The 118146-nt window shown below is 42.2% G+C and overlaps 6 protein-coding genes across 12 annotated transcripts in view; 2 read left to right on the top strand and 4 right to left on the bottom strand.

The window, feature by feature from the left end:
• Positions 1-4888: 4888 nt before the first annotated feature.
• sumo3b (small ubiquitin like modifier 3b) lies at positions 4889-8527 on the bottom strand. The gene is made up of 4 exons (XM_084084432.1): positions 8390-8527; positions 7716-7844; positions 7405-7476; positions 4889-6069 (listed from the first exon to the last, which is right to left on the bottom strand). Exons 1-4 carry the CDS (start codon positions 8408-8410, stop codon positions 6007-6009), a joined length of 285 nt encoding a protein of 94 aa, XP_083940558.1. The 5' UTR covers positions 8411-8527; the 3' UTR covers positions 4889-6006.
• A 3318-nt stretch (positions 8528-11845) lies between these two features.
• Positions 11846-17181, bottom strand: pttg1ipb (PTTG1 interacting protein b). 2 transcript variants are annotated; one of them, XM_084083806.1, is made up of 8 exons: positions 16981-17181; positions 15460-15518; positions 15248-15356; positions 14806-14908; positions 13807-13872; positions 13541-13587; positions 13142-13180; positions 11846-12581 (listed from the first exon to the last, which is right to left on the bottom strand). In XM_084083806.1, the coding sequence occupies exons 1-7, from the start codon at positions 17072-17074 to the stop codon at positions 13158-13160; spliced, it is 501 nt and encodes a 166-aa protein (XP_083939932.1). In that variant the 5' UTR covers positions 17075-17181; the 3' UTR covers positions 11846-12581; positions 13142-13157. The 2 variants fall into 2 exon arrangements, with proteins under 2 accessions (XP_083939932.1, XP_083939931.1); XM_084083805.1 differs by lacking the exon at positions 13142-13180.
• An 831-nt stretch (positions 17182-18012) lies between these two features.
• myo10l3 (myosin X, like 3) lies at positions 18013-90249 on the bottom strand. Of its 2 annotated transcripts, XM_084083738.1 has the most exons (41): positions 89961-90249; positions 69005-69103; positions 59459-59617; positions 57983-58170; positions 57179-57313; positions 56796-56920; positions 56243-56256; positions 56012-56096; positions 55758-55864; positions 55241-55370; positions 54262-54380; positions 51656-51802; positions 51419-51519; positions 49824-49890; positions 49249-49341; positions 47882-47950; positions 44532-44614; positions 44325-44433; positions 43257-43337; positions 40248-40372; positions 39877-39991; positions 35648-35754; positions 33258-33659; positions 32867-32900; positions 31872-32720; positions 30659-30782; positions 29908-30151; positions 29649-29744; positions 29325-29418; positions 28834-28889; positions 28287-28429; positions 26655-26849; positions 26190-26347; positions 25506-25629; positions 24988-25285; positions 24550-24757; positions 23786-23919; positions 22394-22517; positions 21834-22289; positions 21048-21239; positions 18013-20208 (listed from the first exon to the last, which is right to left on the bottom strand). In XM_084083738.1, the coding sequence occupies exons 1-41, from the start codon at positions 89979-89981 to the stop codon at positions 20104-20106; spliced, it is 6315 nt and encodes a 2104-aa protein (XP_083939864.1). In that variant the 5' UTR covers positions 89982-90249; the 3' UTR covers positions 18013-20103. The 2 variants fall into 2 exon arrangements, with proteins under 2 accessions (XP_083939864.1, XP_083939863.1); XM_084083737.1 differs by lacking the exons at positions 56243-56256; positions 56796-56920; positions 57179-57313; ... (2 more) ...; positions 69005-69103; positions 89961-90249 and having other exon boundaries at positions 21033-21239; positions 56012-56083.
• An 11487-nt stretch (positions 90250-101736) lies between these two features.
• On the top strand, positions 101737-106794 carry glb1l (galactosidase, beta 1-like; the record flags this gene model as incomplete). Of its 2 annotated transcripts, none has more annotated exons than XM_084083971.1 (16): positions 101737-101905; positions 102614-102783; positions 102872-103022; positions 103280-103340; positions 103422-103516; positions 103606-103786; positions 103893-103951; positions 104158-104279; positions 104591-104631; positions 104739-104857; positions 104964-105038; positions 105186-105275; positions 105392-105505; positions 105790-105921; positions 106131-106358; positions 106555-106794. In XM_084083971.1, the coding sequence occupies exons 1-16, from the start codon at positions 101837-101839 to the stop codon at positions 106792-106794; spliced, it is 1947 nt and encodes a 648-aa protein (XP_083940097.1). In that variant the 5' UTR covers positions 101737-101836. The 2 variants fall into 2 exon arrangements, with proteins under 2 accessions (XP_083940097.1, XP_083940098.1); XM_084083972.1 differs by having other exon boundaries at positions 101775-101905; positions 102715-102783.
• A 614-nt stretch (positions 106795-107408) lies between these two features.
• On the bottom strand, positions 107409-116264 carry ankzf1 (ankyrin repeat and zinc finger peptidyl tRNA hydrolase 1). Of its 4 annotated transcripts, none has more exons than XM_084083964.1 (16): positions 116183-116264; positions 115215-115365; positions 114722-114837; positions 114375-114477; positions 114022-114239; positions 113785-113894; positions 112890-113043; positions 112551-112773; positions 112350-112448; positions 110383-110553; positions 110058-110240; positions 109613-109925; positions 109265-109376; positions 108991-109158; positions 108150-108220; positions 107409-107542 (listed from the first exon to the last, which is right to left on the bottom strand). In XM_084083964.1, exons 2-16 carry the CDS (start codon positions 115336-115338, stop codon positions 107416-107418), a joined length of 2292 nt encoding a protein of 763 aa, XP_083940090.1. In that variant the 5' UTR covers positions 115339-115365; positions 116183-116264; the 3' UTR covers positions 107409-107415. The 4 variants fall into 4 exon arrangements, with proteins under 4 accessions (XP_083940090.1, XP_083940091.1, XP_083940092.1 ...); XM_084083965.1 differs by having other exon boundaries at positions 109613-109919; XM_084083966.1 differs by having other exon boundaries at positions 114722-114816.
• Positions 116265-117406: 1142 nt separating this feature from the next.
• LOC311065001 (hatching enzyme 1.2-like) overlaps positions 117407-118146 on the top strand; it is a 2384-nt gene continuing 1644 nt past the window's right edge. Inside the window, exons 1-4 of the mRNA XM_084085142.1 lie at positions 117407-117562; positions 117650-117707; positions 117820-117882; positions 118011-118146. The exon at positions 118011-118146 is cut by the window's right edge and continues 20 nt beyond it. Coding sequence (XP_083941268.1) covers positions 117497-117562; positions 117650-117707; positions 117820-117882; positions 118011-118146 — 323 coding nt within the window. The 5' untranslated portion in view covers positions 117407-117496. The remainder of the gene's footprint in view (positions 117563-117649; positions 117708-117819; positions 117883-118010) is intronic.

The raw sequence follows: 118146 nt of genomic DNA, 5'->3' as shown, positions 1-118146 counted from the left end.
ACTCTCAAGAGTTAAAGCTATAAGGGTCCATTTGGTTACCAACTCTCTATAATTTAGCTGGGGACCACCTGGAACCCCCTCAAGGACCAATGGTCGTCCCCGGACCACTGGTTGAGAACCACTGGGCTACATGACATGAGCCCTTTAAACCGCAGCTATTTGAAAATAGCCAATCTACAAGTTCACAACGTGACGACGCGTTGTGAGCTTGTAGATCTGCTACTTTTTTTTTTTAAATCCTGAAGTGTGAAACATTTGGAATAGTTTTGAAACATTTTTAAAACCTAAATCTTGTATGGGGGGGTTCCTGGCATAACATATTTTCAGATGGGGGGTCAGATGAGAGAGAAATAGAATCAATGTGGGGGTCCTTACATGAAAATGTTTGAGAACCACTGGTTTGAACGACATTGGGAAACAATAGCCCAAAATAAACAACTACACTTTAGAAACAAACCCAAAAAAACGCAACCCGCAACTACCAATTTTTACAAGCGACTTCACAGAAAAAGAAGCCCAAAGTCGCTTATAATAAGCGGACATGGCAACACTGTCTTTCAGGGGCAAGCCTCCTGGCTGTTAGGGCGTGTGCCAAAAGCCGTCGCTAAGGAGACGATAGTTTTCTATGTTGCATTGTGGTAGTTTGAGTTCAATATTGAGGGGGGGGTGTGAGTGGGAGGCAATCAATCACAGTGTTCCAAAATCCGCCAACAACAGCGCGGAGCCTCGCCTTCTAGTTATTCAGTAGGCTAACCACAACTTGGTGAAGTTTGTCACTGACATGCAGTGTTTCAGTCATCTACAACATGGGTCTTCAACAGGGGGTCCGGGAAAAATAGCAGATCTACAAGCTCACAACTCCTCGAGCTGCATTGTGAGCTTGTAGATCGGCTATTTTCAGAGAGTTGGTGTAGAGGGGAAAAGAGCTGACCAAGTACAGAGCCAACTGCCAAGTTGACTAAACATTGAGGGTTTGAGAGGTTAACTGTCTGAAAATACACATGAACATGAATCCAACATACTTAGAAAAGATTATGTCAAACAAACAAGTCTATGAACATATACATAAAAATAAAATAAATCTGCAACACAAGGTAGTGGGGGTCCCTGCTTCATCTCTTTCTCAGCTAGGGGGTCCTTGGCCTGAAAAACGTTGATGACCCCTGATCTACAACATAATTATGTTGGGATCTGAAATCTGATATCATACCCTGACAGGGTGGGGTCCTCATTATTACACAGAAGAAGATTACATCAGCAAGCAGTGCGTTGGAGAGGATCCAGAGGTTCTCCAGTCCAGATGCACACTGGTTTGATTCAGTCTCGTCTGATTCAATAGGGCCGGGCGTATCGCGTATGTCATAGCAGAGGTTGGCTAACGGGACACATTATAGGGACACAAAACACAGATGACTGAGCTCATAGCCTATAGGACCACTAGATGTTCCAGTTAAGTTGGTATTCACATGCTCAACTTCTTTATCAACTATGCTAGATTCAATGGGGACTGGAGATGGAGTAGAAGATATTACAGGCCTATAGATCCAGCCCTGTTATAACCACCACAGCCGTGTTATATTATTATTTTTGCAGTATTTTTCACATGGCACAAACCGTTATTGGACAAGTATTTGGAATTCTCACATTTCAGAAAATATTGTATCCAGCTATTACAGCTTCAGCTCAACAAACCAGCAGCAGAAACAAATCACAGTTTGTTTGTTTGATTGATTGATTGATTGAATATTTTATTAGCAAGTTTAGGAAACAGTAGGCAGTACCCTTACAAAAAGCTACGCTAAAAGGATAACAAAAAAGCCCCAGGGGCTTGTTACCATTGTGGTCCTTTGTACTCAATTCATAAAACATACAATAAATTATATATCAGCAACAACACTTAAAGCAATTCTAGATATATTTACAGAAGAAATGGGGATGGGAGGCAGAGGATGACACTCCCATGGGGCTCCTTCCATGGAGCCTGCTGGGAGTATAGGTTATTTGACTCTCTGGGGCCAAAATTACCCACAAACAGATGTGGACTAACTATCAGTGTATCACAGGCTATCCATATCATTTATATATGCATAGCTATGACATAAACATATAGTGTAGAGTATTATTCCATAATATCATACATTATGGCATTATAGCATTTATCTTCAGATATAGTTTGAATGTCCATGTAACTGGTGTTAAAAAATGGTAAATGCTGCACTTTATTGCCTTTCTCCCAAAGTGCTTTACAATGTGCATTACATTCATCCATTCATACACACTCACACACTGATGGCAGAAGCTAACAGAGGAAGGCACAAACCTCCTCATCAGGAGCCGTTAGAGAATGAACTGTGAACCTTCCAATTCCAAGTCGGCTGCTATACCTCCTGAGGCACTGCCACCCCACTTGTTTGAACAATACAAGTTTGAACAATACACCTATTATGTTCTCACAATAATGTGTGACAGGGCCTACAGTACATAAACAAACAATAGTAGCTACAGGCTGTCATCAGGCCAAAGCATAATGAATGAGCATTCTGACAATGACAAATTTCGTGTCTGGATTAACTGAATTGGAGAAGGAACAACTTTACAGACACAGCTGATAGTGATGCACTACACAATAACTGAATGTGAGAAGAGAATGAGATTATAAGACTGTGTGCGACTGTGCGTGCGTGCGTGTGCGACTGTGCGTGACAGACAGACATACAGAAGGCATTTTATTTCATTAAGGGCCAATAATAAGGATGCCATGGTAAGACATGTAGATTGGGAGAAAAACTGCAAGCAAAACTAAAGTCTATAAAGATGTGTAGCCTATGTATGAATCCATCTGCAGGTCGGACACTGAGCATGCAGGGCACAATTTCAACCCTGCAGCTCTAATTGAACAGTGAGGCATTTAACTAGACAAAATGGCCAGTCAAGTGTCCTCACTGAAACAAAAGATGGTCAAACTATGTTCAATGAAGACCAATGTGAGGGAGGGGGATCCCACAGCTGCTCTACTCTGAGACCATAGACGTATGAGAGAGGCTTCAGATTGCTCTGTAAGGAAATGTAAAATGCAAAACAGATGCCAAAAATGAAGGCAGCACAATCAAACCTCTGTGTAAGGAGCCTCACAGGGAGACCATTTCACAGATGTTGCTAAATTTATCCACAAAGGAGCCAAAGGAAGTAGTATTCTTAAATGAGAGCAAGCCAGTGCAGAACATGTTGCCATTCAACCATGACCAGGCTAGACTGAAGCAAGAAAGCATTGTCTTGATTTTTGGAGTGACGACCTGAGAAACTAACCACATATCTTATCAGGATAACATGAAGTGTCATCAACAAATACATTTTGAATGGGAGACCATTATAGAGATATTTTGAAACTTCAGAGCAATGATGCCCTCTAGTGACAAATGCATAATTCCTCGAGCATTCATGGAATTGGTAGTGATACAAAAGCAAATCCCTCTCACCCAAGCTCGTTTTCTTTCAATATAGATATGAGTTTTTCTCAATGTTGTCCCTGGGCAAACCCATCTTTCTTTTGACAAATTTAAGCTCTGTCCTCCCCCCACCCAATGTTTACTGTACATATACTGTCATTGCTACTAGTGTTGATTATGTCTTGTTTATTATTGTATATAATTAATGATATAATATAATTAATTGAATACACAGGACCACAATGGAAACATGCCCCTAGGGCTTTTTTGTGTTATCCTTTTAACAATCTTTGTAAACCGTACCTCTGTACAAATTGCAAACTGTTAATAAAGTATTCAATCAATCCAAAAAAAATCTTGTGGAGTCACACTATAAACCCTTTCTCAGGTTATGACAGGGCAGGCACTTATTAAAGGCTAATTTAAGATCAGTCAGTGTATAGGATAGGACTGATTATTTCTAAACTCAAATGTATTGGTACACCCTCTGCAGTTTACAAAGTCACTTCTCAAAATGTCAAAACTTTTTCAAATTCACAAATTATTTCTCCCCTTCAATAATACCAATTGGTATTATATTTTATATAATTGTTATCATTGATTAGTCACCTTTACGAGGTATAACTTGTAAGGATCGTGCAATTAGCAACACAGCTAAACGTGCGGGTAGGGCCCCCAAAACATTTGCCAAAAATCCCCCAATAGGCTGCTTCTGTTGGTAATCGCTGTCATTTTGAGTGACCTGCCAGCACACACCTGCTGGCAGGGCTATATTCGGAAGTGCACAGGTGTGTTACTGGCAGCTAAGCATGGGTTCTGCAACTTCGTTGACTTTATGTATGCTCCAAGCAGCAACACTGCCCCCACGGAAAGATGCCACATTTGTCCCTTCGTGCAATAGGGCAAGTGGAAGCTGATGTTCCGATATGCAGAGTGGCAGCATTATTTGGTGTCAGCCCTGGTATCATAACCCATTTCCAAACTTAGGAAAAAGTTCTGTGAGAATGAAGTCACAGACAGACCTCGAAGTGGCCATCACAGGGAGACAGCACCCCAAGAAGACCAGTTCCTCACCGAGAAACCATATGCTTTCTTCCAGAGTTTTACAGGCAAGGTTTGCACAACGGACCACATACAGATGTCAAAGTTGCAGGACCCATGTTCAGGTAACTGTCACACACCTGACAGGTCGCTCAAAACGATTAACAAACAGAAGCATATTGGAGGATTTTGGCGATACCCACACATTTAGCTGTGTTGCACATTCCTCAATCCTTACAAGTTGATACCTCGTTGCAAAGGTGACTAATTAACGATAAAATATATAAAATAGGTATTATTGAAGGGGAGAAATAAACGACGTAGTTAAGTTTCCAAACTTTGTGAGGAGTTTAGTTGCACTGTGTGATAGTAATGGAAATAATAGAATACAGAAATTCAAGTGTCCGAGTACCAAACTATATTTATTGTATACAGTATAAGGACAACAAATAATGTACAAATCAAAATAAAGATCTGTGGAACATTTGTTTGCCAATATACCTTTTTCACGGCTCATTTTGACACGCCATATGATGAGTAAACACAGCTGAAGGCAATAACATTCATTCTGGATGTGTTTCATTAGGTTCCGCTATGCCAGCATGAAATTAATTGTACGAGTAATGCCTAAATGAAACAGACGAATGAAAGACATTGGCTTACCCTTCTATGGCATGTCAAAATGTCTGTGAAAAAGGTCCATAACACCTTCTAAAATCTGCCAAAAACTTGGTGGACAGTCTCAATTTCAGCTACAAGCATAAGTCTCAGTCAACAACCAACTCTAGTATCTCAAGAACACTTGAGATTTTGCATGACTCCTGCAAAATACCCATTACAGCAATGGTTCCACATGTAGCTTTATGAAAAGCACATAACATTTCAGAGGAGCAGTCTTGGTAGGGACTAGGAATCGTTTCTGGACTGAGGCTATTGACGAATGAATGTGAAACAATTTTATGATCAAAATTATGGATATGGGGGCAAGATAAAACATAACAGAATTGTTCCCCTGTCGTGTGGAGGCCCAAAGCCAGTGTTAAAGGATTTGAAGCCTCCTGTGACCTTCTCTCCTTTCATATTAACTTAACCATTTAGAACACTCGTCATTTCACATTTTGGTCCTGAAAATACCACCTGTCTTTAATTACCTTTCAAACCAAATCAGCAATGGGAGTGACACTAATGAGGTAAAGAATCCATATAAATCTTTCTCTGTACAAAACAGGCAAACAGCATTTGTCAACTTAAATGTTTAAGGTAAAATGAGCATGGACTCAGAGCATGGATAACTCAGACTCAAACATCAATGTAAAATAAAGTTTGCCTTGCATCTCAAAGTTAGGATGTGGCCTCAATGAAAGAACTCTGCCTGCTTGAATGAAATGTGGTGATCGGGTTTTGGGCAAGCAGATGAGAAAAAATAAAAAATAATAAAAAAATAGAAATAAACAATTACATAAAGAAAAAGGGGGCGGATGCTCTTTCAAGTGTTGAGTCCTCTGTGTTCACTTCCCACTTAAGAGGCACCTCCTGTCTGTTGTTGAAATACGTCAATAGTGTCCTCATCTTCCATCTCCAGCTGTAACAAAGATATTTACCAGATATTAGCCAGAATATCCTGTTTGATAAAAGCCTCCAAAGAACATTTTGCTTGGTGGAAAACAGCAGCAGGACAATAGGGCATTTTGATCAACCGTTTCCATAGGACTCCTAGGGAAACATTGATCAAAATGCCCCATTGCCCTGCAGCTAGGTTCACGAGCAGATCTACAAGGCAAGCAATAACAAACAAATGTGTGCCTTTGGTTGTGCTAAAGAAGGATAATGGGATAGCTACAACGGAGCAGAGCTGTGAATGTTTTGTGCGTGACTGTGTGTCTTTTCTTTACCGACTACCAGTAATAAAAGATGTTATGGACTGACTTGAAGTAGATGAATTTCTATATAAAATCTGTTGATTAATCATATCATTGTGAGTTTTATTTTGAAATCTCATTGCCAGCTCCAGAATGTCTAGTTGGAAGCTACAGTACATGTTGTTGCTATTATGGAAGACTAACTACGGTTGATACGATATATTTTTCTAATAGCCTACTTGAATTTATCCACACGCATTAGCTGTCAAAACTATTAGAAAGGGTGAGAGAAAACAAAACTATTGCTATACCCAAAATTACTGAGATGCCCTGTCTACTATTATCAGAGGACTTCCGTGTTTCCTGAAATATGGTAGGTAATTTGGCCTGTAATTATCACTTTACAAATAGACATGGTAAATGTTTACTGGATTAAAAACAGGCGTCATCCGTAATTACTACAAATCAACTGAGGTCCATAAGTAATATTAATCCAGTGCGAACAGGGCCCATATTTACAGCTCAAATCTGCTGGCGGGCCAATGAACTATGGAAACCTGGGTTGTACACACTTTATTCCCCATCAAAAAACATGCCTCAGACTATTAAGGTAGGGCGACAACTATCAGTCATTTTATTATTAGTGATTATTCTATCAGTTATGTTTTCAATCAAATAATTGAGAAGAGTTTTCTTTGATAATTTGTTGTTTTTTGTAATGTAACAACAAATCAAAAAAATAGGACAGGCTAATAAACTAAATCGATTAAAGTCGTATTGGTTAGATTAACGATTTAAGTCGTATTGGTTCAACAACATTGCACAAAATCTAAATAGCTTATGTACAAGCTCAATGCTTTGCGAACTCCTGGTCTTCACTCATGCTCATGATAAAATGGTATATTATAATGAGCATCAGTGAGGACCAATTAGAATATATGAAGATGGTTGAAATGGGCTAAGTCGTCCTTTAACTGTTGCACCCCTAAATTACTGGGTAGATGGTTTTGGTTTTCTTCAAAACGTGACATATTAGTGATTTTATAGAGTTCACCAACCTGTGCAGGTGTGTCCGTTTCGTTGATAGGCTGGCCATCAAACCTAAACCTTATCTGACGAATTGACAAACCCTGTTGAGGACAGAACAGACAGATTTAAGATCCAAAAAAGAAAAGTAAAAGAATTATCTACTGCTGAGACAAAGGCTCACATGAAATTATAAACTGTAACAAACACTAGTAATCAGTACAGCACTGGCTTATTCATTTGCAGCATCCACCCATCGGCCTATAATTAGACCTGACATTACTATGTTACTCAACTGAAGTCTGTCTCAAATAAGTTTATGGCTTCATCGGGCTTAACTTACCTGTCTTTCGCAGTATGCTTTCATTAGTTTGCTGAGTGGAGTGTGCCTCTTAATTTTAAACTGTACGACTGATCCATCTTGCCCAGCTACCTTGAGGTTGATGTGGTCGTTCTCCGTCTTCACTCCTTCCTGCAACAACACACAAGCGTCATCCTCGTCAGCTAATCACCTCGCTATCACGCCGGCACCACAAACCTTAACTTATAGCTTGATCCTAGAAGCGACGACAGTAGTAGCAGTAGATACTAGATAGCCATTAGCTAGCAGATCAGCCGCACACAAGACAGACGTCAGCAGCCCCTCGTTAGCGTTAGCAGGCCAGTCCACGGTTCAACTGGCGCAGAAAGCCACAATGGCGCAAATACAAAGAGCATTCATTTCACTAGATATCCATGGTTCTCAGGGACAATGGGTGGGCTATCGTACTTGGTTTAGAAGCGGAGGATATACACAACAATGCAACCACACCGAAAACAAACAATGGATCACGCCAATAAATAAAGATCCGCACATTAGTCTACCTTTTGTTTTCTGACTACCCGCTCAAATGCGGCACACAGGGAGCCTGGCAGATAATGCTAGGTTAGCCAAAAAAGCTAACGTTAACTTGCAAGTGGCACCACCTGAGTACAAACCTGTACAAAATAGTAAGTCGTGGAAACAACAAAACTCACCTTTGGCTTTTCTTCGGACATCCTGCAAATTAACTGAACAAGACCTTGTTAGTTACGGACTGACTTGTTAGCTTGGAAGCTAGCAGTGTGATAGCGGGTTTTCAGCTCCTCCGTCTCCTCCAATTCTATCAGGAGCGCGCATAGAATGTAACCTATATGATTGGCCCTCAATGGTCACATGTTCCCTCTTTTCTCGGGACCGCGGATACGTGAGCGCGCATGATGATTTGCGCGTCCCCGTGAGCTAGTTAGACTAAACAAAAAGCCCACTTCTAAAGTCAATGATGGTCCGGTTTAACTGCTGCTGTATAATGAATGAAGTACACACACACACACACACACACACACACACACACACACACACACACACACACACACACACACACACACACACACACACACACACACACACACACACACACACACACACACACACACACACAACTTTTGGCCACTAGGGAAATCTGGGCACCATATTTTTGGGAAGACTGGGCACTAGGTAAGAATGGACACTAGGGAAATGTGGGCACCCTGAAGAGTGTGCACTTTGGGGTGGAGAAGAGTGGGCACTAGGGAAATCTTGCCACCAAAACACAGTGGGCACCGGGAAAACTGGGCACAAGGGGAATGTGGGCACTAGGAAGAGTGGCCACTAAGTACACTGGTGCACTGCCTGTGAGATTGAATACTTTATTAACAATGATGCTTTTTTTTTTTAAATAGACTGCATTCCTGTGATGTGACACGCTGTAGTCCACTGTAGTTTTCACCCCAATTAGAATAATAATAATGGTTTTCATTGGTTGCATAGACATTCATCATGTTCTGTTCATGTACTGTAAAATGCCTGTATTTAATAACGACTATGGTCATCTGTGTGTGTGTGTGTGTGTGTGTGTGTGTGTGTGTGTGTGTGTGTGTGTGTGTGTGTGTGTGTGTGTGTGTGTGTGTGTGTGTGTGTGTGTGTGTGTGTGTGTGTGTGTGTGTAATTGTGCATGAATGGGCGTACGCGTGCCTGAATGTGTTCCTGGTTTGGGGGCTGAAATAGTAAAGAGCAACTCTCGTGTGGGAAGGTGTGCTTTCCATTGTTTTGTGTGGAAGGAACAATCCGTAACAATGATGGTGGCTCATTTGCAATTGCTTGGTCTATTGTTCACCCTACATACAATTTACAATTACAATTTAGGCATTTAGCAGAAGCTCTTAATCCAGAGAGATTTACAGTAAGCAAGGTGACCTCGTTGTTGTGTTGTGTTTGGGGGTTTAAAGAATAGTGGGTTAGATATCACTTACCAACAACAAAGCAGCATGCTATGTAAAGTTAAAAAACACTTCAGGTGCCCAGTCTTCCTGATGCCCAGACTTCCTAGTGGCCAGTTTTCCTGGTGCCCAGTCTTCTTGGTGCCCAGATTTATCTAGTGCCAACTCTTCTCCCCCTCAAAGTGCCCACTTTTCCTAGTGCTGTTTTCCCGGTGCCCAGTATTCCTGGTGCCCAGATTTTCCTAGTGCCCACTCTTCTCCACCCAAAGTTCCCACTCTTCCAGGTGTCCACATTTCCCTCGTGGCCACTCTTCCAAGGTACCCAATTTCCCCTAGTACCCATAATGTTTTTTTTCTCCCACCTTTCCTGTTACCTTTGTAACGTGTGACCTGTTTTCCCTGTTCTATCTCTATCTCTCTCCTCTTTTCTGAAAACTACAAATGATGGGAGCTTTTCCAAAGCTAATTTCACCCATGTTTTTACACCTTTTAAACCAGTGTTAATGCTCAACACACAAATTATGATTATTATTACTATAGTTCTGGAGACAGAGAGGAGCCTGACATAAAGCTATACGTATTAACAGAAACACTGCCAGAAGAAAGCTTGGAAATCAAAAGGACTGATGGACATAAAGGACTTATGGTAGATTTGGAGAGGACAGACAGTCACAGCTATCTGCACACATCAGCTCACATACAGTACATGCAGTAACAATCCAGGAAACAAGGCGTATATTACAGCTTATATTACATGCATGAATGAACAGATGCATGTTACACCCATGCACATACACATGTGTGTACACACACAACTTCTCTGTCTATGTATTCATTGTTGTTTGGTGTGTATTTTTATGCCATTGTTATTTTTAAGTTTACTTGATTTACGTAACATTTTATTTTCTGGCTGCAACATATATATTACAGCACAAAAAGTTCAGAAATATGTGTTTGGTAGATTATTTCTCTATTGTAACAATGCTACTAGGCAATAACAATAGATAAATAATCTACCCCCCAAAAAATCTGAACTTTTTGTGAAATATATATCCCACCTCAGTAGCCCAGGGAAGGTGCAATTCTAAATTGTAGTCTATGGTCATTCATTGATCACACGGTCACACCAATGCCTGTGTATACTTGCACACTTGACCTACACTTTATTACTTATACTTGTAGTACTTTACTTGTATTATAACGTATTACCTTACTTGCATACCTTGTATTATATATGTTGGACAATATTTGCATCAGAGTCTGGCGGAGTCTGCTGCAACATTTCACTGCACAAACATGCATGAGATTGTGCATATATCTTTAAACCATGTTAGTAAAACAAGTGGAAATTGAAGGAGGCATGACGACAAGTGAGAGAGATCATTTAATAAAGAAATAATGAATATATGTTATATATATACATTGTTAGCACAGTCTTATAGAGTACACCACATTTCATTAACCGTACTTGTATGAAGTGACAAATAAAACCTCTTGCATCTTGAGATGGTGGTGTGTGGATGCAGAACAGATGTTAAGGTAAAAGCACCAAGAATAGTCTACACAGTTGAGAACATAATGGGTGAGGTCTGTGTGTGTGTGTGTGTGTGTGTGTGTGTGTGTGTGTGTGTGTGTGTGTGTGTGTGTGTGTGTGTGTGTGTGGGTTAACGGTTGGGTAAGTGATTTCTTTTTAAGTATTAAATAGCTCTATATTCAGATAGTCCTCATTGATATAGAATGTTTGTTCAGTAAAGCTGGTCTCTCCAGCACTTTAGTAAATAGAAAATGCATTTTCAGGTCAGGATACCAATTCTATCCAATCAGGAGAGAACTCGCACAGGATACATTCTTAATCAAGTGAAATTGGAAGTGGTGACAAGGAAATTAGCAAACAAAATTGGAACTGGAATAGTATAAAATGTAAGCTAATAAATGGGAACTCTCTCCTGAGAAATTGCAACCCCAGTGAAAGTGATGTTTTCTGTTTATGAGGTCTTTGAAGATGAGTGTGTGCAGTAATGTGGCGGATAAAGTTTATGCTGCTCATGGTGTGAAGGAGGGAGAGAGAAAGAGCATTCTGCAACTTCACAATTTATGCATTTAGCAGACGCTCTTATCCCGAGCAACTTAAACAGCATGAACTCTAGTCAGCAAACAACAGGGTAAGCATCAAAGAAATAAGACAAATCATTCATATCTGATTCAAAACATTTATCAACATTAAATTGTACAAAATTAGTGAATGACAAGGAGAAATGTTTCAAAGAAACAATAGAAAAAAATAATATACACATGTGCATGTTAATAACAAGGTTTACAGATATGAAATTCAAACGCCTAGCTAACAAGAACACAAAACAAAGATCGAAATGTTCTGGTGACATTGAAATATACCATGTGTTTTCTTTTATGTAAATAAGCGTAACTAATCTGAAACAAAAACAAATATTTGTCAAGGCTATTATACAATATTCTCAGACAGGGCTCCAGTGTAAATATGTTGAGATTAGTGCTGTTACATTCATTCATCACAATCTAAGCAAGCAACAAAACTTTATTTTGGATAACAGCAATAAAACTAACAACATAAAACCAATGAGAACATAAAAATGTATGAGGCACAAAGTCAAATACTGGAGAACATGTTTAAAATAGAGTACATGCTCTATTTGAAAAGATTCCCAGTGCCTTTGGTCACATTGTTCGGCTAAAATGCAAAAATAAAAAAACAGATCAATGCAGTAAAATAAAACAGATCATCACAGTATATCATCTTCACATGCTACTTTTTTACAGTCTTTTGCAATGGAGAAAGACTATGTTGACATAACTAGTATTAAATAGGTTGATTAAAAAGCCTTCAAAACAAATTAAACTGATAAGTCTTCTCAATTATTTTCCATACGGCTATAAGGATTACCCTTGGCCAGACCTGAAAAGAAAATGGACACAGAACAAAATTACATTGCAAATACAGTACTACTAGAGAAGAGTGACAGTCTCACTATTGTAATATTATAATGGGATAGAAGCGGTACAACAAATGTGTGAATGAACTGAAATGGTAACACGTATTAAAAACATGAATACATATTTATTATTTATCATTCTACATCTAATAACTTGTGTATTTATCATTAAAAACTATAATAACGTAATATAATGTAAAAATTTTTTTTTAATATATTAAAATATATATTTTTATATTATTGTATTAAATTTAATGTATTTTGCCCTATTGATTAAAAACCATACAACTGCATGAGCCTATGAAATTGTTCTTTTGAGCATGTAATATCGAGGTCATTGATGAACAATTGCATTAGCTTTGTGGTTGCTTTAAAATATGACTTTCCATGAGCAAGCAATTGTTAGATTTATTTAGAATAAGCCAATTAGCTTTGTTAAAAAGTTACTGAAAAGACAAAACATTTGATTTTAGTTTACTTTTATTACAGTTACACTTATTGGTGTATTGGTGATAGCTTTTACCTTTACAAACAAACACTTAACGGCCTGATGCCTGTCTGCCTGTTTTTTTTACACAAACACACACACACACACACACACACACACACACACACACACACACACACACACACACACACACACACACACACACACACACACACACACACACTTAAATGCCTCATATTTTAACATGGCAAAGATCTAGATATTCTGCCCAGGAGTCAGTTTGGTTGTTTGTATTCTGAATTTATGATAAGGGAGACTATTTACATATTATTTTGTACAAAACAATGCTAGAAGAAGGAGGTCTTACATTTTATATAGAATGTCCTTTTCCCTCCAGCAGGAGGCACTATGTGTCAATACAGCTTCAAATGACAAATTTGCTTTTTTCAGATGAATGAAGAATATTTCTCTCACCATATTTCTGCCTAATCTCATCATGTCTCAGCTTCATTTCTGTTCTCCTATTTGGACAAAAAAACAAACACAGGTGTCAAGACCACAGAGAAACACTGCTATATTGTATGTTCACTTGAATCATGAGTGGAGGATAAGCATCTCTGGATTGTTATTATGATACTATAATATACAGTAGTAGGCTATAATAATAATAAACTTCACTATACATGTTAACATTACTACTACTAGTAGAATCTGGCTTGAAAACCTGAATAGCTATTCACCTCTCTTCTTGACGGGACTTCCTTGCCTGGGCTTGTCGTTCCACCTTTGCATCTTCTCTCTTGTTCCTGGAAGTTAAGAACACAGTAGCTGGTTACCTAACATTCTTATATGAATTGCTGGTAAGTGGTGCATTTATATAGCGCCTTTATCCAAAGTGCTTTTCAATGTGTATTACTACTGTATGACCCATTCACAGACACTTTCACACAACAATGGTGGGGGAAAGCATGTAGGCACCAACCTGCTCATCGAGAGCAGTTAAGGGTTCAGTGTCTTGCTCAAGGACACTTCAACACTAACCCAGGAGGAGCCGGGGAGCAAACGGGTGGCAGAGTGGCCGCTCTATCACCTGACCCACTGATCTTACACATGGCAGAGGTTTGAAATGAATATGAAAAGGCCTTAAACAGCACTAAACTGGGCTTTCCCCCTCATTCAGATCAATATGACTAAACCAAACCAACCACATAAAAAAACACACAAATCACTCACCTTTCTCAATACAATGCATAATGCTTAATAAATGTTTTATCTTTATTATCCTTTATTCTTTTTTAAAGCTTATCAGGAACACACAGTATTAGTTCCAGAGCAAATTACCAGTGCAAATTCTGGCAAGCTAGCGGAGATGTCTGTAACAGCCTTACAGAACAACAGCCCATTGTGTTTTGTGTTCCTTTTCAGATCCCGAACTAGATTTCATTGCAAACAATTAATGTGAGTCATTATCATGTTCAGAATTGGAGTGACATTGGTATGATTAATTAACCAGCATTGTAACCTGACAGTGACAGCAACTTCTGTAATTTTCTTTTTTCTTTTAACAAAATCTGTAAGTGCTGTAAGTGCGCTATAGTACTGTTTAGTCAGATGTTTTGTTTACTGTTTGTATTAGTTCTTTCAAATTACATCTTGAAGAAAGCCTTAATGAATAATAATGAATGACAAGTTAAGGACTAACAGAATATGATCTAATATATTGATGTAAAATGGCTCACCCAGTCCTCTCACACTTGCAGCAGCAACAGCAGCAAACAAAGATGGCTATGATGATGACCCCAGCAAGCACTGACACGGCTATGATCAAGGCCTGGAAGTTCACTGGAAAACACAGACAGATTGCTAATGTAAGTGATAAAAAGGAAGAGCAAGGAATAACATTGATGAAAAAAAAATCTAATATAGGTATATTTCTTTATTTATTTACATATAATTACATATTTTTAAGTTAATCAAATTTCCCCATTTGGGATGTCCTACACAAATTAAAAAAGGTCAAACTGAAAATAGTTTTCTCCTGAAAGCTTTCATGGAGCAGTTAAATATTAAATATTTAGCCAGGGTATCCATATTGGTGCGTAGTCACTGTCAGTTGAAAACATCAACATGTGGGGTTTATGGTTATGTAGATGGAGGACTAAAAGCTTTGAGGAGTCTTACGCCAGCACAGCCCAAATCGTGCATCAGGTAATGGGCACAGACTGTGGGAAGGCAGTATGCTCCTCACAGGGTATTCAATGCATTGCTGAGTTGTTATGCACCACAGACACTGTAAAAGACACAAGGCAACCTGTTAATACTGAAAATAGCACTTTGCACAACAATCATGAACCATTGAGATAGCTACAATAGAGAAAGTTATAGAAACTCACTATCACATTCTTCAAGCATTCATCACAGGTGGTGTTGGATCTTGAGGCACAAGAAAAAGCTGAAACAAATCACACCGGTCACCAAACCAATAATGTATGAAGCCACTTGCATTCCAGGCAGGTTGTAAACAGTCAATGATTCCAGGGCTGGTAAAGCCATGCCCCAGTCTCTGTTAAACAATGTGTAAAGTAACTAAGTACATTTACTCAAGTACAGTACTTAAGTACAATTTTGAGGTATCTTTACTTTACTGGAGTATTTCCAATTTTTGATACTTTTACTTCTACTCCACTACATCTCAGAAGCAAATATTGTACTTTTACTCCACTTTAATTATTTGAAAACTTTAGTTACTAGTTACTTTGCACATATACATTATTATATTATACATCATACATTAACCACTTTAGCCCTGTTTTATACATAGGCTATTTGAAAATTGCAGATCAACAAGCTCAGCGTTGTGAGCTTGTAGATCTGCTATTTTCAAACATTTTAGTACTTTTACTTTTGGTACTTTAAGTGTATTTTGATGCCAATACTTTTGTACTTTTACTCAAGTAACATTTTGAACACAGGCCTTTACTTGTAACAGAGTATTTATACATTGTGGTATTGCTACTTTTACTTCAAGTAAAATATCTGAGAACTTCTTCCACCACTGCTGTTAGACCTCTGTTTATTGGAAATGGAAACAAAGATTGTAGTCAGCACAGCAGCAGCGACTAGTTTATGACCTTCTTACAACACACATGACATGCAGCTGCTTGTGCTTGTGTTATCTGTGGTACAGTATAGCTTCAACTGAATTCAACCAACTCCAAATAACAGGCAGTTGCTGGTAAAAAAAAATCAGAGAATGGGTATTCATTTGTTTGCTTTAGATTAAAAAACAATTCCTGCAACTGAAATCGTGTGGAATGTAATAACTATAGTAGCCTATACGTTTTTGCATTGATTCTATGACAAGTATCAATCCATTATGCCAGGGGTCTTCAACGTTTTCAGGCCAAGGACCCCCTAGCTGAGAGAGAGATGAAGCAGGGACCCCCGCTACATATTGTATAGAGATGATGAGAGATAAAGCAGGGACCCCTCTATATTGCATAAAATTGTGTTTTAGATCTTGGTCTGCTCTTTTTTCCCTCTGCACCTATACCTCTTTGCCAAAAATAGCAGATCTACAAGCTCACAACGCCTCGCGCTGCAAGGCGTTGTGAGCTTGTAGATCTGCTATTTTTGGCTAAAGTTCTCCTCAGAAAAGGGATGCTAAGGTTCAAGTGGTTAAGGTAAAACAAGTAATCATATCACACAAAGATGTGGCGGACCCCCTGTAGCAACTCTGAGGACCCCCTAGGGGTCCCGGACCCCCTGTTGAAGACCCCTGCATTATGCCAATCATTCTCAAGACAATCTTCAACATTTTTTAAGATCCTGACCTGATGACCCGGACTGGCTGATGGACACAACAAAACCAAAGCAAATAGCACGTTAGCTACACAAACAGAAGGAAAACTTACTTGGAGATGGAGGCGATGTTTGGGCGTCAGCGAATGTGAGAGCCGAGACGAAAGAGATACATGTCAAAGTCACAACTCTACATAATCGGGACATTTTGTGATTATTAGCGGAAATTGGACGCTTCGTTTAATCGATGATCAAAACTTCACGTTTTAACTTGCAGCTCAAGTTGCGAGATCTACTCTCAGCTTCCCAAGAGGGCTGGATATCCATGGCGTGACGTCACGTGCTCCTGACTCCCGTCCTTGTCAGCAAAAAGTGAGTTTTTGAACCCAAGGCACAAAACAACCATTTATATATTCGCATCAGTGGTGGAAGAAGTACTCAGATATTTTACTTAAGTAAAAGTTTTAATACCACAATATAAAAATACTCTGTTACAAGTAAAAAGCCAGTGTTCAAAATGTTACTTGAGTAAAGGTACAAAAGTATTGGCATCAAAATTATGCTTTATGTACCAAAATTACTAAAATGTTTGAAAATAGCAGATCTATAAGCTTATAGATCGGCCATTTTCAAATAGCCTAGGTGTAGGGCGGTTAATGTATGTAATGTTTTATCAAATAACTTTTATCTGCAATGTAACTAGTAACTACAGTTTTCAAATAATTGTAGTGGAGTAAAAGTACTGCAAATTGGAAATACTCCAGTAAAGTAAAAATACCTCAAAATTGTACTTAAGTACAATACTTGAGTAAATGTACTTAGTTACTTTACACCACTGATATGGTATTAATGTTGTTTTGTCGTATTTTCACAGGTTTGGGTGGGTTCATGTTTGGCCGACCTGATACAAAAAATGAATTGAGAACCAGCACTTGATTTTCATAGATCATCAGTGATTCTCAATGTTCTTTTAATTTCAAGGACTGCTTGGGAACCCAATCTGTATTTTCTTATACAATGTAATAATGATAAAGGGTTAGGCTTATCAATCATTTAACTGGCTTACCCCCTCAAGGACCCCTGGTGGTCGCCATACCCCAAATTTAGAACCTTCTATAAATAACAAGAAATGACACAAAAACGGCTAGTGAAATACAATAATTTATTAAAGCATCTTTAAATTCAGTTATAAAACATCATTTTCTGATTTATTTCTTCAAAACAAGCATAACAACAAGTACAGTCATTGTATGGCAAGATAAGTTTCTGGTGTGGCCGCCGGCAGCTGACCAGATCCTATGTAAGTGAGATTGGAGAGCAATGGAAGACGGAGACAATGGTGTGAGGTAATGATGACTATATAGCCTAAATGAATCACACTATTATCAAGGACCAAACTGGCATAGGCCTCCATCCTTTCTTTCATCCCCGGTGGCCTGGGTGTCCTTTAACTCAGTGGTTCTCAAACATTTTCATGTCAAGGACCCCCCACATTTACATGTATTTGGCCATGGACCCCCATTTGAAGAGACTTTGTGTCAGGGACCCAGAGAAGAGAAGATTTGTGTTCAAAAGTTTCAAAACTATATACGTTTTTTTCAAATTGTTTAAAAAATAGCAGATTTACAAATTCACAACGCATCGCATAGCGACACGCTGTGAGCTTGTAGATCGGCTATTTTTGAATAGCTGAAAGATGAAATTGTGGTTAAACCGATTGTGATGTGCTATATTAACTAATTTTCCTGGGGACCCCCTGGAAATCCCTGGGGGTCCCTGGACCCCACTTTGAGAACCACTGCTTTAAGTGAACTATCACCACCAGCTCAAACATAATGAAAAGAGTGAAACTGTTGCGTATTGTAGACAATGTGACAGTTCTCTGATCAGTTTTACATCAACAAAAGCTTTCAGAAAAAAGGACAAACGGAGGGACACATTTGCAACAACTAAAAAATGTGTTCATGTCAGGATCTAATGAATTCTGTGTCCCTGAATGCACAGATAATACGACAACGCATACATTAAATGGAACTGCGTAAAAAAAGAAAAAGAATCTGTTCTTTGAGTTGGCCTGTATTATATCATCTCAGCCTCTCTCACCCGTTGCACTAATATTTCACAAAATAAATACCCCTCCCACGCATGACCTTTGACATCATCCAAGACACAAAACTTCCTTCAGACAAAGAAGCACCAAGCAATATCCTGCTTGTTTCTCATAAACAGATCACACAGCATGTCAACAACAAACATCCAACTTATACACAAAAAAGACAATTCAAACAGTTCAATACTGAGTACTAGTTCTATAATCCTGATTTACAGGTAGAAGCACAATAGTTCAACTGTTGTAGTAAATGGCACCTTTAGTAAAAAACAAAAAACGCTCTAATACAGTGGTTACGCAGGTTACATTTCTTTGCTTGCTGACATAGTCAAAGACATACAAAGGCATGTGTTGTTTTACTCCGAATGGGGCTGTGCTGAGTAGGCACATGTGTACATGGAAGCCCACATTTAATCTTCCATTTCTGAAAGGCCATATCTGAATGATTAAATAACAGACAAACAGTGAAGCAGTGGATTATTTTATAAGGCAAGACAAGGAGATCATCTCCCTGGTATGATGACAGTCATATTGCCCAATAACCTGAGGGAATCTCCATAGAGGAGAACATTCCAAACAATACTTATTCTGTGGAAATACCACTTGAATAAGAGAGCTCAACAATGTTCAGATAATAGAATATTCTAATAGAATATTTGCCACCGTGACAAGTTCTCTTCCGAAGAACTTGTTCGGGATGGGGGCTTAAAAGCAAAACAAAACGGTTGGAAATCAAAACTCTTGCAAATTTTGATAGATGTTTGATGCCCAAAATACATTTGAAGCAACATGTGCGAACTGACCAGTGTAAATATTGCGAACAAATAGCATGGTTATTCAGTCAGGAGACAGCAGGGAAGAAAAGCAATATTCAGTCAAGGTAGCCGTAAAGCTTTTAAATGTGCAGATGCTCAAATGTTCTGAATATTGGCATAAACACTGAGGGATATCCCCCTTTTAGTGTGTCTATACAAATGAATGTCGTTCTGATGAAATTTACTAGTTTTCTACATAGCCAATGGAAAGCACTGAGACATTGTCTGTGGAGGTGATGTGGTCCTCTTGTCTTCATGTGATCCTTTTGGTTCAGGTGTGGTTAAGAACCCAGTGGGCCATGTCCAGTCCATCACCTGATCCAGTTGGTTCCATAGCTAGACACAGATCTCACACTGCACCGCTTCTTCACAATCATGTTTATGTAGGCTTTCATGATCTTGGTGATTTCTCCAACCTACAAATGAACCATTCGTTTAATTAGTTAAGCAAATGCAGCAGACACTAATACCCAGTAACTAAAAGTATTGTTAAAGGGGTTACGACATAAAAATCTATGTTTTCGTTTTTTTTTAAATAAATTATTTATTGTGCTTCTCTAGACATATATGCATATCTGCCCCAAAATGTCCTCATATATTAATGGTCAATGCCTATGTGCAAGTTCACATTGGTGAAACCTTTAAGGAGAAAACTTGTTCAGACAGATTCCATTATTTAATATAAGGATTTAATTGTAGGATGATAAAAAACATCAGTATTGTCACTTTGCGCTCTGTCCGATGGTGTAAGCGAGCCGTTCTGGCCAGGCAGAGCGGACACGGCTCTCGCTGGCAGCTGGCCACCGGCTGGGAACAGACAGGCACGGGGGAGAAATGGAGACAAACGCATTGCGGTACTCTTACAGATTGTTTCTAAACAAACTATTCATTTTAGGTCATGTAGGTCTTGTTACTAGTTGTTGTAAACATCCGCTAGTTTAAATATTTCTTTAGAAAATATGCACTTCCTACAGCCCGTTCGAGTAGAGACCCCAACAGGCTGTCACCGTCACTGAAAACGTCGTCCCATTGGCTACTGTAAAGTGCCAATCAATATCTGTGATATGTCCTGCCATAGCCTGTTTTCAGAGGAATCGCATGACTTGTGGAATAAAATATGAGGAATTCTGGCCATGTCAGGGGTCTTTAAAGCTTTAAAAAGTCACAAAGCATTTCATAATCCTAGTTCCCCTGTATGTACTGGTTTGATTCATTTCTACACAGTAAAATCAAGATTTACCTGTGGTGTCTTTACCTGTGGTGTTTCAAAGAACATCTCTCTCTCATCTACAGTGATCTTGTAGGTGCAGGACTGTGGTGCGCCAAAGAAGATGATGTGCTCATAAGGGAAAGTCTCCAGAGGTTTTGGCTCTCCTCTCTTGTAGACTGACACATTCTCAGCACTCACACTCAGCCACAGGTCATGGGGGAAGCCTCCCTCTTTGCACTACAAAGACACACAAACTCTGATCAGGGTCACTGTACCACACACACTATAGGGCAGGGGTATTCAACTAGATTAGGCAGGGGGCCACAACTGTAAAATAATTTGGAGTCGGGGGCCACACAGCGCAAATGCACGCGCGCGCAGCGGGCGTGCATTTGCGCACACAATTTTTCGGGTCTAATTCGGGTCTAATTCGGTCTAATTCGGGTCTAATTCGGTTCTATTTGACCAATATAAATCAACCTTTTTTCGGGTCTAATTCGGTCTAATTCGGTTCTATTTAAGGTTCTAAGTTAAGTTCCAATGAAAGATGGCCTTTCAAGAACTAATGAAGGATAAATAATTTGTACTGTTTTAACTTTGATAACATAAATCAAAGTTAAAATAAATAATAATTATGAAAATTAAAAAAAAAAAAAAAAAAAAATTTTTTTTTTTTTTTTTTTTTTTTTTTGGAATATGGCCAGGGGCCACAAGGAAGCTCCTCGCGGGCCGCACGTGGCCCGCGGGCCGCCAGTTGAATATCTATGCTATAGGGCTTCAGCACAGAAATGGCACATTCCGAGTCACAACCGAAATATTCTGTATATTTACCTCTACGTCAAAGAGTGTGGATCCATAGCCTGGCCACTCTTTGATGATGGTCATGTACTTTAGCATGGCCTGGTGCTGGTCTAAGCCTTGGAGGCGAGACCACTTCTCCAAGATGCTAGCCCTGGTGGCGGAGGTCTCCTCCTTGATCCACATCTCCAACATCTGCTCCTCCTCCATGCGTTGCTTCTTCATGGAGCCTGTCTTCAGGCCCCGACGCAGGGTCCCGTCCAGGAAACTGGTCCTCCGACGCTCCAGAGTGTGGGCTTGTCCTGAGGCTCCGCCCACCTTGGTGAACTGAAGGATTCGGTTGCGCAGGCGGCCCACGGGGTACACGTTATCTAGACTCCAGCTGACTCGTGCCTTGTCTCCATGCAGGAACTGCAGGCGCAGACCAGCAAGGTGTTGCAGGGTGTCCTCAGGGGCGGGGAAGTGTCCGCTTGTTAGGCTCTCATGGGCCTGGAGGGCCAGTAGAGGAGTTACATATCACATTTGAATGCTTAGTATCTACAGCATGTTATGTCACAACCTGAGTAAGAGAAATCATGGTAAAGGACCCTCACCTGCTCAAACATGAACGCAAACTCCACCCCTTCCTTGGGCATGCTCTCCACATCTAGGAAGCAGTAGAGTTTGAAGTAGAGTTTCCATTGGCCCTCATCCTCCACTTCCTCACTGCCAGCCATCCTAGCGGGACATTACAGGGTAACAAATTGGTCAGCTGCGCTTTTCTTTTTTTTTTGCATCTTGTTTGATTTCAGAACTCGGGTCAGCTACAAGTTAAAGTATGGAATTTATATGGTATGCACCCTTACTATGTCACCCACCGGGCCCCCCAGTCAGCTTTACTTTTGAGTTATATGCTTTTATTCTCTCTTTGTTGGTAGCTGACCTTTTCAACTCTTGATATCAAAATACCAAGGTGTAACAATGGGTACTGACCTTCCTTTGCGACAGTGATTGCACAGTGATACAGCCACATATTAAGGCATATAGTGAAAAGGTTCCAAAAAGCGCTGCAGGCCCCTGGGGTGCTATTCCATACTTTGACAGTAGCACAGTTCTGACATAACTGCAACATTATTTCACTCATATGTATTTATGGTGTAAAATATATATATTAGATTAGATTAGATAGAAGTCAGTTTGCTATTGCAAATAAAAATGTATGAGGGGGCTGCTTAAATCTTTCAAAGAATTACCAAAATCTTCTACAAGTCAATTAAGGATTTTCTTATTAAAAAGCTAAAACTGTGATGACCATATGGTGTGTATTTGAGACCTACTGTTTTTAATAAACATTCACTTGAGGCTGTAAGCCCATGTGATGGTCATGCTGCGTTCGCACTAGCAACAACAAACCAACAGGCTGCAAGTTATTTCCAATGGAAGCTAGCGAGATCTCTGTATCTGTCAGTCCGTGTCCCTTTTATGCACATGTATGGAGATCCCTGATGTCATCAGTATACCTATATATGGGCATATCAGTTGGATCGGCGGTTCTGGACAACTGGATATCCATATATGCCTATAAATTGACAAATCGGGCGGGTCTGCAATACTGGACACTCGCATATCCAAACGACTCGACGGCGGGCACAGCACTCCCTTGAGTGAAGTCGGTCGGTCCCATATACTGTATGAACATGACCATATATGCGCATAGTGGTCGAATCTGTGGCCCTGGACAACCATTATATGCCTATATATGGGCGTATCGGGTTTGTTTATGGTTATGTCTGAGACATAGTGACATGCCTATATATGGGCGTATCAGGGTTTGTTTATGGTTATGTCTGAGTCATAGTGAAGTGGCCGTGGTCCTGCCTGTATATGGGTGTATCGGGTTTATTTATGGTTATGGTCGGCCGGTCGGCCCTCCCATTAGCCAATTTTGATAAAGGATAAAGGAATGAAACATCCCCCATGATGTCAACACAGTATGTATCACATACCTCTCAAATTTGGCCAGAACATCAGCCACAATAACCCTGCTCTCAACAGCTCTGTCGATTGTGTTATGTTCGAACAGTGCAAACATGTTCCTGCTGTCCTCCATGGCCAGGCCTCGAATTAACTTCTCCACCACCTGGACACAGTGCAGAAGGTTGTCAATCACTACAGCATTTCACCTCATAGGGTTTACCGTTTGATCATGTGTAGAAACAAAATGGTGGTATTTTAGGTGCATGACAAACTGAGAAACAAAAACCCCCAACCAGAAACACTTAAAGGTAGGGTAAGTGATTTACTTTTACATTCTGATAGTACTCATTGCTATAGAGTGTTTGTTCAGTAAAAGGAGTCTCCCATGTCTCTCAAGCTCTTTATTAAACAGAAAATGAATTTTCAGTGCTCTCTCCTGATTGGCTTAAGTACCTGAAAATGTACTATATTCTGTTTACTAAAAAGCTGGAGAGACCCCTGTGACCAAACAAAGCTCTGTAGCAATGATTACAATCAGAATATAGTACTATAGTACAGAATATAGTACCTTTAAAAAAAAAAAAAAAAAAAATAAAAAAAAAAATATATATATATATATATATATATATATATATATATATATATATATATATATATATATATATATATATATATATATATATATATATATATATATATATATATATATATATCACTTACCCTACCTTTAATACAATCTGGTAAAAGTGCATCATCATCATCATTACTTTGGCAATGACTATAGCCTGCCTACCTCTCCTGCAGTGGTGTGTGAGTTGATGGAGATCTTGCATGAGCCTCCTCCATGGCAGTAGACTGTGGTGGTCATTTCCTGTCTGGTAAGCAGAGCCACAATTTCCTCCTGTGAGGGAACATACTCCCTGGCCTTGGTCTTCTTCAGCGACTCACCAATGAAGTGGGCGAACATCTCGATCTCTGTGCCTGGGTACAGCTCCTTAATCCTTTGGAAACATCCATTGGCACATAGAGTTTTCACCAAAGACACTCCAGACAACTGTTATGTTCATACACTTATCTCTATTCAGGTGTGCTGATTCCATTTCTATTTAGCTCTTTCGATCTGTGGATAGCAAACATGCATCAAGAGTCCACAGGTATTTTATCTTGGATTGGAATAGGTGAACTGATTAAGTTCTGATTATAACAAGAAGGCAATGAGAGTGTTAAATACCTTTTGAGGTGAAATTTGAGGTAGCGCAAAATGCCTCTGCTGGGCAGGAAGGTGCAGCTCATGCAGGTTAGGAGGTGCCAGTGGGCGCGATTAGACGGACTGTTGGGCTGAGGGACGTGATTGCTCTGTTTGATCAGCTGACAGTAGACCTCGTCTCTTAGTGGTTTCAGGTCTTGACAGGTCTGCAGGATACCCTGGATGATTGGCACCGGGTCTGACACTGCCTCCATTTCCTGCAGCGAGTTGAAGATCTTCACAGCCTCATCCTGCAGGCTGGCATAGCCCTTCTCCTTTTGCACTGACAGAGTAAAAGGTGGACCGAAGAGAAAGAGATGTGGTCAGAGGCAGACAGAGAGGGAGGAGAACCAACAAAAAAATGTTTTTCTTTGTTGGTCACAAGTCTTTTTGCCAGATAACGAGATAAGGTGCCTCAGTACCTCTATTTTGTCCGATCCTAATATAAAAACAACAACAATGCCTTGGGAATAGTATTGTAGCTGCAAAGCCATGACACTCACAGTGGACACTGACATCTCCGTATGGCAGAGGTAGTAGAGGCGAGTGCAAAGGATGCTGGGTGTATCTCAGGATGGGGTTCCTCCAGTATGTCTGCTCCACAGCCTCCACATTCAGACTGCTCTCCTGGACAGACAGAACACCATCATTAAACCCAGAGTAAATACATGCATTTTGTTTAGACTATGTAGATAACATTGATTTATGACACAGATACATTAAAAGACAGATATCACTGCAGCAACTTCAGAAACCAGCTGAGAGTGAAGAAAACATGCTGAGAAGATAAACAAAGACTATAAAGGAATAGCACCCCATAGCAACTCTCAAGTACCTCACTTTACTACTGTGTGTGTCCCTGGTAAAGGCTTGCATGGCAGAGAAATGAATTTGTGTTATTCTGAAGTCAATATTAATCATATAGTCATATATTTTTTTTATAAATATATCATATATTATTAAATATATGTCATTTATGCTGAAATGATTTGTTAAATTCAATGGCCACAGTGACGCAATGTTATTATTACCACAATATATAAACAATAAAGCATAACATCTGAACAGGCAGAAGATTAACTGGCTCCTCTATATTATGGCTACAGTACTATACTCATTGAGTCCAAAAATAAATAGTAAACATGATATTACTGATACAATCACAGTGAAAGTCATTTCTCTTATACCTTGATGTCCCTGATGAGTTGCTGGGTGGGAGTCTCGATGGGAACCTTGCTGTCAATAGCCCCTTGTATGGCAGACGCCCACCTCATGGCTTCATTCAACATTTTGGTGTAGAGACGATATGAGTGCTTACGCCCATGGACTATTATATTCCAGTAACCTAGGTGCACAATACAAAAAGTAAACAAAGCTACACTTTAAAAAGAGATTTTTTAAGAGAGTTTTAGCCCACTTAAGAGCTATTGTATACGTCGTAACGATGTTGTGCAAAAGCATGCCCAAAATAGGGATGCCAGGTTGAAAGTAAATAATATGCAGATCCGTGGAATTCATCCATGAAATAGTCCCACAGATTCCCTACAGCCTCAACAGAGATATTATACAAACCATTTTCACACTCACTCAAACCCACAAGGATGTTTACCAACAAGAATTCAAGAGCTTGAGACATTGGTGTTTGAACTGACCAGTGTCCTTGAAGATCTTTTCATCTGGCTGAACCACAGAGCAGAGGCTGTTGAGGACCAGGGTTCCTAGCTTAGAGGCACTGCGCTCTGACGACTTGTAATAGTCTAGCGAATTAGTGGTCAGGACGAACCAGCGCTTCTTCAACTTCAGGGACGTGCTCTTGGCTCCTGACTTGATCTCTTTATGTAGCCAGCCTAAGGAGGATGAGAAAAAATAACCACCCAGGGATATTTACAAAGAAATATGAAATCTTAGAAGACCTTTTCCATCTCTCAAACAAAACAAACATTACTAACTACTTATTCTAGAGCGTTAATTTAGCTCTAAGAGTAAGTAAGTAAATTGTATTTATATAGCACTTCTCACAAAGAGGACTCACAAAGTGCTTTACATACATAGAGATTAAAAACAAAACCAGGTATTAAAGCAGTTAGAACAGAAAAGGCCTGTACAATTCATCTCAAGCAGTACGCAATTTGTGTGTTAGATTTTAGGTGTGTCAATACTGTCTATCACACTTGCATATTGGCATGCCCTTGGCTGTGGACGCACCTATGAAAATCTAACACATAACTCATTAATTTGTTTGGTGCAGCTGCATTGTTTAATGTTTACTAGTCTGCCATGTTTTTAATCTGCTGTAGTTTTTCATCTGAAGTGGAAAGCAAACTACAAAATCAGTTTAGGGTGTTGTGCCCCTTAGAACGACTCAACTCGTTTTTAGCTTTTCATCACTTGCCTGCTAAGATCGAGTTAACTAGTTTTTAGTAAAAAAAAAAATCAATTTGTTTTTCTTTTTTTTTTGACCCAAAGACCAAGGAGATATGATTTTTCGAAGATCTTTACTCTCATCCACTTCCTTGTTAACTTAAAACTTAAAAAATTTGTATCTCGGCTCCTGAGTGCTTTTTTTTTTTACATTGAAAAATCTCTGGCATGAATAACAATAGGCAGTGAAAATAATTCAGGCAGTCAATGTGTTAAAGGACGACTTCACCCATTTTCCACCTATCTTCATATAATTGATCCTCACTAATGCTCAAGATAATATGGTACCATTTCTGTCTACCACGTCTGTGTCTCAGTGGAGGGCTGTTGACAGTTCAGAAACCCGCGTACCAGTGACCTCATCGATGGGGAATCTAAGCTTATAGAAACTGCAGGTTTTCTATTCCTGGAAAGTTAGCATGCTATAATGGAAGCCATTGTTCTTGCGTTTTTTGAAGAAAAAAAACCCTGCCAAATGATGATGTGACTGGTAGGATTAGGATTAGACTAGTCACCCTCCATACAGCAGACCAGGAGGCAACTGCTTGGCTTAAGGACTTTGCATTACCTCAATAAATAAACAGTCCTCCTATGAGACACAGCCTGAAGTTTTTTTTTTACATTTTATCATGACCATTAGTGAGGACCAATTGTATGAAGAACTTCCTTTAAAGACACTGGTTTTCAAAGTGGGGGCCACAAGGGGGCGCCAGGGTGGTCAATTGGAAAAGACAGGAAATTAATGGAGGGGAGGAAGAAAAACACACACATGTTATTATTAACCAAGCTTGTAGATCGGCAATTTTCACTATTTTCACTCTCTATACTCTATGGAATAAAGAATAGTTTCCCTGTGAACTGACCCCTGACAAGGAACTCCTGCCCATCAATCCTGGCATCTCCTTTAGGTTTCTGCAGCAGGCCAATCCAGTGGTGCATCTCCTCAGGCATGTCTGTGTTGCAGTGGATCACCCGGTTGGCCGTAATGATGACAAATGAGTTGGGTCTGGTAAAAGAAAACGTCATATGCACGTTAACCCATTCAATCCAGGGAACGCATCCATCTTCTAAATCCTAACTGGTTTCTGAAAAACCTATGTTGCTATAATATCAGTGGTGCTCAAACTTTTTCATGTCAAGGACCACCCAAAATGATATGCATTTGGCCGCGGACCCCCCCCCCCACATCTAAAAATATTTAGTTCCAGGGACTCCCCCCCCAGAGGCAAAGATTTGAGTTAAAAGATTTGCAAAATAATTCACGATTTTTCAAAATAAATAGCAGATCTACAAGCTCATAGGTATGAGCAATTTTTTGAATAGCCAAAAGTATAAAATAATGGTCATAGCTAAAATGTATGCCAACATGTATTCATCAGATAAGAGTTAAACCTGTGGACCATTTCTCACCTGTCAGGGTTATCTGATGCACAGACAGAATCAATAAGGCCAACATCCAGCGTGCCCTGAAGAAAACACAGGATTTCTTAAGTAATATAACATCAATAGACCGTGGTTAAGCTAAATATACTTTTCATGGTTCTTTTCAAGCCAATCAGGCGTCAGATGGCTGTCCCTCATTGAGCAACATGGTTAGGCCCGAATGTGCTGAGCATCATAGGAAAGTGTCTCAAATTATATTTTTACAGCATTGCTCTGCAGGATCTAGCCATCTACAAGAGAGTGTGTGTGTGTGTGTGTGTGTGTGTGTGTGTGTGTGTGTGTGTGTGTGTGTGTGTGTGTGTGTGTGTGTGTGTGTGAATGAATGCTCAAGAAGTCTCATAAAAACTGCTTGACCCAGGGCTGTACATCATTCTACAGTTCTATGCTTTTTTCTATTAAAGCTGAAAATGAATATGTGGCCGGGGCCCATGCAGTAATGAGGTAAAATAGAAACTAACCACTGCATTCTTTGGGTTGGCCTGTTCATGGTGCATCTCCATTAGCTGCTCTGGGCTGGCGCTGTGGACCCGACTCAGCACATTGAACCAACCACTGAAAAGGGTCAGAGAGAGTTCAGAATGAAAACGGGGGAGAAATCGGCGAATAAGAGAACGACACAGTGCAGTTCCTTGGGTGACCACAGGAGGGAACTTAATTTCCATGCATTATTTCTGTGTCAGGCCATGACAAAGAAACACTACACCACTGCTCACATGGCAACCAAAAGAAGTCGTCTATCCTACATTCGTTGGTTTAGCATTAGATTTGTACATGTCAAATACCTGGCATCCTCTGGGGACTCAGCATAGATGTGGTAGGTCCTTTCCTCAGTAACAATGTTCAGTGCATTCTCCTTCTCATGGTTATCCACTATCTCCCTGCAGATAATTAAAAGAGTAAATCATATTGTAGTAATATAGCATGTGAACATAATTCAGCATTTAAACATAAATACATTCTAGTGTGAATTCAACAAAAGGAGCAGTTGAACAAGAACACTGATTTTGGCATTATTTACAAGTGGGAGGTGCAGGCTCTTACTTGGCTGAACGGATATCGATCGTCCCCTTCAGCTTCTCCTCACTGTCGTTCTCAAAGTACATGAGCTTGTTCTCCCGCAAGACAAACCAGCGCATCTTCCAATTGCGTCGCGACAAGGTGGACATCCCTCCTCCTTTCTTGTACAACCAGCCGGATTTGACAGAGTCCTGCTTGGCCCTGAACCACATGAAGGTGTCGTCCTTCAGCACGCACCAACGGCGACGCCATGGGATCATCAAGCCGCCTGAGTGGAGGGGGGGATAGAGGGATGGAAGGGAGGACAGAAGGACAGGAGGGGGGGGGGGGGGGGAGAAAAGAAGAAATATAGAAAAAAAGAGTATCAGAATTAGTTGTCATATTTAGTTGGGTACCACCAGAATAAAAATAAGTTTAACATTTTTAAGGCAGAAAGATCACTGTTGACATCCTAAAAATAAAATGTAAAATCCTTTTAATCTGTAAATGTATCCATTTGTAAAGCCGAGTGTACAAAAAATCGGACACGTTCGGTTACATCGATCCACTTAAACACTCAAACCATTATACAAAAATAGCCGATCTACAAGCTCACAACATTAGCTCGTAGATCTGTTATTTTCGCTGAACGTTCGTCCCAGAACAGGGACGCTAGGGTTCATGTGGTTAAATGAACACTGAGTGTTTTACTGTGTGGAGTGGACACCCTGCTGTGTTCAGCTGTGCATGAATCATGTGCATGCCTGCTGGGCAGTGACTTGGCAAAGCGACTCACCCTTCATGTAGAGGTAGCTGTGGAAGTAGGGCGGCCCACTGCCGTTCAGCATGTTGACCCTCCCGTTGGACACCTCCTCGTCTGTGTCCACGTAACCGTCGTTTTCCTCGTCACTGTCAATGAACTGGGAGGTCGATATTTTTCACAGTTAATTAAAGTATTTCATGAGAAATATGTAGTATTATCTTCTTCACACAGCGGCCATTTTGCTTCGATGTCATACTTGGTCTGATATCAAACCTTGGGGTGGGAATACACCCCACCACCTCCTGACTGTGATGTAAGAGCAAAATGGCCGGTGTGAGAATATGGTCGATGAGATGTATCCTTTTCTGTTTTGACTGCTTAAATTTCTTTACTTTTTGTGCAAGAGTGTGTTTATTTCTAAAACTATCACTCACTGTTGAGCCATCAAGGAGTGCATGTCAAGAATGAACAAGTAAATTTGCTTCCTGTCAAGGAACTTCATTCTGTAACTCCAGTACTTACAGTTCATCAGTGCCCTGAAACTGTCTACCACCACCTCCACTCCTGACAGCCCCTCCCAGGTCATCACTCTCTCTTTTTGACTCAGAGCCAACCCAACCTTCAAAGAAACGCATACACACAAACACATGCAGACATGCACGCACGCACGCACACACACATACACACTCTCGCTCACTCACTCCCTCCCTTCCTCTGTCATTTTGCTGAACTGACAGTGTTTGGACCAAGCTCCCTGCTTGACTGGCAGTATCTGGGAACAGATTCACATGCACGCCGGCAGAGCCAACAAAATCATTGCTACAGTATTCCACTGATTCCAACATGAGCCGAGTGTCGCTACAAGTTAAGGGGAAATTAAAGCTTTACCGCACACGTACGTGTGTGTGCTGCATACGGTGTCAAGAGGTGCTTATGTAATTAATGTGCATTAGGCTAATATGTCCAGAGGAAATTGAGGAGTGTATCAGACTTATGCCTCTAAACCACAACTGAAGTCAGACTGACAAGTGGAGAATTAAGGAGAATGCGAACATTGAGCACACTGACATAGAGTGAAACGGTAAAAAGTAGTAAGAAAAGGTTTCCATGTGTTTTTCATTCATAGAATATTACATCCAACTCAATCCAGAGTAAATGGATTGACATGACTGTATTCTGTTGACTTCTGAGAGTTTTGTCAGTGATTGAAATTCTAATCGGTTCTAATAGATTCCACAAATCTCACCGAGTCAGAGCTGCCTCTGAACGAGTCCAGACTGTTCTGGGTGCAGGACGATTTCCTCAGAACCTCGTCGTCGGTGGCGTGGCCGTCGTTGGTGCTGGCCCCCGAGCTCCCTTGCGCCTCCTCGTACTCATCCTGGTCATAGTCTGACTCCACCGTGTCTGGTAGAGGGCTGTAGGCTGGCTCTTCACTCAGAGGCTCGACATTGGATCCCCTGCTGGCCCTCAGGTACGGATGCCCGTCTCCATTGAGGACGGGAGAGGGAGGAACAGGAACTTGGCAAATGGAGGCGGGGGTAGAGGTGTGGTTAGGCATAGGAGAGTGCCTAGGTCCATTCAACATGACCGGGGAGACATTAGCCGGAGCACAGGAGGAGGAGGGATAGGCAGGAGGGGCACCTCGCCCTTCCGTGAAGGCAGGCGTTGGAGAGGGAATATTTTTGAATATTTCACTGTCTACGGGCAAAGGATCTGAGGGAGGCAATTCTGGCAGAGGGATGCATTCATCCTCTGCGTGGAACCCCTCATCCACCTCCTCCTCAGCTAGCGGGGCGGTGGATTCCGTTGGGTCGTGGAGGTTCTCCTCACTGGAGAGGGACGGCTCCAGGCCGCCAAAGTCCAGGAGGTCGAGAAATTCCGTGGCCACGCGCGACGCCTCCTTCTCTAGCCGGTAGATCTCGGCGTCCCGCATCTGGCGGAGCTCCTCTCGTCCCACGTCCCCCAGCAGGGACACTCCGTCCTCTTGCTGCTTCTGCAGCCGCTCAATCTCCCTCTCGAGGCGGAGGATCTCATCCATCTGTCGGCTCTCCTCCTCGGAGGACTGGCCCGGTCCAGGGCTGCGGGACAGCTCCCTCTGATTAGGGGGAGAAGGACAGAAAAAATTAAGTAATATGAAATATAACTTCATGGCCACTTGGCCAGGTCTGATTTCAGTTTCATCTCCTATAATACGATGTATTTGAGATGTATACATGGAATTTGAGTTGAAGACGTTCTTACCTTCTGGCAGGCACCATTCACCACCAGAGAGTTCCTACAAACAAAATACCAAGAAAAGAATTGTCCATGAAATACCACTGCATGCTAAAAATGTACAAATAGTCCCCTTTACGAGTAATCTCTCAAGACAGATTCTGCTAACAGCAGAATCTGTCAACACCACTGTCCTAAACATGTACTGTTGTTGTTAGTAGGAATAAACACAGAAGCACCCGGGAGGAAGTGGACTAAGAAAGGGGAGGAGCCAAACCTGAGTTCCTGTTTCTACACAAAAAAGGAGGTGGTGCCCCCAGAGGCAAAAACAAACCGAATGGGTTCCCAGATTGCTTTACGAGTAACATTAGTCATCAATAAAGACTATGGTTGTACAGAACGCTTTGGTGAACTATACCGTTTATTGCTTGTTGTTCTTTGCTCTTCCTCCCTCTCGTTCCTGATTCTCAGCTCTTCTTCCATCTTCCTCCTCAGTTCCTCCTCTTCCATCAGTCTCAGTTTCTCCTCCTTCTCCTCCTCCTCCTCCCGCCATCTTCTCTCCTGCTCTATCCTCCTCGTCTCTTCCTCGACTCGCCTGCGCTCCTGCTCCTCTTCCCTCCTCCTTCTCCTTTCTTCCTCCTCTCGTTTCCTCTTCTCCTCCTTGAGCTGACGGTAGAGTGAGCGGGCCAGCCGGCCCCGGTAGTGTCTCTGCAGGATGAGGGTGGCCGAGCGCAGGTGCAGGAACGAGCGTCTCCAGAAGTGAGCGCGGTAGTTCTTCTGGATGGTGACGACGCTCGACAGCGTCCTCTTATACTGCTTCCTGCGAGGGGATCAAATACACGCCACTGTAGTCATCAGTGTATTCAGTCTATCGCATGCCACTTCATGTGGAAGGTGGATGCTATATACGTAAATAGGCTCACTTACTGGTAGGGATGTCCGATATTATCGGCCTCCCGATATTATCGGCCGATATTAGCATAAAAATTGATATCGGGAAAATATCGGTATCGGTTTTTGAAAAAAAAAAAAATTTTTTTTTTTTTTTTTTTTTTTTGCTTTATAAATAAGTTACAGGAGTTCTTACTGTATATGGTGTGTGTGATATGAAATTTGAGCTTACCCTAATCACAATAATCCCCGCATATATCGGTATCGGTTGATATCGGTATCGGTAATTAAGAGTTGGACAATATCGGTATATCGGTTATCGGTAAAAAAGCCAATATCGGACAACCCTACTTACTGGCTTATTCTCCTTTAAAATAAACAGTAGACTGTGTATTGTGAACTGCGTAACGTTTAGAGCTTGATGAGCTGGTGCTGTGCCAGTGTGGCTGCGTGGGCAGCTGTGTTTAACTCTGTGACTAAGCCTCATCACCCACTTGCCACACACACGCACACGCACACGCACACACACACACACACACACACGCACACACACACGCACGCGCGCGCGCGCGCACGCCTTGCTCAGGACCACACACAACGCTCTGACTTGCTGACCCTTGGCCTTGTCTGCTCAGTCCAACAGTCCATTTCACAGTCTCACTCCAGCCTCAGGAGCAGACCTTGACTAGAGATTTTGTTACATATAAGAAGCTCTTCGGCAATATCCAGTCTTTAGTATGCATGGCCCCAAAGGGATCTGAACCTTTAACCTTTAGCACTGCCAGCAGTCCCATTATACTCTACCAACTGTGGCCCATAAAGGAGTGTGTGTGACCTTGTGTCCAGCACTGTGCAGGTGGAATGAACCTAGTTCACATGCCTGGGGGGTTCGCCTATGCAGATTTCTTAAACTACCAGTGATGGATGTCCTGTCTCTGTAGGAAAGGAAAAAACGAAAAAAAGAAAGAAAGAGGAAAAACCTAGGCTGACTTCTAGGGCCTTAAGAGAAACCAACAATTGGATCAACTGTACTGTGGACTTCATGAATTGGGATGTCTGATAATGAACAAAGAGGATATTGTCTATGAAAGGGCAGTGCAACTAAGGGACATGACCTGGAATGATTCAGTTCAAACAGACAGAATACGATTTTGGTAAGATTATATAAGGTATGCTGCCCATAAAAAGCCAAATTAAAGCCTTTACAGTAAAGCCTGTAACCTTAAAATAGCATTTGTCTTTATCGACACCATGCATTATTGAACCAGTGGCCAGTTCTTTTCTTTAATTATGGTACCATAGAAGTTCAGGGCAGGTACTTTAGAATGACAAGAGCTGGTTTACAAGTCACCCATTCTAGAGTTCAACAGAGAATCTATAATGCAGCATGCACACACACACACACACACACACACACACACACACACACACACACACACACACACACACACACACACACACACACACACAGACACACACACACACACAGACAGACACACACACACACACACACACACACACACACACACACACACACACACACACACACACACGTGGAACGTGTGACCTGTTTTCCCTGTTCTATATCTATTCGTCTCCCCTTTCCTGAAAACTGCAAATGAAATGATGGGAGCTTGTACAAAAACTAATTTCAACCACGTTTTTACACCTTTTAAACCTAAGGTACACAAGCGCACATGCAATGCATGTGCACACCCATGTGCACAGAGACATGTGCCTGCATACACTCACACGCACACAAAAATCACAAGTTCCTGGTATACACAAACCTACATGCTATACACCGTTGTCACAAAACAAACACTGTCAACTGTCGCTGTCACTCAGCCCCCTCTCCTCACCCCTCAGCACCCCCCCCCCCCCTCCCACCACCCTACTGCACCCCCCTCCACTCACCTTGCCACATAGCTGAGGATGTGGGCGCGGATCACCATGCCAGCCCTGCGCCGCACCTCTTCCCTCTCTTTCTCCAGCCTTTGCTCCAGGGCTTCCTTCAAGAACACCTGCGGGCCACACAGCGCCACGGCCAACGGAGACAGTGAGGGACAGAGACAGAGAGAGGGAGAGGAGGGAGGAGAGGAAACGGGATAGGTTAGCAATTCCTCCACTTGATAAGGGTCCGTAGGAGGGGCCCGCTGTGATCTCTATAGGGCCCCTGTTGTCTGTTGCTGTTGGCAGCCCTTGGCTCACTGCAGTGCACACTAGTATGCGGCTAGGCTGAGGCCAGGCAGCTAGCTACTCTCCCTGACTGCAGAGCAGAGGAGAGAGGAACCTGGCACCAGGACCGCAGTGCTGCTTCTGCCCGCTGCCGCTGATGCAGAGATTCATTGTGTTCTCGCGTCCGCTCCTGAGTTTGTCTCGACTGCTGCTGCTGCTGCTGCTGCTGCTGCTGCTGCTGCTGCACTTCTAGCTCAACTGACGTGCACAGGCAGAGAGACACATACAGGCAGGCAGCGAGGGAGGGAGGGAGGGAGGGAGGGAGGGAGGGATGGAGGGATGAGGGGGAGGGATGGTGGCTGGCGTCCAGATAGCAGGCCACACCTCTCCTTGCTCTCATGAAGGAAGGAGGCAGAGAGAAGAGTTTAGTTAACCCTTCCCTGACTAACTCTGCTCGTTTGTCAAAAGGTTCAAACACAGTGAAAACCTGAATCACAACGCAACTATACAAGTCTATTTATTTCATAAGTAGAGAGAGAACATTTCCTCGAGACAAATGAGTAGATGATACTCAATAATGGGTTTTAAGAGTGTAACTGCATTGTAATGCATGTACGGATTTGACATGTCAAATGTCCATACTGTGGGAGACCCCACCCAGCACCCAGAGACCTTTGCATGGTTGTAGGATTGTGTGTGTGTGTGTGTGTGTGTGTGTGTGTGTCTGTGTGTGTGTTAGTTTTTTTGTATGTGTGTATGTGCATGCTTGCGGGATTGTGTTTTAGGTCCAGAGTAAATGCTAAGTAAGGCCCTGTAAACACACATGGGCTCCCTGTGTTTGTGTGTGTCGGTGTGTGTGTGTGTGTGTGTGTGTGTGTGTGTGTGTGTGTGTGTGCGTGTGTGTGTGTGTGTGTGTGTGTGTGTGTGCACGCGCACATGTGTGTGCGTGTCTGTTAGCTCCCAGATGTTGGGCTAATCAAAGGCCACCACAGCTGCAGGCCTGCCTGCTCTCTGTGCCTCTCTGCAAGGAGGAAGCTTCCTCTTCGTCCACATCCTTCCCCCCGTCTGTAAAACAAACGGCTCTCAAACACACGCACACGCGCACATGCACACACACACACTTACTGTATATATCTCGACCGTCGAACGTCACTCGAGCCCCCAATTCTGGGACTGCGCTTCCTCCTCACACAATCAGCACGGATATAATTACATACAGATTGTTTCTACAAAGGAAACGCTGCCCCCTCTGTCTCCGAACCCCCTTCCCCACAGCCCATGCTTCATCTCCACACTTTGACCTACAAATCTGCTGCAGCCATCAGAAACACTAAGAAACATGTGTGAGCTATGATACATAACTGTAATCAGGGACTAAGGCTTCATTAATACTTTGTTGGTTGCAAGCAGTGTTGCGTGCAGAACCTAGCATCTACCTACCTGCCTACCTACCTACCTAGTACCTACCTACCTACCTACCTACCTACTGTACCTACTTACAGTATGTATCTGTCCAGTCAGCAGACCAGCAGAGAGTTAACTAAAACAAAGGACAATGTACTGACCCTGTATGCACATAACAGCGGGCTGTGCCGAGAACAAATTGAAGCTTTCCAACCTCAGCCCAAACTGAGGGACATTGAAACTATTAACTAGTATAAACTAACTACAGCCAAGAACTCAGCCAGGCATGATGACTCCTGAGATTTGTGTGTGTGTGTGTGTGTGTGTGTGTGTGTGTGTGTGTGTGTGTGTGTGTGTGTGTGTGTTTTATGTGTGCCTGTGTGAGCATAGAATTGTGAGGTCAAATGCACATTCATTTTCATGCGTGAGTGAGCGTGTGTGTGTGTGTGTGTGTGTGTGTGTGTGTGTGTGTGTGTGTGTGTGTGTGTGTGTGTGTGTGTGTGTGTGTGTGTGTGTGTGTGTGTGTGTGTGTAAGACACGTACAAGTTCGAGGGTATAAAACAGACACTGTGCCAACAAAGTGCGGATCACTAGTATAGAAGTATTTGTTTTTGACGTATATTTTAGAGCGTGTTTCAGCATGCTCAGCGGTATACAAGGCTAGTGGGGTAACAGAAAAGAAATATCCAAACATTTTCAACCCATTAGCAAAGTCTTGAGTAGTTTACCAGACAAAAAGGGACCACAACACAGCACAGGAAATAACAATGGGACAAAATGTGGATTCTTCTGATTTCTACAAACCCTATAAAAGAAACTGTGGAGGGTGGGGGTCGTCTCTTATTTATAGTCTCCCTTTCCGACTTCAGAAAGACCATCGCTGCTCTTCAGAGTTCAGCAATATAAAGCAAACTGTCTGCACCTCTCCAGAGTTTCAGATCAAACGAGCCATTAAAAGTTAATCATTCAAAGAGGATGAAGTAAAGGGGGGTGGCTTTCCACTGGTGAGTTGATGATTGTTTGCGAGAGAGAGTCTTTCTCAAAAGAGGGGTGGGGGGAATGACAGATAGAAACAGACAGAAAGAGAAACACAGCAATCGAAGGAGAGGTGAGAAACAGAAGAGACTAGCCTGATTTATACTTGGGAATCACTATGCGTTGTGTTTTGAGCTTGTAGATCAGCTATTCTTGGTGCGAGACACCGCCACGCAACTGAATATAAATCCGGCAACAGGGAGAGAGAACACAAAGAGTAGTTTTACAACAGATGAAGAACACAATGCTAAGCTAATACTAACTCAGAGTCTTGTGCTATGCTTTAACCTCTGCTTCGTCCCAATGCCTCCCGCAACACTGCTGTCTTTCTCCAAAGCGTTCATGTCATTATTCTGACAGCTTGCAGCACCGTGTCAAAGTGCTAACCCAGTTCCAGCTACGGCGAGGCTAACTGCCTGTGACCTGCAGAGGATTACAGTTACAGTAACAGTTGTTGGGGTCAGGGCTTGGTGGTAACCACGTAAATCTGCAGTTGTAAACAGAAGAATATAAGATTGACCACAACCGGCCAGAGAAATCCTTCAGACGTGAGTCATAGTGGAGACCATCCAAAGCATGGTACCCATAACAGCTTGGCAACAACAAGGGCTTGATCTGTAGATGTGTAGAGAAAGTGTATGGTCCAAGAGCACAAATGTTCTTCCGTCGTCATCGGCCCATACTGATGTTCTATCATTACTCTACATAATGTATTTAATCTGCCAGGCACATCCAATAGTATAAACAAATAGAGATGATTCTCCAAGATAACCAGCATTGGAGATTGTGATTTCAAACTGGTTACAATGAGTGCAGGTAGATGGATCACTTTCATAATGGCTCCCTTAGAAACCAGCTGTTATAAAACATAAGCTGACACATCACCTGATCCCTTAGCCTGCCCAGCTGAGCTCTTGTGTGCTTTAAGCCTGCAACTCTATCCTACCCTCACTTTGTGTGCATGTGTGTGCGTGTTCGTGTGCGTGTTCGTGTGCGTGTACGTGTGTGTGTGTGTGTGTGTGTGTGTGTGTGTGTGTGTGTGTGTGTGTGTGTGTGTGTGTGTGTGTGTGTGTGTGTGTGTGTGTGAGTGTGTGCGCGTGCGTGCGTGTGTGTGCGTGTGTGCGTGTGTGCCTTTGTCTTCTCCCATCTTCCAACACCTCCCCCTCAGTGTGTGTGTGTGTGTGTGTGTGTGTGTGTGTGTGTGTGTGTGTGTGTGTGTGTGTGTGTGTGTGTGTGTGTGTGTGTGTGTGTGTGTGTGTGTGTGTGTGTGTGTGTGTGTGTGTGTGTGTGTGTGTGTGTGAATGTATGTTTATGTTCTACTTATGCCTTCCTCAGTTCGCCTATCCTCTCTCTCTGTGTGTGTGTGTGTGTGTGTGTGTGTGTGTGTGTGTGTGTGTGTGTGTGTGTGTGTGTGTGTGTGTGTGTGTGTGTGTGTGTGTGTGTGTGTGTGTGTGTGTGTGTGTGTGTGTGTGTGTGTGTGTGTGTGTGTGTGTGTGTGTGTGTGTATACACATGTGAGCACGCAGCCACCTTTGTCTTTCCCAGTTGCCATTCTTTCTTCGTCTTGTCATGCAGCGTGAGAAGCTCCGAGCAGCTCCTTGTCACGTCGTCTGAGGGGATTTTGTTCCTCAGGATCATCTTGTACCTGTGGGAACACCGACAGCAGCACACACAAACGTGTGTGTTTGTAAGTCATATTGCAAGCCTTTCAGAGTGCAAGACGAGGGAGACAAGACAACGACACCGATTAATGCGCAACGCAGGCCTTCTACATCATGACATGTATGCATGTCAGGTAACTCACATTTTTGTACAAAATGTGCAAAAGCGTTGCACCTTTTCCAGCCCCCCTGCTTCCTGTCTACCTGTGTTATCTGTGCGTATGTATGTATGCTACTGACCTGCTGTAGAAGTCCTGAAACGTTCTGCGGACAGGGAAGCCAGCCCTGCGGATCTTCACTGTCTCCAGCATCCCGGAATACCTCAACTGGTTCAGGACGACATCGCTGTCAAAGCGGTTGGCGTTCTGGAGATGAGCCACAACAAACTGTTGTAAAATCTATAGATACTGGCAAGCCAGCAGATGTGAAATGCAAAAAAGCGACTAACGGTAGATGTGCAGTTGCATGGGGCACATACCACATGCGCTGTACAACAATGCTCTGTTCAGCGAGTCCCCGGTTTGATTCCGGGCCGGCCAGACTATTTGCTATTCTCACTTTTCTCAAATTTCCAGTCCCTCTTCACTGTCACTGTCAATAAAGGCTAAAAAATAGTAACTTGTGCTGTAACCACCTGTAACAGGTTCCAGGTTCCAACATGGCTGCTTATTTATGGCTAACTTATACTTTGTCGTACGACCATGTAGTATGAATTGAGCACTACGTCCACAACTGTTCGCACAGGAAATTGAACAGGCAAAGTCTTCAAACAAATATAACCCTACACCGGTCGGCTTACACACCTATTCAAATTAGACTACTGCCGAGTCAAGTTAAACTTGATCTAACAGTGAAGTGCCACTGTGAGGGCTATCACTTTACAGTAACAATTGGGTTTTGTACAAAGTACACAGCAGCTGCTCCAAAGAAGCATGACAATGTTGAGCAAGACCTTGCCATCCATCGAGACCTCTCACTCTGAAAAAATCTGATTAACCACTTTCAACCTCAGGTCCCCATTAGAGCGTGTCACTATAGGTAAAACATTTCAAACATTTTCAAAAACAAAATAAAAATGTTCAAAAGTAGCTAAAATAGCGTATCTACAACCTCACAACCTGTCCAACGCATTGTGAGCTTCTATATCTCCTATTTTCGCTGTTCGTCATGTGACAAAGTATATAGGGCTTAACACAGTCCACCTCACAGCCTCTAGTTCTGCTTATCAGTTAAGTCTGATGCTGTTCCACAGGAATGGAGGGACCACATGAAACTCAGATAACGGAGAAGAACTTAAGGCTGATTCTATGCATTTGGGTCTTTAACTTTAACTGAAGGGGTCATTGTCACCAGGAGTGCATGTGGCCGCGGCGAGCAACAGCAGCATGCCCCCATCTAATTGTGGGCTATGGCCACTGTGCAAAACACACAACATGCTTATATACAAAGGAGCTTGTGTTCACACACACACACACACACACACACACACACACACACACACACACACACACACACACACACACACGTCCTTTCTCCATTGCTCCTGCTCTCAACTCTGCTCTTTAGCAGAGTATTGAGACAGCTGAAGAACTGCACGTTGACTTGTTTGACTGCAAACAAGCGTACCCGTCCCTGAGCTAACTTTTGTCCGGGGAGAGTGGAAGCATAGAATGCATTTTGTTGCATGTGTCTGCGTACATGCATGTCAGACAAATATTGTGCGTGCACGCTTGTCATTCTGTGGGATTAACGCAGGCATGCCCTGTTCCATGTCGACCGACCAAGGCCAGGTGCTCTGGATAAGCGAGAGGGAGGGTAGCGATGCCGTGGGAGGGTGGGGGTTTGTGAGGGGAGTGTACACAGGAACGTCCTAAGTGTTAATTTATCCCTTCATGACTCTGAGAGTGTCCAAATGTAATCAAATGTACTCTCTCAGAGTTAAATTAACACTCAATATTTTACTGTATGTTGTGAGTGTGAGTACGAGTGTGAGTGTGAGTGTGTGTTTGAGGGGGATGGGAGAGAATGGGAGAGTAAACGAGTAAGGCAGAGGGAAAGAGGAAGACACTGCAGTTGCCATGCTAATGAGTGAGAGAGGAGGTGTGGAAAGACGGGTAGGGAGGGTTCAGGCAAGGAGCCAAGCGCAGTCTGTCGCCATAAAGGACAATCACCACACTGTTACTGTATCACACAGACCTGTTCTAAAGCCATCACCTCTGGTACTGTATCACATATTACTGTCCAATAGCCTTCACCTCTTACTGTATTGTATGATTGTATCACACAGACCTGTTCTATATGTAGCCTTCAACTTTGTTACTGTAACACACAGACCAGTTAAGTCGTCGTTTTTGTGTACCTTATTAATCCCACTGGGGAAATTCATGGTCATGATGAGCACTACTTCGACATGTATTACTGGGTGGGCCAGGAGGCAAACCTGATTACCAGACATTTGGTTACATTTCTACAGTCTCAGAGTTAGACATGGATCACACAGAGGATTTTACTGTGAAGCCTCATCCACTGACTTACTCTCTCACTCTTCATCAAAGGGAACAGTTCCTAACCAACCCTGTGTTTAATATTAAAAAGAAAACCTATTTAAAAAAATCATGAAAATGGATAACAATGCTAGTTTTGGAGGGTTTGCTATAATGTGGTGAAGAGGAGTGTGGGTTGGAGGCATGATAAATAAACTGCAGAGTGCTGGAGTAGACCTCTCTCCTGGCTGTGGCTAGACTGCAGACACTGTGGTCTTATCTTGGCATTCCACTGGTGCAGCCAGGTCAGCGAAGCAGCAGCCAAGCTGCTGCAGCTGGAGTGGGCCAGCCATGACCCCTGACCCCCGGTGAATGGCCTAAAGTGGCAGGAATGTGCTGCTGGCACACCGCCTTGTTACGACAGCGGGCATAAAGAGTCTTTTCACTAAACGAGGAAGGCTGGGTCACCCTATTAGCATGAATCATTTCAGACACACACAATCAAATGAGGAGGGAGTCAGCTACCATGTTTGGTGCATGTTTTTGCAAATGTTGCGCACTTTTGTTGGTAACTATTGTGTGTAAAATGCTGCATTGCTGTTCATCACAAGTACATAAGAGCAAGACCATCCACTAGCTTGCTAGAAGCTGGAGTAGCTGTAAAGGAGGTTCGATTTGTAGTGCTTCTATGGAGTTGACCATGACAAACCCTGCCGTGGGTTTAGACATACTGTATATATTGCACTATGAAATATGCAGGACCCACCTTGTCCATATTGGGTTTGATGCAGCGTACAAAGAAGGGGTTGGAGGCACTTAGCGTGGCCATCAAGGAATGGAGAGAGTCCTGCAACAAAACAACATCAACAGCACAAAGATCAGATTTGGTCAGCAGTTTCAAACTGATTGATGTTATTTAATTTATTTCAAAAGGGAACATTGCATTCCAAGTAGTACACTTATTTAACTGCAGAGATAAGTATCTTGTATTTCTACCCAAAGGTCATAAAGTAGTCTATTAAAAGAAGTCTAGTTAGTCTATTAAAGTCTAAAGAGGTCAGAGTTGTTATGTGCACCGCATTTTGTCTTCTAGTTCCCGTGTGTTTACAGGGCCTTACTGGATCCATAATTATCCCAGACCTTAACACACAGAAAGTATCGTACATACACGTGCACACACACACACACACACACACACACACACACACACACACACACACACACACACACACACACACACACACACACACACACACACACACACACACACACACACACACACACCAAGGACCCTTGAACCTGGCAGCCTCTGTCAACCTCCCTCTCCTCCTTGCCTCAGACAGGCTGTCTCCATTGAGGCCTGGCCTGGCAGAGCTGAGCATGATTGGCCCCTGGTTGGCCCCTCTCTGCCCAGCCATCAAGCCTAATCCTCTGGCTTTAGTAACTGTAGGCTGGGGCAGCCTGCCAAACCTTCTCCTCCCCTACCCCTTCCCTCCACACCATACCACACCACACCACAGTTAGGACATGCTAAGCCCCCCCATTCAACCCCCCCATCCATGCTTACAACCACATATTTCATGTATCCCATCAACCACCACTCTTCCCAGATCAAATACAGAGACGACATTCTCTCTCCCTCTATCTTTCTCTCTCTGACTTCTTATTCTTTTTCTTTTTCTCTGACATGCATTTTAATGATGAATGGCCGTTAAGTGTTGAGGCTTCAGTGATGGTTACGTGTAATGACACACTAAAAGACAATTCATCCAATTCCTCACACAAACCACAAATGGGAATGAGACACTGACTGAGAACGAGAAGTGGGTCTCACCCTGAACTGGGAGCTGACGGTGGGCTTGCGTCGGGCTGTACCCATCTTCAGCGTCTCGTCTCCGCTCCGGCTCCCCACACGCTCAAAGAGGTCGTAGATGAAATCAAGCCTGCACAGGTACAACACAGTCATAAACAAACAAGCAAAGAAAATAAACAAATACCATCACCTGAAGTTGCACAAGGGTGGACAGCATGCCATTCTCACCTGCTGTCTTTGAGAATAAAAAGTATGTCATCTCTGAAGGTATCTCTGTTCTTCTCCAAGATCCCCCGAGCGTCATAGAGCACCTAACACAGGGAGAGAACGGGTGTAAGTGATATGTTTTTGTAAAAAAGTTAAAGCTCTTTATTCTGATACTAACCATTGCTGTAGTGTTTGTTCAGTAACAGGGCTCTCCCAAACTCTCTAACTCTTCAATAAACAGAAAATAAATGTTCTGGCCAGGATACCAATTTTACCCAATAGGGACACAATTTTATAGTGTTCCAGTTCAAATTTGTCTGCTCTTTTTTTGTGTGTTTCGTCACTTCTAATTTCACTGGCAATTTCACTGGCCTGTGTCCTGTATGAACTCCTCTTTAGTAAACAAACTCCTTTTGTTTACTAAAGAGCTGGAGAGATGGAGAGTATCTTCCGTACGTTCTGCACGACTATTCTTTTGGAAAGATCTGCATGTAAGCCTCGAGTCATTTTTACAATAGGTGTTCAATAAAGAAGTTACCAGTAGCTAAATAACTTGGTTCCATTTGGCTTGGTTTATATCCTGATATCTGTGATATCAGGATATGAAGGTGAATATAGAAAATCTTGATTTGACTATCGTATGAATCAATGTTATGAGCTATTTGCCAGAACACACCTATATATGTATGTTGGTGAAGCAGTATTTATACAGGCACATACTACGTTCATGTACATACTGTGATCTTTAGGTACATGCATAATGTGTGTTTGAGGTTTGGTGTGAACAAATCCAGTGGCATGCCTCTGTAAGGGCAGGCGAGGGCTATGTTAATGCTGTCACCTGTTGAGTAGCGCTCAGTCTTGGTCTTAGCGACACAGCATTCCTCTCTTTGCCCTGATCCACAATAATGCCATCCCGTGTGAATGTGCGCGTGATGGAAATGAGGTACCGATGTGTGTTTGTGCACATTCAAGCACATGTGCGTGCATGTGCACTGTATGTACATAAGCGTGTGTGCGTGCGTGTGTGCGTGTGTGTGCGTGCGTGCGTGCGTGCGTGCGTGCGTGCGTGAAATCCAGAGTAATGCCCCTCTAGCCTGAGGCTCAGCAAGAGGGGATCCACCATAGATGACAAGGGTATTTATATTTCACGGACACACTAATTACAGTCCATTCCTCAAACTCTGAGACAGACAGATACAAAATGCGTGTCTATCATTATTAGGCTTAAATTTGCTTGTATGACATGATGATCCTGAGGAGAAATGGGTCTTAACCTCAAGAAGCCCTAATGTACGTATACAACACTTTGTAGTAGGATGAATAGTGGAAAATACAAGCTTACAAGCTACAAGCTTGTAGATCTGCTATTTCTGAACATTTTAAGTGATCTTGAATTGCTTTTTGAAAGACTTATGTAATGACATGCCCAAAATTGGGACGCCAGGTTTAAAAGTGGTTCAAGTGCACATGAGTACAAGGGCAAAGTTTCGCCTCTGATGAGCTGTTCTGTAAATAATGGGCATAAGTGATGGTAATCCCTCAACACATGTCCATGTATATCATAATGTGTGTCATTGCGTATCCCTCTGAGATATATGTGCTTGTTGGGGGGTTGCCAAGTGATCAAGTGAAGTGGCGGTTGTTCATTGTGGGAGTTCATATTTGGCAAAATGGTAATTGACCCCATATTCCTCTGGCACTTATTAAGGAACGCGCTCAAGGATGCTACTCTTTCCTCCGCTGAGGTAAGGTCGCCCTTTCAGATAACAGAAGGAGCTTTCAGAGGCAACTGCACTCTATGGAAAGGGAGACTGAAGTGAGAGAGAGAAGGAGAGAGGGGGGCTCGAGATGGAGAGAGAGAGAGAGAGAGATGGAGAGAAAGGGAGGAAGAGAGAGAGGGGGGTTAAAGAGAGTTTGAGAGAGGGGGTAGAGAAAGAGTGGGTAGAGAAAGAGGGGGGAGAGAGAGAGAGGGAGAAAGAAAGAGAAAGAGAGAAACGCAAGGAGAGAGTGAGAGAGCACGAGAGAGATAACAAGTGGCTGGCCTGCCTGTCTAACTCGGACCAAGTCATTACCATAGGCGTCCATGCCAGGCTTGTGACTGGGCTGCCATCGCTCACACTGAGGGGACATTGTCTGAGGCTGCCATTCTCTATCAAAGCCAACCTTTGACTCTCCCCCCCCCCACACACACACACACACACATCCCCTGCATATTGGACATGTGCTAGTACACAGTAAAAATCCTCAATGTTAGTTCATCCATTTGTAACTACAAGAGCTGATCAAATTGGTTACATTTCTTTACTCTCTCAGATGTAACCCATTGATACCTGGAACGCATCTGTGTCACTTTAGATGTCTTTGGCTATTCAAAAATAGCAGACATACAAGCTCATAGCGCGGCACCGAGTGCTGCGCTACGAGCTTGTAGATCTGCTATTTTTGAAAAATTATGAAAAAAAAAAAATCATATTTTTTTTCAAAAAACTGTTGGGATTTAGATGTTTTTTAATGAATGGCCTCAGGTCTTAATGGGTTAAATGAATACTCAGGGTTTTACTGTGCACCCATAGCATCATGCACAGGTTAGATGTCTTGCTTTTCCTGCTCTACTCTGTATTGCTTTTCTTCACTTCCGTCATCATGAGTCATGTTGGCACCTCTTTAATTCAGGAGGTGATCGGTGGGAGGGAGGATGAGTGAGGTAAAGGAGGAGTGAGTGTACTGACTCAGGGAAAGGGGTGGGGGGGGGGGTGAGAAAGAGATGAGGAGGATGCCATTAACGTTCTTTGACAGAACTTGGCAGAGCTTCCTGCCCGTCCAGCAACTCCCTCAGTTCCCCCGTGAGAGGACGGGATGACAGCGTGCATACATGATGTGCTTATGTATTATTAACTTTGTGGGGACCAACAATGCCCAATAAGGACAATAAAACCAGGCAAAAACTATTTAGAATGACAATTATGAAAACGTTCAAGTTGGATTTAGGGTTAGGATTAGGCATTTAGGGGTTAGGTTCAGGGTTACATGAGGGGTTAAAGTTACGGTTAGTTTTAGGGTTAGGGATTTTGAGGTTACGGTTAGGGTTAGTTTGGGCCAGCAGGTTAATCATAGTAATACAAATCTTGTGCTGAAAAAATGTCATTGGTGGATTCAAGCAAAGCATTGAAATGTGTGTGTGTGTGTGTGTGTGCGTGCGTGCGTGCGTGCGTGCGTGCGTGCGTGCGTGCGTGCGTGCGTGCGTGCGTGCGTGCGTGCGTGCGTGCGTGCGTGCGTGCGTGCGTGCGTGCGTGCGTGCGTGCGTGCGTGCGTGCGTGCGTGTGCGTGCGTGTGTGCGTGCATGCGTGATAATTGTGGCAGTGAATCACCTCTCCGGCATAGTGCCTGATGCCAAACTGGTGGTCAGTCACTCTGGGTTTCACATAGTAATGGTTGGTCTGTGGAGGCAGAAAAAGAAAGAGGAAATGTTTACTCACTGAATCACCTTACACCAAATTAAGAAGTGGAATAAATCCAAATCCTAACACAAGAATACATACAACATACAATAAAATGCGTGGGAGAAAATAATCCCAGAAAAGGTACTCAGTAAAATCCTCAGTGTCAATTTAACCTGAGAGTTAAAAATGGATACTTTTACACTGTAAAAGCTTGATCCCCTCAACCACAACCTTAATAACCACTTAAACCCTATATACTTAGTTGAGTCCCACAGGTCTCTATACTTGGTCTGTTCCTTTCCTCCACCTACACAAAATCTCTTGGCCGAAAAGAGCAGATCTACAAGGTCACAACGTGTCGCGTTGCGACGTGTTGCGAGCTTGTATATCTGCTGTTTTGAATGTTCACCCAGAATAGGGACACTAGTATTCATGTGGTTAAACCCTAATTAAGGCTTGTACCAGCGACCCAGCCAGACACCTTAGAGAGAGGTCAGTCAGTTCTGTGTAACTCTCTGTGTAACTCTGCCATTTCCTTCAGCACTACGCAGTAAAAACCCGGAGCCTTCATTTAACTCTAAGAGTGTCAAAATGGACCTGTAAGGATCCGTTCAGAGTTAAATGAATGCTCCCGGTTTTTACTGTGCAGTGCCGCCAGGGGCTTTCTGAGGAGACTCTTTTCTCCGGCACACAATGCTGATCCGGACGGGAGAATGGCCGCTCACATTTCAGCATTGTTGCGTTTGCGTGTGAGAGGACCTGGGGGTGGGGGTGGGGGGCGTGAACGAGTGTCGCAGACGTTCAATACTGCACCAAAGCCATTATTCGACAGCTAAAAGAGAAGCAAAGTTAACTCTTTGAGGCTGTCTAGTGGGTGGCAAAGGCATTTCCTTAACTGGGGTTATGGTAGAGCCCCCCCCCTTCGTGGGATTGGACTTGTGTGTGTGTGTAATTGAAGTAAGTGAGTGCTTTCATATGTATGCATAGTATACATGTGTGCATGTTTATAGGTCTGTCTGTGTGTGTGTGTGTGTGTGTGTGTGTGTGTGTGTGTGTGTGTGTGTGTGTGTGTGTGTGTGTGTGTGTGTGTGTGTGTGTGTGTGTGTGTGTGTGTGTGTGTGTGCACGCGCGTGCGTGCGGAAGGTTAATCGTCTCGTCTGTTGTAGCTGCATTAGATGCATTGATGTTTGACAAACTTTGGACAGATCCTTATAATAAATGTTCATGAAACATAATATGAATCCCTGTAAGTGTGTGTGCGCATGTGTGTGTGCGTGTGTGAGACATGGACTCACTGCGTGTCGACTGTGCAGTTTCTCCAAAAGGGTGTAGTCAGTGCCTTTGGGGAAGCGACTCTCCTCATTGATAAGAGCCAACATGCCCAGTTTCTAAAAAAGAGAGCGGGCAGACAGTCAAACACAGAAGCAGGCAACTAACTAACTAACAGACAGACAGACAGACAGACAGACAGAGACAGTGAAAGGCTAACTAACAAACAGACAGACTGATTCAAAGACATCACCGTCATGATGGAACTAGTCAGAACCCCACTGGGGCCCCCCTTTATTAAAACAACATATCCGGGATTATTCATTGGCCTTAACTCCTCACTTTAACAACTGCAGGGAGAGAAAATTGACACAAATGATCTCGGTGCTCCACTTCATCTGTGCCCATTGCAACCAAACATTAGTGTATGTTACCGTGCACACAACATGGAAAATGAGACTATATAATGATAGGCTCTCTGGTTGGGGAGGTCAATGTAAGCACAGTGTAGCGTCTAGGTCAGCATGTTCTGGCTGGCGGTCTGCGGTTGGTTCTGGTTGTGACTTTGTTTGGTGTTTGAATGCATGTCTGCAACAACTACCTTTTCAATGAGATCCAGACACTCTGCATTATCCATCCAGTCGATGGCCTCCCACTGGATCCCCTCCCTGTTGAAGGAGACACAAGCCTGAGTTATACTTAGTTGCACACGGGTGTTGCACACGGGTGTCGCACAGCGAAAATAGCCGATCTACAAGCTCAAAACGCATCACGCAACGTGTTGTGACATGTGAGCTTGTAGATCACCTATTTTGGTGCGCAACACCAGTGCGTGACTAACTATAATTCAGGCCACACACACACACACACACACACACACACACACACACACACACACACACACACACACACACACACACACACACATACATATATATATATATATATATAAATATAAACACTGAGGAAGATACAATGGTTGTATTGTCCAGCGGTTCATGTGATGAAATGAGCCATGTCCAAGCTGCTGGTCCATTATACAAGAAGACAACTGTCTGGGGGGAAAACCGAGCCCATTCCAAACTTCTGCCAAGAGGAGGCCCTACCCCCACCCCCAACTTGATCTCCTATCTAGCAACTCTCACACTGTCTCTGGACCTTCTGTGCGGACCACTGCCACCACATCTAATGCTTTGGACAGTGTTCCTACCAGCACACATGCCATGAAAGTAAATGTGTACATTTAAATAAGGGTTTGAATTATTCCACCCTCGAAAAACCCTCATTTCTATGACATACGGTTCATTTTTTCACATAATTGTAGGCAGAAGTTAAAGCACGTTTAGGGGTGCACTCTATAGAGGCTAGTCAATTTGGGGTCGATTCTGTTGCGTTCATGATAGGCTATACTGTACATAATTTTTTTGTAAGAAATAGGCCCGTCCCAATAATTTTAGAAGTGCAACAAGTGCAACCAATTAAGTGCAGCAGTATATCAAAACCCTGTGTGATGCTCATTGTAACAGTAACATTTGTAGAATTTGTGGCACTATGGGTCTAAGTGAAATTGCTTTTGGCTCTGTTGTTTGGAAAGCCCTCAATACATGATTCAGTTTCAAATTTGGGGTCATGTTTATCACATGAGCCCAGAGATAATGTGTAGCAATTTGTGTGATTTTTCCCAAAATCTGCAGGAGGAGGAGTAGCAAAATGTGTGCTTTGAATAAAATGGCAGATAATCTAGTTTGGTGGAAATTGGTATGGCCTACGTATATGGGGTGTTGCATCATGATCCAAGGAATCCAGGGAAAATAATTTGATTGTACAAACTGCAGTTCAAGAGATATAGACCAAAACATAAAGAGCTTTGGTATAGCGCCACCATGAGGCCGATACATTTTTTGGGGGGTGGAGTGTCTTCCTTTCCACATTTCTGCAAAATGTTTGACACGTATTGGTCCAGCAGTTTCTGAAAATACTTTATCACGCACACACGGTCAGGGGCGAAAACCTAATCTCTGCCTACCGGCCTTCTGGAGATAATGAGGTTTTCATTTAAAGAATGTTTTTTTTAATGGTGGCTATATCTGGTGGGAAAATGAAACTCTTTTGAAAGTATCTCTCCTGTTATTTAAACAACTCTGAGCCTATAGTGAGCCTCCAGAGATGGAGAAGTCTTGGCTCACTCTACAGTACCTGTTGTACTCCAGCTGTTCCAGAGAGAAGATGTGCTTGTTGAAATACTCCTGTAGTTTTTCATTGGCGTAGTTGATATTGAACTGCTCAAACCGGTTCACCTACAAGATAGAGATTGGAGGAGAGAGGAGGGGAGGGGGGGAAAGTTTAATTAAAAAGCCATAAAATCAGCATGGCAAAACACGTCTCAGACAGACAGCGCTCCACCGGGCGGGAAATGACCGTAGGAGCTCTCACCTGGAAGTTCTCAAAGCCAAAGATGTCCAGGATGCCGATGGACTTGAAGTTGTCCTTCCCTTTGATCTTCTGGTTGATTCTCATTATGATCCAGGAGAAACACTGAGAGTACAGCGCCATGGCAACCGAGTCCCGTGAGTCCACGGCCTGTGAATCACGGCGCAAAGAGGTCAAGGTTACTGTACTGTTGATGACAGGTCAGACATGAGGAAAAACAAATTATGCTACGTGTGGACATTAAACACAGACAGACATCAACATGTACTGTACTGTATATGTTATAAATGGTGTTATGTTTGAATGAGTAATGAGGTGTGTGATAGCAGCGGTGTGGGTGGGAGCAGACAAAGGGGTATCATTGTCGCCGTCTGTCTGTGTCTATGGAGAGCAGCGAGGAGGACAATGTCTGTTTTCACAACAGATGCCGCCGTTTATCAGTGCCCGCATCTTCGAGGTGTTGCGCAACGTGTACGGCACGCTATTTGTTATAGTACAAAAACCTCTGTAAAAACACATACAAGCCACAGTACCGTGTAAACTGGCTTTGTTAAGACTGTCGCCTCAGGCAACAGTCTTTCGGGTCTCCTTTCTATGTCCAATAGAAAAGGATGACACGCCCAAAAGCACAATAACTGTCTCTGGAATACACTCAGAGACACAGAGGTCAAAGGGCCATATAAGGACAGAGCAGTGGAAGCCAAATAGAGAACATCTACACAGGTTCGCGAGTTACATTTCCACTCTGGGTGTTGGGAGTGCACTGTGTTATGAAGTCTTGGAACCAAATGTGTACCGGTAGTATGTGTAACGTTTTAGTACTATTGAATGGGTCTTTTGCCATGGGGCAATTTTAAGAGTACCAGAAAGCTAGAAAGCAGAAAACAGGTGAATGTATCATATTGTCTGTGTATGATGGACATCTTGTATGTCCAAAACCGTTACTTTTCAGGAAATGGAAAATGTGGAGTGAAATGTGGAAATAATATTTTAAATAACACATTTCTGCCCAATTGTGACAATATTCATTATGTTTCTCTGTTTCCCAACAACTCATCTACATGTGGTTAACTCCTACAATATGGTACACTAATGAGGTTAAAACAAAGGCAAGGAAGTTATTTGTAAATACTATGTGACCCAGAGCTGAGTACAATTTGAAATGGGCCTCTCTGCCAGACAGCATCCGTACAGTACAGCATGTATATGAAAAGCTTGAACTAGGCAACTAAACAATGGCTCAACAGGCATTGTGTTTGGACTGAAAATAACACAGCGTGGCGGTATGTATGCAGGGCAACAATGCTCTTGAGTTATATGGTAATCCATCATGCAGAGTCATTTCTGCTGCTGCTTAGTGTGAACATACTGTACGTAGCGCTAGTGGCTTCAGGATCTCCGGCACAAGGGGCAGAAGAATGGCTATTTGTCCTGATTGGGGGGGGGGGGCACTATAGCGGGCAGCGTCATGGGGTGGGTGACCACTGGCCACTGTGAGAAGAAGCCATTCTGAACGACTCCAGGACAGAAATAATACATTCTATTAAGAGAGAGGGCCAGCTTCAAAGGGCAGACAGTCAAGCTGGCTGTACAACCCAAGTCAGTCTTTGTCTTAAAGAAGAAAAGCTTTCTTGTGACTCTCGTGCCTCTTACACAATGATGAAGGTCCATTCTGCATATTCACTGAGATTTATGAGGCTGAGTGGGCTGGGGGGCTTGCGCTCATGCAAAGCAGGGTTGTGCCATGTGTTAAGTTGTTCTTTTGGTACGTGGGACCAAAATGATTAACTAAATGCACTACTTTTCTCTCACATATTCATTCAAAATTAAACACCATAGTACTGGCATTTGAAGCTACGTAAACACAAAACGTCTTAAGTGTGGTTCTTGATTGTCGACTACACTGCCCCCAGAGGAGAGCACTGTCACCTCACCCCAGTCTTTGCCTCTATTGTGCTTTTGACTGCGATCATTATCACCATAGCTTTGTTGTGCCAGGAATCTGGCAGACAAAAAGCAGGAAATGACTGGGAGTCACGCAAGGGATCTGGAGAGACATGTGGGAGAGAGCGCTGCAGAGAGGCTGTGTGTGTCACCAGGACAGCGGGAGGAGTGGTAAGAGGGAGGGGGGCAACAGACATTTGTGTCTTTGAACCATGGACTGGGAAGACAGTGTAAAATTCTAAAGTATCCCCAGTGCGTCAGACTTCATACCATGAAGACACCAGAGAACAGTGGAGGGACAATGCTTCCATCAGCAGATTTGTGCCATCTGAAATCCATTTCGCAGACAATCTCTGCCGGTTATCAGTCTCAGCTACTCCCAAATTTGCTGAGTCGGTACATCTAAAAATCCAGCTGAGGTGGCCAAACTGGACCTAAAAGTGTGATTTTTGTACTTTTAATTTGTTTAGATTTTCTTTTCCACAGGTTGTATGGACAGCCTGGTTTTCTACTGACCTGTTGTCAACAATACGTGTGTTTGCAAAGGACTTACTGTTGATGGTTTGTGGTGGAACCTATCAGAACCGTTCTGCCTAAAAGTGAGGTAAAAGCTGTGTAGAGTGTCCATTGCCATAGAGAACAGTATGAAATGGACGTATGGTTACCTGCTCCACAGTGAGCGGTGAGCAGATCTCCTCTCCTCTGAGGATCATGGAGCGTTGCGTCAACACCTCCGACAGCTGGAAGGAATCCAGGCCCAGTAACTCACTGACGTTACTGACCACTGCAACACACACACACACACACACACACACACACACACACACACACACACACACACACACACACACACACACACACACACACACACACACACATTTCAAATAACAACACGCGCGCACGCAACACATGCATGGGCACATGCGCAAATACAAGCACCCACAAAAAATAAATGTTGCCTTTATTTATGAGTAGAACACAGGCTTTGCTGATCAATCTGGTCCCTACTCATCCCTACACACACAGCACAGCTGAAAATCTTGTTATTTTAACTCTGAGAGCGTAAAAATGGACTCCATCATTTCTACAGTTTAAGTAACACTAGGGATTGTGCTGTGCACATATCCTGTGCAGCCCCAGAGTAGAGGAAACTCAAGTCTGGTGGCTGTTCTGTAATGTACTGTAGTTACTGTAGTACACAGATTCCTTGGAAAAGAGGTCAGACTAAGCTAACAAAGGAGCCTCAAGCTCATGTTACAGCCTGTTTAGTGCTCTCTTACTGTCTGCTAGCACAGCATTTCTCAAACTCGATGCTAGCACTTGGGATGTTGTGTACATAATCTGTATTTTTCTTTTTTGCTTCAAAAGACATTTTGAGTTTAATATGGACAGGCAATGCCATCTCTTCTTGCATCCAACAATTATAACATTGTGTTCTGCCTTAAGGCTCTAGAGATCAATCATCAAGTAGTTATCTGAAAAGGCCATTTAACTTTTTTGCTCATTCAAGTTTTTTGTAATCCATCCAGTGATGGGAATGAGTACATCATTGGAACTCTCTGGCATATTCAGTCTGACACATAGTATTTAATATTCTAATAAATCTGTTGGATGTTATTACATTTGTTGGTTTCACTCTATTACCTCCTTTGGAAGTGATTTGCGCTCCTCCTGCGGTCATGAATTCAATGTTCCCCATCTGGAGGACAGCAGACAGCAGCTTGAAAACATCTCTGATCTCCTCCTCAGAGAACTCCATCACTTTGAGGGCTTCCTGCAACAACAATGAGAAATGAATTTAATTTATACATATAGATTTCATACATGGACATGTGATGTTATCATTGAAAATGTGTAATGATCATAACATACATTATGTCGGTCTGCTCAGAACATGACATAGATTGAACTTCCTTGGCGTTTACTGTAACTCCACCTCATTATAGAATATCATTAAAAAATATGCTTCACAAACCACAAAACAGCCACACAATAAAAAAATAAATAAAATTCCACAAGGCTCGAGTTACATGAGTCAATTCTATCTGATGGGATGATCTTGTATGGGTTCACAACGCCCTCTGGTGGTAGATTAGAGCATGTGTAACAGGAACAGCATTCCCATGCATAAAAAAACAATCAACATTGTTCCTTCCTTTACCATGACGCTGTCAAACAGCTGTTTGTCGTCCAGGCTACTGTCCTTCACACAGCCTGACTGGCTCAGGTAGTGGTAGGACTCTGGGCCCTCGGACAACAAGTACATGTCTGCAACACGGAGAAAGGGATGAGCATTGTACGTTTAATACATTAAAGAAAATAAAATGATTCCGCTGACTAGGAGGGGAAAAAATCCAACATTGTGTGTGTGATATGCTGTCAAAGAAAAACATTGTCCATAATAAGATAACCCACCTCTGTGGTCTTTGTCTGCCCCTGCCAACATTGCATAGAAGATATGGTAGTTCCTCTCTCCAGGATTCTGTCTAACCACACGGTTCTAGAATAGAGAGGAACAGACAATCTTTCATATATGACTAGAATCTATGAATGACTATTAAAACAACAACTAACCACATCTAATGATTAACTGAAGAGAAGAAGCTTGTTGTTGAGTGAAGTGGATCCCAGTGATTGAACACAAACCTTTTCGAGTAAATCTAGATGTTGAGAGTCAAGGAAAAGACAATAACACAGTGAATACTTCTACATGTCAGAATCAGAATTAGCAAGGAGAAAAAGAAACCAAAAAGATAAACATGCCAAGGATAGGCAAAAATCTAAGATAGCAATATATACACAGAGCATAATCCAGCTGGTACAGTATGTACATGAGGTTAGATATAAGGTGCATAAGTTTAGACACATGAATAAAGCCCTCTAGTCAGTTTGTCTCCTGTATAATAGGCCTTAACCACAAGAACCCTAGCGTCCTGGGCAAACAAAATGTAGCACGAAAACAGGAGGGGACCTAGTATAGAGCCCTAGGGTAAAAATGTAGTACGAAAACAGGAGGGGACCTAGTATAGAGCCCTAGGGTAAAAATGTAGCACGAAAACAGGAGGGGACCTAGTATAGAGCCCTAGGGTAAAAATGTAGTACGAAAACAGGAGGGGACCTAGTATAGAGCCCTAGGGGACTCCGGTCAACTAAGTATAGGGTTTAAGAGTGGTTAAAGAATTGGGTTCGTGAAGGATACAGTCAATGATGCACCCTCCCTGGATGTTTCCATTCTGGGAGAAGTGGAGTTGAATGAACTTCCCAAAGCGACTGGAGTTGTTGTTATACACCGTCTTGGCGTTCCCAAAAGCTTCCATGATAGGACTAGAGGCAGAAATATGTATAGATCATAGTGGGAATCATACATTGTACAAACACAGTAAAATATTCAGTGCTATTTTATCCATTTGTAACTCTGAGAGTGTACAAATTAAACCAAGTGCACCCGCACAGGTCCATATGGCTACATTTGTACATTCTCAGAGTCACAAATGGATGAAATAACGGTTAACACTATGGATTTGATACGTACAGTACATGCTGGGGTTGGTGGATGGGGGATAAAAGGTTCTGTTAGGGTACCTGCTCTGAACGATAGCCTGCTCCACCCTGGTGGTCCTCTCTGACGGAGGAGAGCCCACTGAGTTCTGACTCATCACTGACAGGAACTTCAACAGTAGCTTGGTGCTCTCCGTCTTCCCCGCACCACTTTCTCCACTAGAGACGCACACACCACACGGAGACGCACACACCACACAGAGAGGAACAAAGCAAGTGAGGAAAGAGAGAGAGAAGACAGAAGAGTAGAGAGAGAGCAAGCACAATAGAGAGAGAGAGAGAGAGAAAGAGAGAGATTTAGCTTTATTATGTTCAATATTCATCACTTGATTCTTGAAATTGTAATATCTTCCCAATATAAAAATAAATCATAGCTAACCAATCAGATCAATCAAGCTATTTCTTATTAATGAAAATGTTGCTGTGGTTCATTTGAGTGGTAAGTTAATTACCACATGGCAAAAACAACGCTCTGATTCTCAGAACGAGTAGACAGAAATGGTACCAGCTTATAATGAGCATTATTGAGGACCAAGTATATAAGATATGTTGAAAATGGGTGAAGTGGTCCTTTAAAATGACAGGAAAGGTAACTTTTTTTCACAAGTAACCATGTAATAAGCGGGATAATGATTGTACATTAACGACAGGCTCACACTGGAGCATGTTGGGGCTCAGTGTCTTGCTCAAGGGCAGAGTTGTGTAGCCACCCTCCAGTCACCAGTGTACATCCAGAATACCCAATTCCTGTCTGTGCCCGTTGAATGAACCAGCAACCTTTGAGTCACTGGTTGGCCTCCCTCCATCAAGGCCAACCCTGATGCCCACCTGATGAGAACACATTGGCTGTCATGTCTCTTCCACAAGCAGCGGTAACACTCGTTGGCCACAGCGAAGATGTGTGGAGGCAGCTCCCCCAGGTGGTGTTTGCTGTACAGTTCAACTGCAGCCCCATCGTACAGTCCTGCTATCCGCTTATAAGGGTTCACCGCTGCCAGGATAGAACCTATATTGGTCTGTGGTACAAAAGGGAGACAGGACAAGAGGAGAAGAGAGAACATGAGAGTACAATGAACAGAGGATATACAAGAGGAAAAGAACAAAAAAGGAACATGGGGAAAAGGAGGGGGATAGAGAGAGAGAGAGAGAGAGTGAGAGAGAGAGAGAGGGGGGGAGAGGGAGAGAGAGCTATGATGAAGAAGAAGATAGATAATGTACTAGGTAAAAGACAAAGACAGATATTATATATGGTAAAAGACAATGTGTATGATAGCAGTTGATGAAAACAAAATGCTTAGTAATCTCTACAGCTGTTGCAAGACTCACTTCCTGACCTCCAGCACTGTTGCAAATGTTGAACTCCTGAACTCTGTATTCCACATTTAATGAAAGAAATAACCAATTCACTTTCACTTTCACATTCAAAAGATTATCCCAGTTTCACGTCCTTTTCCTCTGACATACTACCAGGGGTCAGTAACACACATAAGAAAAATATAGCTATACTGCCACAAATGACCTAGTTTACATTGAGGCTGGTATTATTTTAAGAACCAAACCCATCGGTCCTACTCGGGTAAAGGACTTTGGGGAAAAAGGGCCTCACCGAAGTGTGTTTGTAGGTCATCATTCCACTTACAATGACAACGGTCTGTAATGTCATTTATAAAGACCTGCCAAACCCTCTGAGATTAAATTAGCAGGAAGGAAGGTGTGTGTGTGTGTGTGTGTGTGTGTGTGTGTGTGTGTGTGTGTGTGTTTCTGTCTGTCTGTCTCTGTGTGTGTATGTGTGTGTGTGTGTGTGTGTGTGTGTGTGTGTGTGTGTGTGCGCGCGCGCAACCGTGCATGCATGTAAATGGTAAATGGTGCATTTATATAGCGCTTCTATCCGAAGCGCTTTACATTGATTGTGCCATTAACCCATTCACACACACATTCATACACCGATGGCGGAGGAAACCATGCAAGGCACCAACCTGCTCATCGGGAGCAATTAGGGGTTCAGCGTCTTGCTCAAGGACACTTCGACACTAACTCTAGGGGAGCGCCCCAGCCCGGGATCGAACTGGGAACCTTGCGGTTTTCCAGTTCACTCTACCGGGCCACTCTACCCCTGAGCCACTGCCGCCCCACATGTATGTGTGTGTATTTGTGCGATTGTTTTTTCTTCACATTTCAGGTGCCAGACAGTGTGATAGATGGTATTTTAGATCTTAGTCAGGCAAACACGGACATCGAATCCTACATGGTGCTTAAGCATGAACACAACAATGGGTCAAGATAGGAGCTAAGCTTGTGCCTTACGTAGATGTTGTCTTTCTGGTAGCGCAGGTACAGATTGTGCATGATGGCAGCTTCGTGCAGCTCTGCCAGTGAGGACATGTCCTCTACTCCAAGGACGCTGGTGGAGTGCATGGGGTACACCATCTCTCTGCTAACCTCTGCCCTCTGGAGGTAGATGGTCTGAAACACAAACAAATCCATTAGAAGAGTTCAGTTTTCACAGTAATATGAGAGAGGGAGGTAGACAGACATTAGAACTATATGGGCATGGTGTTCAACTGGATTGAAATAATGTTGCTTTATTTCAATATGCTGCATGATAACTGCAGGACTATGACAGAGAACAAACCGTTTACTTTGCCTGCCTGGAGTCTATATTCAGTATCTCTGTTTGTCCACAGCTGACAGATGAAGGCCTATCTGACAGCCAGAGGGGTACTGAAGCTTACAACCTCAGGGGAGCAGACTGTACTAGTCAGAACTAGGACACTGACAAGTTTACACACAACTGAATCGGGCAGCTAGCACAACATCAGTCTCTTATCATGAGATTAGCTAAAGTCATGCACAGATGACAGGCAAGATTCATGGGGCGGTGCAAAAAGAATGAGGGGCCTTTGCTCAGACTGAAAAAGTGGCACCTTGAAACCCTCATGTGCTTGTCTATGCCTGTCACTTGTTTGCCCAGACTCCTTCTCCGTGCTTTGTTTCACTTGCTCGCTCTCTAAAGAAGAAAATACAGCCGTGATGGAAAGATGATGAACAGAGATGTCCTTGTCTTGACTTTCAATTCTCACAAGTATGATTTTTGCAAGCTTGGCAAGAGCTATTGAGCGTACCCACTTTTGAGAGAATTGACTTGAAATGGACTATAAGGGGAAGCTGAAAAGCGAGTGAGGTAAGCAGAAATGAGGGAGGGATTTGACAATGTTCCTACAGTGGCAGCCTGGCAGGCAGTACTGTGAGCACTGAGACAAGAATACAGCATCCAAGATCCATTAGTGATCCATAAGCAGACAGACATAATGACTTAATGGCAATCAAAACCAGGAATGGGTGAAAAAAGGGACGAGATAAAAGCAATGGAGGAGACAGAGATTGCATCAGCAGTGTTAGGCACTTGATGGGAAACAGTGTCTAGATCGATATCGATGGACGATGGACTGGGGGTTGGGGTTGTGGTTGTGGTGTGCTGATGCATTACTGCCTGGTGTTCCGGCATATTCTGTCCCCCCCTGGGAAGCAGGCCTTGGATTTCACAAATGGGATGAGTCAGCGCAGAATTGCTAGTGTGGCCTTGTGATACCTGACAGTAAGACTAAGAGAAGAACTAAATGAAAGCGAGGGCAGGACTTCATTTAAGTTTAGTTTCAGCATGGTGTTGTCTAGCTTGGCCTTCTGGTCTACACCTGTCTACTCCGAAGTTTTTGAAAACAGACATTTTAACATAGAAAGTATCACATGCATATTTAAAACGTCAAGTATATCACAGTAATATCTTCAGTATCGTTTCCATTACAGCCGGAGACTGTCCTGGGTCAAGACTGTGATACTTTAAGGAAATACTGTTTGTTTTGTGCCATTTCTCTAGCCTAGCCGATCAATTACATCTAGATAAAGTCATACAAAACAAAAGAATTGCATAATGAATATTACAAAATGATTTCTATCTGGCAACTATGTGCATGTCAGTTTTTTCCAAGCCAGATGAGAGAGCCATTAGAACATATGGGTGTATATCAAGATAACAACACAATATGAATGCACTCCATGTTGAGTTACTACATGTTTCTCTCATAACAAGGGTGGTGGAGTGCTGGGATCCTTTGGGGTGAAAAACAGTACACACACAGTGAGTGAAGTCATCACCCCAACAGATGCAAGCAGATTTACAGCCACCCTGACACACTAGCTGTCCCTAACCCTTTGGCCATAACCCCACCCTCTGCACTCTAGAAAATTGGCCTCTATTCACAGCACAGGGCCTGACTGACGCATAAATCCAACAGCCTGTTCACTTTCAGCAGATGCTTAAAAGTAGTAACCTTTTCCATTCAAAAACATTGCAGTTAATTAATGAGGTAAAGTCATCACTGACACGTGAGCTTTGGTCTAATGGAATGGGGTCCATTATTAGTACAAGTGTCAACATTTAAGCTCTATTGTTATTCTGACAACTTGACAAGAGACACCCAGGCAGTGTTTTCTTTTAGGTCATGTTATTATAATAAACAGTGTTACCATAAAGAGTTAATACATAAAATTAGAACAATTGTGCAACAAAATTGGACACAATTGCACTTTCAAAATAGTGTCTGATAAGACACTGAACAACAATGTTCTAGTGTTGTTACAGTCTGACACTTTTAGCTTGAACATGTATTATTTGGACTCACATACACTCTATGAGAGTCTATGAAAGAGAGAAAACATTGTATAATTTTCATGCACAGTAAATCCCTCAGTGTTAAGTGTAAAAATAGACCTTAATGGATCCTTACAGGTCACGCTTTTCAATGAAGAGAAGATTTTACTGAGTGAGGCTGAGGCTGCACTCATTGGTGTGTGTGTATAGATTAGAAAAGATATTATGAAGGCAAGCATCTTCAAATCTTTCCTCTTACATCCGATGATTCAAGTGCCATTGTGTATCACACCATCAAACCAAATTGTGGTGGCTCGAAAGGCAACTGAAATACAATACCAAATAGCTAAGTTACCAAATTTCATTTGCAATTACAGGTGGTACATCAAGTTTCATCATGGGGAAAACAAATGAAAAATAGAGGAAAACACCATCACTTGTGCTTGGAAAACACCAGAGAAATAAACGATGTATTCCTCCCAAACATCTTAAGTCTCAAGAGACAGACACTTGGCATTCATATTTAATGTGTGTGTGTGTGTGTGTGTGTGTGTGTGTGTGTGTGTGTGTGTGTGTGTGTGTGTGTGTGTGTGTGTGTGTGTGTGTGTGTGTGTGTGTGTGTGTGTGTGTGTGTGTGTGTGTGTGTGTGTGTGTGTGTGTGTGTGTGTGTGTGTACCATACATATTGTCTATAGCAGCCTTTGTTTTGACCTTCTCTAAATAATTTTCTCTTCTGATTTCATGGAATAATCCTTGGGGATTTGTTCATGCCTGAATCATTAGACATGCACATGGGAAACGGAGCTGGAGTTCCCAGCTTCAAAAGAGGTTTCACATTTCCATTGCTTTAGCCCACTGTGACGGTTATTGGTCGGTTTCATTTCTGTGTGATATGCCACTTTCCACATGCCAATATCTATATATTTATCTTTTTACATGGTAGACCACACCGCATACTGAAAAACAAGGCTACAATTAAAGGAGCTGTAAGTGATATATTTTTTTTTTAAAGATTAAAGCTGAAAATGTATTGTGTGATCACTGAAGAGCTGGAGAGACCCCTGTTACTGAACACTATAGCAATGATTACTATGGAAATATAGAGCTATTTAACACATTTAAACACAACAATATCAAATGCTTTCATTACCATTTTAATCTCTAGGCAGTGTATTAGCATTCTGTTCCACTATAACAATTAGACAACAGAACATTTATTATCGGTATGTATATGAGTGTGTGTGTGTGTGTGTGTGTGTGTGTGTGTGTGTGTGTGTGTGTGTGTGTGTGTGTGTGTGTGTGTGTGTGTGTGTGTGTGTGTGTGTGCGCGCGCGCGCACGCGCGCGCACGCGTGCGCACGCGTGTGTGTGTTACACAGTAGCCTGCCCCTTTCCCATGTGGAACCAACGACCAATTACAATACATTAAATGGGACAAAAGGCTGGCTCTGTGCCAGTGGCATACTCTTTCTAGTGTTAAAGGCAGAGGTCCCAGCCCAACCAGAGTGATAAACTATGTATTCGCTGTGAACATGGACTCATTATTAAATAGTTAATTCTTAATTAATCACAAGCAAGGTGATTATTTCAACACTCAAGGCGGGAGTTGCCCTCACATTAGGTTGGTTTGTTTCTTCTAGCGGCACCTCAGAAAGAGTTAAAGATGCTTTCTTTATTCCAAAGTCCATTTCACGAGGGATCCAACTTGATCATCATAAGAGTAATGAATGAGTGGTGCACTTGTGACTCAGGACAATGTGATCTAGCTTGTAACATAATGAGTGTGCATGTGAGGCTCTCTAGACTGTTGATTGATGAAATTAAATCATTAACTGAGTCAAACAATCATCTCCAAATGATAACTGGTGTTGACACTGGAAGAGCGTACAGCACACCATGTAAATCCATCACAGAAATTGAGCAGCAAAGCGAGTCAAAGTCACTATGTATCCTTGTCTACAGTACACTTGACAACACGTTAGATCTCACACTTTTACCATGCCTCTCATATCCGTCCAAAGCGGAATAACTAGGTTAGCTATGGTACATTAAATCAAAGTCTCTGTAGTCCAGAGGGTGCAAATTGAGATTTAGCAATTGATTGAATACTTTATTAACACGTTTGTTAACAGTACAGTAAAGTAATGAAAAGCTATGCTAAAATTACCAGGTGTAAGTGGTTGGGTTTGCTTCCTGAAACCACACCCGCCATACTGCTTTGTGCATCCTGATCTTTTGGGAGGGCTCAAAAAACATTGGACCATTGCTCTACAGATGGATAATTAATGTCTTTGGAATCATCAGGCATGCACACAAACACACACACACACACACACACACACACACACACACACACACACACACACACACACACACACACACACACACACACACACACACACACACACACACACACACACACACACACACACACACACACACACACACACACACAGATACAAAAAGGCATTGACACACAGAGTTTGTCTGTTTATCACTGCCTATCTGTGTCTTTCACACACACACACACACACACACACACACACACACACACACACACACACACACACACACACACACACACACACACACACACACACACACACACACACACACACACACACACACACACACACACACACACACACACACACACACACACACACAGCCAGTGGATCCATCTGCTGCAGTAGGGTCACACCCTGGCCCAGGGGATGTGGGTGGATTAGGAGGCTGCAGGCTTATTAATGGTGCATATTGTTCAAAGGAGAGAGAGGCTAAAAGAGAGACAACGCATAAACAACACTGGCTGGATGCCATGCAAAAGTACACATTATTGGTACTATTCACTGACAGCTCACCGCTACTACAAAATGTCCTACTCCTTGTGAGATACATTCACCACACACTCAGACACAAATAGCACAATAGCACTTCTGTGACTTTGGGATTTGGGCAAACACGCTCATGAATGTGCACTGCTCACACAGATGCGCTCACATTATAAAACATAAAGGCTCAATTGACCAATAATCCAGAAAAGGCTGAGTGTGTATCAGTGGGTTATTTTCAGCCTCCAGTGCTGTGTGGCTATATAGTATGGACAATTTCGATAGTTTAATCTATCAGTGGGAACATACCTTTGTTTTTGTGAATTTCTCCCTCAATTTCATCGTTTTCAATTCCCCCCTTTACCTGCCAACCAACCTCCACTGGGTACGGAGTAGACAGCCACACAGAGGTCAGCAGCTGCTTCTTTTCACCTGACATTGAGGAGTTTCACTGGTAAACTGTAACATATGGGGAGGTTCATGCCATCTTCCCCCAGTCGCTAGTTAAGGACATAATCCCACCTGTGAACACTGTCAATTGTGTTATGAGCCGTTTTCGGTGTGCGACACCGTCGTATGATAGAGTATAAATCAACGACATTAACTCCAGCGATTCTGGGCCTATCAAAAACTGGCAAACATTCCGCAAAAATAGCCCACAATAAGCTCACACCATGTCTTAGCGCCTGGCCAAACCGGAGACACAGCTGGCGGCAAACAAACCCAAACTTATGTAAAGAGATGGTCTACTTCATCTCGTATGATAAACTGATTTTGGATCCTTCTTCACTGGCATGGTCATCAGCTATAAGACAAACCGTATGTGGTCAACGTTGCCATTTTCGCCTTTGTATAATTGTACTATATCTGAGTAGTTACACAAGCCATCAGCAATGCCATTCTTGATGTTTGTACCAAATTATGCATGCTTTATGCTGAAACGGGGTACCAACACCTTGCAGAACAATACAGTAATGCCATCCTGTTCCATTATTGACATAGCTTGTTATGATCCAAATGACATCACCATCACCAACACTGGCTATGTAGTGCATAGCCTGCCTTTCCATGCCTTGCCTTACATGCCTATTGCCATGTTCACCCCCTGGAGACAAACTCACTGTCACTCAGCTGGTGCCATGTGTACACACGAAAATGCAAACACGCACACACGCAAACATACACTCCCAGTGAAAGGTTCAATAGTAGGACAGACGACAGCCAAGGTTCTTAGATCACACCGTTCTATTAGTTTCCATGAGCTTTACAGAATCCAACAGTGCACAGCATGGAAAATGCTGTGATATTAGCTGAAAATAAAACTATTATCACTACAGAGAAACTGTTACAGGAAAGAGCAGATGTGGTTTTCAGTCTGAACAGCGGCTCTGTGAGTGTGTGGGGATTGCTCAGTCACACCTTGCAACTTCAGGACAGTGGTCATTTTTAAGCCCTGGCTATCCTGGGGACAAACTGTGATGAATGGTGAAGGTTGATGTGACAGGAGTCAGCTCAGCCAGTTAAAATGACAGAAGGAACCTCCTGAGTCAGTGGACAACGACCTCCTGGTGTGCTCCCTTGAGGCCACAAGCTGAGTATGGTACTTTATTGCATTGGTTCTCAAAGTGGGGTCCGGGGACCCCCAGGGGTCCTTGAGGGGGTTCCAGGGGAACCAGGGGAATTTTTGAAAAATATTGAAGATTCGTGCAAATCTTTGAATATATTTCTTTTAAAGCGAACCTATTGGCACAACATATTTTCAAATGGGGGTCTGCAGCCAAAAAAAGATCAATTTGGGGGTCCCTGGCATGAAAGGTTTGAGAAGCACTGCTTTAGTGCACCTTTAGCGCAAGAGCTGAAACAAAGGGTGATGCTAGGTTGAGCCCAGGGGGACCTTGCTGCCAGGGTGCATTTGTTAATTGAACTCTGACAGAGGGTACAGAGGGTACCTCTGACCATCTGTTTGTGTTTTCACCACGCAAGCGATTCCCAAGCCAATTCATTTGGGGAGTGCTCTTTTGGTTCACCCAATGTCCTGCATATGTGCAATGTTTTGCAACAAATACATGACTTTTTAACAGGCAGGCAGGCAGGCAGGCATGCGCATGCCGACATCAAGGCCTTGAGTCTCTTATGAGGTGCGCCCGAGCGAGGCCAGTAGGCGAGTGAGTGACCATGCTGTCGACGAGCACGCCATCCGAGTTGGCAAGCCGCGGTGGTCGGAATAGGTTATCACATGAACCAAAACTAGCACTCCCTCCGTGTCAATCACAGCGAGCTGGGGGAGTGTTTTTTGTGGATCTGACTTGAGAATAGCAAATGCTTGTTTTCACCACAGCCAGTGTTTTCAATTAACCCATTTTGACTGTAGGGTCGTTATGACTCACACAATAAACATCTACGTATATTGTGATCTCTCTAAATCAGAGACATAAGTGAAATACCCAGAGGGTGAGGACATGTGCAGGTGCAGGTCTCTGCCATAAGCCCTCTACTCCCCATACCCACAATGCACTAGGCCAAGGAACCCCCACAAAGAGGGCCTCTCCTCAGCAAGGCGTGTATAATGCACATGCCCTCAAGATCAGCTACTGTGTACTGTAGACACTAATTAACATGGCTGATCACTGGTGCCATACATGGACTCTAGTGTCATCTCCATGGCAACACACCTGGCAGCAAATGTTTCAATGGACTAGAGCACAATCAAAGCCCTTGAGGGACATAATGTACACTAGTATATTGGCAGATGCTACATTCTTGTCCAGTTAATAAGTGAAATAAGTGAGTTTGGAGCCATGTGTGGTGACATTACATCATGGGCAGTTCAATCATTTATATGCACGTGTCTGATGCATTTGATCACATCACCACCAAATTTAGTTGCTGTGGAAACAGTTATCTCAGCAGGCTACAGAATGATTGCTTAATCCAGACACACATAACAAAACAGCCTTTGAGTGTTCAGCAACACATGTCACAAACATACTTGAAAACAGAGAAGAGAGTAAAAAATGTTTTCCTTGCCGGCATTAAAGATATACTGTAAATCTGGCCCTTTCCCCTTTCCCCAAGACAAAAGACTCTGCTCGCTCTGGTTCAACAAAAACTTGGTTTGTCTCCCTTTCAGAGGTTAGAGTTATTAAGATAACAGCAGACTGTATTTTAAGTTCTCCATGACAGACAAGAATAGGCAGATTCAGGGCCAGGAAAGATAATGCTGAGATGTTTGTTTCCAAAAGAAAGAAATTCTGCACCTCAGCCACTATGCCACTTGAGCCCATATGTCGCCCATATTTAGATCAATAGTAAAGAGGTCCAGAAATAACACTGGGCCTTGGGTCTGACGTTAGGATAACAGCTGTGTGACAGGCTTGGCTTGATGTGTTATGATGCTGTAGGTTGTGGTCCTCTAGACTAAACAGTTTGTTGGGCCCTCCTTGGCCCTGAACAAAGGCCCATCCTTTGGGTAAGGATGGATCTTCAACGCCCACGAGGAGGAACCAGAGGGTCCTATTTTATGTATTATTCATTGTACTTCATTGTACAAAGGCCTTCCTCTACAAATGAGCCTACAACGGAAGGCTCATTTTCCATAATGCCATCTGACCCCCAGACATTTAAATCAGAGTCTATTATTTAACCTTTCAACACCCCATTATTTCACTCTCTGCCCCCCATTCTCCCTCTCTTTCTGTCTTGCCATCGCTCTCTACTGCTCTCTCTTTCTCCCTCTTGCAGGATTTCCTTCAGACACAAAGGCCAAACAGATAAGCATAGGCCACTGACTCGTCACAAAGTAGAGCCCATTCCTGCCATTCTTCTATTATTACAAAAGGTGTTGATTCCGTCACAGAGCCTGATACAGTGCTCTAAGATGGAACGCATGTGCGCTGACTGCGCTCACAATAGCCTCTCATAAACAATGCCCTGTGGGTCTTTCAAGTTGTTTTACTGCTACACGCTATTGGACATCTTAGTTCAGTAGTAGCATGGACTCAAGCCTTATATCACTTATAGGCTAATAGACAAGGGGAAGGTCCTTGGCTTTCAGTCAAAATCAGCAAGCGGAAATGTACTGGCTTGACATTCTAAAGCAGCACATAAGAAAGACTAAACAGTGATGGCTTTACATAGCACTTCCTTGGCTTCACGAGAGATCTGAATAATGTTGTGGGAACAAGCTGTCACGCCACAATTCTGGTTAATATCCACTTCGATGTCTTCAAACTAATTAAAGCCAAGTGATTTTGGGTAGTAGATAATAGGAGACAGATGATGCTTTGACACAGTGTGTAGAGTTTGTATTAAATACAAACTCTGCACTTTAAAGGCTATTTAATATTTGAAGGGTAAACAAGTGTTGTTCTTACCTTCCCATAATCAGTAGTGAGGACCAGAGTTGCATCGTCACAGGAGCTGACTGTGGAGGGATGGAGCTGCTCTTTGTGTCTAAGCCAGACGTGGGCCCCCTGCGAATACAACACATAACAACACAACATCAGTTGGATCTAAAAACAGATACTTTTCACGGGTAAACAATACTGAAGGTAATAACATTTACTGTGGGTGTTTTATTTAGCTGTTGCTGCACAAACACCTAGATGGAAAAACACACCCACAATTAACGTTATTCCAACTAATGTTATTATCTATCAAAGTTAGATGATAGAATGATGATGGATGTTAAAATGTCCGGAGTAATCATGTACAGTGTACACAGTGTAAGCTGGATGAAGAGCCAGTGACTCTGCTTGTATCACCTGGAAAAAGACCAGATGCAACACTGTGAGAAATTGTGCATTCAAATACCCAGTAGCAGTGGTTTTTCATCTGATCTAGAAATGCAAACATTATAGGTACACAGGACAGTCAGGGACAGTGTGAAGTCATTGTGGCTGACAAGAAACAACCACTAAGTTCATGCCAGCCAGCAGCGTCTACACCTGAACTTCTTTCTTTTCCTCCCCCTCTCCGTCTCTTCCTCGTTCCGTCACTGTCAGAATCTCCAACACCCTCCATCCCTCCAATGCCTTATGCCACATAACCATTCCCTTACCAAACCATACTGGCACTGCTGCTACCCTCTCATTAAACCGTTATTACATTTTAGTGGAGGAAAGCTGTTAACCAGGCCTAAATGCAGGCTGAGGGTGTGTCATTCGCTTCAAAGTATACCACTCAGGATCATAAAAGTAGCTAAAACACTTTTTTAACCTTCTGGGTGGGTTAGTTACGAGTATGAGAAAAAGGCCAAACAATCAAACTGTCACCACACTCTCATCAACATTGCCATAATTTCAGAACCTAGGTGCTTCTAGTCGTATTTTACAAAAAATCGCACCCTGTGTGAAGGAAGCGGTGCCTTTGATGAGTGGCCTCCTGGTGGCGCTATAATAGGGCGGGGCGGGGCTTCAGCAATTAATGCTCGTCCCTAGTGGTGGTGTAAGTCCACAAACCAAATTCGGACTTGGTGGCATGCTGCTAACTGGAGTTATGGCTGTTTGTAGCCCAGCCAATGGCAATACAGAGGGGGCGGGGCTTCAGCAATTAAAGCTTGTCCCTATTGGTGGTAAAAGTTCATGTGGTAAATGTGTATTTGGTAGCATGCTGCAAAGTGGACTTATGGCTGTTTAAAGCCCAGCCAATAGGAAGACAGAGGGGGCGGGGCTTGCTACATTTCAGTTCGTCCCTATTGGTGGTCTGAGTCCACGTACCAAATTTGTACTCAGTAGCATGCTGTGAACTGGAGTTATGGCTGTTCAAAGCCCAGCCAATGGGAAGACAGAGGGGGCGGGGCTTATGTAATTACAGTTGGTCCCTATTGGTGGTATTAGTTGGACTTGGTGGCATATGCTGCAAACTGGAGTTATAGCTGTTTAAAGCCAGTGGCGTCCTGGTGGCGCTATAATAGGGCGGGGCGGGGCTTCAGCAATCAATGCTCGTCCCTATTGGTGGTCTAAGTCCACATACCAAATTTGGACTTGCTGGCATGCTGCGAACTGGAGTTATAGCTGTGTAAAGCGCTGTTTAAAGCCAGTGGCCTCCTGGTGGCGCTATAATAGGGCGGGGCGGGGCTTCAGCAATCAATGCTCGTCCCAATTGGTGGTGTAAGTCCACATACCAAATGTGGACTTGCTGGCATGCGCACTGCAGTTATTGCTGTGTAAAGTGCTGTTTAAAGCCAGTGGCCTCCTGGTGGCGCTATAATAGGGCGGGGCGGGGCTTCAGCAATCAATGCTCGTCCCAATTGGTGGTGTAAGTACACATACCAAACTTGGACTTGCTGGCATGCTGCGAACTGGAGTTATAGCTGTTTAAAGCCCGTGCTCAAACGGACATCCGGGCTCAAACGGACAAACGGACATACGGAGGGACATAGTCAAGTGTAGTGGCCTCCTGGTGGCGCTATAATAGGGCGGGGCGGGGCTTCAGCAATCAATGCTCGTCCCTATTGGTGGTCTAAGTCCACATACCAAATTTGGACTTGCTGGCATGCGAACTGGAGTTATAGCTGTGTAAAGCGTCCGGGCTCAAACGGACATACGGACGGACATAGTCAGGTGTAGAGCGGCTGGCACCGCTAAAAACGACAACCCTATAGTTGAGAGGGATGACCCGGTCTCTAGTGTTTGTGTAGCCATGTCGAGTCACTGACCTTCCCGGCCATGTTTGTTAGAAGCTCAGTAACCGAGAGCAACAACAGGAATCTGTGGCTGATTGCTCAGACAGACAGCCATTTCCTTACAGCAGTGCATGATACATTTATAGAACAGCCTGCTTGATTGACTGTATAGCCGTACCAGAAGGAATGCCAGCACATCCTGACTCTGTGGCCTAAATTATGGTCTAAATAAGTTACTGAGTATGCAAGGCCCTTCTATAACCAGATCCATAGTTATTAGGATGAAAGAAGAGTGATTTAGACCTTTATGACAGCTGGCACAGGGGGCACACTGGTAGTTAAGCTAACCATTTATTGTTCAACTTCACCACATAACTACAAAGTGCTCTTCCATCTCAGAGACATGTGTTGTATCTTATAACCAATCCTTTGCCCTTGTTTTCCTGTTGTTACAAATATGTTATTTTACAAACATATGACACATGGCATAAAGGATTAAGACCTGGTCCTTGGACATATTTAAAATAAGGCTTTTTAAATTGTATTTATGCCGCTATCAAAAAATATATTTTTCCAACCATTTGGTATTTCAATGGAAGACCTGTAAATTTGCCCTGCAATAAATGGCACGTATAGATAAACAAGACCATTTGAAAGTGAACTTGTGTTTCTTGTAGCAATCAAGAAGCACAGTTAAGGGAGCCTACTTTTGCCCAGCCAAACAGCATTAATCATTGTGAGTGCCACCATTCAGGTGGCCCAGGGAACAGGGAGCAGGAGAGAGTTGTGTCCAACAGGCCATAAAACTGAAGAGATCAATAGGCATGGGTTCCACTAGGAAACCTTATACAAGGTCACCACTGCCCGACATCAATCCTCATTAACTATTAACAACAGGCTGCCACGTGTGCACACACAAACACCCATCCACACTGTACAGTTCAGAGACAGAGAGAGTGTGTGTGTGTGTGTGTGTGTGTGTGTGTGTGTGTGTGTGTGTGTGTGTGTGTGTGTGTGTGTGTGTGTGTGTGTGCGCGCACACACGCGTGTCATGGTCAAAACAAAGCTCAAGATGCTCCGGACCTGTCTGAGACAGTTGGATTATGTAAATCTAATCTGCTGGTGGTGCTCATTGAATCACAGAGATTAAATGCCAGTGGAAATCAAGCCAGTATAATTATTTATTCAATGTTTTTGTTAAACAATGCTGCCTGACGAATATTATTTCTCGTATTTTTATTTTTGTATTTTTATTTAAAGCTGCAGGCTCCTTTTTGGGCAGGAGTCACTCGGGCAGTCTAAAAACCTACTTTTTTCCCTCCAGATGGCTAATAATGAGCACAGCTAAATGTGGCTCAGCCGAACCACTGGGGACAGCGGTGAGTGGGTTACAGAGGGGTCGTGTAAAATCAGTAGAAAGCTAAGGGGGGTGATGGAGAGAGAAAGAGAAAGACTGCAGACAATTGATAATGCCTCCATCCTCCCCATTGTCTGGAAACATGCTAATTGGAAAGGCCAAAAGTTTAAAGAGTCAATTTCTCCAACATATATGATTGGCCAGATATGGCTTTTTAAGATTTTCAGTTTAGTTTGGTATGCTCTCAAAAGCTATACCAGTGTCTGACAGTGCCTGCCTGGTACCAGCATGTTATATATATGCATGCATGCCTACTTAGTCACTTCACTTAAGCTTACTGTGGTCGCTCAAGGATAATTACTAATGTTTGATCTAGATACTACAGTTTTAAGCAGATCAGTTGCCATTACATAACTGGGCATTGCAACAGCTTGAATTTGGGGCATATTGCCAATACTCATCATATGGCTACCTCTGTGCCAGTAGCATTTAAGCTACATAACCAAACCACTAGGCATTCTGCTCTGTCCTTGGATTAATGACTCCTGCTCAGGAGTCTGACTCTTTTGCTAATGGTCTATTGGGATCATAATTAGAGTGCTGCTAAGGTTAACTGTTGTATGTTTACCATTGATAGAGTGTATATTTCTCATTATGTTTAATGTATAGTGCAACTGCACAGGCTATGCTGTAGAAATGTTCTACTGCTGACACATATCTAATTTACACTGCAGATTGAATGACTGTACATATTTATCCATTCTCCCCCTGTGTAGCTGGCTGAAACTGTACATATCAGCCTCACATCATACAGCCCATACTACTGGTGATAGATTGAACATTTATACTCTGCCTGCATTTATATTTACATCAATTAATAGTTCATTCATTACAAAAATCCCGGTCAGTCAAAGTGCAGATAGCCAGTCCAGACTTTAAGTCTCCCATTTGTCATTTTGTAACTTCTACTTCTTTTATGTTACTATACTTGTTTACTCTTATTTTAATGTTACTCTTGAAGCTTAGCTGTATGTCTCAACTCGTACTTGTATCTGTCCTGTGTTTCCAACTACGGTGCTGCTACAGCAACTGAATTTCCCTCACAAGATTGATAAGGTCTATATCTACCTGTCTGTATGTCTATCTACTATCTACATATCTATTTATCTACAGTATATCTAACTACATTGCACAGTACATCTGATAAAGAGGATGACTAGCCAGTCAGGGGATTAGTTGCAATAGTGGTCCACTGATGCAGTTTATCCAGGACTTGCCAGATGTTAGACAGAGTCAGACAGTGGGCACGTCAAGACAGTAGGAATGGAGAGGTATAAGTCATGCACATACCGCAGGTTTCTACACCACATCCGGTAGATGTCCCAACAAAAATATTTCAGTGACGCAAGTATTGAGGAACATTTTCCCAAAAACCTTACTAGAACAGTTAATGTTCTGAGTAAGCCTCTCCGAAGTATACCATTAAAATAGGAAAAGAGTTTCCCTAAGGTACGCCAAGGAAAGGCAGCCATCATCTCAGACTCATACACACTCACAGTCACTCACACAGCACACTGAACAGGGCACTGTCTCTAATGGAGCGACAAAATATGATATATGGATGATATCTAATGGGATAAATGTTTGGTGGTACACCACTAATAAACTGCATGCTTTGAATATGTGGTTGTGGGGAAATAAGCAGAGTTCCAAAACAAAAAAGGAAAAAGTTATCACAGACTCCAAATGCAAATTTCAACTTATAATCGCACAATAATTAGACTTCAGTTTTCAGTTCTGTGGATTCTGTTGGAGTTTTTGAATACAACTTAGCCTAGGTTTTGGCCAACTTAAAAATAAAATAAAATAAACAACATACATACATAACATGTATGTGTGTGTGTGTGTGTGTGTGTGTGTGTGTGTGTGTGTGTGTGTGTGTGTGTGTGTGTGTGTGTGTGTGTGTGTGTGTGTGTGTGTGTGTGTGTGTGTGTGTGTGTGTGTGTGTGTGTGTGTGTGTGTGCGCGCATGCGTGTATGCAAGAGAGAGAGAGGGAGCGTATGTTGCATGTGGGTGAATGCGACAATGCGTGAACACAAATATAAAAGCACACGTGTGTGGGTAGGTGTGTAATTAAGTGAGGGCAGCAGGGCACAGAAAATCTGCAGTCAGATGTGCACATGTGCACATGTGCTTGCACGTGCCTTTGTGTCTACAAGATGTCTATTGTGTGTGCACATTAATGTCTGTCTCTAAGTCCATGAGTGTCTTAAGAACCACAGAATGAAGCAGTTCATGTTTTGTCTCAGCAACAGATGGTTTGCTAAACTCCAGGCTCCTCCCCTTGACCCTGCCCTCCCCTGTTCCCTGTGCAGGTCTGTCACCGACGCGACCGGGACAAAGGCCCCCCACCCAAGCCTTTAGCCCAGAGGTTAACCAGGCGGAAATACCCCTAACAATGGCCAGCTGAGGCGCACAGGGACATGGGTGTCGACTCAACACAAATACACAACACACGCAGACACACAACCCCCAAAATTTGAATCAGCTGCTGACCACCACACAGCTGATCAGTCTCACGGTCTAGACGAGTGAAAAGTAGTGAGCCACAACAAGCTGAGGGGTATCCATTTTAATCAAGTTTTCTCTGGTTTTGATTAGCAGGTTACCACTCATCCCAGGCTTCCAGTAAACAGTTTTGATGGTTCCATTAATAGGCACAGTTGCGACGCTGTCATAACAGCTCACGCACAAACTCCATTCTCTGAGCACAAATAACTGATAGACAGTGGTAACCGGAGCCACCAAAACAGGCAGAATCATGCTCTGTCCAAACTGTCCCATCATGCTCTCTGACACAGGAACCGCTCAGGCTGAAGAGACCTGATCCTGGACTCGGAGGCTTGAGTTTCTCCAGCTTGCATAATGACATGCGGCTCAGAAATGTTCTAATTAATGGGCCTTAAATATTAAAGGGCTAACACAGTGCAAGGTGCCACGGTTCTTTCTCTCCTGTCCAGCCAAGCATCAGTCCGGGGCGGTATCGGATGATCGTATCAGCCTGAACAAAAGAAAGCTAATCAACTCAACCCGACTTAGACATTGTCACGCAATTAGTTGTGGTAAGCCTATTTCTTGGATCCTGTGTGGTATCAGAGAGCGGGACGCACTCCGGTCTATGGTGGTGGAGGGCCTTTGGGCGCTGACTGGGAGGCAGATTGGTGGCCGGCCCAGGACTAATGCCCATCTGAGGGATGATTACATTCCGTTGGCCGCTGACAAGCGTCTAATTTGTTTCGTTTCGCTCGGCCTTGGAAGAAGATAAAGCTTCCGAACGACATCCCCCACCAGGCACACGTGCAGATGTGATCCAAAGGGGACTCCAGCCTCTAACCTGGTGCACACTGCTTCTAATATACATACAGCATTATATATACATACAGTATTATATATTTATATATATATATATATTTCCCAATTTAGCACAAACATGGGCATGGGCCCTTACATCAACCATTAAATGATGTGAATCACTTGCTTCTTTCAAAACTGTCCTGAAAAAGCAAATGTCAGCGAATTACAAGTGGAGATAGATATTAAATCCCCTTTTTTTCTCCTCTGTAAATAAAACTATTTGTATTTTCTTTTGATGACATGTATTAATGTGTTAATAATTTATGCTCTGTTGATGAATTGAATACATAGGACCACAATGGAAACAAGTCCCCTGGACATATTTGTGTTATCCTTTTAGCCCAAGTGTTTTACTGTACTTCCGTGCTGTTTACATTTTTTGACTAATTAAGTATTCAATCAATCAAAAAAAAAAGCAACGGCAGATGTCCTGTAGTGTAAAATACCACATGTTAATTTAGAGTGTACAGTCTATTGTGTTGACTGAATGGATTGCAGCCAGTATATGGCTGCAATGTTCCAATTAAGTGATGATCCACTGTTTGTGTGTTGTTGTCTGTGTTTATCTGAGTGTGCAAGGGCTGTGACCATTAATTTCCCTGTAAAGCAAACTACATGAGTACCCAACAACACCAACCCGAGACACCCTCATATGTAGTTATGTGTTTATAGTGTGTCATATTAAACTGGTTTCATTTATTCAGGGTTCCCACACATTTTTCACAATGAATTTTCAAACTGTTTTTCATGACCGTGGGAACCCTGTTTATTAAATCTATAACTGCCACACACACACACACACACACACACACACAGTTCCTCTAGTATTCTGTGACCACTGGCTTTACATGAGGGTGAAATTGCACTTCCTGCAGAAGTGTTTAATAAAATAGGGTAATTTCATTACAACAAGCCAATCACAGTTTGGTCGTGATGTCTGCATGCACAAACTTCTTTTGAGAGGAGTAGAAATCTCTCAATCGGTAGAGGTAGACCTTCGCAAACTAACAAGTGCACCTCTACAGCCCCTGCTTTTCTAACCTTCTTTTGTTTCTTTGTTTCCACGATGGCATAGTCTATGCCATCGTAGTGGCTGCCTGCCTGTCTGCTGTGGCTGGGGGGGGGGGGGGGGGGGCATAGGGTGAGCGAGAGCTGGCTGAGTGACAGGGGAGGGATCAGATGAACAGAGGCAACCTTCAGCATCTGTGCTGGAAGAGGCATGAATTAATGATAGGGCGCAGCTGATCAGAAATTAACTAATGGAGGAAGAGATGTCCCATGGGGGGTTCTACAGGGCTTCCCCAATCCATAGGGAGTGGGGGGGGGGGGCTCCAAAGAACCGTGTGGACCCCCCGTGGAGACAGATATAAACAGACACACAACAGGAAGGCCTGCAGGCAGCAGCCTCTTTAGTTAACACTGTCTCAACCGCCTGCCACGCGGCCCGGCCCACAACAATACATGACATCATTTTTCATATCGTTGCCGTCGGGCAGAAACCTCATATCTCCATATTTCAATATTTAATGTTTTTTTTTCATAAATGAGTTACCTACTTCATCACACAAGTGTGTCGCAGTGTCGCACAAAAGTAGTGAAAATAGCAGATCTATTAGCTCACAATGCCTCGCATCAGCTATTTTCACTATTTTAAAACTTACTAGGTTTCCACCCGACAGCAACGATATTCACCAAAATATATTTCTTTAAGGAGGCCTGAGAGAGGTGCAATGGATGTAAATGTGTCACTGGGTTAAAGGAAATCAAATGAAAGCAGTGCAGTAGTGGCCGGCTGGCAGCGTCATATGACTTGTAATCATCGCTCACAGTGTCTCTAATCTGCTTTTATTACAATATCTTATTTTTCATCAACATATTGAATTGAACAATGGACCATGTAGGACAATAATGGATAATCCTGCAGGTGTGTGTGTGTGTGTGTGTGTGTGTGTGTGTGTGTGTGTGTGTGTGTGTGTGTGTGTGTGTGTGTGTGTGTGTGTGTGTGTGTGTGCGTGTGCGTGTGCGTGTGCGTGTGTGTGTGTGTGTGCACGCGTGCAGCTAGCTGTGCAGACTATTGTGTGAAGTGCATGTGTGTCTCTGTATTTGTGCAGGATTAATAATCTGTGCCCAATGGTGTGATTGTCACCTAGCAGGTCAAAGACTACTACTGTGTAGACTAGAGATCAATCAATTATCGATCGAATAATATAGATCTGAAACCCTACTGCTCTACTCTATATTACTCTACTGTGTGTGTGTGTGTGTGTGTGTGTGTGTGTGTGTGTGTGTGTGTGTGTGTGTGTGTGTGTGTGTGTGTGTGTGTGTGTGAGAGAGGTGGTGTAGCCTCTAACCCACCATATGGCTAATGAGCAGTTAGCCTAATTCATGTGTACAGAATGAACATAACAAACTATGACCTCAAAGCTCATAAGGAACATAACAGGAACAAGAGCAAGGGTCTATTGCACCGCCATGGACGCCAGGAGCAGCAATTATCTTGTTTTGCATCCTTGTGTAACTTGTCCTCTGAGAAAATGAAATGTCCCTGCCTTCCCATACAGAGATGCTAAAGCAAAAAGCCTGATTTATGCTTTGGTGACAAAGCATAAACCAGAAAATGAAAAGGTGTCAGAGAATGAAAACGTGTCGCTTTTTGTGGAGCGACACGTTGAACAGCACTTTGTCGCCGAGGCATGAACCAGGCTTCAGTGTGCAGTAGCCTACAGTACTGAGTGAGAGCACCAATTTGCTTATGACAAAAGTGAATCCAGTCAAGATTCAAACAGGAGCCAGGAGGAGGCAAAAAGATGATGTGATTACTGCATGATTAACTGAGTAGTCTAAAAGCTTTCTATAAGGGAGGATCTACAACATTGTTTTCTCTGTTTACCTATCCATCTCTATCTGTCTCTCTGTGCCCTCGCCAGTGCCCTGTGATGGGATCACACAGCAGGAATGCCATAGATATTCCAGGAATGCAGCTCAGTCAGGAGTTAAGGATGCAGGGATGGTGTGTGTGTGTGTGTGTGTGTGTGTGTGTGTGTGTGTGTGTGTGTGTGTGTGTGTGTGTGTGTGTGTGTGTGTGTGTGTGTGTGTGTGTGTGTGTGTGTGTGTGTGTGTGTGTGTGTGTGTGTGTGTGTGTGTGTGTGTGCGGGCGGCCGTGCGCACACATGAGTGAGTGCGTGGGTGGGTGGTTGTGTGCATGTCACATCTGTAACAGTGGTTCCGCAGGCAAACTGGAGCCAAAACTGGGGTCACCAGGCTCCCGTTACACTGAACTCCAACCTAGAGTCCTTTCATATCTCAACTCTGTCCCAGAATGACCCCCCTATGCACCCGGAAGCTGCAAAAAATAATATTTCACATCCGTACGACTTCTTATGTTGTCCTGTATGGTAGTTTTCTATACGTTTACTGTGCCATATGTCATTGACAGTCCTTAATATCCTATACATATTTGGCAGCTGAAATACCGTAATATTCTGATGTGATGATTCCCCTTACTCTCTGTAAGACTTGCTCTCTGACTGCCTGCTTGGGTTTGGGGGGGGGACATACTGAACATAATCAGAACAAAACATTCTTCTCCGTGTGAGAGTCGTAGCACCACAGTGTAGCTAGCTTAATACAACAGCCTGAGGCCTAACCACACACATGCTCACACTCACTGGACAGCAAATATATGGGAATGCTAACAGGTCATGGCTGTAGATTGTACCATGCTGTGAGTGTGATGCTATTAACCACCAAGGTGCCAGTAGGCTCTGAAGGCCATGGCTGTATGTGTATGGAATACTGTAGTTAGGAACACTTGGGGTGGGGGGGGGCAATTAGTCTTGAAATTACAACTGTGGTGGTAATGTGAGCAAGTCAGCAATACTTAACAGCAAGCATTTTTCACTTTAGGCTATATACTATTTTGATGGTGCTGTTGTGTTTAATTCACAGACTCACACTCACTCCAGTGTTATGCAGTATACAGCATACACACACGCACACACACACACGCACACACACACACACACACACACACACACACACACACACACACACACACACACACACACACACACACACACACACACACACACACACACACACACACACACACACACACACACACACACACACACACACACACACACACACACACACACACACACACACACACATACACACACACACACACACACACACATACACACCCTTCTTCATCTATCCTGTAATAGGCTGCCTCAGTGCACAGTAATCACAGGGGGCTAAAAAAGGAAAGTCAACATCTGGGCTGGGAGCAGTAATCACAGGTTGGCTGTATTAAACTGCCAGGCCAGACTTCTGAACCAAGAGGATTTAGGCAACATTTATTACCAACTAGGATTGTCTGTCAGGTACGACGGCCGAGGTGAACAAACATGTAGCATGCATAAAGACGGCAGCAAACAATAGCTTTAATCTTCTCCTCTGGGTAGGTGTTCTTCATAAACCCGGTATAAGCCTAAATCTGCTGAGGCAGTGGGTGAAACATTTACTATGCTTCTCTAGTGTGGGAAGATTGGTCTCTGAGCCTATGAGATTGAGGTAGACAGTTGTTACTGAGCTGCTGGAAAAAAATCCTTTCATTAACCACTTTCAACCTGGAATCCCTACTCCCTTTTCTGGGCATGTCATACCATAGGCGAAGAAAATAGGCAAACTTTGGTGAAAATAGGTCAACATTATGCAAAAATAGCTGAAGCTTATATGACCTTGTAGGTAGATCGGTTATTTTTATATCTGACGTCTTCACAAGGGGCCCGGGATCTTTGTGTTATAGGAACTTTTTTCTATAGTGTTAAATAGCTATTTAATAGCTATATACTATATTCTGATAGTAAGCATTGCTATAGAGTGTTTGTTCAGTAATAGAGGTCTCTCTGTCTCTCCAGCTCTTTAGTAAACAGAAAATGAATTTGCAGGTCAGGTTGCCAATTTTATCCAATCAGGAGAGAGGACTCATACAGGATAAAGGATGACACAAAGAAATGAGCAGACAAAATTGAAACTGGAACACTGAAGCTGATAAATGGGTGCTGTCTCTTGATTGGCTGAAATTGGCAACCCATACGAAAATGAATTTTCTGTTTATAAAAGAGCTGGAGAGATTACCAGAGAAAACGTTTATGTAACACAATCTTATACAATAGTGGGGGTCCCAGCTTATCTGACCCTCAGCTAAAGGAGTCCTTGGCCTGAAAAACGTTGAAATCCCTGATATAGGGTTTAAGTGGTTAATCAGGTGAGAGTTCAGAAAAGAGTCAACACTTTGGGGAACAAGACAACAGGACTACGTCTACACTAGCAACAGGAACGGAACAGGTCAGCTCGTATGAGCCATAGTCTCAGTCCAGTAACAGAACCCTGTGGCTTTGTGACCGCTAGCCGGTGACACACACGGTGTGACCACACCAGTGACGGGCAATATGAGCAGACCTCAGAGACATCCACACCTATCAGTCAGCCTACATTGTGAACAAATTGTCATTCATGAATCTCTCCAACTACGGAAACAGGCAGGCAGTGAAAATGTGCCTGCCAAGCAATTATGTGATTGCAAGATGGCTGCAGAGTTGGATACAATGATTTAATTCACTAAAAGCTATCTCCTATAAGTTCCATATGAACTATGGCAGATATTCTCATAGTTGTTTTTCCTCCTCCCTTACAGATATAATGAGTAGGATTTGGTTTTGTAAACCAAACACAACATTCAAAGTCGGCCCCTCCTCCCCGGCTCATTTACACCAATAGCACACACCTACCACCCAAAGGTTGACGCCCAGAAACAAAGTAAAATAAGTAACAAAATAAAGGCACAGTAAAGGAGTAAAGTGTCTACACAACCACACACTTCTAGTGGGTCATAAGCAGGCCTGGAATTTCATCTTTTTAGGGGCAAGGCCACTTGGCCTTTGGCCTTATAAATGATTTGATGGCACAAAGGCCAAATACAAGGACAGCAAGGCCATTAAATAAAACAGATATCATGTCCACTGAAATAATACATTTAATTTAAGGGTTAAGAAATAATTTGTATGAATTAAATATGAAGTATAACTATCAGTGAAATAAATACATTTTTGTACAAACTCCTGAAAAGGAGTTCAGAAATTCATACAGTCACTGGACTGGTTTGAAGATGGGGATGAGAACTGAGGAGAAGTTAAGAATTCAGAATCTTGACAGTGAAATAGAAATTCTGTACTCTGTCTGATGTCCTTATGTCCTGTAACTGTTGGCTCAAACAGCATGTGTATTATTAGTGCATGTGAGTTTATGTTCTCAAACAGCGTGTGTATTATTAGTGCATGTGAGTTTACTTTCTGTTTGTCACGTACTCTGTGTCTCAGAAGTCACGTATAGACTGTCTGAGTTTTCTTTGCAGCTGGCAGAGGACCTTGATGTAACATCATTTTTGTCACCCTTTTGGCAATCTACACTCTTGCAAGGGCCTAGTTCAGTTGCATATGTCCTTCTCTGACCACAAACGGTTCATGTCCTGAACGGTTCATGTCTGTGAAGACTATTGGAAGGAAAGAGGAGAAAACTGTTAAATCAGCTGGGGGGCAGTGTGGATGGGGCATCAAGGACAGCTTTGCCTCAGGGCAGATAATTCTTTGAAGGGCAGAAGGCCAAACTGTGGGGCAACCACGGCCATGGCCTTCATGGCCTCTCTGAAATTCCTGCCCAGGTCATAAGTGATGATTGAGAGGGATTCTTTTTGTATGAGTCTACATATTTGATTTTGGAAAATCATTTATACGCTTAAGCTAGAGATACATTCATACTCAACCATGCTGCCCGTATAATAGTGGAAGTACACTCACTGTGAGATAATGAGGGTACATGCCCAGACATATGACAGTGTGTACAACAGTAATCTCTTTATCTATTTTACCATCACAGTAAGTGACTCTGTAGTTCTCTTTAATCACAGCCTTGTAAAGGGTCATCTGCCAGGGTGCCATGGGTTGGTTTACACCCTGACCATGACACATCATGGGACCCCCTCAAATAAAGATACACTGACACACACTTACAGAGAGAGAGAGAGAGAGAGAGAGGGAGAGACACACACACACACACACACACACACACACACACACACACACACACACACACACACACACACACACACACACACACACACACACACACACACACACAGACAGACAGACAGACAGACAGACAGACAGACAGACAGACAGACAGACAGACAGACAGACAGAGAGAGAGAGAGAGAGGGAGAGACAGACAGACAGACAGACAGACAGACAGACAGACAGACAGACAGACAGACAGAGAGAGAGAGAGAGAGAGAGAGAGAGAGAGAGAGAGAGAGAGAGAGAGAGAGAGATGGCAGCGAGATGGCAGCGAGATGCAGCGAGAGGCAAGGGGAGGGGGACATGATGGCACAAAGGATGGGTGTAGGAGAGCAGACTCAAAGTCAGAGGTGACAGGTGAGTTAGTATATGTTTTTTTCTGTGAGACTATAAAATCACCCGGCTGTATCTGGAACAGTACACTGTTGTTTCGCCCAAGGAGCGACCAGAGAGAGGGTGACAAATGGAGGTTACATACCTGGGCCTGGCTTGCGATTGACAAAGGAGGCCAGCTACTACAGTATGTAGTAAAAGTGCAAAGTGAAGTGAAGTGAAAGTAGGCTAATGATTCAGGTTGGACAAGTGGACATGGACAAATTGACGACACACTCTCAGTACCAGTCTATGCAACAGCATTGCTGTTTTATCTTCCATGACGTCTTATCTTGGGGTCATGTAGACCCAATAACAACAACCGCACTTGAGAAAAAGATTAATTAAGTCGACAGAACGCTACATCAACACAATACAATGTGTGTCTTGCAACATCGGACCATGTCTTTATTGCACGTGTCTGTTTTGTATGTGGAGGCAGAGCCGTCTATAAGGGTGCGTGCGCGCGTGCGTGTGTGGCTGTCTTTGTCCCACATGTTATACAATTTTTAAATATTGAACTTTAGTTTTATAATGGAAGTTAATGGGGCTCTGTTCAGTCTGAAACCTTGCCCAAATGTGGAGTCAAACATCCCAGATATTAGGCTGGCCACAAGAAGTCCAAGATCCACATTGGAGCCATGCCGTTCTCAAAGTTTGATCCTGAGATCCACGTGAAGATTGTTTTAATTCAACCGCACAGAAGGCAAATGTGTGAGGACTGGACAATTAAGTTTACTTTCAATTTCTAATCATTCCTATTCTATTTATTTACCAGCTTGACCATCTGAGGGCATTATGCAAACATTCACGATGTTAAGAATAGATGCAAGAATAGATAGATCAACAAAAAGTAATTTACGGCAGACAAGCCCCTTTCAGAGCATTGTTTGTTACTGTGAAATACTGGACGAAAGGCCATGATCTTGTTTAAAGACCACTAACATGCTGCGTTGTCAAATGAGCTTGGCGATGCAGCAGGTTAAGCTAAAGTCAACAACATGGTGGTGACAGCAGGAGGGTATCACAGCCCCTCCCGTGAGGGCTAGCGTGATAGACAGAGGGAAGGTTACTGTACAAGTTTCACACCCTTAGCATCATTAAGGAGATTCTACTGTACCTATACCCCAGAGACTTGTCTGGATTTAACCACTTAAGCCCTATTTCAAAACTAGTGAAAAATAGCCAATCTACTGTATAAGGTTTCTAAAAATACATTTAGACAATAATGACATGCCCAATATAGGGACACCAAGTTTAAAGTGGTTCTGTTAAAGTGAGAGAAGTACATCATAAAGTTGAATAATGCTCAATGGAATGCTGTTAACTATGGTCCCAGACCTACAAGCTTACAGGACATCCATAAGTGAGCAAGTACATGTTTACCTTGTTTGTCCGGGCTGGTTTGCATATTCACATCATCATATTGTATGCATAGGCTAGGCCTATTTATAATCAGGCAACCATAATCCTTTTTATTTTGTGAGTGGGTCAGACAATACCTTTCCATAATTAGTCCCAGCACTCTTGTGACAGATTAGAGCACTTCCAGATTGTACACAAGCTGCTGCTATTGTGCTGCTTACACACGCCTAAATCATGGCCTTAGTAATAACACCCTTGTTTTTTTCCACATATTATTCAGTGCTTATAATTCTCCAGGTTAAGTACAAGACTCTTGGTACAACAGATGCAACCAGAGCACCAAAAAACATACATTTCACTGATTGAATATCTAAATGTAAATATTGTGAATTTCATTGGGAGTTGAAGATGGCAATGTAACAAAGATTCAAAAGAATACAGCAGGAACCTACAAGTCAACACTGTATTGTTCAGCCCTTCCTTCCTTCCTCACTTCCTTCTTTCATGTCCTAAATTCCTATTACTCCCTCGGCCGTCTGCTTGGTTGGAGAGGAGGATCTAGATAGCATCACAGCTCTCCACTGGGGCAGCTGGAAGAAGTGACAACTGGGCAAGAATGATTCTTCCATCTAAATAGAAAAAAGTCTGCTCTCAGGAGTGGGCTTTCTCACATTACCAGAGAACACTTAAGAGCATGCTAGAACCATAGATCTTACTTCAAAGCCATATACAACAACCACACGAGGTTGTGCACTAAATGTGTGTGTGTGGATCTGTGTTGTTTTGTGTGTGTGCATCTGTGTTGTTTTGTGTGTGTGTGTGTGTGTGCGTGCGTGTGTGCGTGCGTGCGTGCGTACGTGCGTGCGTGCGTGCGTGCGTGCGTGAGTGAGTGAGTGAGTGAGTGAGTGAGTGAGTGAGTGAGTAAGTGAGTGAGTGAGTGAGTGAGTGAGAAGGGGTACTGGTAATGGTGTGAAACCTAAGCCTTGCCACCGACAGTTTCACAGTCCATAGGCGACGGGTGGAATCTCAAGGGTCACTGCTGGAAAGCTGGGAATCCCTACATCAGAATGTCTCTGAGGGGGAAAGAATTTGGTGTGCAATGTAAGGATGCTATGTGTATCTATAAATGACTATGTGGCTTTCCAACGTATGGCAGCTGCTGCTATATATGGAGGCCGATTTCCAAGTTTAGAAATATACATAGAAGGAACGCCGCTTCCTCAACAGTAAATAAATTGCACTACGGTGTAAAATGTCTAAAGCATTCCACTATGTGTGTGTTTGTGTAAAAAGACAGAGATTGTGTGTGTAGCCCAATGGTGTTCTCATTTGTGAGTGTACTATAGGCCTAAATGCTCAAGAGGAAAAGATCTACAGACTGATGACTGACTCACAAACGCCTCCATATAGACTTACACATCCACAAAACCCGTAGGAACAGGGTGATAAGTCTGGCCAGGCTGAGTAGGCACCACTGACACCAGATTCATTCATTCACAATCTCTGACACACTCAGTATGTGTATGTTGTGATTCACACACCCAGCCTGGGGATGGATGGGGCCGGGGTCAGGTATAGCTGCTGAGGGCTTTATGGGGATCAGAGGTACTGTGTTCTGACAGCTCCTGAGTCCTGAGAGGAAGGGCCAGAAGGAAGCTGATGGACAGGGTGGGCCTAACAGGATAGATGTCACGCCGCACACCCTCGCACCAGTCTCTCCAACAACACTTAAACCACAGAAGGCATATTTCCACATGTGAGGACAATTAAGCTTACTTTCAATTTCTAATAATTTATATTCTATTTACCAGCTTGTCAAGCTGGTAAATAGAATATAATCTTAATGCCCTAGACTCTAGGGCATTATGAAAACATTCACAATGTTAAGAATAGATTCCCATCAACAAGAGGTAATTTAAAAAGAGCTTGGCGGTGCAGCAGGTTAAGCTAAAGTCAACAGCATGGTGAAACACCCTCGCACCAGCCTCTCCGCTGACACTTTACCAGGACTGCACAGTTAATCCTACTGTATATCATTTTATGCAATTATAGGAGATCGGTACATCAGAATTACTGAAATCATCCCCTAAATAAAAATGTGCTGTTGAAAATACCTATGATGATAATGCAAGACAAAAAAAGTGATTTTCTTTTGACAGAAGTGATAAATAAACAGGATCACCAATTATTGTCGTAAATATTCAGGATGATCTTTTTACCCATGATTGATTTGTGTAGACCTAATTTGCTCCCCCATGACCATCTCAAGCAGGTGAAAGTTGATCGTCAGTCATCAGTAGAAAAACTGACACTGGATAAACACCTGTGTCCCTTTCATTAAATATGATCTGTAAAACAAACCTTCACAAAGATCTGCAACATGATCTCTCAGGCTTTAGCCTATAGTTGTAATAATCATGGGAATGTAAGAATTGTATAATATCACAATACATTAAATTAAACTCCTTCCTGTAGTGATTTACAATTGAGATCACCATCAACTGTCAATAGCTGATTGAATCAAAGGGTTGTAGTGAATCATTCACTGTTTTCACTGTTCACTGAGTTTTAACTAGTTGTGAGCCAGTGTCGCACACCGAAAATAGCCGACATAGCTCACAATACATCGCAGCTAGACACCTTGTGAGCTGGTAAATCAGCTATTTTCAGTGTGCAACCCCACCACTCAACTATACGGTGGAATTACGTAAGTAAATTAAATCCACTCAGGCAACAGTGGCTTGGCAGTATTCAGGATACTGGCTTCCCCTAAAAAAATGCATTTAAAAAAACAGACCACACTTTGCTCAATTCATCTATATTAGATCATAAAGTGGTTTAACTATACTGATGCAGTCGGACAGTCCTGCTGCTCAACAATTCTATATTAATGGTCAGCTCAAGAGATAAAATCCACTGAAATTAGGCTAATCTTTACATTTAATTAGGAAGCCTAACCCAAATGTCATCTACCAGCCTAATACATACTCACATTTACAAACCCTTAAAATAATTAATTATTTTTGAGTGAGCATATTGAGTCCTGAAATCCCTAAGAAGCATATGCCCATTGCCCATAAATAGCCATGATTATAACGATGATGTCACTTCACAGCAAATCACCCTGATCCTGATGTAGGCCTATAAATATATAACAATAAAGAAATAAACAAATAAATAATTGCAATGTTGTTTACAGATGGACAGTGATAAGACTGTATTGATACCAATGCCATTAGTGATTCTGCTTATCAGCCTAAATTCTTTATCGATTCCCTTATTGACTCCTGATCAATTTTCAGTGTGAAAAAATAGTAGGACTACACCGGTTTACAACAGTTTTTTTTTGCAGAAACAGTAGAGAAAAAGCGTGCATGTATGCATAATAACATTTGAACTAGGGATGCACAATACTGTATATTGATATTATATCAATATTGTGATAATGTCTTCCTGGTTTTAAAGGCTGCATTACAGTAAAGTGATTTTTCTAGCTATTTGTCTTTACCTATGGTCTTTACCCACTTAATTATAATATAGGCATTACTGATGAAAACACAAATAGTTATCACCACAATATTGTCACAATATCAATATTGGGGTATAATATTTAGTCAAAAATATTGTGCTATTTGATTTTGCTTATATCACCCAACTGTCAGAAAAACATTGATAAAAGGAAATGATAAGCTTGGAGGCATACAATGTTGATTCTCTGACTGAACAATTCAAATTCCTTAATTTCTCAATTCCCATTCCCTATTGTTTACATAAGATGTATCTCCAGGACCTAGAGCAACATGAGTGGATGGAGATATACTAACACTAATATTAGGCCAAGTGAGAAGCATATAGTTCAGGGTCTATCCCATTGGTTCTCAAAGTGGGGTCCGGGGACCCCCAGGGGTACTTGGGGGGGTACTAGGGGGTCCCCAGCAAAAGTAATTAACACAGCATCACAATCATTTTAAGCACGTCATCCATTTATATGTTGGCTATTCAAAAATAGCAGATCTACAAGCTCACAGCGAGCTTGTATATCTGCTATTTTTGGAAATATTTGGAAAATGTCGAAAAAAATTGGAACATTTTGAATACTGTCGATTGTTTTCTTTACATAATTCTTCTCTTCTGGGGGTCCCTGGCACGAAACCTTTTCAGATGGGCGTCTGTGGCCAAATATATATCAATGTAGGGGTCCTTGGCATGAAAAAGTTTGAGAACCACTGGTCTATCCTATTGAATTACAATGTAGGTTGTAAGTCAATAGGTGCTGCTGCTGACTGCACAGCCCTAGTAGGCTACTTCCATCAGTGAGAGGCAGTCAGGTAGGTGTTGCCATGACAAGAGCACAGGGCAGGGTACTGAATGGAACAATTGTGAGGGCAAAAGAACCCTGTAGTCCAAAAATACATGCTGGGCAGCATATATCAGTGTTATTACAACAGCACAGATTCAGAATTTACACCCAACAGGACAATTCTTTGTATAAGAAAGAAAAAACATTCATGATAGAATAACACCGATGATGATGATGTCACATCATGACATCACAGCACTTAATTATCTTCAGTTGTTGGTAAAGGACATTACATTTCCTGGATTGAGTGGTGAGTTGTTGTTTTTTTAAGTTGTTAATAATACACAACAAACAAATGTGTTTTAATATTTCTACTGCTTGAAATAAGTTATCATCACCAAGTTCACACATGCAGCTGCATCCTGTAGAGTAGACAGAAAGCAGCCATGTGTCACTACAGGCTCGTCTAGCCACAATATTGTTTTCTGATTGAGAAAGGGAAATGCTGAAAACAAGCTAGATGTATATTAAATCAGTCTTCTTGTATAAAACACTGTAATGGCTCAAACGAGTTAAATGTACTGTAGACTAAAAAAGAAGCATAGCCTGAAAAACGCGCACGGGACGCAAGAGAAGTCGAAGATGGTAACAAAGACCCGACGGGATACCCAAAAATAATTCAGGATTTCCACTGAAAGAAAGGGAGAAAGAAAGAAAAAAGCGAGCCGAAATGATGACGGAAGTCGAGAAAACTCACCTCTGCAAAGAAGGTATCCATTATAAACCAATTATTATGCCCAAGTCCTCCTCTTAATCCCTTTGTAGTGTTGGGTTCAGGGCAACACAGCTGCGCTCGGAGGTGTAATTCATTCCCAAAAGCTTTCCATCCGCTCAGCACATTACACACAGGGGGAGATTCTAAAAAGTCCTCTATCACAACTATGACCCACTTTGGAGTGATACCCAAGTCAAGAAACAAGTAATTTCTGCGGGTCCTGGCGACAATTTTACAGTTAATGATTCAACGCTTCTTCGCTTGCCGTGTGTCCCGGTGCCAGCCGTTGTCGTGCGCTCTGTTGTGTTTCTTACTGTCCCGTCTAGCGATTCAATGTAGTGTTGCCAGGGTTTTAGAGGGAATCAAGCAACCAGGTCTATGAAAACAAGCTCAAAAGAAGCAACCACTCTAACCTACATGATACATTAGCTATTTGAAAATACCCGACCTACAAGCTGAGCTTGTAGATCGGCTATTTGCAAAGCTTGTAGGTCTGCTATTTTCAAAGAAAAATATTGGAAAAGGTGAACATTTAGGAATATTTTCAAATTCACAAAATCTTGTATCTCTCTGGCACAAAATATTTTCAGAAGGTTGGCTTGGGTCTGCAGACAAATACATGGGGGTCCTTGAACCACTGACTGGTTTAAACAACATTAGTTAACAAGCCCAAATAAGCACACTTTAGAAACAAGCCCAAATAAGCAACTATACTTTAGAAACAAGCCCAAATAAGCAACTGGACTTTAGAAACAAGCCCTGCCAAAAAAACTGCAACCCGAAACTACAAAAATGTTACAAAGCAACTTTACAGAATAATAAGTCCAAAGTCGCTTATAATAAGCAGACATGGCAACGCTGATTCAATGGGCCCGGCACATTATTATTCAGAGAGGCGGGGCTTAACGCCCATATACTCCTTTAGTACGACGGTGTCGCTTGTCAAAGGGAACAGATCTACAAGCTAACAACGCGTGGCGTTGCGACGCGATGTGAGCTTGTAGATCTGATCCTTTTTTTGGGAAGTGAGACCCTCCCACAGCACACGCCCTTTAAATGACCATTAATACAAAGAGGGAGACTTGGAAGTTCGCCCTGACACAGACATCCTCCCAAGTCAAATTCAACTATATCAGTGATTGATTCTACCCTTTTTTCCCCACTTATTTTTTATTGAAAAATAGGATTTCAAGAAACAAACAAACATACTACAGATACAAACATAAAAGGGAAAACAAAAAAAGACAAGACAAGACAAAATTGCTACAGTTATTACTTTAGTAGGCTATAATGTTTTTTGTATGTTTTCATACATTTTGTTTTCCTTTTCAAAATAAAAAGGTCAATAGAAATATGTTTTTTTTCTAGTAGAAAATATGTCCAAAACAATGCAACCTGGTTAATTGCTTTAGCATATGCTCTCTCACAGTGCATGAGAGAGGATGCCAAGGATATAGCATAACAATTCTATTTTACAGTACTTCCTCCTTTGGGAAGGATCAACTCTCAGGGAAGAGGAAGAAGCAGAAAAGTCATACAGGATTTTGTTTTTGTTTTTGTTTATCAAAGATCAAAGCCCCAGGATAGGATGACTCTTCATTCGGATTTCTTGATTTCCCATCCCACTTTCTATGATTTAATCTGTTTGTTATAGCAATAGATCTGATGATCCTCAGAAGAAGGACATGTTTTTAATCTGTATCCTGGGCCTATGCCAGCGAGATAAGGCATGTCATTGCTTGTGCCTTGTGCATGCTTAAATGTGGATAGAGACACAGAAGTAAATCCGCATCAGATCAAGTCATGAAAGAGTAAAATAATAAGTCTACAGTCTGTAAAATATGTAATCAGTCATCCTGAGGAATACAATGATAGATAACAGTAGCCCATTTTCATTATAGTAATGTAGCTTTGCTTGCTTTACTTTTTTAAAGTACATTATTGTACAAAAAAAAATTCCTTTTTGTTTTCTCTGTGGCATTGCTGGAGAATTATGACTGATTAGGGACACTACAATAAAACATAATCATTTTAGCCATTCTTCCTTTTCATTCAAAAAGTGTTTGGCTAAATTAGTTAGTAACAGGTTTGTGCTTCTTGGTCAATAGCAGCTTTCTTGAAACAACCCATCCATTGTTATGTATTGTCTGTGTTCCAGGACTCAAACGGAATAATACTTTAATAATGCTTGTGCAGTGCCAAAGGTAGGCTACCACTTGGACCTTTGGTTCATGGCACAGTACAAAATTCTGAATATTAATGCTGAGGGTCTATCGTAGCACTCAGGATTGGACAGTGCAACTTATTGTGTACAGTGATCAGACATTTTCTCCTGGCGTCTCAGAAATGTTTCACTCAACATCCACACACAAACCCCTCAGTTGGTCTGGTTTTCACTAAAGCCATAAAGACCAATCAATGCAGGCTGGCTACTTTACTTTACAGTAAATTGCACACATTTACTATGCAAGCCTTCCACTTTGACCCACTCCCTGTTTACCACAATTGACATCATACTTTATCCGCAAGCATTCTATTCTCTGAGCCTTCTTTCTCTTATGTATAGTTGAAATTGACCACCAAAGGTGACATAATGACATCACAGAGTTCAAATCATATCTAAATATCGTACAGCATATCCGGAATATTTCAATTACTTAGTGGAGTTTCATGAGAACTGTTATTTCTAATTAGTTTTTTAGTCCAGGAGTAACTAATCTAGTACCACTGCACGACATATTATCACATCATATAGTCAGCAAAGTGTACAGAACAGTCAAAACCATGTCCCAGGTGGACTGAACTTTCATCTATCATCAAGGAGGATGCCTCCTGCATTCTGTTGGAGAGACAGGGAGCCTCTGTGGCACCTTGCTGAGTATTCTCATATAGCGAAGACTCAGCACTAATTACCTAATAAGCATTTGTTAAGTCCAAACAATGCTGAATGAATTGTTCTTTAAATGAGTCACTCATTATTCGTCCTTATTTGTATCCACATGTGACAGACAGGACACCAAAGAGAGTTGCCAGGCAGAGGGCTGTGTGTGTGTGTGTGTGTGTGTGTGTGTGTGTGTGTGTGTGTGTGTGTGTGTGTGTGTGTGTGTGTGTGTGTGTGTGTGTGTGTGTGTGTGTGTGTGTGTGTGTGTGTGTGTGTGTGTGTGTGTGTGTGTTGAGCAGGCTCGCCTGCACACCACCTGAGGGAACAAAGAGTGAGAACAAAACATCCATTTGGCCATCAAGTGGGATCCCCAGGAGGCGTGGGGGAGGTGTTGAGGATCATGCGACTTGCTGGTCTTGACTCTTGCCATAGTACTTCATTTAATGGTAGTGAGGTTCTTTAAATTGGAATAAATGTAGACGTGTACACAGTACACACTCTAAACAATGATTTTGATTCGCTATATAACACGTCAATCTTTCCTGTTCTCTTACTTCAGTAGAAGTGAACCATTACACATAGACCAACACAGCTTCCAGTTAAGTAAAATGCTAACTTTCTCATAAAGAAATGCTAATTACTAAATTGTCCTTTCAAAATAACTTCAACTTTATTGTCCCACCCAAAAAATGGGTGACATTTCAAGAAAGGGGAAAAGAATAGAGAAAATGCGGAAAACTGGTCAGAAGTAAGTGACAAATATTCCTAATATTAGTACATTATAAGGTGCATGTAAAAAAAAGAAAGAAAGGAGAAAAGAAGGAATTCTATATTGAAAGTGACAAATATGGAACTCAAGCCAAAATTACTCCATTACTCCTTACTAATGTGTGGTGTTTAACTCCAATGTGTCCTGTTTCACTCGGTTCCTAGGACAATCACATAAACGCAATGGAGAGGAATTTGTTAGAGAGCACATGTCAGTTTATTTTTGTGGTTCTGGTTTTGTATTACTGTTGAGAAAACAGATATGTGACCCTACATACCAACACTGTCAAATAAGGAGATACCCAAAATGCTTCAGACAGACAAGATGATCAGCTGATGTCAGCCCAGCCACCCCCTGCTGTGCGGTGGGCTCCGAACACAGTAGGCTACATCAGTCAATAGGGTGGCGATCTGGGATGAATTCTGTCTTGAGAGATTAATAAGGTGGAGATGCAGGCCCATGCTAGCCATGCAGGCCCATTCATTTGAAAAGAACATGATCCTGGTACTGATGAACTCTGAATGGATGACATAATGCTTAATTATTACACTTGAACCCTAACATCCCTATTCTGGGGCTATAACGTTCAGCAAAAAATGCAGATCTACAAGCTTTCCTCTCTGCACTAAACATCACACTAAATATCGCTCTACACTAAATATCTTTAGGATTAGGGTTAGGAAATAGCTGATCTACAAGCTCACTTGTAGATCAGCTGTTTTCTGTGAAGATATTTAGTGGTGCGGAAAAAAAAGGAGGGGGCCTAGTACAGAGCCCTTGGGGATCTAGTCTGTATGCTGTGTGAAGCTGACAATAGAGGGAGCGTATCTGGGAACATAGGGATGACCCCACAATAGACAATTTCTGTGTTATGCTTAATAGCATTCTTTTGGGATTATTTTAAAGATGTTTTTATAATGTTATGCCCATTCACAGAGAGCCCAGGGACAGTGCACATACAGTACCAGTCTACTGTACATACTGTACCAGTCTGCTTTAATATCATCCAACTGTTTGTGTGCCATCTGTGGCACCACTGCCCTTCGGAGAGGCACAAAACTGAACAGACATAGCCAGAAGCATTGGCTTTTGTGTTTTGATGGTCTATCATAAGCAAGCAGGCAGCCATAAGATCATTTCAGATCAATCTGCTGGTTTGACAATGCAAGTGTCTCACCAAGGATAAAAATAAACCTAGAGTTTTGGAGAGCTAATGGAGACAGAGAGGCTCTTTAGACCCCCCCCCCCCCCACCCCACACACACACACACACACACACACACACACACACACACACACACACACACACACACACACACACACACACACACACACACACACACACACACATTAACACACACTGACAGAAAAGCCCTGGAGCAAGGTCATTTAGGTCAGATGAGGGACCCATCCAGCCTGACTTCAAATAATGTATAGATCTGTCTTGAGTGCATGTGATGGAGGTCCCTTTCAGTGAGACTGGACTGTTTGATTATTCTCTCTATAGCCATGAGCTCTCATTCACAATCAGCCTATGATAATCACTTAACTGCACATGCTTTGATTATGTAAAGAGCAGCCATTAATTGCCTGGTCCCTGACTGCCATCTGAACAATAAACAAAACCATTGACCCACCCATACTGCCCTGGGGGTCTCTCTGTATATAATGTTCCTGTTCCTGCTCTTTCTTTTTCTTCTGCTTTCTAAAATTCATGGCAAGTAACAGAAAATGGCATTTAAAGTAGCCATAACTGAGCTTTTTGATAAACGCATTGCACAGAGATTACACACATTATAAGGCCATGCCATGTCATTCGGGGGATTTTTCAATTTGCTAACAGAAGCCACACAGCAGTAGCCTGTTAGTCAAGCAATCTATGTAATTGGGAACCATGATGCGATGATTAATTTGGTCTAATTCAACTGATTAAGCCGATGGCCTAAGCAGGTACTCATGTGAGAGCTGCTGATTAATTTCTCAGGATAGAAGACAGACTGGAATATTGGAGTGGACACACCCAAGGGACAAAGCAAACAGAGGGGGGGTCAATTTGATTGAATCACCCCTGTGCTAGGTTGGATAGATGGCAAGAGAAGGAGAGAAATTGTGGACATAGAGATAAAATGGGACATCTAACAATATCATTAAATAAGAATGATGCAATCACTCTTCCCAGCAGCAGCAGCATAATGTGCAAATATGGCCAGTGACAGATCCTGGTGCCAGATAAATTGAATTATGTGGCCAGTGCTGGGTCACCCAATAGCCAACATGTCTCCAAATAACAGCATTACTCACACCTATGTCAAAGGCAGATGGACATTCCATATTTGTGTTCTCGTGGTTATGGGTAGGATGAGATAAATGATAAAAGTTAGGTATCAATAATGTTTTTTGGAGCCACTGAATGCTGTTCTATAAAGGTTAGTGCAGTAGCGCGTCACAGAAAGAAAATCTATGTCAGTGTTGTTATTGGCGATAAAATCTAAACACACAAAAGATTGTACATGAAGAAGCTTGAGTGTATCCAATTATGCAACAGACGTCACCTTTTGATCTGCAACCATGGAGAATGGTGTTGTGAAAGCTCAATGATGGATATTTTGCTAGCTGTCCATTTAAGAAGCCGGATGATATTTTTGTAGAAAAAGGACCCATTCATCATCACATATAGGGGCTCTCCATCAACTATGATGGACCCCCCCACTGTCCATGGCATTGTAATGACCCGGATTCCTAGCAGTGGGATTTCACAATTTATCTCACCACACATTCCTTCAAGTGCTCCATACACATACCATAACTTCCTTCAATCTGAAACATGGGGGCCAGCTCACACTCTTCCCATAACCCCCCCACCCCCCATTGTCAACTTCCTGTTTGTTTATGGAGCCTCATATTTTCCTGCTCCCACAGTAAGAATGTAGGCCTACATCTACTGTTTAGCGTTTTCACTGTGATATGCTTTAGGTAACCTGAAGAGTCATGCACGGCACCCAGACACAAAGAACACAGTCGCTTGTAAAAACGAGCCTCATAAACATGCCACTGGACTTGGGTCATATTATTGGGGTTTTCATTATCTGGATGTTATTTTTCATTGTTTAGTTTCCTAGAACTGATTGGGACCACCACTGCTGGTAGCAAGCCCTGCAGTGACGGAAAGTGACTAAGTACATTTACTCAAGTACTGTACTGAAGTACAATTTTGAGGTATATTTTTACTTTACTTAAATGTTTCCATTCTTTGATAGTTTATACTTCATCTACTACATCTCAGAGGCAAAGATTGTACTTTTTACTCCATTACAATTATTTGTCATCTTTAGTTTCTTTGTAGTAGATTTAGAAAAAGAAACATTAACTATACTTAAGCCTATTTTAAACTTTGGCTATTTGAAAATAAAATAAAATATTCAAGCTCACAACGTGTCATGATTGCAACGCATTGTGTGCTTGTAGATCTGCTATTTACGAGCGATTTTGACAAATGTTCAAAGCTTTCGAAAAAAAACGTGGGACAATCTGCATGATGGGCGCTTTTACTTTTAGTACTATAAGCATATTTTGATGCCAATACTTTTGTACTTGTGGTATTGCTACTTTTACTTTTTCCAGCACTGGCAGTGACTCACTGGTCATTCAGAGCCTGAGAAAGAATGAATGCGTATTTTCTCTATACTGACCTCAGGTCTGCATTCTGAGCCAGCACTGAGGACTGACCGGGAATGCTGTAGGTCATTCAGTCTAGTGCTGTCTCATACCACATGATTCAACAGCGTGAATCAGAGAACACTCAGCAATTAGATTCGAGGTACCTTAATGATGATCAGATATATCCTTATATGTGCAGATTTGGCAAGGAGAAGCCTGCCTGAATCAGCACTTCTGGATTTTTGGAGTTTTATTCTCACATTTTTAAGCATGAAAGATAAAATTGGACACTATTTGCACAAGTAACCCAACACAATAGCATAGTGGCTTTAATATCAGCTGCTTCAAAAGAACTGAACTCACTGTATTTCCAACACGGTTTGCATACATCTGCCTCCAGGGGAAAGACAAAGAGGGATATTAGGTTGGGGGGATATGTGACAGCAGTAGAATGGGGTCCGTTCAATATAATTACAAGCTCTGGGGAGATTACTTCATTCAGGTTACGCCCCTCCCAGAGGTCTATTTCCCCCCATGCCTCCCATCACATAGGATAGGGGACAGGCCCCTACAATTCCTGAAGGCACAACAACTAGCATTTAGGTTTTGACTATTGTACTGACCATGTGATGGGAGGCATGGGGGGAAATAGATTGGTTGACCAGTTGGTTGACTATGGGACATAAAACAAACAAAACCAAAACAATTCTGGGGACAATATCTGTACTTTACTTGAGTATTTTGTATTATTTATTTTATTTTGGAAGCTTATGACTTTCACTCTACTACATTTCAAAGACAAATATTGTACTTTTGACTCCACTACCATTCTAAAGGGACAGAAACGTACACAAATATATTATGAATGAACCACTAACACCAAGTTATATTTCAAAATAGTGAAGATGAGCCAATCTACAAGCTCACAACGCGTCACATCGTGATGCGTTGTGAGCTTGAAGATCTGCCTTTTTTCATTATTTTTGAACATTTCAGAAAAATGTCTGAATTTCAATATAACACTGCACTGATATTAAAAAGAAAATGTTTGTCCTTTTATACTCGAGTATTATAAAACCATGCACTTTTGAATACTTTAAAAGCAGGTACTCCAGTACTTTAACTGAAGCACAAATTTGACTGAGCAACTTTCACTTGCTAATATATTACTGTCCAGGGACATCAATTCTTTAACTCAAGTACTGGGGTTGAGCAGCCTATGTTTCGTCCACCACAGAATAGAGAGGGGCTTAATGGTCAAAAACTGAGAGACCCTGCCACATCACAATGATAGCTATTAGCCTCTCTGGTGTTTAGTCTCACTCACTTCCTGGGACTTCCACTCTGGCTAGAAATGGCTTTAGTAAGTGTCTCATCCTCAGTGCATTAGGCAGCCAATGAGTTTTTCTTGTGGTTTGAACGCACATTTTCTGATCTCAAAGCTGGGATATTGATGGACTCTCATCGAAGGTTATCGGCACTCTCACACTCATAACAAAGTTACCAAGCCAAATGCATGTCATCCTTCATCCTGATCCCAGGACAATTATCTCTGTCTAACAGTAGGCTAATGAGCCAGAAAGCCAGGGCTTTTGTCCTATCTGCAGTTGGAATCAGTTGCCATTAGAGATTATAAAGGCCACCCTCTTAAAATGGAGACTAATGAGAAGAGGGGAAGAGCAGGAAATGAGATTATGGTATAGCTAGTCGTTACCACTAAAAGGGTGGGACACTGGGACAGAGACAAGGGTAAGTGATAAATGTGTGTGTGTGTGTGTGTGTGTGTGTGTGTGTGTGTGTGTGTGTGTGTGTGTGTGTGTGTGTGTGTGTGTGTGTGTGTGTGTGTGTGTGTGTGTGTGTGTGTGTCATACTACATGAACAGGATAATGTTTAGCATTAGAGAGTATGTGGTGGCTTTACCTCACCAGCTATAGAAGACTAATGCAGGCCAGGCATCATTAACGGACATAACAGTTTTTCATATTTAAGTACGTAGCCTACATGATAGATAGAGACAAAACACTGCTCAAACACATGAAGCCATTTCATGCCGAAGCACCCCCTGCCACTTTGAGCAGTGGTTTTCAAAGTGTGGTCCAGGGACCCCAGGGGTCTTTGAGGGGGTTCCAGGGGGTCCCCTGCAAAAGTAGTTCATATACATTGGCTATTTCAAAGTAGCTGATCTACAAGCACACAAAGCATTGACGTTGTGAGCTTGTAGATCAATGTTCATTTTTTTGGGGAAAAATAAAGATTTATTTTATATATATTTAACACATAACACAAATATCCTATATTGGGGGGTCCCTGGGACAACAACCTTTCAGATGGGGGTCTGCGGCCAAATACATATTAGTTTGGGGGTCCTTGAAATGAAAATGTTTGAGAAACAATGACTTAGAGCATAATGTGCAGACCCTGTCGTGTACAGATCACATTATTGCTCTCCTAAGTGGGTCTATGAATAAACAATAATACTTTTAAACCGCATTTGACTCAATACATGTGATATCACACCGCATGTGTATTTTATTTTTATTTTTTACCATAAATATGGTTAAACGTTTTATTTATTTATTTGTTATCTATCCAGCCTCATCATTTCTAACTGGGCTGGTCTTCAATCTTAAGGCGCCCTCTAGTGTGCCTTAAACGAATAATGACATTATTAGAGCGTTGTCATGCCTGTCAATGTCAGTAAGTATCTGATTTGACACCAATATTAAATCCATTGCCATCTTATTGCTAAAGGCAGTGATGGACATTAAAACTTGAATTATTCTCCAAATAAAGATCAATCTCTGAACAAACTTGTCAATGGTCACATGAAATGAAACCATCACACAAACAACTGTAAAGAAATGTATTCTGTAAAGAAATGCAAAGAAAAACCCAACATAATGCCATGCTGCCTGGCTCCTGTCAATGCAAACTATTCCTGAACTGGCTGCTTTGTTCTATTACCATGTAATAATACAATAGCAATTGTTCTATTTCCATGTTGTAATAATACAATAGCAATTGTTCTCAACCAACCTCCAGATATCGTCTGTGTGTGAAATGTCTGTTAACATGAGAGCATGTAGGATTATTGGTTGCATACCTACTCCACATGATTTATTTTGTTAGAGGGATGTTTACACTTTACACACATTTTTATTTCATAAAAGGTTAAATATAAAAGATAAAAGCTTGAATGGACAGGCATTTCCGGCCCAGGAAGGTTCACATCCAAGTTTGATTTGATATTTTATAGCCAGGACCATAAAGCCAGAACATGAGTAGTAGTGTCATGTGACAGCAGTGGTGTAAAAAGTACTCAAATGTTAAACTGAAGTACAAGTATCAACACTGCAATGTAGAAATACTCTGTTAGGCTACAAGTAAAAGTCCGGAATTGCATTTTTTTTTTGTAAAAATACAAAAGTACTCAAAATGTACTTAAAGTACCACAAGTATAAAGTACTCATTATGCAGAATGTCCCACAAGTTTTCAAATGTATAAAATGTATTAAAATGTTTTGAAAATAGCAGATCTACATCTACATAATGCATTGCATAGCGATGCATGAGCTTGAAGAACGACTATTTTCAAATGGCCGAAATGTAAACATGCATTAAACATGCATTACCCACAGAAGTGGGTAATATATGTATTTTAATAATAATCGTTTTCAAATAATTGTCGTGGAGTAAAAGTATAATATTTACCTCTGAGATGTAGTGGAGTAGAAATAAAAGAACTGAACATTGGAAATACTCAAGCAAAGTAAAAATACCTCAACATTTTACTTAAGTACAGTAGTAGCCTAAATGTACTTATGTGGCTGGGCAGGCAGAGGGGGGACGGGTGTGTGTGTATATCCACCACACTTAGTTACTTAACGCCACTGTTAACTAGACGGTGTTTAGGACCCAGCATGTAACCAATGTGAATATCGTCACATGATAGTCATTGCTGAAGCGGGGTCGTATGCAGTGTTGCCATGTCCACTTATTATAAGCGACTTTGGGCTTGTTTTTCTGTAAAGTCGCTTGTAAATATTGGTTGTTGCGGGTTGCTTTTTTTTTTTTTTTTTTTGCTGGTTTCTACAGTGTAGTTGCTTATTTGGGCCTCTTTCCTAATGTTGTTTAATTAAAGCAGTGGACAGTCTGTGGTTCTCAAACGTTTTCATGTCAAGGACCCCCAAATTAATATGCATTTGTCCACGGACTCCATCTGAAAATATTTTGTGCCAGGGACCCCGTACCGGATTTGTGTTGTTAAAATGTTTCACTTGTTTTCAAGTTTTTTTTCTCCATATATCTGATGCATATACTACATAGGTTTAAAGTGGCCTTTTAAGTAGCTTCTTTTAGGCTTGTTTTCCTATACCTAGTTGCTTACTTCTCTCACAAACGCTGGCAACACTAGTCGCATGGTATTGCTTCCCCAGTAAACACAACCCGAGACAGAGTTGTGGGCAACTTGCCACCATAATGGTCACATACTGTACGATAATGTAATGATCGTGTTAATTAGGCCTATCCTTTCAAGGAGATAGTAGTAGACATGGCTAAAAATACATTGTTTTTCGTTGCAGTGTGCTTTGCCTATTTAGCTGTAAATGGAAACGTATTGGTAAGAAACTGAAACTTAAATAGTAGTCACCTATATTAAATCATATGTAGTTCCTATGCATTCATTCAGGTTTTCCTCACTGTTTGTCATTATGTAATATGACCATGCTAATAGGCATGTATACATACTGCTTGCTTACTGTAACTGAGTTATGTTATCTGGTCATAATGTCGGTAACAGGAAAGGTGGGCACAAAGGAAGAGTGGGCACCTTGTTGTTAAATAGGCAATTCTTTCCAAAATGTTTAAAAAATAAAATATTTGGAAAATGTTTTCCAAAGTATCAAGTAAAGTATACTTGATTAGAACATGCTTAAACATTCAACAATTGAGGTCTAATATTTCTACAATTGGTACAAAATGGTTACAAAACCTGTATATCCAGTCATTTTGGGGCATAAACAAGAATTTGAAGTATACAATTAAGTCTGCTAATGATGTACCATGCATGTTCATATCATGTATACTTTACATTACTTAAGACCATTTTTTTTAAAGAAGCTAATTTTACATGAGGTTCCCAGATGTCCCTAAGTGCCCATCTATCCTGTATCCATAATGTCAGTTGTCATCTATGATAGTCTTGATCCAAGGCTATAGGGTAATACAACAGTATATGCTACTTAGGCTACATCAATTTACATTTGATTACATAAAATCTAATCATGTCAGTTTGACCAAATCTTACCATTCATGCTTTTGCGTGCAGACCTCTGCTGACAGAACATTCTCCATAGACTACAAGAACAACTGTTTCTTGAAAGATGGGAAGCCATTTCAATTCATCTCAGGGAGTATTCACTATTCCAGAATCCCACGATACTACTGGAAGGATCGGCTTGTCAAGATGTACATGACCGGACTCAATGCCATCCAGATGTAAGTTCGAAATCTACAGATCCCTCCACACCTCCACACACACACACACACACACGCGCACAACTGTACGTATTCTTTGTTCATGCAGATATGTGCCTTGGAACTTCCATGAGACTGTACAGGGGGTGAATAACTTCACAGGGGACCGAGATTTGGAATACTTCCTGAACCTAGCCAATCAAACTGGCCTTCTGGTCATCCTACGTCCAGGACCTTACATCTGTGCAGAATGGGAAATGGTGAGTCATGTCATCTGTATCGGACACTATCATGCCATCTGTATCTGAGCTCTGATGCCATTACCATAATACTACTTTATCACACAGTGTGTTGTGTGATAAAAATGAAATAAAACATGCAAAACGAAACATTAGGACATCTCAGATGTAAAAACTTAAAACTATCACCACAAGTGCATGTCTCCCATCTCAAATTGGCTCGTCATTAGTCATTCCCTATGCCTCATTACACATTTTTCTTTGCTCTTCTTCCTTAGGGTGGTTTGCCAGCCTGGTTGCTTCAGAAGCCAAACATTATACTTCGTTCTGCTGATACAGGTAGGTACAAATATTATATACAAAACTTTCATCCCAGTCAATGTATTTATCTTCATGCTGATTGACTGTCTTCTGCATTAGATTATTTGCAGGCAGTCAGCAACTGGCTGGCAATTCTTCTCCCCAAAGTGAAGCCCTGGCTCTATACCAATGGTGGCAACATCATTAGTGTCCAGGTAGGTTTTGTGTAGCCACAGAATGGCTGTCTTTTACAACAAATAGGATGACTATATGGTTTGGCTTAATTGTATTCCCCTAATTGCAGGTGGAGAATGAGTATGGAAGTTACTTTGCTTGTGACTACAACTACATGCGCCACCTGCGGACTCTGTTCCGGTTCTTCTTGGGTGAAGACACAGTCTTGTTCACCACTGATGGCAACACGGACAAGGAGATGATTTGTGGGACTCTGGAAGGATTATACGCCACCATAGACTTTGGTACAGGTTGGTATTATCTACACACAGGGGACAGAGGTATCAGGATCTTGCTCTGAGATAATTAATAACACTGTCTATTGTCTAATCTGAATGGTTTATTTCTGTTATGCAGACACAAATATAAGTAAAGCCTTCAGCCGACAAAGGAGATTTGAACCGCGTGGCCCTCTGGTTAGTTAAATATTCCCTATTTATTAACACAAAAATACACAGTTTTAAACTAAGAGTTTAAAACTGTTTAAAGAGTTTAAACTAACTAACATAAAATCCCCTGTGGTTTATGAACACTACTCACCTAAAATGTATTAATCTGAATTAACCAACTACTACCATACTAAAACATTTTACTTTTATTAACTTGGTGCTTTTTGTTCCAGGTGAATTCAGAGTTCTACACTGGTTGGCTGGACCACTGGGGAGAAAAACATGCTGTTGTTGACTCTCAGAAGGTCAGCAGGATGCTAGGAGAGATGCTGTCTATGGGTGCCAACGTCAACATGTATGTTCTTGTTCCCCAAAACATCATCCCTTTAAACCGTTTATGCATGGCTGAGATCGAATAATCATTTAAACAAGTGACGGGTCACTCAGAGTGACAAGAGTGAGTTAGTTTCTTTTATTTCTTTACAAGAAAGGACAAACGTTTCGGCTATCCAGCCTTCCGTCAGTGTGTGAGATAGAATAATCACTGTTAATGATTAACAGTATTAAAAGCTGAACACGCCCTTGCGAATGGCTCAAATCTACTCACTTAGAAGAATACAATTTCCCTCAAATGATCAGCTACGTTGTACTGCTTTCCCTTTTCAGGTACATGTTTGAAGGAGGCACAAACTTTGGCTACTGGAATGGTAAAGTTTTTATCTTTCACCGGATTGATTTTGCTAAAAGAATAACAATCGTTTGCCAGCCAGTTGTAGGCAAGCAACTCTTTGTGAACCTCTTGGTTTTCCTGAAGGTGCCGATCATGACACCAGGTACCGCTCAGTGTTGACCAGCTATGATTACGACGCCCCCCTGTCTGAGGCCGGAGACCCCACGGAGAAGCTACTGGCCATCAGAGACGTCATTAAGAAGGTATAACTGATTATGTATACCCACACTTAAAGGATGTTTTAGCCTGATATCATCTGTATTGTTGTTTTGAAGTGACTGAAATATTTTTACTTTATTCTCATAAAAGTTCAGAGATATTCCATCTGGTCCCATGCCACCAGCAACTCCTAAATTCGCTTACGGGTCTGTCACTCTGAATAAGGTAATTAGCAGTGGTTCTGGCCGTTAAAATGCCTTTTGTTCTTTATCTCCAAAGTTTCACAAACTGTCTGATCACGAATCATAAAAAATGACAACTGTGGCAGACTTCCACTCCAGTATGACCTATATTACTCTTATTCTATTACAGGTTGGCAATCTAAGCAGTCTTTTGACCACTCTTTCACCCCAGGGGCCTGTAAAATCCCAGTACCCTTTGACGTTCGAAGGATTGAAACAGGTACGGTGCCTCTCTGAAGGCAAAAGATGGCTAGCGTTCTAATGGTAGTAAATCCTCTTGAAACATGGAGAACTTCTAGACTGTTGTCTGCAACATGTTGTGTCTATTGTGTTTAGTACTATGGATATATGCTGTACCGCACCAAACTGCCCCGCAACATCCCAGAGGCTACACCGCTCATTTCCCCACTGAATGGTGTTCATGACCGTGCATATGTGTCCGTCAATGGGGTACGTGCTCACAAAGAACTTTTGTTTTGTGTAGCCAATCAAATTGTAAGGTTTTGGTCAAATATAAATAAGCAGTTAGACATTGAAGGACAAGACTAAACATGTTACTCTTCTCTTAGCACAGTACATTCATGTGCAGTTTAGATGTTTTGCAGACATCTTCCAATGTAATGTATTTTATAGTTCAGACTTTACTGCACAAATGTGTCTATATAATACATGACCACAACACTCCTGCTGACCTCAATATGACAATTACTCAAGAAGTTAAGATGTCTTAGCAGGTGTTCCAGGGTCTGCTGGAGAGAGACACCATGCTGGTGATCAATGTTACTGGGCAACAGGGTGACACCATGGACGTTCTTGTGGAGAACATGGGCCGTATTAACTTCGGAAGCAAGATCAACGATTACAAGGCAAGGAACAGTTACATAGCAAGCAGTGATTCACACATACAGTAGTGCACAATTACCTTTTTCTATAAAGCAATAAAAGATGATGCAAATACTGTATGTAACCTCACATTTGATGGTAAAATATGGGTAACACACACACACACACACACACACACACACACACACTGTTTACTGTAAGTACCAAATGAGTAATGCTATGTACAATGCAGGGCCTCTTGAGCAACCTAATCCTGGGTAGAGATGTGTTGACCGACTGGGAAATCTATCCTCTGGACATTGATGGAGCTATAGCTGGTGGATGGCCTCATTCAAACAGCAGATACTCCCATCCTACCACTCAGACAGAGACCTCATTTGGGCCAGTCTTCTACATGGGGACGCTAATGCCCAATGGTCTGGCATGGGACACCTTCCTCAGGCTTAACGAATGGACAAAGGTAATGCAAACACTTTTTTTTATCTGGGTACAGTTACTGTAAGCTATCTTAAGACTTAATACATTCTACAATAGGCTTTGCTCTGAGAAATTACTGTATACATTGACTTTGAACAGGCTCAGCTACATAATGTGCTCTAAAAAGTTTTAAATTAACCCCAATATGATTTGTACTGTACATCTTATTTTCTTCCCAGGGTCAAGTGTGGATCAATGGGGTGAACCTGGGGCGATACTGGTCAGCCAGGGGGCCTCAACATACTCTGTATGTCCCTGGTCCCCTGCTCAGCACCACTCAGCCCAACTACATCACAGTACTGGAGCTGGAGAGGACGCCTGTCCACACACGGGTTCTGTTCATGGACCGGCCCCAACTAACCCTCACGACCAAGAAGCCTCGACAGAACACATTTCACCGCTCAGTCACTGTCACATAACTTGGGGTAATTCAGTGGACCATTTAAGTCAGTGTTCAAAAATATACAAGCGTAAAAGGCTTCTCTTATTTTAAGGATTAAATGCAGCATGAATATGTGACATTCTGTCTCACAAACATGGCAGCCCAACTAAAATGCAATTCAGGTTCTCAAACTTCTGGCAGGTTTGACAAAAAGTAGGGCTGGAAGTACAATGTTATGACAATTCTATTGACTTTTAACTACAATTTCTTAATTTCTTTGCTATTTTATATACAGATGCTGTAAATAAATCATGATTTTGATTTTCAATACCTCCTATCACTTGCTTGTTATATGAATCAACGAATCTGATGTTCAGATCAAATTTTCTGCCTTTTTTGCTGGCATAATAAAACATGAAAGAAGGTCTGTAGACTGTAGCTATTTTAAATGCTATTTATTGGCACATCCACAAGTAAAACAGCATGATAAAATTCTGTCTGAGTAGTTGATGAATCAGAATTCATATTTTAAGACTGGATGCTAAAAGTAGCACTCCTGTGAGAGTCATGGCATTGACTCAAACAATGTTGCCTGTTCAAAGGCACATGTAGTTCCAGTGAGGTAGATTAGTTTTTCCGATTCTAATCTACACAAGGTTTAGGTCTTGGCAGCAGGAGTACTGGCCTTGCGATGTGCCTGGACACAGCGAGGGGTACAGAATGAATAATCCAGGTATTGAAATGGGATCTTCCCAAGCAGAGATTCTCCACACGTCCAGCACCTCCTAGTGTTACAGAAGTAAAGAAAACCCAGACAGAAAACTATGTGAAAGAAACAAACATTACCTCTTAATTGTCTTCTAATAATGAACTAATTGAACCCAAACTCGAAAAAGAGACACTTTGCTGATGTTGAACCTAAACCTGTCGCCATGTCAGTCTCAATCATATTATTATTTTGACCATGCACCCTATGTATATTTTACATTGTAGGTGACAATGTGTCTTCTTGTTAATTTACTTGGTTTTCCTTGTTTCTTTCTTTCTCTACTCTTTCAAGCTCCGATTAAGCTTGTATTAAAAAAAATATTTCACACACTTTTTACAACTGCAAACTTGTGATGTGACAATAAAGTTGAAGTTATTGAAGTGGAAATCCAATTGTTCTGATGTGAGGAGATAAAAAATAACTCACTTTCTGTGTATTTCTCTGCAAAATGCAGAAACGGCCACGTGATGACGCCATTATGTGGACATTTCTGCATTTTGCAGAGGAAAACTTTAACTAAACAATAAATACTGTCTTTTTCAGCACACTATGATCTCACTTCAGAAAAAAATATTTAAGTTCAAAATCAGCAAAGTGTGCTTTTAACTCATTTAAGATCTTACTTGACATTGGAGACAGCGACTCCTGTTGCAGCTGCATGCTCTGCCAACCTCCTCTCTGCAGCCAGGGCCCTCTGTAACAAAAAGAAATCAAGTCTAAAAACTGAATCTAATTTGCCCAAATATGGAAGTTCGGCAGGATGGTGGATGTGAGATTGTGAATTCATAAAATGTGAAAAAATATTAAGACACAGAAAAAATAAAATCACAGGCGTGAAAAGTATTTGGGGATTGACTTCCTTGGCCTACCAGCAGTGTGCACAAGACATGTGGGTGCAGTGCAGTGGTTCTTAAATGGGGGTACACAGAGATTATACAGAGGGTATGTGAGATGAGGTGGAAATGGAAAGATCTATTTTACTGCTATGTTTATAAAACAATCAAAAGCGTGACTAGCACAACTGTTATTGAACAGAAAGCAATACTTATTTTCCATTATGCGGTTTTATTTTGAACACATTGACTCACAGAAATGTTAAGGCCACAGTTTAAAATGCATCTGCTCAGGAAGCACTAATTGTAACACGTTCACTCAATTTCTTTATATTCTTCAAAAGGTGTTTTATCATTCATTCATAGCATCATATCATATGCTACATAATGGTTTTCTAAGCAAAATGTTGTAGTTGGATAAGGGGGTACTAGGATTTAGAAATCACAGAAATGGGGCGCTGAAGCCAAAAAAGTTTGATAACCACCAGTGTAGTAGTTTGAGTGCTTAACCACAGACATACATACATATTGTATGTACAGAGATGAAAGCTTTTCTAGACAGCTTGCCCCTAAGTGCCATGCCGTAAAAATGCCAATAACATGTCAACAAATAATAAACCCTGCACTGCACCTTTTCACGATCAGTGAGGGACGCAAACCTCTTCTTTTCCTCCACCTCAAACTCTTGTTTCCTCTTCTCCTCTTTCTGCTCCTTCTCTCGCTGTTTCTTTGCTGCCTTTTGCGCCTTCTTCTTCTCCATCTGCTTTGATTCGATCTCTGCGTTGAGTGGCCCGGGAACCTTGAGCAGCAGTAAGAGGTTTTTCATCACTGACCGACTGCTGTGTCGTGAATTTTAAGGAATTGTTTTAGAACAAAAGCAAACAGTTGCAGTGAAGGTTACACACCTGTGCCTTGCTGTAGTCATACTTGTCAGGATTCTCACCCATGTACTTCCGAAACACGTTCCTTATTTCCTTCTCTGGGGCGACGACATATGGGGTCTGTCCTTTATTATCCCTATATATATATATATATAGACACACATATATATTGGTCAAATAAAACATCTAATTAAGTAGTGCATACATTTACTAATCTCACACACTTTGATGTGACTTATCACACTAATGGTTTAAATTGACTACACTGGCATTCACCGTACACAGTACAATTCGTAGTGTTAATTTAACTCCAAAGAGTGTACTAAGGGAAACAAATCAACCTGACTGTTCAGAGTATATTTGACTGTGTACCTGCTGGCAGGGTCTGCACCCACGTCCATCAGCAGTCTGACTACAGCCTTCTGTCCAGCTGCGGAGGCCACGTGTAGCAAAGTAAACCCTGTGGAGTCTACAGGCTTGTTCAGGAGATGCACTGGACTGAAGTCACCATCAAGAGACTGCTGTTGACGGGATGAATTGCTTCCCAGTTCACCAGCATTCTCCTTCCCTGCCGTCTCCTCCACTGCAGCCAGGTGGAGGAGGCTGCGTAGGGATTCCACATCCCCGATCTTGCACGCTGTATAGAGGGCATCCCTGAGACCATACTCCCATGACTCATCTACCTCTTATGTGGAAACACAGAAAGCTTCAATTATTTAGCATTCACATCACTTCCTCCTCGAACACTCTGATTAGGGGATAAAGGACATTTGTGGGCGGGTAACGTGACAGGGTTAACTCAAGTAGAAAATATCACCTTCTGCTGGGTGTGCACCTTCTGCTGGGTGTTTCTTCTTATTCTGTACTTTCCTCCTCCGCTTGTTCTTTGCAAGTTTCTCTTGGGAGAGGTCATCTGTTGACGAAGCACCCAGCACCTCCTCTTCTTCCTCGTCCTCCTCCTGCACCACCACTTGCTCATGTCCTTCACATGCAATCAAACCTGGGATACATGAAAAGGTTTTACAACATTGCCTGTTCTGCATTTCCTCCAGTTCAGAAGGGCAACATAGTACTGAGATGCACTTAGATACTGAAGGATCCCCAGATATCTATTCTAAACTAATCTAGCATATTGAACCTACTCTCAATCACCACTTTGCGTCCGCTTCCCTTCTTTTTTCTTCTCCTCCTATGCCTGGAGGGTTGGATTTCAAACTCCCGAAGGTCCAGGGTTCCCAGTGTCATCTCTACTGTCTCCAGCTGGATGTCACCGCTGTCCTCATCATCACTTGAACTAACGCTTCCACCTTCTTCTGTCAGAGACAAGATGGAAACATAAGCACACTGTTCCTTTCCTTATCGTGTCATCAGTTATCTCAGTGGACTGACACTAATTATGGAATTGAACCTGGATCATATGTTAAATGTTAGCTCCCATCTGCATCATCAAACAAGACGCAGTGGATACAATAATGTGTGACAACAGTAAGAATAAATGCAAACACATGTTGTAGATTTATAATCAATGATTTTGCATGTAGGCTTTGTGAATTAAACTATATATAGTAGTTTAATTCACAAAGCCTAAGTGCAAAATCATTGATCATAAAATTACATGTGTTTGCATATAATTTTATATATCGTAAAACTACATTTTCAGTTGTTTTTTTTCATAAATCAACGCTATTGAACACCCTTTACGTCGGTGTATTTTTTTTTTTTTAAGCGCTTCTGACAAAACATCACAACTCCATTAGATCCTCAAACTGTCCGTCAAACCACGCAACTCCACCCCCTCTCCACTGCGTTTCTCAGTGGGTACAAACACACTTTCTGTCCGTTTGCAACCGAACGAACGGCCGGAAGTCCCATCCACTCCCATGTTAAAAAAAACGGAAGAACGGACGCGATCCGGTCCGGAAAAAGCACATCCGTGTTCCGCTTTTCATTGAGTAACAGACAGAAATGGCCGGATCCGGAACAAGAGCTTCCGTTTCGTAGCGACCCGTTTTCCGCCTGCAAACGGACAAGTGTGTTTGTACCCAGTGGGTACAAACACACTTGTCCGTTTTTGTCCGTTTGCAACCGTACGGACGGCCGGAAGTCCCATCCACTCCCATGTAAAAAAAAAAACTGATAAAACGGACGCGATCCGGTCCGGAAAAAGCACATCCGTGTTCCGCTTTTCATTGAGTAACAGACAGAAATGGCCGGATCCGGAACAAGAGCTTCCGTTTCGTAGCGACCCGTTTTCCGCCAGCAAACGGACAAGTGTGTTTGTACCCAGTCAGTGCACACACACACACACACACAGAGGACAGGACAGGACAGAGGCAGAGCTGCCGCTGAGCACGCAGCAGATAAACAAACGGGGACAGACTTCGTTTTCTCTCCCCCGTAGTCTGTTAAAACTATGCAGTGTACCTATTTATCAAACTTAGCACTGACGCTAATGTTATGAAAACAATTAATTCTATTTCTAAAATCTACTAAGTGTTTTCTGAGGAGAGCAATGTGACAAGAAATGAGTTAATAGCATTTCTCTCGCTAGTTCTACTCTGTGAACCCCTCTTTGCAGAAGTTATTGCAATATTTAAAGTCCTGCTTATTATAGGCCTATATAATAAGTGTCATGAAGCATCAGGGCATTAATTCACTCGTGATGCATTGTGAGCTTGGAGATCCATTGTCAGCGTAGCCCCTTTTGGAACCTCTCCCTCCGCAGCGATTGGAGCTATTGTCTGCTGTTCGGACAAAACTCCTAACACCTCTTGAGCTGGATTTTGGGTAAAGTGGTGATAATATAATGACACATGTAAGTATCTGACAATATATAAAGTCACACTATACCAAATTTGATGAGGCAGTATTGCTTTGTTTTAAAAATATAAGGTTTTTCATTTCCTGAAAAATGAGCGTTTTGGAGTTAGCTGGTTGCTGCCCCACACACACACACACACACACACACACACACACACACACACACACACACACACACACACACACACACACACACACACACACACACACACACACACACACACACACACACACACACACACACACACACACACACACACACACACACACACACACACACAAAACTCACCCTTCTCTGGAACAGAGTCTGGTTCTGCTGTAGACTTTCTTGCCCTTTTCCATACTTTCTTAGAGGGACTAAAGATGACTGAGATGTCCATGTCTTTCCCTGTATCAAAATATGCCCCCCAAAACATTAATTATACCAAGACTATACTATAAAGAAATACGCAGACAACATGCCATTATAAGTGCAGGATTTGACTCTTACCATAAACATGAACAGTAGAGAGTACCTCATGTACTCTCTGCACCTCACGGAAGGTTGCCCTGCGTGTGGCGAAAGGGAGTGTGCGGATCCTGGGGTCTTTTTTGGCCAGTGGGGCGGCCCGACCACCCAAAAATATGTTTTTATTGTAGCTAGGAGCGCGTAAGAATATTGCAGACGCCTCATTTATGTGTTCAGCCCAGCTCTCCAGGAGATCCTGGATCTCCTGCAAAAACACCAAAGATTTAATTAACTCATATGAATTAGTATTATTATTCACCATTCTAGTGTAATGAGGTAATGATGCGACCATTAGCTTGACGCCTTTAGTCTGAGTCTTGCCTTGACCAGTGCTGCCTCGTTGTATCTCCTAAGGGCCGCCCCCGCTGACTTGGGTGCATGGCTGCGGTTCTGAGCATCTCTGAGACCCTGAGCAGTGCCTCGCTTGGCTCGCACGGTGTACCGGTGGAAGGTTTTGTGCTGAAGAACCTCTTTCCTGTAATGCAAACATGCAGGTTCAAGCATAACCTTAAACGGACCATCATTGCCCAAATGACCTGAATACAGTAAATGATTGTTCATTTGAGAGCTGTATGTGTTATGTCTATGGTTTTTGTATTTGTTATTTTCGCTACCTCCTGGTCTATACAGCACTTTGGTCAATGAATTTTAAATGTGGTCTATAAATACATTTGACTTGACGTGAATTGAATGTTGGCTAAACACACTGCATGGCACGGATGTTTGAATCATTATGTTCGTAAACACATCTTTATTAAAGAAAATATTTTCGGCTAGACTTTTCAAATCAATGATGCTTTAAAAATAATGCATTCAAATACAATAACATAAGGTTGACAAGAAATAACCGTGCGATGATATTTTACTATGTTCGGTTACCTATCTCAAGCAAATTTAAAGTGTCTGCAAGTTGATTTTCATATTGCACTGTAATGAGCGGAATCCAATGAAGACTACCTGACAGACTACGGTATGCACTATGCAGTAAGTAATGTCAAGTACACCATGAGTCAGTCAATGAGCTAAACATGTCTGACCATCATCATTGGACAGACCTTTTGCACTATGCATTTGCCTTTTGGTCAATTCTTCTTACATGCTTTATTATAAAAAGGCGTTGCCTATTTTTTCTTTTAATTTTTTTTAGGAGGACACCGTGAACATGCCTTAAGACAGTGAACCTTCAAGTACAAAAAAAAAAGAAGCAACCACTGACCCTTTGAAGACTGCACCAGCAAAGTGTCCCCCACCAGTCATGAGGACGACCCATACAGTTTTATTACTTATGGTCCTCAGGGAAGCCACCCGGTCTACCTCTTCATCTGACTTAAATATCAGACGAGGAGAGCAAGAAATTAACCTACAGTAAATACTGAAGGATGCAATAATAACATTTATTTATGGTTAATTTTGTGTGTTTCTCAAAATACTTTTTCCCCCGGTTAAGTCTTACCTTGCCTTGGAGAACACAGCGGTGGACAGCTAGATACTGTCCCCCCAAGTCCTGAAAAACAACTTTGTTGGATAGTCGTGGTACTGAATCAGCCAGGAGAGCACCCTCATCATCAGTGCGGGTGACATCACTGCTTCTTCCAGCCCAGTCACTGTCAGAGTCCTCCGTGTCCTCCTCCCCTGAATCGGACTCTGAGCCGGAGATGCTTGACATATCTCCTGTTGAGAGATAAATGGTCATTTTAATGAGATAAGATTGAATAATTTCAGGGTGGAAACTCAGCTGTCATCACAGTAGGTAGTTGCACACAGACCAGCGTCTTCCATTGTAAGGAGAAGGCCTCAATGTCCTACCTGTTCCAGTCTTCTTCTCAAACTCATCCGCTGTAACCGGTAGCAGTCCCATCATCTTTTGCCTTAAGTTGAACCGATGCCAGTCCAGCTTATAGTGTTCCATCTGGGACAATTTAACAGCCTTTTCAGTCAGTTGTCAAACAAAACAGTATAGGGTTGTGGGGTTTCCCAATTTCACTAAATCACTGTTTCTCAACCAATGGTCCATGGCATAATTACAGGTGGTCCATGGGAAAGTGGACTGCTCTGGACTGCTAGCAGTGCGTAGCCAGAGCTCAAAAAAGGTTGAGAACCACTGCACTAAATAAATAGATAAGATCTTTCAAATTAAAAAAGTGTGTATTTACCTGTTCCTCGCGGTTGTTAAAAGAGCTTCGGCAGGCGGTGCAGACCATCCAGTCTGGTACCTCTCTGACAAGGCTCCTTCCCTGATGTGTGTCATCTTCTGGACATAGGTCAACCTCTTATATATGGATAGCATGCATGTTTAGTTTTAAAAACTAAAAAAGTAACAAAATGTGCAGGTATGCATTTTTCTTTTAGACATAACATGACAATACAATTATGTGTTTTTGGTCTGGGGAGGGTTTGGAGAAGTGGGGATGATCGTGTGTAGTTTTATTGACCACTACTTTTTAATGTGTAATGTTCTTATTATTTTATTGTACGTATAGTGTATTGTGTATTCTACTGCATAATAGTGTGTTACATCTATAACCCATGGACTATGGGCGGAAAACTGCTAAATGTTATCTCTCCTTGTATTATATGAGATTAATGTTATTGCATTGTTCTATTCTAATAAAAAATACATAAATATTCAAATTTAAAAATACGTACTGTCTGAAGACGGATCAGGGGGAACAGGTTGGACAGTTGTCACTTCTTTTAGCCCAACAACAGCCTCGTCGTGGAGACATAAATCAAAGACAGAACGGTATGTTGTGCAGGCTGTCAGTGTCATCGTCAAGTCCCGTTAACTGTCTGCCACCTGTCATTGGACACAAACAGAGAAACGTAATGGAATTTGTCACTGTACACACTGTAGCAACAATCGTTACAGTGAGTTGTTAACGTGTCACTCGAGCTCACCTTTGTGTCTTCGTCATAATAACGCTATTTGCGTTGGCAAGTAACCACTGTTTTCTTAATCATAGCTTAGCTTGTGACCTAAATGTACTATGAACGACACGTGTAACTACTGCACCATGGACGTTAACTACTTACAACTAGCCATGGATCACACGATGGTCGTCTGTCACGATCGTCATGGATAAACTTCAACCTGGTGTTTGCACTTTCTCCCTTTTTGGCCCGTGCCCCGTACATTACTTAAACGTTCAGATTTGAAATATACAGTGCTTATACCCCTTGGCCACGGATGTTACAATTATGTATAGGCCCTCAGAAGTACCCGTATCTTCCATATTGGTCAATAAAAATCATTTTAATCCGATCGGTGGCCATTTTCTCATAGAGTTATTATGTATCAAGAGTGCAAAACACCTCCCAACCGATAGGGTCGCGTAGTTAAAATGCGGAGAAAATGGCTACCGATAGGATTTAAATGCTTTTTATTTGAAATCTGAACGTTTATGTAGATGTACTGGGCAAAAAGGGAGAAAGTGCGGTTGAAGTCATGACATGTCAGTCATGTATCAGGGCTAATTTACTACTAGCATCATGAACAAACACTATAGACAACGTTTGCAACGTTTTTCGAGTAGGATACATTTACATACACGTCATCAAAAGTTACTAAACCATTCCCAGGGTAATTTAATAATATGAATGAGCAATTCACTCACCACGAATGCTCAACCAAGCTATTGTTACAGATCCTGACACAGACAGACACACTGCTACAACATCATGACAGATCTATAATCTACGGAAGCCCAAAAGGGATTTACGACTTTATGATCCGCCGCCGCGCACCGAAAATGGCCGATCTACAAGCCCACAACGCGTCACGGAAGTGACGTGTTGAGAGCTTGTAGATCTGCTGTTTTTGGCATGCGACACCGCCGTACGCAGAGGAATACATGCTACGCACTATCGGTTCTACACGCGATCATTAGCAGCATACACACGCGCATACTCAGTTCCACTGAATAAAACTATTTTTGAATAAAGCTTGTTGTTAGTTAGCGGCCGTTTAAAACTGACTGTTTTCTGTACAAACATGGTCTGTTTTCCAAACTAGATTTGTATTGTGATAGATGGTGCAATAGCACGTTTTACAGAACGGTAAACACCGTTTGGCGTACGTATTACCAGCCATAATTATAGCACGTTATGAAGTGTTCATAACAGTAAGGTAACGTTGAGGATTATGTTGTTGAATGTGAAGTTTTGCTTGCAAGTCAGTCACACAAACCGCATGTATCGTTATCGTTTGCTAATGGTGAAGCAAAATGCTAACACAAATCTAAGTACAAAACTGTGCTGTAGTCTAAAGCAAACGTGTTAGTACAAAAACACGACACTACTTCTAAACTTTGTCAACTCACGAATGCGGAAAACTTATTTTATTATAATGTTTTTAAAAGCTACTTCCGCTCTCCTTTGCAGAGCCCGGATAGCTCAGTCGGTAGAGCATCAGACTTTTAATCTGAGGGTCCAGGGTTCAAGTCCCTGTTCGGGCGATAGTTTTGACCATTGTGTTTCCAAATTAATATTTGAAAAACATGTTTGTTGGTGTTTCAGAACAATTACCAATCTTCTGAAATGAGTACCGTACCATAGTAAATTATCTCTGTGTAGGCCAAGGCTTACTGGGAAAATACATTACACTTGGCATGCAGTATACCTTTCCAAAGCCTAAAATTGCCCTAAACCTATACTAAACAGTAAACCGTTTATTTGAAAGCTGACCATTGAACTGGGGTTGTTATTACAAACAGTAACACGTCATATTATTCTACGGTTGGCTATCTTATTGTTGTTTATGAAAGAACTGAACTAATTAGGGGATTAAACTCACTCATAAACAAATAACAAACCCTGTAATTCTAGTGAGATAATGATGGGTATTTTCACAAGTTAGTGATAAGGGACGCCTATAAAGCTAGGTGTTAGTAGAGGTAATGGCAGCACTGTGCACATAACCTGACCCAACGATGGACCGGATTATCCTGCTATACTATGTGGCTGTTTCCACCTGTCTCTGGGCCATGCATGCTCAGGTGAATATGAATTGGATCGGGACTGAGGCTTCAAGAATAGAATAGGAACATGAATTGCAGCAAACTTTCTATCTGTCTTTTTTGTAGGTTTCTGCGACCAACACATACAGGAGCTTCACACAAGGTGGCCCCATGGGATTCTCAGGTAACACTAGATTGGACACTTAATCCAATGCACATTGCAGTTTACTCATTCCAATATTTCATGTAAAATTTGCAATGGTGAAAAAATACTGACTTCCCATTTTCTGTCTAAGAATATCCTGATCCAGACGACAAGCCAGCGATGGATGACATCATTAAAGCCAATGAGTACCAATGTAAATGGCCCAGCAGTCTAATTTGTCGAATTAGCTTACACTGCACTTACATACACTACATGCTGTGCAAGAACAAAATGTTTCCTCCTCAACTAGACTGACATTGTTTTCCTTACTTTGTGCCACAGCTGCCCGAATCATTGATGGCAGCACCACCCTTCGGGAAGGAGATATTGCTGTTTCGACAGGAAGGCGCTCAAAAGTCTGCTTTGCACGGAGCTGCTTATGGTCTAAGTCAGTGGACGGACATGTCTACATTGCATA

This window comes from Gymnoscopelus microlampas (assembly GCF_963454915.1).
Source record: "Gymnoscopelus microlampas genome assembly, chromosome: 17".
In the NCBI taxonomy this organism is placed as follows: Eukaryota; Metazoa; Chordata; class Actinopteri; order Myctophiformes; family Myctophidae; genus Gymnoscopelus; species Gymnoscopelus microlampas.
Note: the sequence above shows the minus strand (reverse complement) of the source record. Positions and strands in the feature narration are given on the sequence as shown.

What these genes read in the sequence shown, in the direction of transcription:
- sumo3b (XM_084084432.1), bottom strand. Translation starts at nt 8,410, where the DNA reads ATGTCCGAAGAAAAGCCAAAG. An exon ending in TGTCCGAAGAAAAGCCAAAG is followed by an intron (nt 7,845 to 8,389) that starts GTGAGTTTTGTT and finishes GTGTTGTTGCAG; the next exon opens with GAAGGAGTGAAGACGGAGAA. An exon ending in AAGCATACTGCGAAAGACAG is followed by an intron (nt 7,477 to 7,715) that starts GTAAGTTAAGCC and finishes TGTCCTCAACAG; the next exon opens with GGTTTGTCAATTCGTCAGAT.
- pttg1ipb (XM_084083805.1), bottom strand. Translation starts at nt 17,074, where the DNA reads ATGTCCCGATTATGTAGAGTTGTGACTTTGACATGTATCTCTTTCGTC. An exon ending in TGCAAGTGTGAGAGGACTGG is followed by an intron (nt 13,873 to 14,805) that starts GTGAGCCATTTT and finishes CTTAACTTCCAG; the next exon opens with GAACAAGAGAGAAGATGCAA. An exon ending in TGAGATTAGGCAGAAATATG is followed by an intron (nt 12,582 to 13,540) that starts GTGAGAGAAATA and finishes TTTTCTTTTCAG; the next exon opens with GTCTGGCCAAGGGTAATCCT.
- myo10l3 (XM_084083738.1), bottom strand. Translation starts at nt 89,981, where the DNA reads ATGGATACCTTCTTTGCAGAG. An exon ending in TGGATACCTTCTTTGCAGAG is followed by an intron (nt 69,104 to 89,960) that starts GTGAGTTTTCTC and finishes TTGTATTCGCAG; the next exon opens with GGGGCCCACGTCTGGCTTAG. An exon ending in GGCAGACAAAGACCACAGAG is followed by an intron (nt 55,865 to 56,011) that starts GTGGGTTATCTT and finishes TCCGTGTTGCAG; the next exon opens with ACATGTACTTGTTGTCCGAG.
- ankzf1 (XM_084083964.1), bottom strand. Translation starts at nt 115,338, where the DNA reads ATGACACTGACAGCCTGCACAACATACCGTTCTGTCTTTGATTTATGT. An exon ending in CCCTGATCCGTCTTCAGACA is followed by an intron (nt 114,838 to 115,214) that starts GTACGTATTTTT and finishes TCCATATATAAG; the next exon opens with AGGTTGACCTATGTCCAGAA. An exon ending in AGACTCTGTTCCAGAGAAGG is followed by an intron (nt 110,554 to 112,349) that starts GTGAGTTTTGTG and finishes TGTCTCTGACAG; the next exon opens with AAGAAGGTGGAAGCGTTAGT.